Source organism: Pipistrellus hanaki (assembly GCF_964339955.1).
Source record: "Pipistrellus hanaki genome assembly, chromosome: 12".
In the NCBI taxonomy this organism is placed as follows: Eukaryota; Metazoa; Chordata; class Mammalia; order Chiroptera; family Vespertilionidae; genus Pipistrellus; species Pipistrellus hanaki.
The window spans coordinates 49,298,521-49,427,811 of NC_140514.1; the positions used below are offsets into that span (position 1 = coordinate 49,298,521).

A 129,291-nucleotide genomic window follows, 5' to 3' on the forward strand; every position below is an offset into this window, starting at 1 on the left:
AGCTGAGCTGCTCTCCCCCTGTGGGAGTGCGCTGACCTCCAGAGGGCAGCCCCTGTGTTGAGTGCCTGCCCCCTAGTAGTCAGTGTGTGTCATAGCAACCAGTTGTTCTGCTGTTTGGTTGATTTGCATATTACTGTTTTATTATATAGGATTTTAAAATTTTTGGTAAAATATACATAACATGAAATTTACCATTCTAATCTTTAAAAAAATATATATATTTTAATTGACTTCAGAGAGAAAGGAAGAGGGAGAGAGAAAGCTGGAAATATGAATGATGAGAGAGAATCACATAATTCTCTGCATGCCCCATACTGGGATCAAGCCACAACCCAAGCATGTGCCCTGTTTGGGAATCGAATTGTTACTTCCTGGTTCATAGGTTGATGCTCAACCACTGAGCCATGCCAGCTGGGCTTTAACATTTAATCAGTGGGATTGAATACATTAACAATGCTGTGCAACCATCTCCATTATCCATTTCCATAACCTTTTCATCGTCCCAAACATAAAACCTGTACCTGTTGAACTCACCATTTCCCCCTTATTTATAGTATTTACAAATTTTATCCTTGTATAGTTTTTCTTAGTGGTTGTTCTAGGTATTACATATGTATACTTGTCACAATCAACTCATGTCACCATTTTACCAATTCAAGTTAAGTATAGAAATCTTACCTTCATTTACATCTTTGTTCTCTCTGTTTATAATATAATATAAAAGGGGTTCACCGAAACCAGTTTGGTTCAGTGGATAGAGCGTCGGTCTGCAGACTGAAGAGTCCCAGGTTCGATTCCGGTCAAGGACGTGTCCCTTGGTTACGGGCACATCCCCAGTGGAGGGTGTGCAGGAGGCAGCTGATGGATGTTTCTAACTCTCTATCCCTCTCCCTTCCTCTCTGCAAAAATCAATAAAATATATTTTAAAAAAATAAAATTAAAAAAGTTAAAGGGGCTCTATGGAAAGTAACCTCACAGGGTGATTTGATCATAAATTCCTAACTGGACAGGTCATGGTGGATAGTCATGCCCAGGTATACTAGTGCAACTTCTTTAGTAAAAGGCTTATCTTTGCATTAAGCACACTTTTGAAATACTTCTTTTCAGAGCCCTCTTACTAAAACCTGACCACCTTCAAGAGAAAACATAGTCTTAAACTTTCTGAAATCAGATCCCTGCCTTGATTTCTCCCACTTTCCTGTAATATTCCTTATACTCCCTTCTTAATTTCAAATGCACAAAAGAAGCTGACAACTGTCATATTCTTGGTAACATTTATCTCAGTCTGTTGCGATCTTGTTCCAAGTGTATCCTCTGTTAGATTCAAATAAAGTTTTATAAAAATTCTCTACAGGTATGGACATTCTTTTTTTTTTTTTAATATATTATTGATTTTTTTACAGAGAGGAAGGGAGAGAGATAGAGAGCTAGAAACGTCGATGAGAGAGAAACATCGACCAGCTGCCTCCTGCACACCCCCCACCGGAGATGTGCCCGCAACCAATGCACATGCCCTTGACCGAAATTGAACCTGGGACCCCTCAGTCCACAGACCGACGCTCCACCATTGAGCCAAACCAGTTTCAGCTAGATATGAACATTCTTAATGTCAACATACTCTACATAAAACATTGTTATAGTTCTTGCTTTCACTGTTAATTTAGAAAATTCAAGAGGAGGAAACTGTATTACATACACTAATACTTTTTTGTTATTATGGTATTTCTTCTTGATGTTACAAGTTTCCTTCTTTTATTTTTTTTCTTTCTGTTTGCAAACATTGTCTCTGGTAGGTCTGCTTGTGAGAAATTCTCTTAGTTTTCCTTCATCTGGGGATACCTTGACATCATTTTCATTATTGAAGAATATTTTCCCTTTTCATATGGGAGCCACCAGCATGAGAGAAGTGTGGCCACAGATATCAGTGTGCTCTGAACAGAGGGAATCATCTGGCAAAAAAATGTCACTTTCGCCGGGACCGGTTTGGCTCAATGGATAGAGCGTCGGCTTGGGGACTGAAGGGTCCCGGGTTCGATTCCGGTCAAGGGCATGTACCTTGGTTGCGGGCATATCCCCGGTAGGAGGTGTGCAAGAGGCAGCTGATCGATGACTCTCTCATTGATGTTTCTAACTCTCTATCTCTCTCCCTTCCTCTCTGTACAAAAATCAATAAAATATATTTTTTAAAAAAATGTCACTTTCACACCAACTTGTACAAAAACAATAGACAGCCCTGTGCTGGAAGTGAATTGGCAGGCCATCAAACCCGTGTTGAGTCTTGGGATACTGGCAGAGCTGTGGCTCCAATTCCTAGAGTTTGAAGTGGGAGAAATCATCATTCTGGCCAGGATGCTTTCGGACATATGTGTGTGGGGGCTACACATTTGCACGACCAGAACCTGGCACCATTGGCAATGCATAAGTGAACACAACACAGCAGCCATATGCCATCTGCTCTGGCCTGGATGCCTCGGTCTTACCAATGCTGGTCATGTCTAAAGGCCATCATATTGAGGAAGTACCTTGGTAGTTGCTATGAGAAGACCAAATGGCTGTTTTGTTTCTTAAGAAACTTAAGGCTTGGAATGGTACAAGCTCTATGCCTCTCAGTGAACGAGAGCTGGCAAAGCAAAATGAGAAGCCGTCTTGTGCAGAGACCTTGCATTACTTACAACACGAACAATGATATTATCAAAACCTGAGACACATCCCTCAGGGAGCATTTGAGATTTTGGTCCCTTGCGTAGTTCATCAATTTGGCTAAAATGAACTTTTTAATTTTTAAATTAAAAAATGTGTTTTCAAATAAACATGAAAATTATCAACAGGTTTTTATGTTTCTTATATTGATGAGGTTTTTATAGAAAATAGGAAGCCGAGAAAGGAGAAGATAATGCTGAGATTTAGGGATGGAATTGCTCTGTTTAATGTAAGCAAACAGAACGTTTTTGAACCTTGCTCTCTGGGGCATGTGAGCCATTTCTGTGTTTGGACTGAAAGGGCTTTTCCGCCAGTTAGTTGATCTGTTTGGCACCTGGTGGAAAGCTGCCTTCCTCAAGAATAACTACAGCCTTCCCATGCACAAGATAGATGCTCAGTATAGACCTGAGCAGAATCTTAAAAACCCTAGAGAGCCAAAGAGCCCTCCGAGTACCATGCAAGGAGATTTACCAAAGAGTCCTGAAGAAGAATCCACTGAAAAACCAGAGAGTTATGTTGAAGTTGAACCCGTATGCAAAGTCCATGAGCCAAACATAGTTTTTCATAGGCCAAGAACCACAAGCTCCAGATGGATAAAGCAGCGGTTCTAGACGCCAAATCAGAAGAGAAGAGGGTTCCAGGCAAGGCCTGTGGTGGGAAGAAAGAAAAGAAGGCTGTTGGTGTTACGGAGCAAAAGAAACCTTTGGTGGGGAAAAATGGCTACAGCTACCAAGCAGTGAACCCGCAGGAAAGAAACGCCCCACAGAAGAAAAGAAGCCTGTAACAAAGTCAAATCTGGTCAAATCACTTTGGATAGTCCTATCTGGTTTGGCTCAGTGGATAGAACGTTGGACTGGGGACTGAAGGGTCCCAGGTTCGATTCCGGACAAGTGCACATGCCGTGGTTTCGAGCTCGATCCCCGGTAGGGGGTGTGCAGAAGGCAGCCAATCAATTATTCTATCTCATCATTGATGTTTCTATCTTTCTCTTCCTCTCCCTTCTTCTCTGAAATCAATAAAAATATCATTTGGACAACTAATTTTGAATAAAAACCTAATCAAAGACAGTGAAAAAATTATGTTCACTGGACATAGGATACTTGGTTGACAATTCTTTCCTTTTAGTACTTGAAAAATGTTGTGCCACCTCCTTCTGACCCTCGTGGTTCAGATGAAAAATCTGCTATAATTCATATTGGTGTTCTGCTTTAAGGTATCATTTCTCTCTGGCTGCTTCCAAAGTATCTTCTTTATCTTTAGTTTTCAGAAGTCTAATTGTCATATGTCTTGGAGTGGATTTCTTTGAGTTTATTTTATTTGAGATTTGCTTAACTTCTTGAATTTGTAGGATTATTATTATTATTATTATTATTTACCAAGTTAGGGAAGTTTTCTGTTGTTTTTCTTTTTACTCTATTATTGAGCTCATACTTATGTATTTTCAGTTCTTTAATTTCCATTTAGTTCTTTTTGATAATTTCCATTTCTTTGCTGAATTATTCACCTTCATTTTGTTTCAAGAGAATTTGTAAATGATTGCTGAAGGCTTTTTTTTTTTTTTCAAATGGTAATTGCTTTAACATAATTATCAGATAATTCCAACATTTGCTTCATCTCATTGTTGGCAGCCATCGAGTGTCTTTCCTCATTCATGTGATTTTCCTGGTTCTTGAATGAGTGACTTTTTTTTATTATTATTATATCCTGGACATTTTGGATAGTATATTATAAGGCTCTGGATACTATTTAATCTTTATTTTCTTGTAGCAGACGGTCCCCTGTTGAGATTTAACACATGGGCTGTTGAGTGTGTAGATTTCCTCTGGTCCATTCCAAAACCACTTTAGCAAAAGGGGAGCATGGCATCACACTGCCCTGTTGCAAATTGGGGAGGAGGACGTTCAGCTCTCCCCTTGTTGCACTGACACCCGCCCCGGGGAAGTGCAGCAGCATCAGCTCCCATTGTCTGGTTGCCTGAGTGGGAGTGTGAACTCAGCTCCATGGTCAGTCTGCTGATCACACCTGCTGGGGGAATGGGAGCACCACCTGCTTTTGCCAGGCAGAAGATGGAGGGTCAGTTCCCCATCCCTCCAGCTCTCCCCAGACCACTCTGCAGAAGAACTGGAATGCTGCCTCTCCCATCGTGGATTAGACGGATTGAGTGGAAAAATCACTTCCTGTGCAGTTCTGCTGAAATCATGCTAGGGAGAGGGTGTAGGTTTTTTCTTTTTTTTCTTTCTGTGTTTGGCTGGAGTAAGACAGATATTGCTAATAAGTTTTTCTATTATAAGGTCAGCCTTTCCCCCCATGGGTTAGCAAGGGAAAACAGGCTTTTCGTGGGGGTTTTATTTTCTTGGGTTTGAGGCTTTTCCATTCTGAGATATGACAGAAAATAAAGAAACCCAGGATCTTACCACTGTGTCATTTTTCAAGTGCCAAGATCCCTATGTCGCCCATCCTCTTTCTAGCTTTGAAAATAGCCCCATGCTTAATGAGACACATGATGAGACAAGGGACTATTACTGGGAAGTTGAAAGAAATACAAACAATAGAAGCAGACCCACAAATGACTCAGAGGTTATATTTAGCAGATAAAAAACATTCCCATGCTATGTCCAGGGTTTTTAGGAATGAGCTGGAGAAATGGAATTACTTCATGTCAGTGGAACTGGAAGTCTCCTCAGAAAGCCATTTTTTAAACACTTGCTTAATTTACTACCCAGAGTCTCCCCCAGGTTGTCAAAAGTTATGAATTTTGTATTTTAGCAATTTACAACCTAGACTCTGCCCTGAACAGATGCATAGTAAATTATGTAAACAGACAAATCAAATGCATACCTAATAAAAAGAAATAACATGCTAAATTTATATAGGGACTCATGATTTACAGAGCACTTTCTTTTTTTATAATATATTTCATTGATTTTTCTTTTACAGAGAGGAAGGGAGAGGGATAGTGAGTTAGAAACATCGATGAGGATGAGAGAGCATCGATCAGCTGCCTCTTGCACACCCCCCACTGGGAATGTGCCCGCACCCAAGGTACATGCCCTTAATTAGAATCGAGCCTGGGACCCTTCAGTCCTCAGGCCAATGCTCTATAAGCTGAACCAAACCTATCAGGGCCAGAGCACTTTCTACATACATTTTCTCTATACATTTACTAACTAAATGTATGCACTTACTATTATACAATATATATTTCTCTCAATAATGTTGCAAGGTAGGTGGAGTAGATATTGTTTTTGTTGTTTTTTGTTTGTTTGTTTTAAGGGAGCTGTTTGGTTAAGGTTCTTGCCTAAGGTTAAAAAGCTGGTAAGTACAATAGAAGTGTTATGATTTTGTGAATTTTAGCCCTGGGCTTCTATTATCAAACCACACTGCCTAGGGTAAATGATCATTTGTTCTATTAGCAATCCCATGCTTGACAAATAATCAGGGAGCATGATTTTGTCTTTTTGAGGTACAGTATCTTATGGGTTGTGACACCAGATAGATTCAAATTCAAGTTCCAGTTCCACCATGTCTAAGTTGTGTAACCTTGGGAAAATTACTTAACCCTTCTGTGCCTCAATTTCCTCATCTGTAAAATGAGGATAACAATATTTACTTTAAAAGATTCTTTCATAATGGACATTATAAACTGATGAACAAAAATAGATCCAGAGACAGAGAAACATTGATCAGACCATCAAACCTCAGAGTGAAGGCAGGGGAGGGTGGGAGTAAGGAGGAGAGATCAACCAAAGGACTTGTATGCATGCATATAAGCCCAACCAATGGACACAGACAACAGAGGGGTGAGGGCATGAGTGGGAGGAATGGGGGGGGGGAGGTAATAGGGGAATAAGGACACATATGTAACACCTTAATCAATAAAGAAATGGGGGGAAAAGATTCTTTCAGAAAAATCACACATTTAAAGCAAAGTGCCTGGCTTAATAAATGGTAGCTGTGATAATTATTATTAAATATAAACAAAGCAAAAAAAAAAAAATCCTCACTGCATTTCCATCATGAGGAAGTAATGATTCAGACTCAAAGCTTTCAGAAGCAGGGGGTGTGCATCTGTCCATTCCTGTTTGGTCGGGCAGCACCTCACATGTTACTCAATAAACACTGGCATCTCTGTAATTTTCACTGGAAGGGACTCAAGCCTCTCATTTTATAGATAAGGAAACTGAGGCTGGGCGAGGCTGAACAAATTACTCCAGGGTTACAGTGCTAGTGCCCTTCCTGCTATACCTAGTAAAGCTCACAAGGATTAAGCAGAAAATAAAGTATACAGAGACATCCAGACTGCAGAAAGAAATAGATTCAGGCCAATAAAACTGGAGGAGCAGGTCCAAAGGTATAAATACCCCCTGCAGGCTGGACACCATCGCTGAGGGCAATGGTTTACTGTAGGCAGCCAATTGGGAGCGCCTGGCCTTCGGGTGTGGTGAGGCTGTGCTGGTGAGAGAAGCTGTCTCTACAGACGTCAGTGATGCTGTAGGAAGGGGGCAATAGGTTGTGTGGCAATATGTTTTACTGTCAACACTGCCTATCCACTTCCTCTTAGTAGGTCTTACTGGGGGCAAGTGTCATTCAGCTGGTCATCAAACAGTCATGTAAGTGGCCATTTGCCCCAAACCACACAGGAGCTATAAAAGAAGTGGAAAACATTCACTTTAATATTTTTTGGTAGTAGTTGTGTTTTCACCCATTTCTTAAACTGATCTTAGCAATTTCGAGAAATGTCTCATGTGGAGATTTTATTTTATTGGCTTGAAAATAAAGTTTAAGAAATAAGAAGGAATGATATTTTTTATGATTCAATATTTCATAATAACACATTTTTTTCAATTGATCCTTGCTTTAATATTGGCTGTCAGCTAGAATAGTTAGTAAATTAGCAAGGTCTTTGCCACATGGTCTTCCCCCACCCCCCCTTTTTTTTTTTTTTTAATTCTCACCCAAGGATATTTTCCCGTTGATTTTAAAGAGAGTTGAAGTGAGAGGGAAAGACAGAAATATCGATGTGAGAGAAACACATTGATAGGTTGCCTCCTGCACACACCCTGGCCAGGCCTCAGGTTGGGGAGGAGGCTGCAACTTAGATACATGCCCTTCACCAGAATCAAACCTGGGACCCTTCTATTGAGCCAAACCAGCTAGGGCTCCCCATGGTCTTTTTTTTTTTTTTTTTATAATTATAATTAAAATATAGTCTTTCTTCCCTTTATCTGAAAGGGTATTTAGCATAAAAGTACTTTCCTAAAGCAATATTTTATAAATTCTCAAATCTAAAAAGATGAAATTTTGACATTTTCTATCTTGCCTCTGTTTAGTTTCAAGATTCTAAAAATAAATCAAAATGAGCCCTGATTGGTGTGCTAAGTGGTTAGAACACCAGGCTGCCCACAGAAGGTTCTTAGGTTTGATTTCCGGTCAAGGGTGTATACTTGGTTGCAGGCCTGATCCCTGGCCCTAGTTGGGGTGCGTGCAGGAGACAACCAATTGATGTGTCTCTCTCACATCTATGTTTCTTTCTCAGTCTCTCTTTTTCACCCTCCTCCTCCCTTCCACTCTCTCTAAAAATCAACAGAAAAAAACTCACTCCTTGGGTAAGGATGAAAAGATAAGTAACTAAGTAATCCTATATAATAAAAGCCTAATGTGCTAAGTGTCTGACCATTTGTTCAACCATTCAACCAGTCACTATGACACATACTGACCAGTAGCGGGCAGACACTCCAACTAGTAGGTTAGCTTGCTGCTGGGGTCTGGATGATTGGGACTGGGCAAGATGGGCCGACATGCCCTGGAGCCCTCCTGTGGCTTCTCCCCAGCCCCAATCATGCACCAGTGGTGTCCCTCAGCCTGGCCTGTGCCCTCTAGCAATCTGGGACCCCTTAGGGGATGTTAGAGAGCTGGTTGCAGCCTGATCCACGGAGGCCAGGCTGAGGGGCCCCTGTTGCATGAATTGGTGCCCCGGGCCTTCAGTAAACAAGTAAACAAACAAATAAGAATACATAAGATATATTGAATAAAGGTGTGCTAAGATATAATTATGTGAAGTGGCTATTAAACATTTCAAAAAGATGTCAAAAGCAGTTCTAGGAATTTTTTGTTGTTAATTTTGTTTGGACATCAAAAACAGTTTATAAAATAATTATATATAATGAGAACTATCTTTAATAAAAATGCATATATGTGTATACACAGGAAAAACTCTGGAAATTCACCCTAAATGTTAAAACTGAGTTTCTTTCTGGGTTTTGGGATTTCATGAGATTATGATTTGTTTTTTTAAAAATACTTTTCGTTTTCTAAGTTTTTCTACAGTGAATATGTATTTTGGTCTCCCTTTTTAAAATGTTTACTTAAATGTTACAGAGGACTGAATCTGAAGTGGAGGGAAGACCAGAGCAAGGTCCAGAATGATTGCAAATGAACGGTTCTCCAGACTGAACAGAGTGTGGGCAGGAGTCCATTTGATACCGGAGAGGTGTTTGTCTGTGTTGTGTGCGCAAATGCTTTTTCGTTGTGTACTGAAAGATGATCATAACAATATAATGTATAGCTGTTCTGAAAACTAAAATTTCCCCCTCTTGTTTCAAGAGACATTCTCTGAAAAACAAAGGTTTGGCTTGAAGCAATTATGCAAAAAAGGCCAGTAGAAATGAAGGAAGGAACACAAAGATCTCTGCCCATACGGGCACTATTTTTTCTCCCCTCCGTTATAACTGAGGCCCCCTCTCTTACTTGTCTGTACTCTTCCCTTTAACACTTTTTCTATGCTAATTAAATCGTGGGGGTAAAAAAGAAAAGTCAGCCTTGACCTAGGAGCTAACAATCAAATTGAGCTAAGGCAAATATTTAAAAGGTTAACAAAAATAGAGGGGCAGTGTTCATCTGGGCCAGTGATTGGCAAACCTCGGCTTGCGAGCCACATGCGGCTCTTTGGCCCCTTCAGTGCGGCTCTTCCACAAAATACCACGGCCTGGGCGAGTCTATTTTGAAGAAGTGGCGTTAGAAGTTTAAGTTTAAAAAATTTGGCTCTCAAAAGAAATTTCAATCATTGTACTGTTGATATTTGGCTCTATTGACTAATAAGTTTGCCAACCACTGACCTAGGCATTAAATTACTTAACATAGAGAAGTCCTAGAAGCAGTTCAAGGAGTGGCTGCTAACCTTACTGTGTGGTCATGGCGTAGGTCCGCACCGTGTAATAGGGAAATGCTGCTTCTGCGCTGACTGGCACAGTGGCTACTAGCCACCTATGGTCCCTGAGTACTTGAAATATGGTTAGTATGATGGAGGTATTGAACTTCTGATTTAATTTAAATAGCTGTATATAATTAGTAATTACCATACTGAAGAGCGCAGGCTAAGCTCAAGGGGAGGTATAAAAGTTAAGGTAGGGCTTTTCCTGTTACTTTAAGAAAGAGGAGGATTTGAATAGCTAATAAAGAAAAGCATCCCAGGAGAAGAAAAAGCATAAGTGAGTTATGCTCAATTCACACTGAAAGTATGAAAGTGTTTGGACATGGGTGTGTGAAAGTGCCCGGTGTTTGGATGAAGAATTGTGATGGGTTGTTACACTTGTACAGATCATACATCTGAGAGCTAGGATGAAAGTCATCGGTTATTTCTTTTTCTTAAAAAAAAAACACCCCAGGTATAATTGACATATAACATTAGTTTCATATGTACAACATAACAATGGTATTTAAATATTTATTTATTTATTTATTAAATATATATTTTATTGATTTCAGAGAGGAAGAAAGAGGGAGAGAGAGAGAAACATCAATGATGAGAGAGACTCATTGATTGGCTGCTTCCTGCAGGCCCCTGACTGGGGATGGAGCCCACAACCCAGGCATGTGTCCTTAGCCAGAATCAAACCTGGGACCCTTCAGTCTGCAGGCTGATGCTCTATCCACTGAGCCAAACTGGCCAGGGCTATATAATTATTTCTGTCCAGTGGATAATAGTTCTCACCATGTGCCAGGCATTATTGAGTGGATTACATTTATTATTTCATGTAATTATTATTTTTAATTGATTTTAGAGAGGGAAGATGGCATAGAAAGAAAAGGAAGGGGGGGGGGGGAGGTGAGAAGCATCACTCAGTTGCCTCCTGTACATGCCCCAACCACTTTCAACCTAGGTATGTGCTCTGACTGTAAATCAAACACATGACCTTCCAGTGGTGGGACAAGACTGCAACAAACTGAGACACACTGGCCAGGATTCTAATTATTATAACAACCTTTTCAGGGAACTGAAGATGCTCTGTGAGGGTAAGAGATCAAAGGCAGATAAGTGAAGCAATTATAATCATGGAGACATGTCAAAGGTACTAATAAAGGTGAGGAGGTAGAAATTAAAGAGCCCCACTTAAGACATTAGGAAGTTACACTCAACAGAACTTGATGATTGACCTCAGAGGAAGGGTGAATGAAAAAGGGAGTGAGACAATCTTTATCTCTAGGGATACTCATGAGGACAGAATGCTGGGGAACACCAATGATTCGGGGGTGAATGAAAGCAACTGAGTTAGCAAAGAGATTTTAAAAAGAATGTAGATGGTTGACAATGGAAATAGTTTAGTGGAGTTGAGCAATCTGATAGAGAAAATGTTTTCAAGAATCCTACAGGTGCCCTGACCGGTTTGGCTCAGTGGATAGAGTGTCAGCCTTCAGACTCAAGGGTCCCGGGTTCGATTCCGGTCAAGGGCATGTACCTTGGTTGTGGGCACATCCCCCGGAGGGGTGTGCAGGAGGCAGCCGATTGATGTTTCTCTCATTGATGTTTGACTTTCTGTCCCTTTCCCTTCTTCTCTGTAAAAAATCAATTATATATATATATATATATATTTTTTTTTTAAAGAAAGAACCCTACAGGTAAGTTAAATGTGAGGATGAAGAAGTGGCAGAGAAACATGGAAAAGTTAAGGCAATTCTGACAAAAACTGAGGCATCAAGTAGAGGAAAGTTGGTTTTGGGGGGGAAATACAAATTCTGCATTTGGCATGTTAATTGGAGGTAACCAGTCCTCTGGATGATGATGTCTTGCTGGTTGGAGGGAATGTGAAGTTGGAGTTTATGAAGCAGATCAGGGCTGGAGACTGTAATTTTCCCCCCCAGGACAGTAGGTAAAGGGAAAAGAGAAGGTTGAGGCTATAAACTGGGGATAAAACCATCCATCTAAGAAGGCTAAATGGGGACTTACGATCATTAACAACCACTACCACCACAATCTATCCTGTGACTATCATGTGCTTATTATGGGCACCGTATATAATAAAAGCCTAATATGCTAAGTGTCTGGTTGACCAGTTGGCCTTTCAACCAATCAAAGCGTAAATGCTAACGATATGCTGAGGCCGCTCAACTGCTCGCTATGACCACCAGGGGCAGATGCTCTGACTGGTAGTTTAGTTTGCACCGATTGGGATTGAGTGAGATAGCCAGACATGCCCTGAAACCCTCCCACAGTCCCTCCCTGGGCTGGCCAACCTCCCACATCCCTCCCCAGCCCCATCATGCACTTCTGGGGTCCCTCAGGCTGGCCTGCACCCTCTTGCAATCCAGGACCCCTCGAGGGATTTTGGAGAACCTGTTTCAACTTGATCCTGCAGGCCAGGCAAGGGACCCCAATGGTACATGAATTTCTGCATCCAGTCTCAGTTTATATATATTATTTCACTTAATTTTCCTAAGAATCTAATGAAGTATTATTAATTCCATTATAAAAATGGAAATTGTAGCTCAAAAAGGTTTTGTTGTAATTAAATAAAAAAGATTGCCTATTATGCTGCCAAACTCTGTTCTGGGCACAGAATAGGAACAGTTAGGTGCCTGCTTTCATGGAGCTTTTATGGATGAGGTGCAGACAGAAAAAATAAAGCAAGTGAATAAATGAATCAGATAATTTTGGATTTAATAAGTGGTGAGAAAATTAGTGATATAATTTACGTAAAATAATAAAAGCGTAATATGCTAATTAGACCGGATGCAGCTGAGGGATGGAGGCAGCTGTTGGGGCTGCAAAAGTCTACTCTTGGGCGAATTTCATGCATCGGGCCACGAGTATTATAATAAATAGGCTACAGCAATGGAGGAAGGTGAGCGAGAGTGTAGAAGCTATATTAGTGTGCTCAGGGGAGGACCCTCTGAGGCGGGACAAGTGAGCTGAGAACTTTAGGAGGGGAAAGGTGGAAGTTTTCCAGGCCAAGGAAAAGGATAAGAGCGCAGAGGCCCGGGGCAGTACTAGTTGGGATACTGAATCCACGTTAAGGTTGGTGCAACTGCACGAAGCTTAGTGAGGAAGGGGGGGTTGGAGAGGACACCAAATCAGGGGAAGGAGTTACTCAATGGGGAGAAGTCGATCCGATTCAATGGACTAAGGCACCTAAGAGGCAGAGGCCAGGCTGTCCGGCTTTTCCACGAGTTTCCATTCCGCGAAGCTGCGGGTACATGACCAGGGGGTGAGGCAACCCATCAGGAAAGGTTCCAGAACCTGGGCCAAAGGGCAGAGGCCCATGGGGGCTGGGGGGTGCAGAATGGGACCTCATGGTGTCGCAGGCGTAAAGGCAGCACCGCCCTCGCGCCTAGTCGTTCCTGGCAGGGGTCCCGCACGTAGCTCCTGCCACGGCGCCCCCATCTCCCCGCCTTTAATTCTAGCAGGCGCCCCCTGCCCGGCCTGGCTTGGCTTTTCCGATCGCGGCGGTGAGTTCGTCTTCTAAAGCTTCGGAAATGACAGTCCCCCACCCGAGTGACAGGGAGATGGACTGACGGATGGCTAGGAAGAGCGCCCATGGAAAACAGACCGTTTCATTTCTGTCTTGTTTTATCTCACTGCTTTGCAGAAACCCCTCGCTTTCCGGTTTGTTCTCCCAAGTGACCCCCCTCCAACAGCAAGACTCTTGGTTTGGCCTCTGGGCCCGGATTGGCTGGAGGTTTACGCCTCGGCTCGCGATTGGAGGACGTTGGTTCCTTCCGTAGTCCTCGCTTCCCATAGGCTCGTTCTCCGGTTTCTGGGCGGGGTGGCTGGGAACGGTTTCCACCCTCTTGTTTACGAAGCGCGCCGCTGTGGCGCTGTCAGCGCGCCGGGGCTGTCCCCAAAGTTCCCTAATGTAGCTCCTCCGACCAATTGGGTCCTGGCTCCGCCCTCGCCGTCTCCCGCACACACTTCCCGCGTGGTACGGCCCTCACCTGTGGAGCGGCGCGAGCGCACGCCCGCCGCCTCCCTCCGCCCTCGCTCGCCGGGCGGCTCCCCCTCGCGGGAGCTCTTGGTACGGCCCGCGCCGCCTCCTTCCCTCGCCGGGGTGGCTTCTTCCCTCCACCACCCCCTTCTCGGGTCGGCGGCTGCTCTTGGTGCCGCCCTGGAGAACCGGGTCATCGGCCGGTTCCCGTGAAAACAAAAACAATCGGCGGGTAGCCGAACGCGGCGCGCGGGGAAGGACTTGAGGCGCGGGGCCGGGTGGGGCCGCCAGCCGGCGCGATTGCGACGCGCCAGAGGCCGCGCGCCATGGGGCAGCCGGGCACGGGCTCCGCGGGGCTCCCCCGGCGCCGGGGCTAGCCGTAGCGCGCCCGTCGCCTCAGCCTCCCGCGCCGCCCGCCCGCCCGCCCGCCTGGGGGACCAGGAAGAGGACGCGGCCTCGGCCGGGCCCGGGCCGAACGGCTGCGGACGCCCGGGCGCCGGGGAGCCGAGTGCCGCCGCCGCCGCCGCGGAGATGGATCAGTGCGTGACGGTGGAGCGCGAGCTGGAGAAGGTGCTGCACAAGTTCTCGGGCTACGGGCAGCTGTGCGAGCGCGGCCTGGAGGAGCTCATCGACTACACGGGCGGCCTCAAGCACGAGATCCTGCAGAGCCACGGTAGGGCGGCCCGGGTGGGCGCGCGGGGCCCGGCCCACCGCCCGCGACCCCGTCCCCCTTTACCCCCACAGGCCCGGGCGGGTGGAAGGGGCGCCCCCGGAGTTCGTTCCCCGCCTCCCCGAGGTGCGAGGCCCTCAGCCCCCTGTGACTTTTCCTCCAACCCGCCCGACCTCGTTGTTAATTGAGAGCGAGCGCGAACCGGTGCAGAAGGAAGCCTGTCCCGGAGCCTCGTGCCTCAGCCATGTCAGCCGCGCGTGGGGTGGGCCGCCGCACCTGCAAACTGCTGCCTCCCGCCCCGGGGGGACCCACGGGGGTTGGTCACTTTTTCTTCCCCTGCTCCACATCCTTGGCTGGGGACTCAGTTTCTTCTTCTTCTTCTTTCTTTCTTTGTTAAATGAGAAAGTCGAGTGGTATTATTAGCTGTGGGTTACACAGTGGCTCCTGCAAACTTCACGATTGGACTGACGGGGAAGCAGCTCCTCGCGCTGACAGGATCCGATAGAATGAGCTGCATTACACCGGGCGGCCCTCCTAGGGTGGCCAGGGCTGAGCCCGGGGAGGAGCAGGCAGATAATTCTCCCTGAAGCAAACTGTGGGAGAAGTGTTTCGTTATTTGCCTTAATCGAGTTTTTTACTTTTCTTTTTTTTTTTAGCAAACGCATTTTCTATAGAAGGTGTTTTATCTGGGTTATTTCAGTATTGTCCTAAGCCCTGGAGGGCTGACAGTTTGTCAAAGTTAACTTGTGGTAGCTGGTTGAGAAGGTTTTTTTCTTTTCTTTTTTTCTTTTTTCTTTTTCTTTTGTTTTTTTTTTTTAAAGTAATATTAAAGATCTGTTTACGCTTCCACTAAAATAGTCAAAGTGATGATTCCTTCTGATCAAGATGTCTCGGACCTTATTTAATAGGCTTATTCAGGATGCTGGGATAAATCGTAGGCCGGACAGAAGTTTATGTAAAGGAAGGTGTGGTGCGAAATGCAGGTACTTGTGGCCGTTGAGATGAGGGCAGTGGTGCTCCTGGAGCTCTCTCCTTCATTATAATACACCTTCCTTTCCCGGGTGGCTTTCAGGTGAGAGTAAGTGCTAGTCCCTGGGTAGGGAGTCTTAGCAACATCTCATTCTGGACTCCACCTCACTTTTGAGCCCCTGGGAAGAAGCAACCTGCCACCATAGTGGGGTAGGAGTTGAAATGTTCCTATGGAACAAGGAGCAGACCTAGATGGCTGCCTGTGAAGGGGATGGAGGTGGATTAGGCTGGGAATCCTGGGGAGGGTCTGCAGAGTTCTGTTTTGGTCATGAGAAATAAAGCGAAAGCAAAGAAGGGCTAAAGAAGATCGGGTCCAGGGCTTAATGTTTACTGGTGGCTGAGGATGTATATAGATGGTGTTGGTCTGGAAAAGAACTATCATTTTTTTTTTTTTTTTTAGCTTATTTGCCACAAGTTCATGGATTGTACTGAGCCCTAATTCTTTAATCATTTTATTAAACTTTAGGTTATCTTAACTTCCCCAGCTCTGAGGGAAGAGGAGAGCACTCTTGCCCTTTAGTTGTACCAGCCTTTTAATGCGGGTTCTCCTGTAAGTAAAGTTTGGTCTAATTTAAGATTCCGTAGGTGCTGTTTGATCTTTCTTACTGTGCTTTTTATCTAATTTGGATAATGCACTGATGCTTCTCAAACTTCACTTACACATATGCACTCTTATTTTTCAGATGGATTCATGATTTAACTTAAGTAGATTTGTCCTCATTCTAGGCAGTGAAGTCATAGGTTTGGTGTGTTTGGTATAATAAACTACATATTAAAAATAAATTAATAATTATTAAAATATCTTATATTCAGGTAAAAGCACCATTCACATCACTTTGGACAACCATTGATTGACAGATAAATAGTATGGATAAATTTTGGTGATTTGATTTATGAATGCTTTTTAGCACTTTTTTTTCTATTGGCAAATATATATTTTCATTTGTTGTGTAAGGGACAACAGAAAAGAATTATATAGCCTGTATCGCCAATATTCTAAATTCACTTTTGGTTAAAGAAGAATAGACAAGCAGTTTTATGACATGTTTAAAGTGTATTTGGGAAAATACAACCTTTGTAAGAGTAAAGTCTGTACAGTATTTAAAAAATGTTTTTATTGATTTCAGAGAGGAAGCGGAAGAGGGAGAGAGAGAGAGAAATATCAGTGATGAGAGAGAATCGTCAATTGGCTGCCCTCTGCACACCCCACACTGGGGATCGAGCCCACAACCTTGGTATGTGCCCTGACTGGGAATCGAACCGAGACCTCCTGGTTCATAGGTTGAGGCTCAACCACTGAGCTGTGCCTGCTGGGCTCTACAGTATTTTATATTATTAGTTTTAGGCTGTTATTAAAAGAAGTTCTAACGTGGTTTCTGAAAGTGATTCTCAAGGATTTTCTATTTTATCTATTTGGAGTAAATAGTACATTCAAATGATATGATCTCTAATGACACAAAAGGATACCCAGTAAAACCTCCCTGCTTCTTATTCATTGACCACTTCATTGGCTATCTCACAAAGATGCTTATTTCCAGAAAAAAATCTAAGAGAGTTCAGGTAAATAATAATTTGTCATTATTTTTACTTTGAGGCACTGGACATGTAATGCTATTTACTATGAATTAGGCTTAGTATTATCTCAATTTGCACGTTGGTAGAGACAGTTTTATTTGTGGGAACTTTCTAAAATTTCTTTTTGTTTGATGTGTGATCTGACTCCTGGTAGTAAAACTCTTTTAAACCACGATCTTCGATCTTTATTTATTTTTTTGATGAATCAAAGAGAATTTAGTTACTATTTGCAGAAGTATTGTTTCTTTTTTCTTTTTCTTTGTTTCAAGTAATTTGAGGGTGGCAAATGAGTAGGCAAGTAGGCAATTAAGGGCGAAAGAAAAAACAAGTTATGGTGGTCACATTTTATTTCTGTGATTGGTATAAAGGATACTGTTAAGAATAATGGCCAAGTTTTGAATTGAGTAAATAAACTTTGATATCTAGTTTAATATCTAATCTGGAAAGTAGCAAAAAAGTAGGCCAGCAGAGTTTGGGTGGATAACAGTAGCCATTGTTCAAATACTCTAAGAGGAGAATAGACTAGTAACCAAACTACTTGAGCTATTTTAGATGGTCAGAATAGGTCATTGTTGGTGTTTCTAGTGGGTTTAGAAGCAGATTTAACTTTGTCAGCCATTCCTTTCCAGGTTCATTTAGGAGGTAATTCTTTGTTATTAGGCACCTTACTCATTCACACTAGTATGTTACCCATGATTCATTTGGTTGCAGAGGGCAGAATCGTTTAAATTAAAATGGAATTTGTTGACTCATAAGTAGGCAGAAGTTAAGCCAGGCTGGCTTCAGGGGCACAAAGGATGTCGTAAAGACAGGACTTCTGTTCTCTGCCTCTCAGCTGTGCTGTCCGTGGTGGTTTTTTTCTCAAAGGAGCTTTCTCCATGTGGAGGTCAAGATGTGCAGTATAGCTCATGTCATCCTTACTGCTGGGGTCCCCAAAGACAGGAATGTGTCTTTTGTCTGCATTTCCAACAAAATCACCAGGAAATATCCTTCTGGTCTTGTTTGGGTCATATAAGCCTCTCCCTGAATCAGCAACTGGGGGCAGGGCACGGAGTCCGCTGGCCTTCTTGGTCTGTGCTTACTTACCATGTGTGCCAGTAGATGTATGAGTATGTGATCCATTGTGGATCCACTAGAGGACAGAGTTCTAGAAAGAACAACTTGCACCCAAGACAAAAGGGATGAAAGGGATAGGTGTCTTTTATAGATATATACAGGGATGGGCAAAAGTAGGTTTATAGTTACTTGTATGGAAAATAATATAATAACAATAAACTTGCAAGTACTCACACCTGTAAACCTACATTCTTCTATTATCATTGTTACATCATATAAGTTACATCAATGGCAGTTACATCAAACATCTTTGAGATCTAATCTTGAGTAGCCCAACCTTTATTTCTCAGTTTTTACCTTGCTTCCTCACGATAATGTGTGTATAATTCAAATACTGGGTTGTTAGTATGACAATCTGTAGACTAGAGAAAACAACTTGATTCATGTTACCTCTGGGAACTTATTTGCCATCACTGCAATATTTGACATGATAAAATTATTTTCCTAAGGTTATCTTATCTTTTAAGTAGTTTATAATTTCAGATGATAACAGGGGAAAACTTGCCAGCACTGCTGTGATAGTATCGCACTACAGCTAATCGACAAATTTCCATTGTTGTCATGTTTTATTCTGTTATTAAGGTGGTGAAAATGGTGTTATAGCAAACTATTCACTTGGGCATTAAAGCTGACTTGTTTTTATTTGGTATTCTGCCTATTCATCTGTAAAATATTTGAAAATCACCCCAAAAAGGCAGTTTAGGGGAGAGTTGTGGAGGGCCCTCGCTGTGAGGTGTGTATTTGGAACCCTGTGGTATTCCTTTAACTCCCAGAAGTTGGTAGATACCAGGAGATGATCTCTAACTGGGCATTTCTTAGAAAGCTCCAATAATTTGTGGAGAGTGGTGGAAACTCTGGCCTTCCCTTAGATTAGGTGCTAGCTTGATGCCTCAAGAATAGGGACCAGAGCCTCCCGCAGGACTTGAAGCTTTTAGAAATATGCTTTCACCTTATTTGGGCTTGGTGATTGCTTAGCTGAACTCGCAATGATTCTTTGGGAACATTGTTTGGAGCCTTTCTTCACTTAAAATTAAGGCCGGAATAGTAATTTCTTTTTATCCCAGAGCACTGTGTATTACTTTGGTAAGTTTGCAATATTTGTCGAATTCATATAGATTTACTGTCTTACTGAGGTATAAAGACATTTGGGTGGAGATAAGGAGAGACTTATTATTATTTTTTCTATGTGGGAGATACTTATTTTTAAGGAAAAAAGGCCTCAGTCCTCCAGGAGGCCAATTAAGGAGATAGATGAGCCTGCACTTGGTGGAGTAAAACACATTTTTGCCCTTGAGCTCAGCAGATATGAGTTTGAATCCTTGCTCTGCCATTTACTGGTTCTGTAATCTTTTGTTATTGTTAATCCTCACCCGAGGATATTTTGTCTATTGCTTTTCAGAGTAAGTGAAAGGGAGGGAGGGAGAGAGAGAAACATTGATATGAAAGAGACACATGGACTGGTTGCCTTCTGAACATACCCCAATGGGGCAGAGAATGAACCCGCAACCCAGGTACATGCCCTTGACTGGGAATCAAACCAGAGACCCTTTGGTGATTTTTTTGGGCGGGGGAGGGAGGGGTGTGGCGGCGGGCACTCTAACCATTGAGCAACACTCGCCAAGGCTGATTGTACAATTTTGCCTAGCCTGTTTCCTTTTCAGTAAACTAATAATTTATATCACAGAGTTATGGGAATAAAATAGTTAATAGTTGTGAACTGGCTTTGAAATCTGTAAGACAAAGTATATTTGTTATTTTGAAGATCTGTGCCTTTAATCAGTGTTAAGCACTGTTTTGAGATGCTTTGACTCTTTAAATGTATTTATTACTGGTGTATATTAAATACCATTCTGTGACCAGGGATCTGTCTGCTTATAAGGATACTCAAAGCGTGTAAGAAACAGAATCTTCAAGAAACTTTAGTGGCATAACGAGATCAGACTTTTACATTTGAGAGGGTCAAAAACCAAGGCCATGGCTCAATATATAGCAGTGCTTCTGGTTGGTACAAATATTAGCAGTTCAGAGAAATGGGAAGAGAAGAAACCCTTGGAAAGAACTGCTTGGGGAGGAGGGGTATTTAAGAGAACTTGAGAGCATCTGGTCAAATAGTAGTTAATCACCAATTATATTTGGAACTAAGCTGTCTTTTGAGAGTTACAGAGGACAAGCAATCATTCTCCAGCTCTAGTTAGTGATGAGACTGGCATGTTTTTAACAAACACAAATATGCAGGACCATATAAAGACAGTTCCCAACTTATAGTGGTTTGACTTATGATTTTCTCACTTTACGATGGTGTAAAATGATATGCATTCAATAAAAACCATACTTTAAGTTTTAAATTTTGATCTTCTCTAGGCTGGTGATACATGGTACGATACATGATACTGGACAACGGCAGCAAGCCCCAACTTCCCTCAGCCAGGCCAGCACTAGGGTAAACACTGATGTGAGTCTTCGGAGCATGTTTAAGGTAGACTAGGCTAAAGCTATGATGCTTAGTAGGGTAGATGTATTAAATGCATTTTCAACTTACAATATTTTCAACTTAATAACCCCAACGTAAATCAAGGAGCTTCTGTATATAGGCTAAGTGCTGATTGAGTGGTATAGACAAGTGGGGGTAAGATTTGAACAAGACTCTTCTAATGTGTGGGAAGTTTCAGTCGAGGGACTGAATGTGGGTAGTAGGAAGGTAAGAGGGGGTGCCAGGTAAAGTAGTCCTTACAAAGGTGCAGAGGAGTGAGAGGACAAGAGGCATTCTGGAAACAGTGGAGGACCAGGGTGAGGAGAAATGAGGTAAAAGAATGACGATTAGGTTGGAATAGGTTTTATATAGTCATGGATACCAGGGAGAGTAGTAGACTAGGGGAAAGAATTGAATGACTTGGGTTGGGAGGGGCTTTTTGAACAGGGAAAGGCATTATCAGAGAGCAATTGTCAGCGGCATTGAAGTTGGTTGCAGTGGGGAGTGAGGTTTGGCAAGACTAGTTAAGATTAAGATCTGATAAAATAGGGACCTGTCTATGAGTGGTAAAGATATGAAGGGAACTCATGCATAGAATTCTTGAAGAAAGAAATTTCCAGGACTTGGTACATGGAATGGAGGGAGTCTGGCAGAGTGTGATAGAGGGACTGGAAAAATCAAAGGTTAGTCTGAGGTATGTTTTTTTTTAATATGATTTTTTACTCATTTTAGAGAGAAAGGGAGAGAGTGGTAGAAACATCAGTGATAGAGAGAATCATTGATCTGCTACCTCCTGCAGGCCCCATACTGGGAATTGAGTCGAAATCTGTGCATGTGTCCTGCCTTGGAATCAACTGTGACCTCCTGATTCATGGGTTGAAGCTCAACCACTAAGCAACACTGGCTAGGCTAATCTATGGTTTTGAGCCTGAGTGGCAGGTGAAACCAGGAAGAAAAAAGGAATTTTAGGAGAGGGGAAGGTAGAAAGTTGAGTTTGGTTTTTAAATATGAAAGCCCCATTTAAATGCTAAAGTAAACCTTATGGGGTTCAGCCATTTCTTTCAAAGACAAAAAGATGCCTAGAAATAATTCTCTACATTTTGAAATTGAAGGGAGTGAGTATGCGCTTTAATAGCATTTAAAAATTTGCACGTACATCCTCTTTTTCATCTTTCCCCAGTTCTTGTCTCCTAGTCTTTCCCCCCCCTCCCCCCCATATATATATTATTGATTTCAGAAGGAAGGGAAAGGGAGAGATTGAGCCTGTAACACAGGCATGTGCCCTTAACTGGAATTGAACCCGGGACCCTTACCAGCTAGGGCCTAGTCTCCTTTTTGAAGCCCCATTTTCTTTCTTTTCTTTTTTATAGTACTCTCATCTTTATTTTATTTTTTTAAATTTCTTTATTGATTAAGGTATTACATATGTGTCCTTATTCCCTCATCTCCCCCCCCCCCCCCTTCCCCCCTGATGTCTGTGTCCATCGGTTAGGCTTATATGCATGCATACAAGTCCTTTGGTTGATCTCTCCTCCTTCCCCCCCACCCTCTCCTGCCTTCTTTCTCAGGTTTGACAGACTGATTGATGCTTTTCTGTCTCTGGATCTGTTTTTGTTCATCAGTTTATGTTGTTCGTTACCTTTTCTTTCTTATTCCAGTCATTCTGGTCTAGCTCTCTGCTTCAGGAGCACTATTAGTCTGTACCATGTAATTTAGCTCTTAAATATACTCCCTCCCCACGCCCCTCCATGCTTGGTTTTGCAGCACACTAGTCTGTGATTTGGTGCAGTGGATCACAAAACCTATTAAAATCTACTTTCTGTTCTGTTAGGAGTTGACCGACAGATTCCCTAGCTATTAATATACTGAGAAAAGTTTGTTTTGTTTTCAGTGTGTACTGCCTGTAGAAGAACAAGGAGCATGTTCTATTTATGCCTTTTCCTTCCCCCTCTAAGTCTCTTTTGAGCAGCTACTGTGTCCTAGGTGCTGAGATAGCTCATGAGAAGCATAAAACTTTAATAGGCCACAGTTTAGTTTGCTACTCACAGTATGAAATGGTCTTGTTTTTGTATTTTATTACTTTGCAGGCATATCCATGCTCACCTTATCAACAGTTTTTTTAGAATCTTAGACTCTTATCTTGGTCTCCTTATACTTCCATCCTAAATTTCTTAATCTGTCTAGAACTCAGTCTGTACCCTGAACACTGTTGACACATGCATTCAGTGCTCAGTGAATGTTCATTCCATCTAAATGTCATGGCTCTCCATTTTGACTTTAGTGAGTTTTTTTTTTTTCTTTGTTGACTTTGGTTTCATTTTGTTTGTTTTAAGGCATAAATTTTTTTTTTATAAGAATGTGGTAAGGTAGAAAATTTTTCCCCTTGTTGCCTTTTTAGTGATGCCTAATCCTTTGTCTTTTTCTATTTTATTTTATTTTTTTAAAGGAACTAACGTAGAATGGTCTTGGGTGTATTTTTTCCTCTGTAAGATCTAAGTTTTCTTTTAGGTACAGTTAGGATTATGTTTACTAAATGGGGTTCTCTGTATTTATCTACATCAAGAGTGTATACCATTTTGCTTTTCATTTAATTCTATATGTAAGCTCTCTGATCCAATTTATGAAAGTGGAATTAACTTTTTTTTTAAAGGGGGGTTAACTTAATAACTCAAAAGAGCTGAAATGTAATATATGTAATATTTATAAACTTGTATATTAAAATTGTTTCCTGCTTCCAGGATATTCTTACCAATGATAAATCAGGTATTAGTGATTTCTGGGGTAGCCTTGCTATCTATTTATACCAAAATATTCTAGTCCTAGGTAGTAAGGTTCACTTTGGAGACCTGGATAATTATCATTACAGCAATACGTCTCTGTGCCGTGCCTCCCATTTTTTATAGAGGGTTCTCATCTCATGTGTTTGACTTTTAGGTAGCATGTACTTCTTGGTGTAATTGAACTTGTAAATTGCCTTTTATAGACCAAATTAAAATGTATGATTATCTGCCAATGTGCAGACATATCAAGCTACAGCATTGTAGTGCTGCCTGTCAACCAGCTGTTCCGTTTTAGCAACACTGTCTTTACCAGTGTGTGTACAATTATTTGAGGTCCCCCACCCATATCATAAAAACAAGTATCAAACAAAATTGAAAATGCACATAGTAAGCATGGGAAACATAGTTTTCAGTTGTAATGATATATTTTTCCTGGTTGTATTAGATGGCCTAAAATGATGAGTAAATCTTGTTACATGGTTTGACATATGATTATCTTACTATGTGATCAGTAATGTAGGAAAATAATTGAACTCTCAGATATATATACATATATGTCTGTGTGTGTATGTATGTGTGTGCATGTCTATATAAATACACATAAAAAATACTAAACTGTATTGAATATTATTTACAAAACTACTGTATAACTAGGAATTTTAGGATTTTTCACTTTGTGAGACCCAGACACCCCTTATGCTCTGCCTTCCTACATTATGGCTTGGAATACCCTTTTATAGGAATACATTATGTATTAAGGTTGAGGTGAATTTCATTTCTTTAAACCTTAGGATAATTTTATCTTATAATCAAGGAAATGGCTCAAAACACAAGCCTGTAAATTCTCATTCCAAGTTTAAAGCTGTTTTTTTTTTTTTTTTTTTTTTTTTTTTTTTTTTTTTTTTTTTTTTTGTGGAGATCATTATTTGGAAGAGAGAAGAAACTTAACTTAGTATAACTGCGATGGCTCTGTTTTGTGAATGTGTTTTATTTGAAAATTGGTGTATATTGAAAATGCATATTACCGAGTGAAAGAACCCAACCTGAAAAGGCTATCTACTGTGTGATACCACTACTTGACATTCTGAGAAAGGCTGAACTATGGAAGCCAAAGATCAGCAGCTGCCAGGAATAGGGTGGGCGGGAGAGATAAATAGGCAGGGCACAGGATTTTTCGGGCTGTGAAAATGCTCTGTATGATATTATGATGAAGGGTATACCAATGTCTGCACATTTGTCAAAACCCATAGAATGTGCAACACCAAGAGTGAGCCCTAAGGTAAACTGTAGATGTTGGGTGAGCACGATGTGTCAGTGTAAGTTGTCCTTTGCAAAAAATAACAAAGTGTTGATAATTGGGGAGGCTATGCATGTGTGGGGGCAGAGTGAATGGGAAATCTCTGTACCTCCCTCTCAATTTGGTTGTAAACCTAAAACTGCTGTATATGAAATATTGTGCTGACTGGAAGTGATGAGCACTGTCTCAGAACTATTTCTTTCATTATTGTGTAGGGGCCAGAGTCCAGGGAGGTTTATTACATTGGAAAAAACAGGACTTGATCCTGGGTAAAAAGTGACCACCACAGCAGCCAACCTGGATTCTAGTGTTTCCCTTCAGATCTAGTTCAGTTACGGTAAAGACGCTGTCACAGTAATCTCCCCCCTCCCTCCCCCCTCCCAGCTTTACTTCTAGGAACTGAATCCAGTTAGATTTCTTTCACAGAAAGGCTCTCCTAGAAGCAGGTTTTGTTTTCAGGCAGAGAAGTCAGCAGACCATTAGAACGCTCTTTTTAGGACTGAAGTTTGGTTTCACTCAGTTTGGTTACTACAGTGATTTTCAAACCAGTTTTTACCTTTGGCTGCTTTCCCACTGAAAACGCATTAGTGGACTCTTTCTCTCTGAACAAGGCTTTCCCAGGGTTCTCTGTCAGATTATTATACTTTTCTTGTGCTTCCAGATACTTTGTAGAAATTATTTTTTCTTGGGGGGCATATCAAGAACTCAGTGTTAATTAAATTATATTACTACTATCATTTATAAAATTATAGGGACAAAAACTATAGGGACTTGTAGATGGTAAAGGAAGAAGAGATAATAGTGACATCAAAACTCATACATAAGTTGTTAAGATTTGAAAATATCGATGGATGTCAAGGTTGGGTTATGGAATTAGAGTTAATAAATTCCAAATAACCCCTCTCTTGTAGTTTGGTCTTTGCTTTTATGTTCTTTAATTTGTTTTTTACTTTGTTGTCTATTGACTGTAGAAACAAACATGTCTGCATGGATAGGAGTTATGTCTTGCTTTTTAAAGTTGTTTTTTTTTTAAATTGAGCTATAGTTCACATATCATAAATTTCACCCTTTTAAAGTATACAGTTAACTAGCTTTTAATATATTCAGAGTTGCACAGCCATAACCAGAACATTTTCATTAATAGCCACTCTCCATTCCCCCTCTTAGCCCCTTGGCAACCACAAATCCACTTCTGTCTGTAGATTTGCCTATTCTGGACAAGTCATACATAGAATCACATAATATGTGGTCTTTTGCATATGGCTTACTTCACTTAATGTCATGTTTTCAGGGTTCATCCATATTGTAGCATGTATCAGTACTTTGTTTCTTTTACAGTTGAATAATATTCCATTGTATGGATAGGCCACATTTTGTTTACTCATTAATCATTTGGATGGTTTCCACTTTTGGCGGTTTGGAATAATGCTTCATGTAGAACTTCGTGTATAGACATATGTGTTCAGTTATCTTGGGTATTATACGTAGGGGTGGAATTCCTGGGTTGTATGGTAACTATGTTTAACTTTCTGAGGAACTGTGAAAGTGTTTCTGTAGCAGCTGCATCATTTTATAATCTGGCAATGTATGAGGTTTCTTAAATTCTCTACTTCCTTGCCAATGCTTCTTGTTGTCATCCATCTTTTTCAGTGTAACTATCCCAGTGGGTCTGAAGTATTTTCTCATGTTTTTTTTTAATTTTATTTTTTTAAGGAGCTCATTTAAAAAAAATACATTTTTATTGATTTCAGAGAGGGAGAGAGATAGAAACATCAATGATGAGAATCACTGATTGACTGCCTCCTGCACACCCCCAACTGGGGATTGAGCCCACAATCCGGTCATGTGCAATCGAACCTGGGACCCTTCAGTCCGCAGTCTGATGCTCTATCCACTGAGTCAAACCAGCCAGGGCTTTCTCATAGTTTTTTTTTTTTTTTAAATATATATTTTTATTGATTTCAGAGAGAGAGGGAGAGAGAGATAGAAACATCAATAATAGAAGAGAATCATTGATAATCTGCTTTCTGCATGTCCCCCAATGGGGATGGAGCATGTATCCTGACCAGGTATCAAACCATGATCTCCTGGTTCATAGGATGATGCTCAGTCACTGAGCCACTCTTCCAAGGCTCTCATTATAGTTTTGATTTGCATTTTACTACTGACTAATGATGTGGAGCATCTTTCCTTGTGATTATTGGTTATTTGTGCAACTTTGGAAAAAATGTCTATTCAAATTCTTTGCTCATTTTTTAAAATTGTCTTGTTATTTTTGAGTTGTAAGAGTTATTTATATACTCTGGATGTTAAGCTCTTGTCATCTTGATATATGATTTGCAAATATTTTCTCCCATTCTGTGGGTTATCTTTTCACTTGGTAGTGTTTGAAACTCAGAAGTTTTTAGTTTTATTGAAGTCCAATTTAATTATTTTTTGCTTGAATTACCACATCTCCTTTTAACATAAATTACATTGTTAGAAGTAGGAAGCACCTAATACATCCTTTGTGCAATTGTACTTAGAGATAAGGGCAATTTCTATTTTGGCTACCCCATATTGGATTGGGCAATATATACATATATATATCCTAAAATGCAAATAGATCAAACGGCAGAACAATGGCAGCAAGAGGCAGAGCGCAAAAATGGCAGGTGTCAGCCACAGCGGAATGATTGAGCAAGAGAGCAGGGGTGCCAGACCAAGGCAGGGCATGGGTCACTGTCATCCGGGTGAGCCTTTGGTGCTTAATGAAAATTCTTTACTTCCGGGTGCCATAGTCCTGCCCAGCGTTTGTACCTGCTGCCAATGCTGGAGCCACTGCTTGTACCCGTGGCTAGTGCCATCAGTGGATGTGAGAAGGGGCTACTGGCCTCAATCGCCCCTCAGAGCTTCACTTTCCCCTGCTCCTGAGGGGCAATTGGAGCAGCAGTCGCCATTGACACCCACTGACAGCGACAGCCCCACTTGCACCTGTTGCTGGCACCAGCCCTGATTGCGTTAGCAGATGTGAGTGAGGCTGGTGCCATCAGTGCATGGGAGCGGTGGTGGTAGTGGTGGGAAAGGGGATGCCAGCAGACAGGGGCTGTGGTGGGAGGGTCCAGGTGGGCTGAGACCTGTCCCTGGGCCCACTGTAGCCTCTCAACCCACAGTTTCTTTCAAGGTGTGTGAATTCGTGCACTGGGCCCCTAGTAGGCACTATATTCTTTTTACTTCTTCACTGGTTGTCATTGAGTTCGATTTTCTATACTCCGACTTCACAGTCCCTGCAGCCTTCTAGGATTTCTTTTCTTGAAATTCTAGAGAAACTGTGCTTGTCATGTTAACTGATAGCATCCACATTGTAAATCCAGTGGTCAGTTCTCAGTCACCATTTACCTGACAGAGCAGTGCATTTAACACAGTTACTTACTCCCTCTTCCGTGATATGTTTTCTTTACTTGGCTTTCCCAACACCATGCTTTTTTTCTTTTCATTTTTTTATTAAGGTATTATATGTGTACATATCTTACCATTGCCAACACCATGCTTTCTTGATTTTCCTCTTATGTCACAGTGTTTCAATGGTCTTTGTTGTTGTTCTTTAAAAAAAAAAAATCTTTATTGATTTCAGAGAGGAATGGAGAGGGAGAAAGAGAAACATCAGTGATGAGAGAAAATCATTGATCAGCTGCCTCTGTACAACCCTTCCCTCCCTCCCCCACCCGCTGGGGATTGAGCCTGCAACCTGGGCATGTGCCCTGAACAGGAATCAGACCATGAGCTCCTGGTTCATGGGTTGACGCTCACCCACTGAGCCGCACCAGCCGGGCTTGTTCTTTCTCAATTCCATTTCATCCTCCTCTCATAAACTTTGAGTTGCTCCTTTTACTACTTCTTTCTGTACTGACTCTCTAGGTAATTGCATTTAGTCACATGCCAGCAACTCACAAATTTGAATATCCAGCCCCCTACCAGGGATAAAGCCCACAACCTGGGCATGTGCCCTGACCAAGAATTGAACTGGCAACTTTTTAGTGCACCAGATGATGCCCAAAAAACTGAGCCACACCAGCGAGTGCTATAAAAGTTTAAGTAATTTTTTTCCAATTACAGTTGACATGCAATGTTATATTATTTTCAGGAGTACAACATAGTGATTAGACATTAATATAACCTACAAAGTGATCACCCAGATAAATCTAGTACCCATCTGACACCATACATAGTTATTACAAGACTAGAGGCCCGGTGCATGAAATTCGTGCACTGGTTGGGGTGGGTGGGGGGTGACCCTCAGCCCAACCTGCACCCTCTTCAATCTGGGACCCCTTAAGGGATGTCAGACTGCCCGTTTAGGCTCGATCCCAGTCGGACATCCCTCTCACAGTATGGGACTGCTGGCTCCCAGCTGCTCCCCTGTCAGCCTAGTTGCCCCCAACTGCCCTCCCTTGCCGGCCTGTTTGCCCCCAATGCCCTCCCCTGCTGGCCTGCTCACCCCTAACTGCCCTCCCCTGCATGCCTTTTCCCACCCCAACTACCCTCTCCTGCTGGCCTGGTTGCCCCTAACTGTCCTCCCCTGCAGGCCTGGTCCCTTCCAACAGTCCTTTCCTGCAGACCTGGTTGCCCACAACTGCTCTCCCTTGCTGGCCTGGGGCCCTAACTGCCTTTTCCTGCTGGCCTAGTCGCCCCTAATTGCCCTCCCCTGCAGGCCAATTCCCCCCCACCACCCCCCCAACTTCCCTCCTTCCCCTGCAGGCCTGGTTCCCCTCCCCCAACTTCCCTCCCTCTCCTGCAGGCCTGGTCCCTCCCCCCAACTGCCTCCCTTCCCCTGCAGGCCCGGTCTCCCCCATCTGGCCTTCCCTGCTGGGCTGGTCGCCCCCAGCTGCTCTCCCCTGCAGGCCTGGTTGCCCACAACTGCACTCCCCTTTTGGCCATCTTGTGGCAGCCATCTTGTGACCACATGGGGTGGCCATCTTATGTGAGGGCTTGACGGTCAATTTGCATATTACCTCTTTATTACCTAGGATTACTAACTATATTCCCTGTGCTATATTTTACATCTCCATGACTATTTTGTAACTACCAATTTGTACTCCTAAATCCCCATAATCTTTTGTCATACTATATAATTGACTTATTTTGTGTATTGTTTATTTTGTTCACCAGGAGGTAAGTTTAGGGTGGGAATTTTTGGTGGTTTTGTTTTACTGCCATATCACATAATGAGTGTTCAACAAAAAATAATTGAATGAATGCACATACTTGGGCTACTGTACTTTTGAGCTTGTTCTTGTTTAAATTTTTGGGCCCCATCCTCCCAGACTTCTTGAATTAGAAACTTTAGAAATGAGGTCCAACTACTTTGTTTTAACTAGGTCTCCAGGTGATTCTGATGCAAAGAAATTAAAGTTTAAGAACCACTGCTTTGTAATATTGAGTAGGATTTCAGAAGCCAGGCCTTTGCATGCAGGTGGTGGTATGTAGATAATTGAGGTAATTGACAAAAAAAAACCTAGTTTGTCTTCCCTCCTAAGGCTCCTTTCTTCTTCCCTTTTCCTGAGGAGGTAGCACAGGCAAAGAGGATAGAAACCACAGTAAATTTCAGTTCACTTATTGTGAGTCTGACGTCCCCTTGATGGCATCTGTAGTGTTCATTGACCACTAGGAGGACAAACAGGACTCAACAGGTAGTTACACTCATGGCCACGATTTATTCCAGCAGAAGGTATAAAGCAAAATCTGCTCAGGGAAGGATGCATGGGGCACAGTCCCAGGAGCAATCTTCTAAGGGTCCTTTTCCAGTGGGATCACACAGGTCACATTTAATTCTCCAGCATCACATTGTAAGTGTGAAGTGTTTCCTACTAGGGAAGCTCATTAGAGGCACGTACTGAGTAAGGGTGTTTTGTTGGGAACTGGTCATCTGGGCTTCCTCTGCCTACCATCTGCCAAAATTCCGAACTCTGGAGGAAAGTAGTTTAGAGCAAATCACATTATACCATCAGTTTAGGCTCAGTGAACCATCCTTTTCCGTTAGAGTGGTGGGAACCTTCCTGAAGGTCAAGTCCCCAGATGCCAGCTGAGGGTCCGCCTTGCAAGCACGCCTTTCTAAGGAGAGCAGACTCGGCCCCGTCACGCTCACTTATTTGTGCACATCATATTCAAAGGAGTTTACTTTTTCTTTATATAGAGTATAAAACATTTAGACTAAATAATCTCTCTTTAGGAAATTTAATAACAATCAAAATGTTTTGAGAATGAGTCCAACAGTTTAAGCAGATTGAATAAATGAGCTTATTTATTGAGACATTTTCTGAAAAATGCTTTGGAAATATTATTCCCAGTTTATGCTGATTTCAGTAACTACAAAAGTGGTTTATTTCATGGCAAATTTTTTTAAAATGTATTCTATAAAATAGAAAATATTAAGGTAACGTTCTTAGTTTTCACTTGAAAAATATTATCACGGATGTGGCCCTCTGCTTCAAAGCAGATATTGAGTTTTCTTCACTTCCATTTTCAGTCCAAAGGGCCTGTTTGAAACGTGCCATCCTTGGGTTTGTTCTCATAACCAACCTTTCCCCCCTCTTTTTCTTTTTTTTATAGGCCAAGATGCTGAGTTATCAGGGACACTTTCACTTGTATTGACACAGTGCTGTAAAAGGATAAAGGATACTGTTCAGAAATTGGCCTCAGACCACAAAGACATCCACAGCAGTGTATCTCGGGTTGGAAAAGCCATTGATAAGGTATGGTGTTGAAGGGAGTATTTGGTATTGTTAAGCATCATCCTTCATCTCCTGTCACTGCTTTGATAACATTAACTTTCTCAAATTATTCTTTGGTGTTCCTTTCATTCCTACTTTTAATAACTTTGCAGATTGTTTTTTTTTTTTATACTATGTTATTCTTAATTCCCTGTTGCTATTATTTAAAAATAAAAACAAACCAAAAAACACTTCTATTTACTGCCTTATTATTTATCCATTTGCTTATATGAATACAGCAAATAACTTTTAGGAAATGTTTAACCTATTATGGAGGAGTTTGTTTACAGAAGTAACTTTTCCTACTTCCTCAGTGATTTCCTGGCTACGACTCCATCTGTGTTATGGGATGATTAAGAAAACACCCTGTGGCCTGGCTCAGGGGTTGATCGCCAACCCATGAACCAAGAGGTCACCCGTTTGGTTCCAAGTTGGGGCACATGCCCAGGTTGTGGGCTCCATATTAGTGGGGGGTGTGCAGGAGGCAGCCAGTTGATGTTTCTCTCTCATTGATGTTTCTAACCCTCTACCCCTTCCTCTCTCAATAAAAAAAAAAAAAAAAAAAAAAAAAAAATTTAAAAAGGGAAAACAACCCTTGTATTCATCTCCTCTGTACCATCCTAACTCTTGTTGTCTTTCTGTATACATGCTAATTGCTTTCCTTCAGGTTGCTTTTATGTGTGAATGAGTTGTTTTCTAGCCAGCAAGGCCCATCACTTGGGTTGGGTGATTTTTCTTACAGAATCTCTTGAATCTTTGAGTTAGTGGCTTATTTCTAAGCAATTATCATTTCTAGCTCTGGGCCAGTGCTGATGTTCATAGGGCCTAAGAGAAGCGACCTTCTGACCACTTCAGCCACTGGGAAGTTTGTGATTGGTTATGGACATTTTTGTTCACACATTGCAAAATTCTGGGACAGTAGGAAGAACTTTTGGGGAAAACTCTTTGTAGCAAAGTCATTTTGTAATCAGTCCTGTGAGTTGCTTAGTCTGTACACAGAGCAATATCTGCAATGTAGATAGAAACTCATGGAACCCAGAGAATGGCTCTAACTCGTGGATAAACCTGTTAGAAATGTTCCTATGGAACAGTGGTATTGAAGGCTAAACTTGAGGCCACCTAAGCCAGAACAGTATGCTTCTAAGGAGATATCTCTGACTGGGAGGTGCAGTATGCCAGGACCAGGAGCGGCAGAGCTCTGGGAACTCGGTAGCTGTGACTTACAGAAGTGTTAGTGACATTTCATAGTGCTGAGGGTTTTAACTCAGCAAAAGAAGTCAGAGAAGTGGTGGTGGTGGCAGCAGCCCCATCTCTGGATAAGTGATGGCTGTTGCCTGTTCTCTGACACAGCTTTGAGGCTGTAATGCCTGTTTGGTAACTCCGAGGGAGTGGACACAGCTTGGGAGCAGGCTTTGGCACCAGACCTTCTGGGGCGATGGCGCCTTGGAAGTCTTCAGTTGTTACCTGAAGTGATTATTGCTGTGTATTATATTAGCCCCAGGACTAATGGTGGTGAGCATCCTAGAGAAAACCCTCAGGGTGAAGTAAGCTGCTGGTGGTAATTGGGAAGCCTCTGATTTCAGTGGCTGCCAGTGGCCAAGGCATTCTAATGACTGATGGTTCAACCCCCGGGAGGTGGTCCAGATTTACTTGACCACATGTTGCCTGCAGTTATGATGGAGGGTGGGACAGAAGGACCAGAAGATGCCATGAGAGTGAGAAGAGCTGAAGTTCTCAAGCAGCCAGACAGAAAGAGCATCTGTGAAGACATCACAGATTGTGGGAATAGGCGGGACAGCCTCAGCTACCACCTCCAGTGTGTGGACTGCTGGCTCCCAGGATCGGGAGCATTTGGGCAGAGTCACCAGCCTAGTCACCATTCTGTCACTGGTTTCTCCATTTCCTAGTGTGTGTCTGGTCATAATCTGGATCCTCTTTTACTCTTGTCCTCCCTACTGGCAATTTGCTGAGCATGCCTGCCACCTGATCTAGCAAATATTTAGCACATATTCATAAGGGTGGTCAGATATTTTGGCTAATCTTTGAGACAAAACATTTAAATGTATTTGGTGCTAGAAATGGCAGTACCCTTTGAAATTGGGTACTAATGGAACACATAATGCATAATCTAAATTCTAGCTTTTTGTGTGAAGATGGGTTTGAGGTGAATGTTCCTAATTATATACTTTAATTTACTCATTTCTCTTTTGAGGACATTTCCCCCCCCATGTAGTTGGAAGTTGCAAGGACCTTTTCAAGTAATTTTTCATTTTGGTAGTTTTATGTTCTTATGAAAGTAGTTTAATTTCTAGGTGACCTAGATTCTTCTGATCCATTAGTATATGAAATTATATTACTAAGTTGGTACTGATCAGTATTTAGTAAATTATAGTCTTAGAGCACGCATGGACACACACACACACACACACACACACACACACAGACAACCCTGGGTCTCTTAGCCCAGGTCTCTAACATCTTTTAGTGCATTCTTTCTCAAAAAAAAAATAATTTTTTTTATTTATTTATTTATTTTTTATTTTTATTTTTTGGCATCTACTTGGCCTCAGCTGTGGAGGAAGCTGTTACCCCCCAGAACAGCCTAGACATTGTGCACGAGCTTCTCACATAGACGAGGAATTCTGTGTAGGCTGTTGTCATCTAAAACACCACTGACTTGTAAAGTCTTTTTTTTCCTTCTTTAGTTTTGACCCAGTCAGTTGTACAAGCGTTCAGGGCCCCCTGTTGTAAAGGCTTGGTAGATTATGTGGACGGTGGTGAAAACAGGATGGAGCTGAAGCCGTTGTGACACAGCCTTTACAAACCACAACAAACAGACTGAGCAATAAGCTGGAATGCTGCTCAGCAGCCTGCGAGCCCCATGGACACTTGTTCCCCCTCCCAAGAGGAGGACAAGCAAAGAAACTATGACTCCTTTGTGAGCTGGCTGGTTCTGAGTGAGGAGCATCAGTACATTTGCTCAATGATGTTCTTTCTCTTAGTGTTTAATGTTTCTTGTGTTTTAAAATTCTCTAGTTATCACTTCTCTGAAAATGTAAGCAGAAAAGAAGTTTGTGGTATTAACCAAAGTGTTTCATGGATTTTTATTATAAACAAAAGGTTGAAGATTTCTGCTTTAATGTGTTGACTATTTTCAGATGTGCACAATATTACAATCACTGTTTAAAACACATACTATCAGTTACTGGGTTCTGTGGCAAATTTGTTTTTAATCCTCACCCGAGGATAGTTTTCCATTAATTTTTAGAGGGAGTGGAGAGGAGGGTGCATGGGGAGGGAAGAGAGAGAGAGACAGACAGACACATCAATTGGTTATTCCAGCATGTGTCCAACCCAGGCCAGGGAATCAAGCCTGCAACCCAGGTACATGACCTTGATCAGGAATCGAACCCATGACCCTGTGGTCTATGGGCTGATTCTCTAACCACAGAGCATACTAGCCAGGGACCCTGGCAGTTTTTTTTTTTTTTGGTAAAAACAAATCATCTGTTAGTCTATTTTTAATTTCTCCCCCATTTTAAGAAGATGTAGAACTCTCTCCTGTTTAGGGCATTTTATTTTTATTGTTTTAATTCTCAATTGAGGATTTAAAAAAAATATATTTTATTGAGTTTTACAGAGAGGAATGGGAGAGGGATAGTGTTAGAAACATCGATGAGAAAGAAACATTGATCAGCTGCCTCCTGCACATCCCCTACTGGGGATGTGCCCACAACCAAGGTACATGCCCTTGACCGGAATCGAACCTGGACCTTTCAATTCGCAGGCCAATGCTCTAGCCATTGAGCCAAACCAGTTTCGGCGTCAACTGAAGATATTGATCTTTTTTTAGAGAGTGGAAGGAAGAGAGGGAGAGAAGGGGGAAGAGAGAAACATTGATGTGAGAGAGAGACATCAATTGCTTGTTTCCTGCACCTCTTGACTTTGGCATGTGCCCCGACCCAGGTCAGGGATTGAACCTGCCATCAAGGTTAGGAAATTAGGAATTTCAGGGTTCGTAATGTTTTCAGAGGGAAAATAATGGTTAAAAATGTTCTTAAAACCACATTGCCCTAACTGATCTTCTGCCACTAGATGGAGCATCTACATTGGTAAGGCAAATGCTTTTTTTTTTTTTTTTTTTTTTTAGAGAGGAAGGGAGAGGGATAGATAGAAACATCAATGATGAGAGAGAATCATTGATTGGCTGCCTCCTGCACACCCTCCCCCTCACTGGGGATCGAGTCTGCAACCCAGGCATGTGTCCCTGGCCGGAATCGAACCCGGGACCCTTCCAACCGCAAGCAGACGTTCTGTCCCCTGAGCCAAACTGACTAGGGCCAAATGCTGACCTTTAAAAAGCAAAGGGAGTAATTCTATAAAAAGTGAAATATAGAATATTTTAAGGTAGTTCTTGTAAGTAGTTTATATATAGCCTTTTATGTAGGTATGTTTGGGGTATGGGAGGAGAAAAAAAGATACCAGTGGGAGATACTGTCTTGAATTTAGCCTTAGATAGTAGTTTAGGTTGACTATGTGGGTGGGGTCAGATGTGTACTAACTAAAGTTCTGTTATTAATGTAATGGATAAATCCTTATGTAGTAGAGAGATGTTACTATTAATGAAGGGAAAAAGGAAATAAAAATGATAGAAAATTCACTCTGCTGATTTCTGAAATCTAGACAGACACTTTGATACATATTTTGGGTGGAATTTTTAGAATTATTGAGGAGGTATAATTAACAAAGTTATAGACAACAGTGATGAAAAAGCCAAGAACTTAACATGTTTCCTAAAAATAAAACATCAAACTAAATCTGCTCCCCTCAGAATTAGGAGCTAGTAATCCAAGCAAATGTAGTAGACAATGTGTCTAAATTTTTACAAGGCCACACTTGTTGCTTGAACACATTTATTTGTTGTAGAATGGGCGTCTCAAGGTCTTTCCCTGGTGTCTTTCTTAGAGCTCTTAGGGAAAGAAGGTCTGGGATGTGTGAGCTTAGGAGTGGTCAGTAGCCCTTGCAACGACCTGAGAGACCCCAGTTACCAGAGCCTTTCTTTAAACCCAGCTTGTTTGGGCAAAAGAGATTTCCTTTTGTAGCAACCAGGAGTCCTGACTCCTACAAGCTGCCTGGGGCTCTCTGGGCCTCCCCTCTTGTATTGGGCTTCAGTGTCTGAGAAACAATATTGGTCTTCTTCTTTCAGTCTGACGAGCATTCTCAGAAGAGAAGATGAGTTTTGCTTTCTCTGCTGCCTTTCACATTACATCATTAGCTCTAAGCTATGGACCTGTATTGTTCTTATTACTACTGCTCTGAGCAGAATAAAACGATATTATTTAGTTGATAATGGTAATTATTTGTTGAATTATATAGTTCAGTCCTCAGAGGAAAGCCTGGACCTTTGCAATCAGCTCTTATGTTAGGATGGAGGATCCCAGAATCCTGCTAGACCTGGAGGTGGTACAGACCCATTTTTGCCTGAGGCCATAAAATGAAATGGCTGGTGTGGTTTAGCATCCAAGTCAGGTTGGGTTGAGAAGGGGAAAGGACCTTCCACCTAAGCTGTGTCAACTAATCCAGTCCGTAATTGTATTCAAGTGATTTTAATAAATTAATGAATTTGTTATTCCTTTGTTAATATGCTTTGTATTTTTGTTTTTAATTATACTTTTTAAAATGAAGATTCTTTTAAATCTAGATTAGAAAATTTGGTGACAAGACCTGCCTCTCAGACTCAGCTACTGTATATTGGAGGCTTACAGTGGCATAGGTCCTGGTAGAGTTTCATGTTTCTTATTTAGTTTAGTCTTTACCAAGGCTTTGTAAGGTAGAGATTATGGTCTGCAGATAAATATGTGAAAACTAAGACTGATTCAGTAGCCTGCCTGAGATCACAGAACTAAAAAGCAAATGGAAGAACTGGGATGAAAACCCAGATTTTAAGACTGTAAGTTTTTCTCAATTTGAATTCCTTGAGGAAATTAATTCCAGGTGAGCTGAATTTCTCTCATATGCATCTAAATGGTAAGAGGTATGTGCCATATTTGGGAGAATTAGTAAGATAGTCATGCAGATTTCTGTAGTTTGCTCAGATAGAAGCAGTTCACCAGAACGGAAAGGTATCCTATCTAATAAAGAAGGAATATTCAAACTGATAGTCATTCCATCACAAAGATGAAAGCGCCCAGTCCCCTCAGCCCCGCTGGAGTCACCCAGTCCTTTTAGCCCTCTCTGTGGTGAGGGGCAAGCAGGCCCCTGCAGAGAGCAGACACTAGGGCCTGCGGTGGCATCGAGCAGGCAGATCCGCAGAGAGCAGAGAACTGTGGGGAGCAGGCCTAAGCTGTCAGTAGGACATTCCCAGAGGGCTCACAGATTGGAGAGGGTGCATGTTAGGCTGAGGGACCTCCCCACCCCAGTGCACGAATTTCATGTACCAGGCCTCTAGTCTTATATAATAAAAACATAATATGCAAATCAACTGAACAGTATAACTACTGGTCACATGCACTGACCACCAGGGGGAAGACACTCAACACAGGAGCTGCCCCCTGGTGGTCAGTGTGCTCCCACAGGGGAGCGCTGCTCAGCCAGAAGCCAGGCTCACTGCTGGCGGTGCAGTGGCAGTGACTGGAGCCTTCCAGCCTCTGTGGCCGTGCTAAGGATATTCAGCTGTTGCTAGTCAGACATCCATCCCCCTAGAGCTCCTGGATTCCGAGAGGATGCAGGCTGGGCTAAAGGACCTCCCACCCCCATGTGCATGAATTTCGTGCACCAGGCCCCTAGTGTAAAATAATATGCAGAATAATTGTGAGAAGACAGGGTGCAAGTGTGACATATGGTTATATTATGGAGGGTTTTAAAGATCTTAAAGCCAGCAGAGTAGTTTGTTATATCTGACCATGCCCTATTACTCCTCTTTGTTTACAAAGTAAAAGCTTAACAATTTGGCTTTCTCTCTCCTCCCCATCCCCTTTTCTTGATCTGGAAAAACCTGCTTTTAACTTTGAAAACCAAAGTAGAGCTATAAATATAATACAGTGGAGAGAATGGAATGTCTGAAAAGGTAGCATCTACATCTAAAATGTATCTATAAATGCTGATTATGATATACTACTAAGTATATTTTTTAGTCCATAGTTTGCAAAGCACTGATGTTTGGTCTATGCCTGTTAGTAAATACGGATTATTTTATCATAAGGCATGTGCCTCATCATCAGCTTTATTGGGCTTGCTAACTTTTCCCCTAAAGGATTGAATCAATTTGCAATTTCTCCCTTATGTTCCTGTTTCTCATGCACACTTTGTCGGCTTTTAAAAAATTTTAAATTAATCACATGGATATTAAATGGTATCTAGTTGTATTTGTGTTTCCTTCACCTTTTTTTTTTTTCTTTTTCAAAAAGATATACTTTTATTGATTTGAGAGAGAGAAAGAAGGGTGAGGGTTAAAGAGATAGAAACATTGATGAAAGAGAAACACATCAATCATGCCTCCTGCATGCCCCATACTGGGGATCAAGCCCCTAACCCAGTTGTGTGCCCTGATCGGGAATTGAACTGGTAACCTCTTGGTTCATGGGTTGATACTCAACCAATGAATCAAGCTGCTGAACTCCATCATCTTTGAGTTGAGCATCTTTTTCTATATTTGATTGTTAGGATTTACTCCTTTGGTGAGTTTCTTGCTTATTTTCTTCCCATTTTTTTTCATATTAGGTTGTTGGTCTTTATTTTTTATTGGTAGGAATTTATAATAAAAAAACAACTTTTGGAGACATCTTTTGTGGGTTATATGTGAAGTCAAACTGAGTGGAACTAGAATACAGATCTTTTCATTTTGTTAATTATTCTGTGCGATATTACCTCTCTCTCCTAAACCAGAATAACTGGATGCCTAGAAGGGAAATTGATTCCCGGTAGATGCAACAGTAGCCCAACAAGTTTTCTTCAAAAGTAGATGGGGCAGTTTAAAAAATTACAGTATTAAAGAATTGGCACTTATGATTAAAGCAAATACTGGCCTGGCCGGTTGATCTATGAACCTAGGTCCTAGGAGATCGAGGTTCAATTCCTGGTCAGGACACATGCCCGGGTTGCAGGTTCGATCACCAGTGTGTAGGGTGTGCAGGAGGCCAATCAATGATTCTCTCTCATCATTGATGTTTCTTTTTTTTTTCTTTTTTTCTTTTTTTTAAAATATATTTTATTGATTTTTTACAGAGAGGAGGAGAGAGGGATAGAGAGCTAGAAACGTCGATGAGAGAGAAACATCGACCAGCTGCCTCTTGCACACCCCCTACTGGGGATGTGCTCGCAACCAATGTACATGCCCTTGACCGGAATCGAACCTGGGACCTTTCAGTCCGCAGACCGACGCTCTACCACTGAGCCAAACCGGTTTCGGCTCATCATTGATGTTTCTATCTCTTTCCCTTTCTCTCTGAAATTAATAAAAAGATATGTTTTTTAAAAAACAAACAAAACCCCCCAAAGTACTGGATTTTGTCACGTATTGTTATCATTGTGCTCAATGATTATAATTTCATACAGTGTATTTTAGAAATGGATTAGTTTGGGACTGTGAACAAAAAAGCCAGTCATTAAAGTCTAACCAGTTTGTAAACATGCTTATGTTATAGCTAAAGCAATAGGATGGTTTTAGACAGTCTCATAAATTTACCCCTCCTCTGCTTCAGCTTCCAGATTTTAAAACTTTTAATTCAATGTGAATGACTTGCCCTTGCTGGATGGCTAGTTGGTTGGAGCATTGTCTTGTGCACCAAAAGGTTGCTGGTTCAATTCCTGGTTGGGATACATACCTAGGTTGCAGGTCGGGATGTGTGCAGGAGGCAACTGATGGGTATTACTCTCCTATGGATCTTTCTCTCTCTCTCTCTCTCTCTCTCTCTCTCTCTTCTCTCTCTCTCTCTCTCTCTCTCTCTGCCTACCCTCTCTCCTTCTCACCCCTTCCTTTGTTCCTCTCTAAAAAAAATCAATAAAAATACATTCTAGGTGAGGATTAAAAAAGAAGTGAGTGATGCTCGAAGTACATGGGATGACTTAGGAACTAGTGTGTCTTGGATTTCTCTCTCCATAACATAACATCTCCAGGCAGACACACCCTTGAATGTGTGTTTTGCTTTTGATTCTTCTTTGAATCTTGACTTCAGATTTAAGAACATCTTTTCAAATTTTCTTTTTTTTGAAAGAAAAAACTGTAGTGAAACGGAAGTGCTAATAATCGATATTTCTCTTCATTAGCCACTTCTTAGCTGGTTTACAGTGCTGCTTAGTTTCTGGGCAGCCTTGCAAGCCAGTTTGGTTGCCTAGCAACAGAACCTGGAACTGATCCTAGCTCTGATGCAATAGTAAGAACGTGCAGTTATAACAAAAGGAATTTGACACTGTATTGCATTTTTTCAACCTTTTTTAATTTTAACTTTAAATTTTACTACAGGTGAACAAAAAATAATCTATAAATTTTTTTTTTTTTTTACTTATCTACAGTGGTTTTAACTAGAATATCAGAATGATAGAAGGAAGTTCAGTAATTTTCATAAAATGCATCATTACTTATATACATTTTAGTTGTATTTCCCAAGACTAGGAGTTAAGTTATATTATTTTAATATAGTGGGGATATCCTGTATGATTTTTCTAACCTGTATAGTAGTGACAATGGTACATAAAGTTACCATTGGAAATAAAGGTACATGAAAAGCATGATAAATTGGTTGGGAGTTCATGGGATTGGAGAATAATCATTAAATGAACAAGTATAAATCTCAACGTTGTATTTGTATTGAATGAGGTTGCTATTGTGTTTCCCCGAAAATAAGACCTAGTGCATGGAAAAATAAGACATCCCCTGAAAATAAGATCTAGCGTATCTTTGGGAGCAAAAATTAATATAAGACACTGTCTTATTTTCGGGGAAACAGGGTAGATCGGTGAGGACTCTTGTAATTAGTCTCAATGATTCTTGCTCATAGGGTGCACTTAGACCTTTAGGGAGTTATTGGGAGATTCCTGAGTTCATAATACATTCTGTCATCTTCAGATCCCCATTCCTTTAGTCACTTGAATAAAGGACTTCTGACCTAGAGAGCTGTGAGGTAATAAAATTGTGTTTTCCAGCAACACCTGGCTGGTGTGGCTCAGTGGATTGAGCACCATTATTCTTGGTCCGGGCACATGCCCAGGTTGTGGGCTCAGTCCTCAGTAGGGAGTGTGCAAGAGGCAGCTGATCGATGTGCCTCATTGATGTTTCTCTCTCTCTCCCCATCTCCCTTCCTCTCTATCTAAAAATTAATTTAAAAAATAAAGTGTGGTTTTAAGTTGCAATAGAAAACTAATATACCTGCAGAGTGCATTGAGCTAGAGGTGAAAGAAAATGGAGGGAGTGGGAAAAGCATGCGATTCCCCCTATTCTCTGAATGGCAGGGACGCCCATTCCTGTTCCTGGTGGCAGAACTAAGGGCTTTCATTCCAGGTGCCCATTTCTGGGTTTTGGCTGCATTGCATCCAGGCTGAGAGATACTGGGGAGAGAAAAGTAGTAAACTCATCACCACTGTGACCTTCTTCCTCAATCTACTTACTCCTCCTCACTCTTTAGTGTCCCCAAATAGCTGCTCCATTTATTGTGTCCTGATTTTATAACTGCATTCAGCGGTAGAGACAAGGTGGAGTTTACTTGATCTTACTCAGAACTGGGTTAATTTGTTTATTATGAAAAGAATTTTGTTCTTTGTTGTGTGGAGCATGGTAGTTTTCATTGGCAATCTACTAATACTTTTGTGCGCATGTTTTTAGATTTTTTTCCCTCTTACATATTTGAAGGTACAGTATTCTTTATTTTATTTTTGTTAATTCTCACCTGAAATTATTTTTCCCATTGATTTTTTGAGAGAGTGGAAAGGAGGGAGGAGGGGGAAAAAGAGAGATGTGAGAGACACACCCATCATTTGCCTCCAGCGCATGCACCAACCAAGGCTGGGGATCAAACCTGCAACCTGAGATTGACCTGCAACCCTTCAGTTCATGGGCCAATGCACTAACCACTAGGCACACTGGCCAGGGCAGGTGCTCTTTTTTTTTTTTTTTTTTTTTTTTTTTTAAACAATGGGGTCGCCCAGCTACTGTGGTTCAGTGGCTGAGCATCAACCTATGAGCCAAAAAATCATGGTTTAATTCCTGGTCAGAGCACATGCCCAAGTAGTGTGCTCAGTCCTTAGTAGGGGGTGTACAGGAGGCAGCGATTCTCTCATTGTTGTTGTTTCTGTCTCTCCCTTTCCCTTCCTCTGAAATAAATTTAAAAAAAAATTTTTTAATGGGGTCATAATTTTATATAAGTTTTTAATTTTTTTCTCTAAGGTATTAGGAACATTTTTCCATGTTAGTAGATACATAGTAATGAGCCTCACCTTTTTAAAATTGTGAATGGTAAAACTAGAATAGTAGCAACTACCATTTTATTTAACCAGTAAGGGAGTGTTTTAACTTGCTAGGGCTGCCATACAGACTAGGTGGCATAAACATGTTTAGCAGGGTTGCTTTTCTGAGGCCTCTCTCCTTGGCTTATAGATAGCCATCTTCTTGCTGCATCCTCACATGGTTCTTAGTCAGCTTGTTGTTCCCATTACACAGTACCACAGACTGGGAGGTTTAAACAACAAAAATTTCTCCTCACAATCTGGAGACTGGAAAGTCCAAGATCAAGGTCCTAGCTAAGTCATGTCCTATTGAGGATGGACAACTCCTTTCTGACATGCTGATGACTGCCTTCTCCCTGTGTCACATGATGGGGAGGGGTGGGGAGGAGGAGGCAGGGAGGGAAAGAGGAAGGGAGAGAGAGAGGGAGAAGAGAGAACATAAACACTGTTCTCTGGTGTTTCTTCCTTATCTTCTTTTTTTATTTTTATTTTTAATTTTTTATTTTTAATATATTTTATTTTTAATATATTTTATTGATTTTTTACAGAGAGGAAGAGAGAGAGGGATAGAGAGTTAGAAACATCGATGAGATGAGAGAGAATCATCGATCAGCTGCCTCTTGCACACCCCACACTGGGGATGTGCCAGCAACCTTGACCGGAATCGAACCCGGGACCTTTCAGTCCGCAGACCTTTCTGACGCTCTATCCACTGAGCCAAACCGGTTTTGGCTCTTCTTTATCTTCTAAGAGTAGGTCCCTACCCTTATGACTTCATTTAACCTTTATCACCTCCTCTTACAAATAGTCATGCAGTTAGGCCTTCAGTGCGGGAATTTGGGGGGCAGGGGCACAGACATTCAGTCCATTGCACATGGTCTTCCCTCTATACCTGCCTGTGTCCTAATTTCCTCTCTTTATTAGGATACCAATCTTAATGGATTAGGACCAACCCTAAAACCTCATTTTAACTTATGATCTATACTGGAATTTAGGGTTTCATTAACATAGGAATTTTGAGAGGATGCAATTCAGCCCAAAGGGAGAGGTAGTGTTAATTTTTTCTGCTTAAGGTAAGGAAGCTGAGGCTCAAAGACCTTAAATTTGGTCAAGATCACACAGCTAGTAGGAGATTGAACCAGGATTCAAACCCAAGTAGATTGACCCCAGAGCCTGCTCTCTTAACCACCTGGCCATGCTCCCAGCTCCATCCCCCACCTTGGCACTGCAGTTGTTGGGATGTATCATGAATTATTTAACTGATTCTATGTTGAACATATGGATTTTGCTTTTTTTTTTTTTCCCATTAGACAATGTTGTGTTGAAAATGCTTTTACAGGCACAGCTCTGAAAATAATTGCTGTTGTATAATGTAAAAAAATCAATTTATTCACATAGATCATTAAATTTATATATTTTTGCAGGATGCTCTTTAAAATATCACCTGTTTACTCTTCCAACAATAATCAGTGAGAGTGAGAAGTTTTAAAAGAAGCAATGGGAAAACTTCCTGTCATAGGCTGCAGATGAATTTGAATTGGGTACTTATTAGGGGTATCTCAGAGTGAAATGAAGGCCATTCTTTTAGATGGGTTGAAAATCATACACAGTAATGCATCCTAATTAATTAATGAATAATTTGTTTATTAATCTTTCCCCCCAGAATTTTGACTCTGACATTAGCAGCGTGGGAATCGATGGCTGCTGGCAGGCAGACAGCCAGCGGCTTCTCAATGAGGTGATGGTGGAGCACTTCTTTCGACAAGGAATGCTGGATGTAGCCGAGGAGCTCTGCCAGGTAACAGTGTGCCAACTGCGAGAAGATGGAAAGGAACCGCCTTCGAGCTTCAGAGTCTTCTATCTATACTTAGATTTTTAATATTTTAATTATCAGGGCTGACCTCATTTTACTAGGAAATCTTTTTTTAATTGGTGAAAATGATAACTGTAGAACTTCTTAATTAAGTATTTCCTTATTCCTGCCCCAAAACGTTGGTCCAGGTTCTCAGTGAAGCGGTCAGAAGTGATACTACTTTCTTCATTTCCTCTTTTGATAGGGATGGTGAGTATAGAAAAGGGCAGAGATTTATGGTTGCTCTTCTCTTCTGGCCCAACTGGTAGAATTTTGCTTATCAAATGAATTCCAAACTAAAATTTATTTCAGATGAGTATTTGTTTGTTCTTTCTATTAGACATAAGTGTAAGGATTTCAGAACAGTTTACCAAATACCACCTAATCATAATGGTAGCAACTGCTACTATGAGTCTTTACCACAAGTCAAGCCCTGCCTTTAATCTCCCAGCAATCCTGGGAGATGGAAATTATTTCTCCCGGAATCTGAGGTCTTGAACAGTAAATTTCCCAAGGCCTTACAGGTTCTAAGTTAAAGGAACTGGGAAGGATTCAGGACCAGATTTATGTGTATTCAAATTCTACCCTTGGCTGCCTTATGTTATTTTTTGCTTAAGGACTATAAGAATTAAATAATTTAAAGCTTGTCTGTAAACAAAACCGTGAAGCTTTTTTTTTTGCATGGCAATCCAAATTTATTGAACTACTGATGCTAAGTTATACAAAATTGCACCACTTTAATTAAAGCTTTTAGTTTACATTTGGCAACCTCTAAGTAATTGTAACATTAGGTTGGTTGGTCAATAAGCCTTTTCTGTTTTAACAGATAAACCATAACTTGAGTCTTTCTCTGTATCTTACGCGAATTGTGTATGTGTCCATATAAAGTTTCTAAATTATGTTTTTTTAGTATTAAGTTCATTTATTAATAACAAAGACCCAAAATACTAATGGTTTAAATAAAAATGAAGTTTCTTTTTCTTCTTTCACAGAAGGAGGTAGTAAGCCATGCACAGCATATACAGTATACCTGTGCCCATAAGACTCTTAGGAACTCTAGGCTCTTAGTAGGGCGCCCCCTGTCCTCATGGCCCAGGACAACAGTGAAAACTCTATAATGCCTTTTGGATTCCAGAAGGGGCAAAGAATTCATGCTTATGTTTCATTGGCCAGCACTTACATCTTGTAGTCAAAACCAGCTTTATTCCATATGGTTATATGCCCAGCTTAAACTTACTACTTTGGAAAAGGAGAAAGAATGATACTAGGGCTCAACCATCAGTCTCTGCCATAGAAATACGTGTTAAAAAGAAATATCTTTAAGGTTTGTCCCATTTAAATTTAGAATATGCTTTTACTATATATCTCTTTATCCTGATTAGTGCTAATAATAGTTCTTTTTTTGTTCCAACAGGAATCTGGTCTTTCTGTAGACCCCAGTCAGAAAGAACCATTTGTGGAGTTAAATCGAATATTAGAAGCATTAAAAGTCAGAGTTCTGAGACCTGCTCTAGAGTAAGTAACTGAGTTTGTTTTATTTTGAATACTTGGAGAGAACTCTGTAAGAAAATGTAATTGGAAAACATTAAAGATTTTGAGATATATATATCTCACCTGGGATAGACTTCAGAGAAATCAAGGAGAATTATTTTATTTCTTTTACCTAAGTGAATTGGGGGATGTGTAATACGAGAAACAGTTAGAGCTTACTTCACTTATCAGTTGATCTGAACTACCATGAGAGAAGGGTTTCTTGTATCCAGGCTATGCCACCACTTTAGACTGGCTTCATAACTGAGGTACTATTGTTCAGGCAGGCAGAGCTTGGTATTTGAACTTCTTTAATGTGCTAAGTTCTGTGCTAGTATTCTGAAAAACAATGTAATTGGAACTATGTGGTATGTATGATGGAGTTCTAATTACCACTGTAAAATTTAATTATTTACTGTGCACTTGTCATTGCTGTGAATTATCTGAATTACTGAGTAAGCTGTGATAAATATCATCCTAGAGCAGAACCAGCAAATATTTTAGTAAAAGTCCAGATAGTTAATATTTTAGACTTTGCAAGCTACATAAGGCTCTATTGCACATATTCTTTTTGATTTTATTTTATAAACTTTTAGAAATGTAAAAAGCTGTCTTGGTCATCTGCCATACAAAGCGAGCAGCAAGCCATATTTGTCCCTTGCCCCTAGTTTGTGGACCCCTGTTCTAGAATTTTTTAAATGTGAGGATTATTGGGTTATTTATTAGGAAGGAAGGAGGGAGGGAGAGAGGAAGCAAGCAAGCAAGCACAGGGAGGGAGAAGAGATACAGATAGGAGAGAGAGAAGGAGGAGAGAGAAAAACTCATTAAAGGAAGAGACTGGATGATAGAAACAGTGATATTATTGTGAGATCATAGCCATAGGATCCTGGTATTTTAAAGTTGGCAGTATTTGAGATCACTGTTATCAGAAAAATAATTGGAAGATCCTTATTGATTTCATAAAATGCACATTTTTTTTCTTTTACTGACCTACTTAATTCTTATACCATAATTTTCTGTTTCTGATCATTTGTCAGTTCTCTGAATTTTTTTGTAGAGTTCTAAAACCAGCCCAGATGGATGGGTAGAAATAGATAGGTTTCTGTATAAATTTATAAATTCTACATTCCTCTATAAATTAGAATTATGAGGTAGGTATGCACTATATTTTACAAGATACATATCACCTAGATGGTACCATTGTGAATGATGGTTATAGTACCTTTATAATTTTTTTTTTTAAAGCAGATTTTAGATTGTGATACACCTGGAAGATTAAATTCCATGAAATACCTCTAACACATCTTTTTTTTTTTTTTTTTTTAAGAAAAAATGTTTTTTTTTTTGTTTTTTTTTTATATAGTTTTAGAGAGAGGGGAAGGGAGAGAGATTGAAACATCAATGAGAGAGGACCTCATCCATAGCTACCTCTGCATGCCCCTACTGGGGATTGAGCCCGAAATGCTGGCATGTGCCCTGATCAGGAACTGAACCAGTCAGTGACCTCCTGGTTCCTGGGTTGATGCTCAACCACTGGGACACACTGGCCAGGCCCTCTAATACCTCTTAAACAAAATATAGCAACCACTCTTCTATTTTCATATTCCATATAGATTAAACATCTGTGAAGGAGAGGGAGGAAACCTAATAAAATAAAATGGGTTTCCCAGTTGTTTTATAGTGATTTGGAAATAACATTTGAGTTATTCAAGTAGTATTCATACATCCATTAATTTCTTAGGTTTTTCATCAAATTTTTATTGAGTGCTTACTATGTAACATAGTAACATAGTAATCAGGGACTGCTGATTGTTTGGACTTCCTCAGCACTCAAAGTACTCAAGGCTTTTTCCTTTTGGAATGAAGAATATTTTTAAGACCCTTTTGACTTTCTTCTTTTTCTGTAATCTCTTAAGTTTCTTACTGATAACTACATGATTCATATCAATTATTTCTGTAAATGTTTTCTGTTACTTGTTGCCTCAAGCAGTGCCTTTCAGGCAAAGGGACGATGTGTTTTATCCAATTGGTAGGAACAGTGGAAATTACTACACAGTAAAGGTTTTCTCATTCACTTTTCTGGGAATGTTGGCATGTTACATATCAGCATAAGGGAATGTACTAATAATTATAGTATTGAGTACTTATTATGTGCCTAGCATTGTTCTAAGCATTTTACATGTATCAATATGTATTTTAACATACTTTATTTTAACATGAATATTTTTGACATGCAGTTTACATGTATTAACTTATAATCCTCATAATAATCCTATGAAGTAAGTATTCATTTTACAGAGGAGGAGTTGAGGCCTAGAACATAGTCTGAAAAAAAAAAGATATGGAGTTAAAGGTTGTTATATAATAAATGCTTCTCATGATATTTCCTTAATACTCTCCTGTAAGAGATTTACTTTAGCATATTAGAGGCTCCGTCAGCAATCCTAAAGAAACATTTGTAAAACACAATGTTTCCCATGCGTGTTTGACCAAAGAATCCTTGCTCACCCAACCCCCCTCCATAACACCTATTAAACCCACAAAATTGGAGTTCTGTGGGACATAAGTTTGGAAAATGGTAGTTAATAGAAATCTTTTAAAACAACTCAAACTTCTTCAAGTCTTACCTATTACTGGTGAATGTAAGTAAGCAGATACATTTATGGGCAAGCATCATTTATGGGCAAGATACAGAAAGTTCATTCTGCTTGTAGCAAAAGCTGAAAAATGTAGGACATCAGTGTTGGGATCTCTGGTTCAGATACAAGGGGAAATACCTTTCGGTTGTGTGGCATCTTCTGTTTGTACATTCTGGGAGGAAGCATGTGGAGCCACCCCTGAGGGGGAAGAGGAAGGTGAGAGGCTACAGTTCACCTCCGGGCAACCTAGGTAGTTGAGACAGTTCAACCCTTTACCCCTCTTCCCCCTAAAAAAATTTAATATGGATAGAGGCCATGGAAGGACTAGATGAGAAGGAACTCTGGAGAGTGTTAGCTAGTAATTGCAAATAATACGAGTCAATGAAAAAAAGGCAGAAAAGAATGTGATATGGGGAGAGAAGTGGCAGAAGAACAGCTTATTGCACTTACAGATCTATTCAGGACCCTGCCTACTTTTTGTTCTTGTCCTATTTCTGAGTTGGTACAGATTACTGTATCTTTTTTTTAAAGTTCTCTTGGCACCTAGCATAGTACTTATTTTCACAGAAGGCATTCAAATAAGTGATGGAATAGTTTGAAAGAGAACTTGGAACAAACAGGACCTCCTCCTTCATATGGTAGAGAAAAGCAAAGCCAAAAATAACTACACGTGCTCGTCGACTTTCACTGGGGTTACATCCCAGTAAACCCATCATAAATTGAAAAGATTGTAAGTTGAGAATGCATTAAATATACCTAATCTAACAAATATCATTGCTTAGCCTAACGTACCTTCGATGTGCTCAGAACACTTATAGTATATTAGCCTACAGTTGGGTGAAATCTTGTTGCCACTGCCCAGCATCACGAGAGAGTATCACATTTTATTAATCTGGAAAAGATCAAAATTCAAAAATCTAAGGACACTTTCTACTGAGTGCATATTGCTTTTGTACCATCGTCATGTTAAAGAAAATCAGTAGTCAGTCCATTATAAGTCACAGACCATCTGTGGTGTCAATAAGAAGATAACAGTAATTTAATACAATGAGACGGAGAAATGATAGAAGAACAGAAACTGCCCTTGTAGCTTGTGTCAGCATTTTGAGAGAAAGTGCTTGACTTTAGGGGAAGCCAGTTGGCTGTCTTTCTAAAGGTTTCAGAGTAATATTACATAGGTGGACTTGCCACAGTCTAGGATCTGACTTTCAACCTTGCAGATTTGGAAATCTGTTTTTTCCAATATCCATAGCATGCCCAGGGGCCTCCTATTCCTTTAGAATTTGCAGTTCTTTTTGCAATGCCTTCGTAGAATGACACGAGGGAACAGAAAATAACTGAATGGTTATGAGAGAGGAGGGGGAAGGAGAGGAGGAGGAGGAATGGTGAGGAGTTCCAGGATTTTCACAGAAGAAGGGAGGAAAAGTATTTTATTAGTTACACCACAGAAAGGTTTTATATTAGGCCATGAACCATATGAGGAAGGCTGTTGAAATAGGAGATGACTCCCTCTCCAAACCTAAGGATTAGGTGGGGCTAGGCATAAAAAATGCAAAGGATGTGCAGTGAGCTTGCCATTGGAGTTTCTTGGTGTTGTGTGTGAACAGTAGTTCTAAGGACAAGGAAGTGCTTCTCTTTAGTGTCTTGAACTGCTGTTAATGAGATATAGTTTATAAGCAGAGAAAGGTTTTAGGAAATGAAGACGAAGACGTGAGCCAGAGTGCCTGATCACAGAGCCTGGACTATCCTTGGGAACGAGAGTGACAATGATGAAGCAGTTTCTGGTGTCCTGTTTTCTGTTTTCGTTTTGTTTCCCCTACGTGGGCAGTCTTGCTGACTCGGGCTTTTTAAATAGTCACACAGGAGAACCGCAGAAGACTCTGCATAGATACACCATTGGAGAAAAGGAATGAAGATTTGAATAAGTGGGGTTCCTCATCCCCCTCTGCCCCCGAATTTGAATTTTTGTTTTTGTTGTTTTGGTGGGGTTTTTAATTCTGAAAAGACAGAAGAAATGAGTAGATGGATTTGTGTTTAACTCGCTGTGCCCATACACTAAGTCTGGTGGAGAAAGAGCCGCTCTGTAAGAGAAGCTGGTTGAAATGGAAAGAGATGCCCAATGGAAAGGACCAGAAGAGAACACAATGGAATTCAAAGCCAAGAGGGGAACATATTTGGGATGATAATACCATTTCCTATTGCCTGTTTTATGTTTGTTGCTGGCAAGGTTTACATGAAGCCCCAAGACAGTAGGTAGTCCTCAGGAGGAAGAATGGACATGGTCATCTCTTATCTGAATACATTCTCACCAAGGGACTGAGTGGGCAAGCACGACTGGAGAGAAATTGAGAGTCTTCATAAGAAGGAGAGCCCTGGCCAGTGTGGCTTGGTTTGTTGGGCGTCCTCCTACGCCCCGGAAGGTTGCTGTGCCCTGAAAGGCTGCTATTCGATTCCCTGTCAGGGCACACACCCAGATTGCAGACTTGATCCCCAGTAGGGGGCACGCAGGAGGCAGCCGATCAGTCGATGTTTCTCTCTCATCAATGTTTCTGTCTCTTCCTCTGCTGTTCTCTCCCCCCGCCCCAATCACTAAAAACATATTTTTTAAAAATATATTTTATTGATTTTTTATAGAGAGGAAGAGAGAGGGATAGAGAGTTAGAAACATCAGTGAGAGAGAATTGTCGATTGGCTGCCTCTTGCACGCCCCCTACTGGGGATGTGCCCACAACCAAGGTACATGTCCTTGACCGGAATCGAACCCGGGACCCTTCAGTCTGCAGGCCGACGCTCTACCACTGAGCCAAACTGGTTTCGGCAAAACGTATTTTTTAAAAGAGGAGTTCAACTAGGCCAGGAGGGGAAAACTAACAGGAAAGATTCTGGAGTTTGTGCTTGTAAAATGCAGATCTATTGTTAACTTAGGTTTATAAAATCTCTTGGTTTTGTGGTAGGACACTAGCAATAATAAGGCAGTGTTGTATTATGTATTTCATTAAAAACCACCAGTCTGTATAGAACTGTGCTGTTCAACATGGTGGCCCCTGCCACATTTCACTACCGGGCACACATACTAAACTGCAGTTCTGAGAAACTTATGTAAAGTTGGAAGTGTGTGTATTGTGTTTTTAAGTTGATTCTGAGGCGTAATTCTATAGGCTGTATGGTTTCTTAGATACCATGTTAAGAAGGACAAAGATTCATGCCAGTTCTAAGACGAGTAAAACGTTGAACTCAACCATACCTGAGAAATTATCATTTGAAAATGTCTCAAAAATAACATGTTAGCTATTCATTTCAGTCTCTACTGCAAAGTTTATATGGTTCTTAACTTTTGGCTGAACTTTGATTTTTGTCATTTTTGCCACTCTGAATTTTTTTTTTTTTAAATATATTTTATTGATTTTGTACAGAGAGGAAGGGAGAGAGATAGAGAGTTAGAATCATCGATGAGAGAGAGTCATCGATCAGCTGCCTCTTGCACACCCCCTACTGGGGATATGCCCGCAACCAAGGTACATGCCCTTGACCGGAATCGAACCCGGGACCCTTCAGTCCCCAAGCCGACGCTCTATCCATTGAGCCAAACCGGTTTCGGCTACCACTCTGAATTTTTAAGCACTTGATTCAGTCACCAATATTGTTCAGCTAAGTCCACACCTATGGAGTAAATAAATGTCAGCCATTTCCCTGAACTTCAGCTTTTACCCCCAAGCATATAGCTCTAAAGAAGACTAGAAAAAGAAGATATTCATAGGCCTTGAAAAATGCTATGATGGTTGTGGTGGAGTGGGCTGTGGGAATTGGCAAGAGGCATTTTTATTTTAATATCACCAGAAATAGACAGCAGTGCAGATTGGCAAAATTGTGAGAGAAGTGAGATAAACAGACTAATTCTATTGGTTCGTTTCCTGGGGGAGAACGTTAACTATGAAGGTAGAATCTTGTTTTAATTATTTTTGGAATAACATGGAAATTTTAAAAATGGAGTTAACAATGTGCCAAGTCTTTTCAGATGCCTGACGAGTAGGATGATGAGTGCTCAGTGTTTCTGTGGGATAATTGTGTAGATGTGGGCTGATAAGTGAGTGTTACTGTTTTGGGGTCTTTTTGTGGAAGAGGCCCACAAGGTCCGCAGGATGCAGGGCAATGAACAGAGATGATGTGACCTTGCGATGTGACTAGATGTCCTCTTTTGTCTACAGTATTTCTTGAAACAATCAGGTTCCAAAGCAGACAGTGCTCCCCTTCCTACATTGGAGATTTGAAAGTAGAACATCTTTTTTTAAAATCACAGGAAAGTTGTAATTTAACCGAATGTTTATTAGCTTGCTGGGTATAGTGGTGGTTGATTTTTAAAAATTAAAAATCAAAAGTTTCTACTAGAAATGACATTATCCAGAATACAGCATCCCATAGTCCAGGGGTCCTCAAACTTTTTAAAGTGGGGGCCAGATCACGGTCCCTCAGAGAGCTGGAGGGCCGGACTATATGAACTACTAATTCCTACTGTAACACCTCGGCTGCGCTCACTGCCCAAAAAACCTGGCGGGCCGGATCAGACTCCTCTGCGGGCCGCATGTGGCCCGCGGGCCGTAGCTTGAAGACCCCTGCCATAGTCTAAGTAGGGGTGTCGAACTCAATCAGAGAAGGGGCCAAAATCTAAAATCCAGCCTAAATCGCGGGCCGAATGGTTTACTGAACAGTCATAAACTGACAATGTCATAAACTGACAGCGGAGTGCAGTGATGACAGCGAGGTGCGGGCCACATTGCAAGGCCTGGCGGGCTGGATTTGGCCCGAGGGCCTTGTGTTTGACACATGTGGTCTAATGCCTCTAAAGAGGCTTTCTCTTTCTGGTCTTATGTCTTCTAGTGCTTTGTAGACCCTGGGCTAAGTTTTTAGTGCTGATTATAGTCTTGTGCTTTTGTAGTTTCATGTGCTTTGTCGGTTTTAGAGTTGGTTGCTATCAAGTTAATTAAGACCACGACCGTCCTCTACCCCTATTCCTGCTCCTGGAATCAAATGCCTAAGTATTCAGTGTGAATTACTAGCTAAGAAAACGTACAACATTTTTGAAGGAGATTAATGGGTTCATGATATTGTCATAAAATTCTACCCAGTTACTTCTATAAAAATCAAAGTGGCACTAGGTGTTACATGGCAATGCCAAAGTAACTTTTGAATATAATTTTAAATACAATTTTCTTACTTTGAAGAACGGTAACGTTTCATTCATTCAGTAAACACATACTAAGAAGCTTTTTTATTGAATGCCTATTTGTGTCAGTATCTGTGCACAGTACTTTAGTCCCCTCCTTAATGCCCACAACCCTTTGAAATGCCCCATTTTATAATAAGGAAACAGGTTTTTAGAGAATTATAATAAGTAACACATTGCCTAAATTCACACAGCAGAGCCAGATTTAAGTCCACACATAGTTGACTCTACCAACCTGTGCTCCTTGTCTGAATACCCCATTCAAAGAAGGGGGTAGGGGTGTGTGCCAAAATGAGCAAGACACAGCCCCAGCTTAAGAGATCAGAAGCTATTCTACCAAATAGATTGTGGAATGAGCCATGTGAGGTTCAGATAAAGAACGTCTAAGTCAGAGTGGAGAGATTACAGTAAATCCTCAATTTTTTGGACTTTGATTTAACAAGCTTCAGATTTAATGGACAAAATTATGCCATATGTGAAAATTAACACACTGTTAATTCTAAAATGCTTTTAACTAAGATTTGCTTATAATTAAATTAACAGGTTTTTTTTGTTATTAGTTAACTGTTTTTAAGAAATTTTAGTGAATAGGCCATATGTTGGAAAAAACATTGTAGTAATTTCACTGACATAAATAAATATTGCATATCTATAATTATCGTTTACATTTTTAAATCCAAGTCACCATTCGTAAACAATGTTTGGTGAATGATTAGCACTTGATCACACGCATCTCGCTTGCTAATTGGTTCTGTTGAATTCTGGTGTGACCGAAGCAGTTTTAATGGCTAGCCAATGTTCCCACGTGCACCAAGCCACACCCGTTTGTTTCCTCAAGGTGCCTGGTGAATGCACGTATTTACTAGACCTATTCAGTAGAAGTTTAAAATTACAGTAATACATATAGATACTTTTCTGTGAAATTAAACCTTTCATACATACTTAATTTTAATTACTCAAGTCTATGTAAGTAAAAATAGGCAACCTCACTAATTTGTCAATTTTTTAACATATGCATTCAGAAAACCTACTTTATTGTATAACAGACTTTGAGCTTTGACAGTCACCCCCCTCACCAGAATTAGTGTATTATATTGGGGTTTTACTGTATTAGGAAAATTGTAGACAATATGGTAATTGAGCCTGGACCTTGAATTTTTCATCTCTATTCTCAACTCTTCAATTTGTGTTTGTATTTGTGTAAAAATTAACTAGCACTTAAGTTGGGAGAAAGGCTTCCAGTTAGAGGAAACAAGTCTTCTATCTGAATTAGCTTTAATTCACCTGGACACATCACTATTGATGGTAATGTGAATTGCTAAATCAGATTATCTGAATAAGTTTGCATGTTTTTCTTGGCACCTCTCTATCTTAATTCTATTCTTAGTGGGCCTATTTTCCTTCCTTTTTAAATTTTTTTTTTTTTTTATTTCACAGAAGGGAGAGGAAGAGAGAGATAGAAACATGAATGATGAGACAGAATCATTGATTGGCTGCTTCCTGCACATCCCCCACTGGGGATTGAGTCCCCGAGCCAGGCATGTGCCCTGACTGGGAATTGCTCGAAGTGAAATTGAATATGATTAGAAAGATTTGAAAATGAGAACAGCTATGCCAAGACCTAGGCCTTACATAAAATTATGATACAAAATACATGAAAAAGTTCCATGAACATAAAAATCAAGGTAAAGTTGCTTCAACATCTTATAATTTAAATTGCACGGAGAGAAACCAAGATGGCGGCATAGGGTAGATAGCTGAATGCAGCCTACCACAATAAATTTGGATTTAGAACTGGAAAACTGGGGAAACATCGTTCTGAAGCGCCGGACGGCTGGCTGAGAGGAGGCTCTACCATCTGGGAAGGAGAAAGAAGGCGTGCTGAACCTCAGGAACTGTGATTCGGCACCAAAAAAAAAAAAAAGAACTGTGAAGGTGCAGAGGTGCAGAGAACTGTGCGCGAAAAGGCGGCTGCCCGACTCCTCTGCCGGCTTGCTTGCGGAGTGCGTAGAGGGCGGGCCGAGTTTGCTACCTGCTTACTCCCTGCGTGTGGAGAGGGCGGACAGCTAATGCACGGCTGGCTTTCTTGTTCGGGAGGAAAACAGAACCACCCTATTTCTCTGATAGACGGCCCCAGACAGGGAGAGGCCAGACTGTCAGGCAGTGGGCAGAGATCTTGGAGGTGTGTGAAGCCAGTGGCCATTACTGCGGGACTCAAACCAAACCCTTGTAGGGAGGGGCTGACCAAAGCTTGTCTGCACCACCCCGAGACTTTGCCCCATCCAAGCAGAGCACAGAAGCCCTTTCAGTGGCTAGCTTTCTCGTTCCCCACGAATAGGACTTTCCTAGGGAGGGACAGACTTGTCTGCGCCTATACCAAAGAGGTGCACGCGCCTGCAACCAATCTTACGGGATTCACTAAGGCTTGTCTGTGCCATCCTGAGACTCCGCCCCATCCAAGTGGAATACAGAAACCCTCCTAGCTGAGACACTTCTGATCCTCATAGCCAATTGGCTTGGAGATCAACACTTCCCAATGATAACAATAACAAGCAAGGCTTAACAACAAGACTGCACACACTGCCCACAAAGGCTACATCAGGACTGTCCACCTCAGGTAACTGGAGGCTGACCCACTGAACCATATAGGACACCTTAGCACACAAAGCCACCCTACCAACTCAGGGCACGGTTATAAGGTTTTTCAAGAATTTCCTAGAAAAGGCTGATAAAATAAACGAGACCTATGAGGATATGAAAAGGGATCAACTAGAAATAAAGAATATATTGTTTGAAATAAAAAAAATATTATACAGAGTCCTAAAAACAGAATGGAAGATCATAAGAATCAAGTCAAAGATTTGGGACACAAAGAGCCAGAGGACACTCCTCCACAGAGCTGGTAGTTCCAGCTCAAGATTGGTTATACCAACTGTTTGTACTATAGAGGCCCGAGTCACTGTAGCTTGAATCATTCGAAAAAAATTTTCTCATTAGCGCTATGTTTGTACAAATTGTTTGGCACAGTGTAATATACTATGTGATGTTTCTGTGGCTCTATCTGCCTGATGAGACTGAAAGCACCTTGAGAGTATACTAATGCTTGTTTTTAATTCCAAAGTGAGTAGCATAAAATCTTGCTCCTAACAAAAGTTTAAAGATAGATGGTTCTCTTTCCGAATCTTGTGATTCATTTATAAACATGTCAATTTAACAGGAAAAGAGTAGTGGATCTAGGCAATGGGATGGTGAGTCTCATGGCTGACACCTGCTCACAGTATGACCTTGCGCGATTACAAATCTGTTATGTCACTTATCAGAGTTGATCTTGCCTTGGTGTAAAACTATACTAAGTATGTAATTGTTACCTAACATTTTTTTCTTTTTTTCAGTAGTTGAAAAGCCTCTTTGTTGTAATTGTTATATTTTACTTTTTTTTTTTTTTTAACAAGTCTCTGGGCCTAGGGATTGATGTTACCAGCAGCTTCCACAAGATGGCAGATCAAACACTTTCCCCCCCATGTTATTAGGTTTCAAACAATTTTTAACACAGTTTTCCTAGGCTTTTAATTATTCTTAAAATCTTTTTATGCTTTTTTCTTTAGGTGGGCGGTATCAAATCGAGAAATGCTTATAGCCCAAAACAGCTCCTTGGAATTTAAGCTACATAGACTGTATTTTATTAGCTTGTTAATGGGTGGAACTACAAATCAGCGAGAGGCATTGCAGTATGCTAAAAATTTTCAGCCATTTGCCCTAAATCATCAAAAAGGTGAGTCTGGAGTCATGTGTTATTAATGTTTGCAATAGGCCTAAAGTCGCCACTGGAATTGAAGCTTACCTTAACTAGATCAATACAAACTTGCTAATAAATGAAAACAATTATAGGTGATAATCACAGAAAAAGCTGTAACGGTATTTAGAACAAAAGTAAGATATTGAAGACTCATAAATGAAAAGTCAGAGACCTTGCAATTTTGGTGATTTCATATTAAACCAAAAGGAGATATGAGAAGGAGTTGAAGTATGCACTTGCTTCCCCGGCCCCTGTGCTATTGTTAGTGCCACAACAAAGTGTTCGGGGTGCACCAGGTGGCAGCAGTTAACTCCCAAGTGTCAGTGTTGGAGAACGGGGTAGTTCTGGGTAGTCAAATATGCGTGATGACTCCTTTTATTATAGCATAAGCAGAGGCCTGGTGCACAAAATTCATGCATGGGGTAGGGTTCTCCAGCCCGACCTGTGCCCTCTCACAGTGCCCAAGCCCTGTGATCTATCTCCCCAAAGAGGTAGGCTGGGGGTCCTGCCTCTGTGCCTCAAGCTCCCTGCCCACCCACGCGCATCCGCTGCGCACGCAGCCTCCTGCTGATGGATTGTTACAGCGTGAGGGCATGATGACCACATGGCTTTCCTTAGTATAGATAATCATCCTCAAGATAATGGTGATTATACTGTGCTAATTATAGTAGTAAAAGAACTGCAAGTTCAACATTTAGTGCTTCCTTTTCCCCCCCGCTTTTCGCTATGTTGTTTCTTTAAGGTGAAGGGAGAAACCCAGCTTAAAGACAAGGATTTTAGAAGGCATCATGCATGAAGTATTTTAGGCTGTCAGTTGGGGCGGGGGGTGGGGAGGGGGTGGTTCTTGCCTTTCTCAGCCTGTTACCTGCAAGCCAGCTCCATTTCAGATGTAATCATTCACCTCTGAATAGCTGCTGCTTGTTTAGACATTCAGGTTTTGATGGGAAGCCTCGTGTACCTGCGACAAGGGATTGAGAACTCGCCGTATGTTCACCTGCTTGACGCGAACCAGTGGGCGGACATCTGTGACATCTTCACGCGGGATGCCTGTGCCCTCCTGGGGCTCTCCGTGGAGTCCCCGCTCAGTGTCAGGTATGGAATGGGCCTGTGACTGAAATGGGCATCACGTTGGCTGGCTGTTCTTAATTAGTCGCCTAGTTTTGATGTTTAAAGCCGAGAGATTGTCTGTCTTTCTGAAAAAGAGTACAGTTGGTATTTAAGAGATGGTCACAATTGACAGGGACAGTTTTAGGGCAGCAGTGGTCTCTGGGTTGACAGTTTTACTGATGGTGCAGGAATGTGGTGAGTTAAACTGCTGGAGCCTTAGCCCAGGTCAGAGCAGTGGCCTCAAAACCCACGTATTCCTCACTCCACACACTTGCAGTTGAGACATGCAGTTTTATATAAGAATGTTCTCGATAAAACATTAAAAATTATTAGTTTTATTAAATCTTGACTTTGAGTACACATCTTTTTAATGTTCTGGGTGACAGAATAAGACGTTCATATAAAACACTTCAGCTTCATGCCAAATGTGATGACTATCCCCAGAAAAAGCACCTGTATGTGGTTTGAGTTTTACATGGAACACAGTTTTTATTTGAAAGACAAACTACAAAATGAACAAAGGGAGCCTGAAACATCAAAGAGAGCAACTGACAGTATCTTTTGCCATAATGATAAAATTCAAGATTTTTAGCTAAAATACCCATTTTTGAAAATTTTTATTATACTGAGCATGACAGCTTTCTGGTACTTAAGGTTGTTTCTGATGAGATTGGTGGTGATATTAATGATTTTGATTTTTTTATATTAGATAATTAGATGAGTTAATACTTTGAAGATCTTAATTCAGTATGATCTTACAAAGCCATTCATTGAGTAAAAATTAATTCTAAGTACCAGACACACCATTGGATTTGAATGTAGCTCAATATAAAAAATTCAGTGATAAGGATTCAGATTCCACAGTACAGTTTACCTTTAAGAAACTACTGCTTGTTGAGTTTTGGTGTGGCATTAAAGAAGAATATCCACAATTATCTGAAAAGCCAATTAGATTACTACATGTCTATTGAGGCTGGATTATTTACTTCAACCAGAAGAACTCTTTGCTACAGAGTAAGTGCAGAGGAAGATTTAAGAATTCAGTTGCTTTCTATTAAACCAGTCAATAGAGATTTATAAAAATGTAGAGCAATGCCACACTTCTCACAGATTAACTTTTAGCTTGGAAATATGGGTTTGGGGTAAGGATGTTATTTTTAGCAGAATAAGTTTATTATTTTTAAATTAATATTTAAAATTTTTATTTTAATTTCTGATATTCTAAATGATGATAGATATAATCCACAAAAACAAATGTTCTTCCATATCTTTTATATTTAAGCATGTAGGGGACCTGAAACCAAAAAGTTTAAGAGCCTGTTTTTTAAAAATAAAATTTTTAGCTCTTCTTTTCATTTAATTCCTCAAGTGATTTAAAAAATATTTTATTGATTTCAGATATGAAGAGAGAGGGAGAAAGAAATAGGAACATCAGTGATGAGAGAGAATCATTGATCAGCTGTCTCCTACATGACCCATACTGGGGATTGAGCCCTAAACCTGGGCATGTGCCCTGACTTGGAATTGAACCCATGACCTCCTGGTTCATTGGTTGGTCCTCAACCAATGAGCCATACTGGCCAGGCTCCTCAAGTGTTTTTAATCCCGTTATATGGCAGGCAATGTGTGGGACACAAAAATAAATAAGGTACGATCTGCGCTCCATAGGGTGTACCATCTGAGTGTAGGAGACACTCATGCAGTTAACTCTAATGCGGGCTGTGCTGCAGGCCAGGTTGTCTGGGGAACAGACTGCAGTGGGTGGAGATTGACATGAAGAAGGTTATTGGCATTGGCCCTGTAGGGGGCTGAAAGCAGCACAGGATTAGGAAAGACTAGGAAGAGGAAAAGTTGAGACGTATGTGATGCAGGCTAACCAAAGGCCTCAGCCCATCCTTGAGGAGCTCGGGGCTCGGGAGGCCTGTGGGGTTGGCCCAAATTGGGACAGCAGGGCTGGGCGTTGGTATCCATGCAGAGCATTCATCAGGTATGACCCTAGTCTGGTGGCTTTCTTCAGCTCAGGACAGTCCTGAAGAGGGACAGATGAGAACTGACTGCCAACACTTGTGCCCTAAACGGGTGACCTGGGTCTAGAAGGAACAATGTAAGGAAATGTCCTAAAATGTCATTAATGTTAGGAGTGTCATTAATGACTGATAGGTAGGGCCCATTAAATCGGGTGGTTCTGTAAAATTTAAAACCTATTTATATGTGTATGTGCACACACACACACCGATTTAGCAGAGCAGAGGGCTCTGTGCCCTGCCCAGTGCCAGGCCCTCTGCACACAGAGTCTGGAGGAATTGACATTTCTGGGACCAAGCTGTCTGGCACTGGCCTGGCATTGACATTTCCTCTTCTGTCTCCCAGTTTCTCAGCAGGTTGCGTGGCGCTGCCAGCTTTAATTAACATTAAAGCTGTGATTGAGCAGAGGCAGTGCACTGGAGTTTGGAACCAGAAAGATGAATTGCCCGTGAGTTCCATTTTCTCTTGATTATTAACCTTTCCTGCCATTAGAAGAATGTGAATGTTAAGGGTTTAGAATGCCAGTCTTGCCTTTTAACTGGGGAACATTATTGTAGCCATTTGACAGGGATGCTTTTATGCATATGGTGACATGATTAAACAATAGACATGGGAGCACGTATGTTTTGGAGGCACTGGAGGAGTTTTCTTAAAATGTTACTTTGGCAGTGAAAGCTAACGAAGGCCTGGCCGGTGTGGCTGGGTGGTTGGGCATTGTCCCAGGCACCTAAAGGTCGCTACGTACTTCAGTTCCCTGTCAGGGCACATACCCGGGTTTTGAGCTCGATCTCTGGTGGGGGGTCTTGCAGGAGGCAGTGGATTGATGTTATGCTCTCATATCAGTGTTTTCTCTCTTCTCCCTTCCCCTCTCTAAAAATCAGTAAACGATTCTTTAAAAAAGAAAGCTAACGAAGGAGACTTGGAAGCCGGGAGGGTGGGATATACTGTGCATGCCGTGCAGTCTGCACATGGCAAACCACTGGTGCCACAGTTTTTTTAAAAATCTAAGAGCAGTGAGTCCTTTTGACTGGGTTTAGTGGTTATATTTTTCTAATACCATTTGAAGTAAGCACATAGCTATTAAATTAACGGTCGGCCTGTGACAGCAGCAGTCCTCAGTGGCCCTCCAGTGCCGTGTGGCCTGCTGCCTGGAGCAGGCCGTGGTTTTAAGCCTCCGTTTTAGTCCCTCGCCAGCTTTCCACCTTCCCCAAGTAGTTTCTCCATCTCTAAAACGGGGACTGTCCTTCTCTCTTGGGACTATTAAAGGCTAGAGCCAACTTAGACATACTTAGAATAACACGGTACACATAGTAGGTACTCAGGTTTTGCCTACAGGGGGTGACAAAGGTCACTGTAGTGGTATTTCCATCAGGCCTCTGACAGACACTACAACTTTGGGATTGCTCCTGCATGGTTCTGTCACAGACCCTGAAGGGCCAACGTGCTTTGGCTTTGGTCTGTTTTCTGCCACACCTGTGCGCAGGTTTATCTGCAGTTGCCCTGTTCTTGCAGCTGGTTACTGTTGGTTGGTTGACCAGCTTCTCCTCGGAGATCTGGTTTGACTTGAAGCACAGGTGCATCCCCGGCCCTGCATGTGGCCAGGGCACCAGCAGCGCTGCCCCTGTTTGACTGCTGCATGTTTGAGCAAGAGAAGAGAACTGAGCTTTCGCTTGCTTTGCTGAGGCAAGTGCCGCAGGACTCTGGCAGTTTCCCGGTTACCTGTACGCACCTCTGATGCTCGTGCGCTAGGAAAGAGCCTGCGAGGTCTGAGTTCCCTCACGCCTGGGCAGCAGGGTAATGCCGCGCTGGGAAGTGATGATCTGGCCATTTTTCCTCCGGATTCTTCTGCTACGCTTTGCCAACTTTCTTGAAAGAGTCTGGGTAATAGACTTCTATACTGATAGCCATTGTCGATTTAGAAGGAAAGAAAACAGGATTACCATTTGTAGAGCCCCTGCCATGTACCAACCACAGTTAGGTAATTTCATAGCTTTTGTTTGTTTTGTTCACTGCAAAGAGCAACAGTTGGGCTGTGATTGTGAAAAGTCCTGCTGACCTTTAGCTTCAAGCCTTAGTTGCAGGTGGTTTCTCTGGGCTGTTCTACACAAAACACGGGAAACTTGGATCTGAAGCTCACACGGAAGCAAACCATGTTTAGCTTGCTTTTAAAGAACGAATACACTGAATTTTATCACCTAGCTAAGTGTGCTGCAAAACAGGCTTTCTGATGGGTTTTACTGTTAGGTGTACCTAATGAATTTTCAAGAGTGTTTAACTTCTAGAATTGATTTGCCTTTAACTCTTAACTCTCAGACATCAGATTATTTTAAAAGTAGTGTTAGCCCTAACCGGTTTGGCTCAATGGATGGAGCATCAGCCTGTGGACTGAAAGGTCCCAGTTTCGATTCCAATCAAGGGCATATACCTTGGTCCCAGTAGGAGGTATGCAGGAGGCAGCTGATCGATGTTTCTCTGTCATCGATGTTTCTCTCTATCCCTCTCTTACTCTCTGTAAAAAAATCACTAAGATATATTTTTTAAAAAGTAGTGCTATATATAATTTAGTAGTAAAAAGGGAAGCATTTTCTCAGTCCATTGAGATTTTGCTTCCCTACCATTGTCATCATTTTGGCTCAAATAAACTCATAAAAATTCCATGAAAAAGGTAATTTTGAAGGTTACTGTAGAATCATGAATACTGCTGGAATCCCTAAGAGTGTCCCTCGAGTTGAGGAGTGTTGTGAAAGGCGCAATCAGAGGAGTAGGTGTTCTCGGTGCCCCTGGCTGCACAGTGCACACTCATGTGAAGATGTCCTGAGCCGTGACGAGCCTTTCACTTTTCCTGAACAGATTGAAGTGGACCTCGGTAAGAAGTGCTGGTATCACTCCATATTCGCCTGTCCCATTCTTCGTCAGCAAACAACAGATAGCAACCCACCCATGAAATTGGTCTGCGGTCATATCATATCAAGAGATGCCCTGAATAAAATGTTTAATGGTAGCAAGTAAGTGTCTGACTTTTTAAACGTTATGAAAATGTTTCTTTTGTACCTTAGTGGGAAGCGGAGTGATGAGGATGAGTAAGTGTTGCTAGAATTTAAAAGTAAATAAATTTTGTAAGTACTCATTTGGCACAGTGGGTAGAGTCTATTTTTTTTTCTTTCTTTTTTTTTTTTTTTTGTCAGTCTTTTTGATTTGTTGATGAGTTTGGTGACCAGATTTATAAGCATGGTCTTGAAGGCCTTTTGGGTAGGCGATACAAGGTCAGCTCCTCTTCCCCCTTTTACGCAGATGGCAGCATGGAGCATAGTTTGTACTGTTCTGTCAGTGTTGGGTCCTGGAGATCTTACAGATGCTTCAGAAAGAGTCCTCATTCTCTCTTTTAAACTGCAGATTAATCTACCCTCTGGAAATAATGATCGTGAAACCAGTTCCTTATCGATGGGCTTTAACTTTTGTTATAGTAAAGTGAATTACCTTCTCTGTGTTCTGTAGATAAATTCATAGAATTGAAATTGCTGATTCAAAGGGTATATGATTATACTTTGTATAGATTATGAGCCCAACTTCTTATTAAAAACATTTCAAAAGCTTATTTCTAGCGTGGGCAGCTGGAAAATTGTTCACTGGAGTTTATTTCAGACCCATTGTGGTAAAGTCTTTCTTTAAGAGGAGGCCCTGGCATGCAAAACAGGCACTTGTGCCCTTCCCAGACCATGCAGCCATGCTGGCTGTGTGCCCACTGCAGGGCATGTCAGCTGCTCTGTAGGCTCAGCAGCTGGCATTAGGTTTGCTGCACTTGAGTGGGCTGTATGGCCAATACATTTGAAACTCATTTGGAGACAGGGGCAGCCTAAAACTTAGAGAAGAAAAAATGGATTTACTTCTGAAAATTCCCAGAACAGTTGTCTTTTCTTTGTTTACAAAACAGTTTTTACTGATTTCCACTGAAGAAGAGCCTTTCAGTTAAGGGTGTGGCTTAGGTGGAATTTATTTGTGACCTTCCACAGATTGGCTGTTATATTAAGGGAAAGCATAGCTCACCCTCAAAACACAGACACGTTTGTGGGTTTGTGTGTCAGTCTGTGTGTATGTAATTGTTAGAAAGACTGTATAATGTGTTAAAGTGAATGCTCAGTGCTGATCCTGTTCCCTCATTCAGTGTTTTTTTTTTCTTCCCCTCTTCTCTTTAGATTAAAGTGTCCGTATTGTCCAATGGAACAAAGCCCAGGAGATGCCAAACAGATATTTTTCTGAAGAAATAATTTTAATTTGCAGTTTGTAAGTGAAACTGAATTGTGGGTGCATTTCAGAAGAGAATGTTCCATTTAATGCAGCTAACCAAGGACTCCCGTGTTTATATAAGCTACTGCTCCAAAAACTTTGCCAACGTTTTAGTGCACACACTGAGGGAGTGCTCCAGACGGATATTATCATAGGGCTTTATTATATTCTTGGTCTTTATTTCTGATCAAGTGACTACACCAGCAGTTGTCATTCAATGCAGGTTTTTGTACTTAATTATATGGTGATTTTTTTACTTTTTAAGAGCAGAACCAGAAATTGACCTCCCTGCCATGTGATTAGTATTTTTCCTGCTTTTACTTTTGTCATTTTCTTGATAATTGTAAGCTTTGGGAATGTTTGTGAAGAAGTTTTATTTCCTGTTAATGTGTACATAATTAAATGACAATGCTTCAGAAAAAGTTTGAAAAACTGAATTGTGGCTATGAAACTAATTCGTGCTTTTTTTTTTTTTTTTTTTTTTTTTTTTTTGCTTAAGGAAGAAAGCTGTGATAGATTTCAAGTTTGCTTTTTGATCTTTTTCTCTGCTCCTGTTCTCACTGAAAAGTCAGCAGACCTGCATTTGAGTTCTGCTGGTGGCCTGGCTGCCTGTTTTTAAAATCCCAACATGAATTTAACAGATTGGTGTGAGAAGTCTTCCGCTAGAATGAAGTGGAAGGAGCACTATTGTTTCTATGCTTTTATTGCCAAGAGGTGCTTGTTTTAAGTGTGTTCAATAAAATGAAATTCTGAAGTTAGAAGTGTTAAGTTGATATTTGCTCTCTTGGTCTTAGTAGCCCTGTGCTCTGAGATTTGCCTTCAGGACTTGGCCGTCCATTGCATTTGTATACCATGCAGACACAGTATTGTGTATGTGTGTGCAGATGTGCACCAGCATCGAACATTGTGCATCTGGAAGGGGAGAAGCATGTTCCAGTCCTCAAATGCAGCCACCAGAGTCATTACTTTAAATCCTTAGAGTTAGAATCTAGTGAATTTTCTGTAGTGCAGAATATGCTCATTGCTGTTTTTGTATTTGAATAGCATACTGTTCAAGGCCTCTCCTGCGGTGTGTATCATCTCATTGACTGTGAACCTGTATATTATTCTGATGGATACACAATGACCTTTTCTCTTGTGAAGTATCTTCATTTAATGCACTACCCAGAAATAGCCATGTGTAAGAGTCTCGGTATGGTGAACTACCTGGAAAAGACTTCTGAGGACATAATTCTGACAAACCTGTTATTTTACTTCATTATAAGAAGAATGTTATATGGATATCACCAAATATTTTGCAACTTTATTTCATCTGACATGGAACTGAACATCAGTATAGGAAAACTTTCATGAGAAAACGAAAAAAGAAGAAAACAAGCAAAGAGAACGACGACACGTCACTTTTCAAACTACAGATTGACTTGGATTGGGGGTAAGGGGGGCAGATTTGGTGCTACGTTGATTGGAGGGCAGCAGCACTTGCAGTAACACACCAGCCTGGCTGGTTTGTCTTGCAGTGCGTACCTTGGACAGTGGGTTTTGTTTATAAAGTCGGGGTACCACAGAAAGCCCTTGCCTGACTGACGTGTGGCCAGGCGGGCGGAGGGCTCCTGTGTGCTTTGTAGAGGAGCCAGGAATCGCGCTTAGTCTGCTCAGGTTCTTGCTTTGTTCAACCCGAATCTTAGCCCCACAGCAACTTGCGCCGTGTTTCTGCTTTCCTGTTACAGCCTCTCTAGCGTCCCCTTCTCTCCGCTAACACAGTGAAGGAGGAGAGCGGGGAGAAGCTCCTTGGACTCCAAAAGAAGGTAGAAAATTCAAGGCAATCCTCTGGTTGAGGATGTAAAACTGGTTTATTTTTTCTTTTAACTTAAAACCCAGGGTGTCTTTTTTTGTTTGTTTAGCTTTTCTAGGCCAGACTTAGCTTTATTCTCACCTACCATCTCAAGACACCTACGTGGCATTTAGGCTTCACGCGAGGTTTGAACAGTACAGACACCTTGCTCCGGAGGCTGGTGGTGAATATTTTTGGCAGCCAGAGACTCAGTTGTCTCAGGCCACTTTCAGGGACAAAAGCCAGAGCTCTGCTTTGTCCCTCGCCCAGTGCTGGGAATCCTGTTGACAGTTTCTGTGCAAGGTCCTTGTAAGGGTTAGGGCCAAAAATGTGAAACTCTTGACCTGATTATTTAACGTGAAAATTATGTGTTGTGATCCTTAACTAAATGCATGGACTTAACATGTACTGGTGACTAAATGTGAAGGAGAGGTGGCCCTGAAGAGGCCAGATCTTAACCAAAGATACTGAAACACAGTATGCTGTCCTTCCTACGCCAGGATCACCTTCACCAGAGCGGCAGCACCATGTCACCTGGGCTGCGGAGGCCAGCGCGGCTGGAGGGCGCCCCTCGCCACGCTCTGCCTTCCACTTGCAAAAGGTCACAATAGCACCAAGGTTTCTTACATCAGACTCTTTAAAATGATGTACATTGCAAACCATTTCAGAGTGGTGGCTTAAACTCCTGTAGGAGCCATTTCCATTCATCAGTCATGGACTGTGCTTATCCAGTAAAACCTTACTAGGTCCTTAGAGTCTGCTTTAGCCAGAGCATCAGTGCTTCCTGGTACGCCTGAAGCGCAGTGGCTGAAGTTGTCTTTCAATCTCCTTTCTCGGTGGTGTGATCACCACAGATGCCATTTCTGTTGTTTTAATGGTGATAATGTGAGACTTCTAATACATAAATGAACGGGTATGGGTGCCTCTTGATTTTAAAATTTTGAAGAGCCACCTCACATTCATAGGATGTGTGAGTATTTTATGAGTGTATGAACATTTAATTGAAAATAAGAAAATTATGAAGCCAGTCTTTTGTTTTGATTTTTCTGAAGCAGCTGTGTATGCAGAGACACTAGGCCCCACACCAGGTTTGTGGGCAACGAGGATCCTTTTTTTGTGTCCGGGAGTCCCACAGGTCATGCCGCTGGCGTTCAGATGCTTTGTGCTGTGAGTCATTTCCGCCTCAGTGATTGCAGCTTCGGGATGGTAGAGACTCCGGAAACCAAGAACTCTTGGTCACCTGAACAAGGCAAGCTGCTGGTAGGCGTTAGCCCTCTGGCTTTTCAACTCAACCTCTGACTGAGTGGACGGCCAGCCAAGCTGGTCACTGTTCTTAGTCAGAAGACTCAGGTTATTTTCAGGGAAGACGTGGAGGCATGATTTGGTTAAATTCATCAGTAGGATGTGTAAGGTAAAGACACAAACCAAATATCTCTCATTACTTAACTACATTCTTTGGTAACACTAGAATGCTATGGCCGGCCGTGAGGAAGTGTAAGTTAGCAAGGACACTCACCTCGGTACTTCATGAGCCTGGCCAGCTGTGGGGGGTTTATGTGGTACAATAGTGTTTGCCACAAGCAGGTACAAACTTCATGGACTGTGCATTGAACTATAATTGAGTAGATACCAAAAATAGAATGACAAATGTATTTTAATAGCAGATGAGGCAACTAGTTGTAGGGCGAGTTTTCCACTGTGGATTTTACTTCTACACAATAGGGAGAGAAAACAACGTTTTGTTTTCAGGACATTTCCCTCTGCAGTTCCCACCGTAGTGAATAGCTTCACTTACTTCCAAAGAGGCAAAAGCAGCTGGAACCGACTTAATAGCACATGCTTTGTTCCACGTTATGGGTGAGGACCTACTCTATTTCAGCAGCCACGGAACATTCTCCAACGAGGCAGACGTGGGGTTCGCTAGGACTTAGTGCCTGATCTTTTCTTTTGGGAAGGGTGGGCGTGAATGTGCGGGGGATGGGAGGGAAGCAGGAAAAACAAAGGGGCGTGTGAGTGAGTGTGCATGTCTCTGAAATTCACCACGGCCCCCGCCTGTGTCTAGCGAGGAACAGGTATTTAATGTATTTTGCTCACGACTGCAGTGTGCATGTTTCCCCCTCCACCCTCCATGTTCTCTAACTTACACTAAAAGGACTCATCAAATCATCTTGTCCAGATGGCTCAGGATTGTATTTCTTTTGCTTACCCTGTGCTCTTGGGTTCTATAGTATTTCTATAATTATGTAACAAGAATAGTGTTGCACTGTAATCTATTATATAGAGCTATATGTATGGAAAATTTTGATCAGTTTTTTAAGCAATGTATCCTGTTTGCAAAGGCACAAAAAAGTTGCATATTATAGACAATAGGCAATAAAGCTAATAATAAACCTTATTTAACACAAACCATATTCATATTCTCGGTTCATTTGATTTTGGAAAAAGCCATCCATTAGCATATCCAGTAGTTCAGGGATTTCATTTTAACTTAAAAAGTTCTAATTTGTTTATAAGTTTCAAACAGTTTTGGGAACTATAAGAAATACGTTGTTAATGTGTGTATTTTTATATCAATCACATGACTTCTGTGTGTATTTTTTAAAATTAAAGAAATAGACATTTAAAAAATCTTATGGAACCAGTTTGTATACATATGAAAGAGGTATGAGGGAGGGGAGTGTGCAGGTGCCATGGTGAGAAGAGAGCATTGCTGAATGCCTTTGCTGAGGGGCTGCATATAAAGAATTTAAGATATCTTGTCACCATCTCATCCTGTTTTTTATCACTAGCCGTGTGAGGAGAGGATCTCTAAGTATGTGGTTACCTTAGTGATTCCACAAACACGCACACTGGAGGGTCAGGGCCCCACCCGCCCTCTGACCAGAGTGATAAGGCCTAACTCTCTGTCCAGGCTGTGGAGGAGGGGGCTAACCCTCGGCGTGGCCGGCGAGGGACAGAGGCTGAGCTGTCCCTCCTACTCAGTGACAAGCTAAGGGTAAGAAACGGAATACCCTGTGGTGCTTTGGTATTTGGAGACAGTGGCTCAAGTAGTCTAGACAAGGCCTGGCAGGACGGACCAAAGGTCCCACCGCCTGTCCCTGCAGCACGTGGGCTCCCTGGGGCTCCAGGCTGCTCCTAGCAGCAGGGGGATCACCTGGGAGCTCAGCCCATTTGCAGATGCAGATGCTGAATCAGACCCCATGTTTGTGAGCGAACTGGTTTGCCCTCAAGGAGCCTCCTGGTGGTTCCTGTTTTATGAAGTATCCTCCCTCTTAAATGTGGAAGAAGGGTCACACGTACTGCCCACGAGGAGTACATGTTTTCCCTTCTCTAGATGACCAAGTCCCGGGCCATCAAGAAAAGTTAAATTTAGTGTACTCTGAGAAAAGTTTCAGAGCACAGTTATTTTTAAAACCGGTGCATTTCTTTGAGCATCTAGGTAATTGAAGTGTTATATTTGCAGCATGACAAAATGTATTCCCCCCCACCTCTAAAATGGAGGATGAGCACCAGAGGTGTAAAGTAATAGAATTTTGTAATGGCAAAATAAAGACTGAAAATGCACCTAAGATAAATCTGTGGTGCACTCTGATATTTTCCAACTCTCCTATGTAATGCTCATCAAGACTGAATTGATTTTCATGACTCACTAATGGGTCAAGATCCAGTTTTAAAAACCTTGCATTAGGGGACAATGATGAAATGATCCATTCACAAAGCTACTTTGAATCTCTGTCAACATATGTGTGAAAGTATTTTTTTTTTTAAGGCTCCTGTGAGTCTACTATGCTAGTAAATATAATATATCCAAACATCAGAAGTATTGTTTATGCAAGAGCTGCTTTATGTCAAGAATTCTAGTGCTTCCTCCTAGCTTAGAAAAGTGTGAAGTGCTTCATGCTAAATACTGGTTTAGGGCCAGTGGTCGGCAAACTCATTAGTCAACAGCCAAATATCAACGGTACAACGATGGAAATTTCTTTTGAGAGCCAAAGTTTTAAAATTTCTTCAAAATAGACTCTTCCCATTTTGTGGAAGAGACACACTCAAGGGGCCAAAGAGCCACGTGTGACTCGTGAGCCACAGTTTGCCTACCACGGGGTTAGGCAATAGAATCCCTTAGTTAAATAACTTGAATGTGTGTATGTTGAGTGCAGAACATATGGCACCTTCAGTGATGTGACCAGATTGTTTTTTAAGGGCCTTCTGATCATAACTTCCAGGCAGGAAGAAGGGAGTGGAAATAGAATAACCTTCCAATAGAGTTAGCCCCTTTGAAGAGTCTTTCCTGGAGGCTCCACCCAGGGATTTAATTGCCACATTTGGCTGCAAAGAAGTCTGGGAAATGTAGTCTTTGGGCACATTGCCACCGTAATAAAATGAATGTTCTGTTAGTAAGAAGAAGGGAAGAATGATTCTTAGCAAAGCGACTTTCAGTCTTTGCCACATTTAAATATGCATCTCATCCATGAAACATGACATTTCATTCATAGAAGTCCATGCAGCTTTCCACCTGCCCTCAGATAAACAAATGATGTTAGCTCACTGACATGTCTCCAGCTGCATTTCTTAGACCCAAGTGGTATTCGTGTTAGAAGGAGGTGCCTTGGCCTAACTTCTGACAGGACCCCTACTCTACTCTTGCTCCAGAATATACTTCTTTCTATTTGATTTCACTTCTGGTACTGACCTTGGTTCTCTATCTGGATTGCATAGGTTAAAAGTATCTTTGTTTTTGAGGTGCTTATATATTTTTAGAGAATTTTAAAATGTTTTGCCTAATTTTAAAAATTAAAAACAGACTATAAAATGCTCAATATAGCAGAGCTACAGTGAAAATAGTATAGAATTTGGTCTATGGGACTGAGGATGAAAAAGGGACCACATACTAAACCTGACAAGCTCAGGAGAGGCCTGCATGGTAAGCCTTATAAATCCAGAGACTGAAAGTAACCTCAGGGGTGGTCTGAACACGAAATTCCTAACTAAAAGCAGATCATGGGGGGAGGTCACACCCTGGGCCTGTAGTTTTCTTGACAAAAGTCAGTCTTTACCTTTGAAGTTCTCTATTGTCTTTGTGCCTCTAAGATGGCATAACTTTGAAAGGTTCAAGTAATCTTTCCCAGATCTCTCAGGCACAACCACCAGCACCAGAGCACGCAAACGCATTGCTATCTTGTTGCCCACATGCCATCTCTCTGTGCTGCAAATGCTAACTGTCCTTAGTGTGAAAGAAGTGTGTTTCTCTCTGTTTTACTCTTTGTCCAGTCTCAGAGATTTCCCCACTTTGCTTTCTTCCACCTCCTTAATCTACCATCAATGACTCTCATGTAATTCTCTGTACATCTCCTCCTTTGATTCTAATGTATAAAATAAGCTGTACAACTGCCATTTTGGGGGAGCATTTTCTCAATCCATTGTCTTCAGTTTGGCTCAAATTAACTCTTCAAGGACTTCTTGAGCTGGATTTTTTTAAATCGACCTTTACTTGCATAGTCAGCAGGATTCCAGCGAAGCTCACCCAGGATCACCCTGAGGACCCAGACCCCATGCTGGGTAACCAGCCAGGGCCCAGCTCTGGCTTCAGGATTTACTCTGCTTGTGGAAGAGTCCGACTTCATTTGAGCTGTTCTTAGAAAACCCTCCAGGTGGCACTAAAGCTTAGGAGTTGAAATAGGCAGCTGCTTTTAATTTCTGCTTTTTAATTCTAACTGCTTACTGGGAGTCTTGAATAAGTCCTTTTGCTGGATAAACTAAGAGTCCAAACGTGTAAAACTCTGAAGATAAGGGGCATTTACTCCCTCCAGCTTGAATTTTGGGTTTTCGTAGGTGATTAAAAATGTAAGGCTATCCTGCAAGAAAGGGTACCTGTAGGCAATTCCAACACAACTATAAGGAAATGATGGGCTTGTCCAGGGATATATACAGGCTGGCTACCTGGCACTCAGAGTCCTCACAGTTGTATTAGGCAGCTGGGAGAGAAACTGAGACACTTAAGATAATTGGAAGTGATTTGGGAGGTGACAGCCTCTGGAGCTCAGCCTGTAAGTAGCACACTTTAACCCACCCCCCAATTTCTCTAGAAATTTGTTCAGACTCCCCAGATCTCCAAAGAAAACAAATTAACTTAGGAAATAGTGCCTGTAAAGTCAATAAACGTCAAGATCCCCAGTACCTTGTTACTAATGGCACAGGCTATACATTATAATTCCTACGGGACCTCAATCTGCAAGTATCTACAGAGATGGGAAATTTTAACTAAAAATGCTATCAGCTTGAGATGGCTAAAGTAGGGAAGTTTTGACACCTCCAGACTGATTTTTCTGTATGCTCCATTGGAAACTGACTGTTCTAAAATTAAACTGAACGAATGGGAGGCTTATCATGATTGTAAGTTAGCAGCTCCTAACCAAGCCTGGGGTGGAGAGTGTGACACACACTCCACCAGTTAAGGAGCAGGCCAGACCTCCCAAAGGCCATGTAGACAAGGGAAAGAGGAGTGCGTTTTTACTGTAGAAAACCAGGCCACCCTAAGGACTGTGGGAAACCGACATGGGATTTAGGAAAAAACAGAAGCAAGCATAAGACTGCTCTGAGGACTGGGATAGGGCATTTCCCTGTCTCCTTACTGATACTTTAGGAGAAATTGAAATTATCCTAGAAGGGGAAGTTACTGAGGCTACTTGATCTTTTCTTAACCTTCCCCAGTTCAGTTCCCTCTCCCTCAGAGCAAAACTGTACAAATGGTAGGGATATCTAGTCAACCAATGTCTTTTAAAGTCAGAACCTGTTTCCTTCTCCTGGGCAACATATTTTTACTAGTCAAATCTGCCCCAATCACCTGATAGGGAGATATTTTTTAAAATATAGTTGTTATTGTTGATAGTATTACAGATGTCTCCCATTTTACCCCCTGCGCCCCTCTCCTCCCACTCCCTACTTCCACCCCCAGCTCTTCACTACCTTATTGCTGGGTTCCATGGACTATGCATATCCTATATAATAAAAGGCTAATGTGCAAATCGACCAAACAGCGGAACTACAGGTCATTATGACAGGCACTGACCACCAGGAGGCAGACACTCAATGCAGGAGCTGCCCCCTGCTGGTCAGTGCACTTCCTCAGGGAGGCGGAGTGCTGCTTAGCGAGAAGCTGAGCTTCTCCTGCCCTGAGACAGTAAGGACTCTTCTGGGGATGTCTGACTGCCGCCTTAGGCCTGCTGCCCACAGAGGAGGGGTCCCAGACTTTGAGGGGGAGTGAGCTGGGCTGAACCCCCCCCCCCCTCAACTAGTACATGAATATTGTGCACCAGGCCTCTAGTAAGGTTATGTAAGTACTTTGGTTTATCTCTTCTTGTCACCCCAACCCCACATCAAGGTATGTCAGTCTGTTCCATGCCTCCATGCTTTGAGTTTTATTTTGTTGATCAATTCATTTTATTCATTAGATTCTATTATACAAATAAGTGAGATCATGTGATATTTGTCTTTAGGAAAGATTTTCTTGAAACCCATGATTTCGAGATATCCTTTTCCCAGATGCTAAAATATATTTAGAACTAAATGAATGAGATACTAAACCAACTTTGGGCCTCTTCCAGTACAGATATTGACAAGACTAAGCCAGCCACTCCTATTAAAATAACTGGATGATATTTTGCCTCCACCTAATATTCGCTGATATCCTTTAACATAGGGGTGTCGAACTCAATCAGAGAAGGGGTCAAAATCTAAAATCCAGCCTAAATCGCTGGCCGAATGGTTTACTGAACAGTCATAAACTGACAATGTCATAAACTGACAGCGGAGTGCAGTGATGACAGCCCGGTGCGGGCCACATTGCAAGGCCTGGCGGGCTGGATTTGGCCCGCTGGCCTTGTGTTTGACATATGTGCTTTAACATATGATACACTAGCTGGAATTAAGCCCATTACACAAGATTACTTTAAAGCTGTCTTGTAATTCCATGTATGAGCCCCTATAATTCTCCTTCCAGTAAAGAAACCCACTGGAAATGGATGGCAGTTTATACAGGATCTCATAGCTACATATAAAATAGTTATTTCCAGACATCCCTTGCTTCCAAATCCACATATCTTATTATGAGCCATTCCTGTGGACTGCCAACATTTTTCAGTAATAAATTTATGACATGGCTTTTCAGTATTCCTTTAGAAAAAGACAGTTAATATTGTCTTTACCTGAGCAGATGGCTAATTTACTTGGACTGTAGTGCCTCAGAGATACAGAGTCCCAACTGTTTCTCTCAGATACTAAAAGCTGACTTAATGCTGTTAGTTTCCCTGAGATTCCACTGCAATCCAGTACGTGGATGGTTCACTGGTGGGCTCTAGGACATTACCAGACTCCTGAAAGGACACAACAGCTAGCTATAAAAGAACATCAGGCCTCAAAGGCAGGCTTCAATTGTGTTTGCCCCAAGTAAGATACCTTGGCCATCTCATATCAAAAGATGGGCTACTGATTAAATCTGAAAGAGCCAGAGGGATTCTATTCTTTCCTTCTCCCAAAACAAAAAAGCTTGGAGGATTCCTGGGTCTGACTGGATACTGTCACCATGGGGTTCCAAGCTTTTTATTAACAACCCAACCTCTATATGTCTTATTAAAATCAGATCAGCCTGATCCAATTCAATGGAAACCCTGGAGGGAAACAAGTTGTGAAAACTCTAAAGAAAGAATTATTGAAAGCTGCCACTTTGGGACACTCTAATTATAAACTTCCTTTTTGTTTATACACGAAAATAAAGGAAATGTTTTAGGAGTTCTAACTCAGAAACATCGAGATCATCATAGACCTATAGGATGTTATAATCAGCAATTGGACTCAGTAGCATAATGACCATCTCTGCTATAGCCCTGCTGTGCAAACAAACAGATGGGCTACTGATTAACTCCTTCATATGACGGGGTCTCTCTTTTATGCATCCAGCACGGAAAGGGAGATGAATTGGTTCTTCAAATAGAGGTGGCTGGGAATTGAGAAATGAAAGAAAGAAAGAGAGACAAGACACAAAATGGAAGGAAAAGGCTGAGAACCAGGTGGGACCACTGCCCTCTACTGCTGGAGAGACAATGACCCAGACCCCATGCAGCATGTTTATTTTATACCCCCAAAGAGCAGGAAGTTTCATCAGAAGGTCAAGATAAAGGAATTTATTTGCATTCTTGAGTAGGCCCGAGCATTCTGGGTGCTTGACTGGATTTACATATCAAAGCACACTACCCGACACCTGGGCAAAGATAAGAGTCAGTGCTGAGCACACATAAGAGTCAGTGCTGAGCACACATCTGCCTTTTTGGTAAGATCTGTAACCAAGATGTGGCTTTGCCTGTCGCCTTGGGTTCAGCTGACAATAATTAAAGAATGCCCATGTGCCTTCCCAGGCACTGCCTACACCTTTACTTATGTTCCGAATTCTGCTGACTCTCGAGTGGTTACCATGTATCTCTTTTTGAGAATAAAAATGGAAAGGATCAGGCCCAGGTGGCTGCATTTAGTGTACATGGTACAACACTGGTTGTGAAAAATTCAGTACAAGTTCATGTGTCCAGTATCATTTGTTACCATGTTCCAGGAGCTGTTCTAAGCACTTAGGAACATACATGTAAGGCTTATATATTCTTTACACCAACCCTTAGAGGTAGGGACTATTATTACCCCCATTTTGCACTGAGGTATCAAGACTAACATTAGGTCTCTGGCCTGAAGACACAGTTAATACAGAGTCTGAAAGCTGGTTTCACTGAAACCGAATCTAAGGCAATCAGGGCCTCCTTTAGTTCCCTTTGGTGGGGTTAGTGTCATCTAAACGCCTCCGCAGGGAAGGATCAGCACATGGGTGGGGCAGGAGGGAAGGGGCAGCTTTTTGCTGGTAGAAAAGGGAGGCCCACTTCTGACCCCAGTGGTTGAAGAGTTGCCGGGAATTCCCACGTACAGGGTGGGCTCTCTGAAGCACAGTTTAACAGCCAGAGAAAGAAATGACACATTTATCTGTTTTATTCCTTCCCATCCATAGAACATGTTTTTGTTGAGTGAATGAATGTCTGTTAAATGAACCTACCACGTGGAGGCTGGATTTCAGCTAACCGATACCAAGCTGACGGCACCATAGAGAAGTCACCTCTCCACTTCCTGTTTCTCAGGGTCCAAAACGAATGTTGTGGGCATCTCCCACGTAGAAGCATTTGTAGAAATGATGCTGGGGCTAGAGAAAGGCAAGTGGAAGGTCACTGTTGGGCCCGAGGCTTCTGGCTCTGCCCTGTGGGGTGCTCCTTCTGCACGCCACCAGCAAGCCCCCACGCCGAAGCTCACAGCCCACCGTGAGCATGCGTCAGCCTCAGGGCCTGCAGGTCCCTTTCCTAGGTTCTCCCTGGTCCTCAAGGCCAGTCTAACGGATACTTTTTGCTTTGTTGATGTTTTAAATCTCCAAATTATTGTTTACCATTTTATTTGTGGTAAGCAAAATGCTTTTTAGGGGGTGGATATGAAAAAATCGTTAAGTACTTAACTCTCTCTGTAGCCTCCGCAGTGCCTGTCTGCTCACGCCTGAGCTGCAGGTGGAGGAGGGAAATGCTGCTTGAGATGGAAGTGCCCTTTCCTGTCTTCGCCTGGCCCAGGTTTGCGTCCACAGCCCTCCTCGTCCGTCCGTTCCCCCGTGGGAGGGGAGTGCCTGCTGCAGGGTGTTCTCCTCACCCGGTCCAGGGACCCGGAGAGCTGCCCCGAGCCCAGACTTTGCTTCCACTCGAGGCCTCAGAGCCTGCTCCGAGCTGAGCCGCAGTGCCTGGTTCTGGCCTGCTGGGTTGTCAGGGAGGAGGGGGTAAGACCATAGGAAATGCTAACCTTGCACAGCCGAAAGCTTTTCTGGAAGGAAGGGTGTTTTGAGCCACACACTAGCCAGACAAAGGACCAGGCCCTGGGACACGCAGTCAGAACCGCCAGCTGCAGGCCTGGATGGAGAAGACATGCCGCTGCCCTAGAGCGGAGGGGTTTTTATATATTATGTTTTGGGGTAGAAATATGGAAGTTGTTTTGAAAGGCATGACATTGGCTATGGATGAGGGAAAAGGTGAAGTGGGCAAGTTCTAGGATGGTGCCCCGTCCCTAAGGAAGAGACATTTACTGTGGGCTGGTGTGGGCACTGCCTCTGGGGTCTGCTCCTGTGGGCGCTGCCTCGTGGGCTCGGGTGGATACACGGTCCTGTCTGAGGCAGAGCTCCCACAGTCACTGGGGACCCGGGGCTTCGCTGGCCCACAGCCATCAGCCGGAGAATTGCTCTCGCCTTTCTCTCCGTCTCTGGCCCGCTGTAACTTAATTTAGGACATCGTAGATGTTTTTCTGGGCAGAAGTTTTTCAGCTTTCGCTTCTGCTTTCGGACACTGGAGGAACGTTTTCTCCTTGCTTTCTGTTCTGTAAACGTTTTTGGGTTTTACAAACTAAGGTTGGGGGAGGCAGTTCTGGGGAGCCAGGAAGGCTCTGTCTTTGACCTGGTACTGGCTGGGTGGTGTCTCAGGCTGTGCCCTGAGGATTGGCACGTTTTTCTGAGTGTGTATTTTACCCCAACGACAACAATGAGTGTCTTGTGATTATTATGAGAGGTGTAGCAGCTCATCTGTTACCGAGAAAGAATAAAAGAAAAGAAGGCGATGGAAGAAGAAGTTAATTTTTTTAAATCCTCACCCGAGTATATGCTTTTATTGATTTTAGAGAAAGAGGGAGAGAGAGAGAGAGAGAGAGTGAGAGAGAGAGAGAGAGAGAGAGAGAGAGAGAGAGAGATCTATTGCCTCCTGTTTGCACCCCACCCAGGGGTGAACCCACAATCTTGGCTCAGATGCTCTAACCAACTGAGCCACAGGCCAAGCCCAATTTGTCTAAATTGATGTGAAAGTGGGGCATCCAAGGTGAAAGTGGGGACTGACTCAATAATTTTACTTTTGGCATTTATCTTAAAGAAACAAAGATGTGTACAAAATTTTAGCAGTGTCATAGTAGTGAAAAATTGGAAGCAATTAAATGGTGAGCAGTAGTTAAATAAATGATGGCACAACCAAAAAAGGATTATTATTTTGCCACTAAAGAGTATGCCATGAATGTTTTTTTTTTTTTATTAAAGCATGGTGCAATCCCATTTTTTAATAAAAAGCAAAATATATTTTACACATATGCATAGAAAATAGTCAGAAGTATACCCTAATATTAACAATGGATTATACCGGGGGCACAGAATGATGGATGATTCTTATTTCCTTGTCTAAGTTTTTTCTTCCAGCGAGCACACATTTCTGTGCAACACCGTGAGAGAGGAAATGGGTGAGTAGGCAACAGTTTAGGCAATTAGCTTCCTCACTCCTCACCAGGGCAGAGTCTGCTCTGCCACATCCTCACCAGACCAGCTCTCTGGCGATTCTGCCTTTACAGACCGAGAAGTCAGCGGGGACCCCCGCGCGTGTTCAGATACGGCACCTGCAGTTCAGAGATCCAGGGATCTCCATCCGACCTTCCTGACGCTCAAACCGTAGGTAAAGGGGTGGCCTCTCCCTCTGCAATGAAGAGCCGGGAGAACCATTTTCCCTCTCCTTAGGGATTTCACAGAGATTTTTTTTTTTCTATTTTAATCTTTCACAGAGATTTTATTTAGAGATTGAGTGAATTCATTTTCCAAGACTCGGTTCCCCTCTCCCGGTTCATTGGAAGAATCCCCACTGGCTTGGACTGTATAAGCCTGCATACTTTCCAGCCACATCACAGAACTCGGTGAAAGGCAGACGTTCTCTTATTTCATGATCTTCTCAGGGTCCTGCGTGCAGTGGTGGGTCTCTCAATGAGTTGCTCCCGTGTGGTTTGAGGCACAGAACCGCACGCTGAGCCTGAGGTCTCCAGAAGGATGAAGGGTGTGGAGGAGGGGCCCAGCCCAGCCGTGATTCTGATCAAGCCTCTCTTCCCCCTACCCCCTTCCCGCCCTGGCCTTCAGCCTCCTCTGCAAAATGACCAAGGAGGAGGTCTCGACCCAGTGATGGGGAGGCCCTCACAGCTCTAACCGCGGTGCTGAGAGCACCGCCGGCCCTTTCCCCCAATACGTGAGCCCGGTGGCATTGCAACCCTATGGTAGGTATTGTTTTGTGTCAATTAAAGACAAAGTAACCCTCCACCCCTCCACCCAATGAAAGTAGTAAGAACAAGAATGAATACACAAAGAAGGTGAAAACCCGAAGGAAAGGGCCTTTGCTCCCTGGTAAGGAGAGTTCTCAGTCTGAAGTCTGTAGTGGCTGTTGCACAGGCCCCTCGCCATCTCAGACGTATCTCTCGGAAGGGCTGGGCTTGCCTCCGGGCCTGACCACGGGCCTGGAAGAGAGACGACCATCACTGCAGCGAGTGCGGTGCAGCAGCACCCATGTCCACCCCCCTCCCCGCCTCCCAGGCTTGTGAGGGTCTGAGGACCGGTCCCTGGGACCCCGCACAGGCCTGGCGGAGTGAGCCCAGCACCCTGCCACGTGCCTGACATGTGCCACCTTATTTGTTTAACCCTCAGCAAACTGAGGGGCAGACACCGGTAATGAGGGCTGGAGAACGTGCCGGTGGTGGAGGCAGGATCTGGATACAGGACCTCTGTCAAGGTCCCCGTGGAGGTGAGAGAAGAAAAGGAAGCTGATAATCAAATCCTCAGCTGACCTGATTCTCAGTCCCCAGGAGGGTCACAGGGGAGCACGTGAGCAAACCACCACCACCCACCGAGTAGACCTACTGTATTTACAAGTCCTCCTGACCCCCAACAGCCTTCAGAGGGACCCCTCTCGGGTCCCTTCCTGCGCCATCACGTGCAGAGCTCCCTGTGTCACCCGCCGCTGTCCCAGCCATTGCACAGCGGACGTGTTTGCCTCAACTCAACCCCTCTAACATGCTGTCTCCTGGGCTGTGTCTCTAACCTTCAGCGCTGGCAATCCCAATAAAGTTTTCAAATGCATTAAAAAAAAAAAAAAGTTCCTTTGATAACCACACTAGGAATGTGTGCGGATTCAGTACTGGGCCAGCACCCCCCCCCCCCCCCCCCCCCCAGTGGGCTGATTTGCCTTGAGCATCCCGTGTGCACACGCCAAGCTCCAAAACCTCTGCCGAGGCCGAGCTGCCCGCGGTCTCGCCGCGTGGGGTCGCTCAGGTGTGTGGCCCCAGCGGCGTGTCACCTGCTTCGCTTTGAGTCGGGGCCGAGCTTTCCTCTCAGCTGCTCATTTCAGCATGGGCATTTTCAGAAAGAGAAAGGGAGGCTTCTCCTCCAAAAGCTCCCAACGGAACCCCAAGCATTGAACTTGCTAAAGTTCCTTCTCTGTTTTTACAGCCTTTATCCTCTTGGTCTGTCACCTGCAATTCGTGCATTGAACATTCACTACATTTCCGTTCTTAAAAACAAGGACCTCTTACAGGTCCTTGAACTTGCATCCCTTCAGGGAAATATCAAGGAGAGTGACTGCACGCCCTCCCCGGGTATAAAGTCTGGAAGCTTCCAGCTACTGAAAGGAACGTGAATGTGGTTGGTTTCCTCAGCCCCTGCTCTGTGGCCCCAGGCACAGGAAGGAGCCGAGCTTTGGACAGAGGCGCGGCTCTGCTACTTGCTGGCCCCATGGCCTTGAACAAGTCACCGCGTGTGCTAAGCCCCAGCTTCCCCACCCATAAAACAGTGGCCACGGGGACTGCTTTACAAGTTGTTATGAAATTTAAGTACAGGGTGTCCCCCAAAATGCATACACACTCCGAATAAGGACTAATTCCCACGGGTTAAATCTGAGGGGAAACACGGGAATTGATAATTATCGAAGTGCGTGCTCATTTCTGGGAGGTCACCCAATGCACTTCCATGGCGAGTCCTGGGGACACTGGAGGCTTTTCTGAGTGTGGGTGTCTGCGCCCGGGGTAGGTCTCCTGGCCTCGGAGCAGCGATCTGTGAGATGGGACCCCGGTGCCCGCCTAGCACGGTGTGTGTGTGTGTGTGTGTGTGTGCCGTGAGGACCGGAGAGATCCCGAGTGTAACCCACATTGCAGTGCGGGGCCGGGGTAGATGCTCCTGAGGTGTTAGCTCGGGGCTGCCTCGGCCTCAGCGGGAAGGAGAGAGGAGACGCAGGCCTTGTTCTCTTCCGGATCGGTTCAGAATGACCAGGGCTGAACCTGGGTGGGCAGCCACTTGAGCTGCCTCTGACGCCCCCTTTCTGTCACTCCCCTTCTCGGCAGCCAGTCCAGGCCCTGCCTGGGCACAGGGAAATTAGGAACCAAAGCTATCATTTACTTGGTTTGGGTGCTAAAAGGTGGACTTTCACCGAAACCGGTTTGGCTCAGTGGATAGAGCGTCAGCTGTGGACTCAAGGGTCCCGGGTTCGATTCAGGTCAGGGGCATGTGCCTTGGTTTCGGGCACATCCCCAGTGGGCAGCCGATCCATGTTTCTCTCTCATCGGTGTTTCTAACTCTCTATCCTTCTCTCGTCCTCTCTGTAAAAACTCAATTTAAAAAAAAAGTTAAAAAAAAGGTGGACTCTCAAGAAACTAGCTAGAGCAAGTAGGGAAAAAAAAAAATAATCCTTTCTTATGAAAATACCAAACCGCAGCTGTAATCATCCAGATAAAAAAGAGCTCAGGTTTTTTGAGGAGCTGGAGTAAATTGGGAGACCCTTCCGATTGTTAATTTTTGGCGCTAGGCCTAAGTAAGATGCAGATTTCTGAAGTCACAGCGCTCCCTGTCAGCCCCGCCTGGGCCTCGTCTCCTCCATTTGCCAGCCTGTGGCCTCGCCGCTCAGGCACCAGGCCGGGCCCCTGTCCCCAGGACTCCGCGGCTCAGGCCTCTCAGCCGGCTCCCCACCATCTGCTGCCCGGAGCCAGGACCTGGGCCGGGCTGCCCAGCGCTCAGCGGGCCCAGCAGCTCTGAGACTCACCTGGGACATTTGCAAACGCGCCTCCGGTTCCCTGGGAAGGAAAGAGAGATGGAGTGACTGCGGCCCGCAGCCCCACGGATGGCTTCTTCTTCCCCTCCCTGTTCCTTCAGGTCCTAACTCCGGGAGCCCAGGGGAGGGCCTCTTTTCCGTCCTTCTTCGCATCAATTAAAAAAAAAAAATCCCCTCCACCCCTCCCCGCAAAAACAACAACATCGCAAACACAGACGTGGTTGCCTGCGTGGGAACCAAAGCCGGGTAGGGGGCCCATGGGGAGAGGGTCAAGGATGAACCTCAACCCGTGGTGGGTCCCGGCCTCAAGGGCACCGGTCCCAGGGCCCAGAGGCTATCTCCCCGGGGGCCTCAGATAACCCCGGCCCCGCACTCACTACCGGCTGTGGCTGCGCGGAGGGACTGGCAGGGACCTGTCCTCCATTCAAACCTCCCTGGGCGATGGGAGGCGGGAGGGAAGCGCTTCCCCGCGTCTTGTCTCCGGGGAGAAACAGGCTGTGCCTGGCCCTGCGGGGCAGCTCAGAGTCCCAGGAGTCTCCCCCCACCCCCAGCCAGGGCTGCCCCCCTCCCAGCCAGGTTACCCCCCAGCCAGGGTTACCCCCCAGCCAGGGCTGCCCCCCAACCAGGTTACCCCCCAGCCAGGTTACCCCCCAGCCAGGGTTACCCCCCAACCAGGTTACCCCCCAGCCAGGGCCGCCCCCACAACCCGCCAGGGCGGCCTGGAGCGGCGGCAGCGGTCGGCCCCCGCGGCCCGCACTCACGGTGGCTGCAGACGGCGGTGGCGATCAGGGCCAGGAGCAGGGCCGCGCAGGCCCCGGCCAGCGGCGCCCAGATGTAGATGACGCAGGCGAAGGTCAGGTCCCCGGGCTCCTCTGCCGCACGGAGACGGGAACGCTCAGCAGCGGCCCGGGCCCCCCTTACCTCCCCGCCGCCCGGGGTGGTCTCCGCTCCCCCTCCCGGAGCGGGGCGGCCCCGGCGGGCTCTCCGCGGTCCGGACCTCTCCCCCCCCGCCCCCCGCCGGGTCCCGCAGTCTCACCTGCGGGGCGGGCCGCCGGCCGGCAGGTCTCGGGGCGCGGGGAGCGGGGCCGCGAAGCGTTGGTGGCGGGCGGCGGGGTTGGCGGCGGCGGCGGCGCGGTGGTGGGCTTGGCTGCGGGCACAGAGCGGGGTTAGGGGCCGGGCCGGGACCTGGACGGGACCCCCTCCCCCGCGCCCCTGCCCCGGGGCCGCCTCCCGGGGCCGCCTCCTCCCGGGGACCCCAGAAGGACCGGCTGCCGCCGCGGGGTTCCCGGCCCCGGAAGGCGCCCGGCGCTCCGGCTGGGACAGCAGCCCCCTCCCTGCACCCGCCTCTCCGGGCTCAGCGCCGGGCGCGCTGCCGTGGGCTCGGGGATCCCCACGCTCCCCGGGCCGGTAAACGGAGGCGCGGGGGGTTTAAGCACCGCGTCCAGGGCCACCCGAGCACCGGGACCCGAGCCCTGATCGGCTGGACCGAGAAAGCTATCTTCAGTTCCTACTCGGCCGCACGCCGGCCTCAGTTTCCCCGTCTGTGACATGGGAACGGGATCTAAGGAGCCCCCAGGGGCGCCAGGAGGCTCGGAAGCGGGGCGTTCGTGTGAAAAACGGGTTCAGAGGGCAGTGCCCACCCCACGCCTGCGCGGAGGGACTGGCAGGGACCTGTCCTCCGTTAAAACCTTCCTGGGCTATGGGAGGCGGGAGGGAGGCGCTCTCCCGCGTCCTCTCTCCAGGGAGAAACGGGCTGTGCCTGGCCCTGCGGGGCAGCTCAGAGTCCCAGAAACCTCCATCCCAGCCAGGTCTGCCCTCCCCCAGCCAGGACTGCCCCCCCTCAGCCAGGGTTACCCCCCAGCCAGCGCTGCCCCCCCCAACCAGGACTGCCCCCCCCAGCCAGGTCTGCCCTCCCCCAGCCAGGACTGCCCCCGCGGGCAGTGCCGGGCGCGGACCTGGCAGGAAGACGGGCACGAAGGGGCTGAAGTACAGCACGGAGTTGCTCATGCAGGAGCAGAAGTAGTAGCCCTCGTCCTGCTCGCGGAAGCTGTTCAGGGTGAGGACGTAGCGGTCGCTCCGGATCTTTTGGCCAGAGAACCGGCCAGCGTCCAGGTCCGGGGAGAGCTTGACGCGGTTGGTGTTGGAGATGAACAGGAGGAAGGCGGGGCTGCTGGCGGGGCCGCGGGCAGGGCCGGCCTTCTGCACCAGCCAGGAGCAGCCCGCGTTCAGCGTGGGCAGCAGCACCTCGCAGCTCAGCTCCACCCGCCGGCCCGGGGCGCCCACCACCTGCTGCGGCGCCATCCGGAACACGCTGGACCCGAGGGCCGGGGCGGCGTCTGCGGGCGCAGGCGGAGAGGCTGAGCCCGAGCCCGGCGCCCCCTCGTCTCCCTGCCCCCCTGTACACCCCCCCCCCCCCCCGCCACTCCCGAGGGTCTCGAACTCACGGAGCATCAGGCCCAGGGGCAGGAGCAGCCGGGCCATTGGCGAGGCCATGGCGCTCCCGCGGCTCCGCTCCGGGCTCGGGGCTCTGGTGGCTTCGATGGGCTCCGCTGGCCCCGGTGCGAGGAGAGGCGCTGGAGACCACGCGGTGGGACGCCGCGGGGAGACGCTGCTGCCTTCGGACGGCCCCCCAGCCCGACGGCCTCCTCGGAGGATGTGATGTCACCCGTCGCCCCGTTTTCTGCGGTTGTCACCTTCCAGCCAGCGAGGGGGCTGGGGCCTGGAGCAGGAGCCGCGGGGCAGCCTGGGGTGGGGTGGGGTGCTCGGGGGCTGCTGATGCTGAAGGAAAGAGCTTGGAAACGGCCCTCGGAAAGGGCACTCTTGTGGGGGTGGGAGAATGGTGCGAGGTCAGAGGCTTCAAAAACAGGGCGTGGGCGCGAGCAGCAACCAGAGAGTCCACGCGGCTTGCCCTCACTCAGTGTTTGTAGCGCCGTTACCTGGGGGCTGTGTCTGCGAAAAGGGCACCGAGGGCTGGGCAGGAAGCGGGGTTCACGGCTTGCCCACTTCTCGGGCACTGGGTCAGCGGAGTCTGGTGTTCACCCAGGAGGGACCGTGAGGCAGTCGGATCCTGGGGGAGACCACACCCTGACTCTCTCCTGGCCAGTCCTCCAGTTGTGCACATTGGTCTCCTGACTCTGACAGCAGGATCTGAGAGTGTCACTCCTGCCGCCGCCCAGGACCTGCAGGACTGGATGAGAGCTGAACCCTGGCTGGGCCCAGAGGCTTTGAGAGCTGACTTCCCCCAGGCTCTGCCCAGCGCCCCCCCCCCCCCCCCCCCCCCCCCCGCAAGCATTCTCTCTCCCAGGCCTTGAGATCCTCTGAACTCCTCTTGCCTTTGCTTGGGAGACTTTCTGCTTCAGCCCTGGGGCCAGCTCCCGGGCTGTGAGGCTTGGACCTCATTTCTCTGTATCCGTGGTTCTGGGTGCTGGGAGGAAGACGGGGGTAGCTGGGTGAATGCCTGGGTGAATGCAGGCAGTTTTCCCTCTCTGCCTGGCACACGGGGCCCCTTCCCCGTTGCCTATTGCTGCCCTGAAACCTTCCAGATCCCGGGGTGCCCTCCTCCCCGTTCTTTGGGGCTTCCAGACCTGCCCACTTTGAATCCTGTATCGGGGGCCCTTCAGACTGTTCAATCCTGGAGCCACGCCACCGGGCATTATCTGTCCTATTGTCCGCCCACCTGTGAGTCCTGTCTGGTGAGGACCCTGTCCCAGGCACCCCTGGATGTCACATCTCAGCTTGGGCTCAGCTGTATTTACCAACTGTACTCCCTTTGTGGAATCCTAACAAGTGTCCAATGGGCTTTTTAAAAAAAATGACATTGATTTCCATGTTCTCCTTCCCCCTCTCGAAGCATCAAGATGCTTACTAAAACATGGAGCATTTGACATTTTCTATTTGACACTGTTTTTTTTTTTAAAAATATATATTTTATTGATTTTTTTACAGAGAGGAAGGGAGAGAGATAGAGAGTTAGAAATATCAATGAGAGAGAAACATCGATCAGCTGCCCCCTGCACACCCCGCACTGGGGATGTGCCCGCAATCAAGGTCCATGCCCTTGACCGGAATAGAACCTGGGACCCTTCAGTCCGCAGGCCGACGCTCTATCCACTGAGCAAAACCAGTTTCGGCTATTTGAAACTGTTTTTAAAGTGTCTTTTAACTTGTAAGAATCACATATTCTTGAAAAACTTCAGCCAATACAGAAAGGAATCGAGGGAAAGTGCTGTCTCAGCTTCTCCCATCGCCATCCGCTCTCCAGAGAAAACCACTGTCACCTCTGAGTGTGTCCCTCAGTATCATCTGTTCATGAGACAGATGTTTTAGTTACATGCAATTGTACTATAAATACAAGTATAAATAAATGAGTATATGTATGTTTGCAACTTACCTTTTTTATCGAACAGTAGAAGGGAAGGTTTTCATGTAAGCTTATGTAGAGTTACCCCATTCTTCTGAATGGGTGCGTTTTCACTTAAGCAGTTTCTCCATTTTTGTAACGACTAGCAAGGCTGTAGTAGATATAATGTATCTGAATCCTTGAGGACTTGCACGGTACATGTACCACTTCCACATTAAAGATAAGAAAGGCTTAGGAGGGAAACCCTTTGTAATTATGGTTATGAATAGGGTCCGTGTATGTGTGTGTATGTGTGTGTGTGTGTGTGTGTGTGTGTCCCTGGGTGTGTAGACACAGGGCTGGGCCTTCCCTCACATGAGTGAAAGTAACAGCCAAGTCCAGACAGGCCAGTGACCCTCCGATCCTCATTTTATTTTATTTTTATTTATTTTTTTAATATATTTTTTTATTAAGTTATTATTTTTGTACATATACCAATTCCCCCTCCCCCCCTCCGATCCTCATTTTAGATAGCAGCTTGCCATTTTTATTTGTTTGTCTACTTTTTTGTTAATCCTCAGCAGAGGATATCTTTTTTCCATTGATTTTTAGAGAGTGTGGAAAAGAGGGGGAGAGGCACAGAGAAACATTGATGTGAGAGAGACACATCGATTGGTTGTCTTCCATACACAACCATGCCGGGCCAGGGATTAAGCCTGCAACCCAGGTAGGTGCCCTTGACTGGAATCAAACCCACTAACCCAGGACTGATGCTCTAACCACTGAGTAACCGGGTAGGACACAGCTTGCCATTTTGCCTCTTCTCTGTTCCCATTGCAAGGGTGTCAGAGGGCCCTGCTCGCCGAAGGATGCGATCAGGGGGGCGCTGAAGAGGGGGAAAGCTAGAAAGTATTCCTCACCCCGAGGAGGAAGCATGGAGGGGAGCCAGGGTCAACCTGCGGATATTTGGACCTTGGAAACTATGTCCCTGAGTACGATGAAGGTCGGATTTTGGGGTGCAATGCATGGAAATAGAGTAGACCCCCCCTCCCCTCAGTCTCCAGGAAGTGAGACTTGGAGGCCTTCCAGCCTGCGGCTAAGAGCAGTCTGAGCCCTGGGAGAGGCAGCCCCCTTTGCACAGAGCACGACGAAGGGTGGGGGATGCCAAGGCATCGCGTCAAACCCACCGAGGAGGCTGTGTGACCCCAAAGTATTTTTCACAGAACGTGGTGGATTTTTCAACGTAACCACAACAACATCCGCTGTGTATCAGGCAGAAGAGCAGATGCAATTGCAAAAGTTTTGGGGATGCTCGCTTGCTCTGGGGCCGGGTGTGCAGAGGGCTGGATTGGCCTGCCTCTCCCCTCCAGGTGAGCTCCCCCCTCCCCCCTGCAGGGCTCACCCGGGATGGCGGGTGAAAACATGAGAACAGCTGCATTCACCAAGCAAGCCCCTTATTTTTTAAAAGTTTCCAGAGAGAGAGAGACAGAGAGACAGAGAGAGAAATCAGTTTCTATGCTGAATTGAAACAGGCCTTTTTTCTCTCTCAAGGTATTTGTTCATAAAACATGGAAATAAAATAACTTTAATTTACACAACTTAGAGACATATTCAGAATGCATAACTGGGTGGGGCAGTGGTAGGAAATTAATCAGGGCTCAGTGTCACAGTTCCTAAGGTGCTGACGGCTGAATTGCCAGCTGTCTCCCCTTGCCTACGGAGTTGCTTGTTTGGGCCTAAAAGGCTTTAAAAGGCCTTGCTTTATCTGGGCCATAAATATGTACCTGTCAACTCTCTCTCACTTTTGCCACTCCAACTTCCCTCCACCCTGGGAACCTCCAAGCTCATGTAGGTTGCTGCCATCTCTTGCCTGGGCTCCTGCAATGGTTTCCTAACTGGCCACCCTACTTTTACTCTGGTCCCTTCCATTGCTTCTGGTCCTTTCCAGTGAAAACCTTGTCCCACCAAACCCCTGCTTCAATCTGCAAGGACTTCACAGGGCCCCGAGGGGAACACTGGGTAGTCCCCGAAGTTGCCAGAGGCCCTGCATGCTCAGCTCTCCAGCCCTAAGACCACCCTTTCCTGCTTGCCTTCTTCACATGTAGTCTTGATGTTTTTGAAAGGGTCCTTTTCCCTTTCCATTTCAGTGACAATGAGCATGCTATTCTCTAAGCCAGGAACGCCACCAGCTCTGCTCAGTAAGACCCAGCTCAAGCCTCTGCTCGCTATGGGGCTCAGCTCCTTGCCCCTCCCCGTCCTGTGCCGTATAGACCCGCCTGGACCTTGGCATCCCTGAACTGCACCTACTCTGCATGGCAACGGCTTGTTTGTTCACCCATCTTGATGACCAGACCCTTGGTTCCTTGAGGAAGAGACCTTGGCTTCCTCATATCTATACAGCGGTGCCCAACAGAGGGCATGGCACCCTCTTGGTCTTGGAGAAACGCTTGTTTGGTAAATGCTAAATGAAAGCAAAAGCAGGCGCAGCAAGCCAGAGGAGGTAGAGATAGTTGATTTCAGTTGGGTCATAAAAAGCTTTACAAAGTGTCTGATTTGGAGATAAGGTTAGAATTAGGAGAGAGGTTGGTTAGAATGACTTGGTAAAGATGGTGCCGGTACTATGCTTTAATACATAATCATGGCATGGTTGAAAGAAAAAGAAGAAGGAGGAAGAGGAGAAGGTAGATACATTAATAAAAGGATATGTAACTCAAATTCAGATGTGAATTCACTCCAGAAGAGATGCAAATTATGTAACAGTCTGAACAGAGTTTAAAATAAAGAGAGTAGCTTGTAGAACTTAAACAGGAACAATTGAATGATGATAAATACCGAGCATACTGGAAATGAAAACTTTAGCTATAAACATACGCTCCACATTGGACGTAGCTAAAGGGATAATTAGCAAAATGGAAGCTAGCGTTGAGGAAGCCCCAGAGAATGTGAAGCAATGAGGCAGATGCAGAAGCAGTGAAGACAGAAGCAGCTTGAGAAGCTGTTGAAATGTGGGTCAGCACTGTGAAAGGTTTGGTAGGGTTTCAGGAAAGGAAGAGTAAAGGGCATGTAGAGGAGGAATATTGGGAGAGATCATGGGTGAAGATTATCCACATTTAAAGACACAAGTGGTCTCAGAGTGCCAACTAGCATGAGTGAAAATATATCCATTTCTAGAACATTCCAAAGTGAAGAACCACAAGACAACAAAAGCAAAGAGAAGAACCCATCCTAGGGTGTCAGAGAAAGCTGGGGTAATATTATGCTATGGGTTCATTAATTAATTGGATCCACCCAACTCCCTTTTTAATCTGCTCTGTTAACTTTATTTTTTTTTATTTTTTATTTTTTTAAAATATATTTTATTGATTTTTCACAGAGAGGAAGGGAGAGAGATAAAGAGCCAGAAATGTCGATGAGAGAGAAACATCGACCAGCTGCCTCTTGCACACCCCCCACTGGGGATGTGCCCGCAACCCAGGTACATGCCCTTGGCCGGAATCGAACCTGGGACCTTTCAGTCCGCAGACCGATGCTCTACCACTGAGCCAAACCAGTTTCGGCTGCTCTGTTAACTTTAATCAGGCTTTCAACCTGCCGCCAAGGATGCAGCTTTGACAGGAAGCCATGAACGTACAGGAGCAAGCATGTCCCTTTTCTGCACTAGCAACACCGACAAACACGAGAGAGTTGGGTGTTTTCCTTCTCGCGCCTTTCTTTACTGAGGAGCAATGAGAAATATTTGAAAGACTTATCCGTACCTCAAATCCATTTGCCATAAATCTCTTGAAATTATTGCATTTAATTTTGTTTTGTTTATGGCAAATAAAAAGTCACCTTAGTTCCTCAATTATTAGACTGTTGAATGTAGATTAAATTTTTAAAAATTGATTTCAGAGAGGAAGGGAGAGGGAGAGAGAGTTAGAAACATCAATGATGAGAAAGAATCATTGATCGGCTGCCTCCTGCACACCCCCTACAGGGGATCGAGCCAGCAAGCTGGGTATATGCTCTTGACCAGAATTGAACCCGTGACCCTTCAGTCTGCAGGCTGACTCCCTATGCACTGAGCCAAACCTGCCAGAGCAAGGGTAAGTTGTCTTGCATTGTTTCTCTACATTAGGGAAGAGTATGTTCATTTGTTTCATGGATTATATTCTTCACATTTTCAATGACTCACATTTCGAGAAGACCATGTTTTTTCTTTAAATTCTTTCACAAAATAATGGATCACACCTTAAATAGCTTATCTGTGATCTAACAGCCTTGAACGAATTTCTCCAGGATCCTTGAGAATGGTCCCCAGTGAGTCCCTCTTCTTGTCCCCGGTGCCTGTGGCATCCACTGCCCAAAGCGGTCTCCGTCCCTCCACCACTCATCCGGACCCAGACCTGCCCAACTCTGTAAGAGCTGAACTTCTCCTATTACTTTTTAACTGAAATCCCTTAGTTTGAGGTAATTGTAGGTTGACATTGCAGTTATAAGCATGTACAGAGAGATCCTGAAGTTTCGCCCAATGGTAACATCTTGCCCTTAGTACAAATATCACCAAAGGTCACTTTTTAGGTTTAATAATTAATTTTTGAGATTCTTAACTTATGCTATTTTTAAACAATTGTGCACTACTAATAGTGGCAATGATGGTATAATCTAAATAACTTCTTAAAACTTAGAAATTTATGGTTACAGGAAATTACTATTTCAACATATACATTTTGGCAGGGACAAATGGTCAATAAAAGACCTTCAAGCATAAGGAACTACTACAGTCCAGCTGGGGGTGGTTCAGTGGATGAGCATCGAGCTTTGAACCAAGAGGTCACAGTTCAATTCCCTGTCAGGGCACATGCCTGGGTTTCATGGGGCTCATCTCCAGTAGGGGGTGTGCAGGAGGCAGCCAATAGATTTTTCTCTCTCATTGATGTTTCTGTCTCTATCTTTCTAAAATAAATAAAAACATTAAAAAAAGGAACCTATTACATTAGAATAAAATTCTATGGAGGAAATGGGATAGAACTCATAAGTTTAAGGAGAAAAAAGAATGATGCATAACGGATTTATATGGTTTTCTTCAAACCTGTAGCTATTGAGATTCTTTGGTAGCGAAGCTGCCGAGAGGCAGGGACCTGCAGCCGAGATCCCGGACCGGATCCCGGACGTGGGCTCCGTGGGCCGCTGGCGGGTGAGTTCCTCCGTCGCCCACACATTGGCACGTCGGCCCCCTTGGCAGCTGCGCGGAGGCCTGTGAGCGCTCCTCCAGGACAAGGATCAGCCCGTGGTGCTCACTGATGATCAGGTGCCATGGACGGAGCAGAAGGAGAAGGACAAGCTGGCCCTGAGCCAGGCCGACTGGGTCCCAGCTGAAACCCAGTGAGGCCTAGGTCAGACCCAGCCCCCAGCCCCGGTCAGCACCTGGCAGGCTTTTCCCCTGAGTGTGCAGTTGGTGTGAATGAGCCTCACGTGCAGAGTGACTGAAATAAATCATATGCAGAGTGTTCTCGCTGGGTTTCCACAAAATTTGGGGGCCGTTCTCCCTCTCACATTGCTCCTTGGAAGCTGGAGCGAACCCAGAGCCTTCTTGGTCTGGGAGTCGGAGAGCAGAAGCACAGGACCACGTAAGGGTGTCCCTGCCAGAGGTGGTGATGAGCGCTATCCATAAACAAACCTTTCCCTGGGACTCACAGTCCCCTCACCGAGGCACCCTGTCTGTGAGGTGATTCCCAAGCTCTCCTACAGCCAGTCAGGTTTTCTTTTTAAAATTTGAGCTGCAATTTATACTCTCATTTTCATGAGTAACATCTTTTTTTGTTTTTATTTTAAACTAGAGGTCTGTTGCATGATATTCCTGCAAGAATAGGCCCGTGGCTTCACTCCCAGCCACCGCAAGCCAGCAAGTCCCCGCTCCCCACACCAGCTGTCGGGAACCGGCAGGTCCTTGTCCTCGCTTCTGTCTGGAGCACCCCTCCAGTAGCTCCCTCCGCTGCCCACCTTCCCCTCATAGCAGGCTTCTTCTGGCCTGCATACGCAAATTAACCTCCATCTTGTTGGGCTAATTTGCATATTCACTCTGATTGGCCGTGGGCATAGCGAAGGTACGGTCAATTAGCATGTTCTCTCTTATTAGTGTAGATTATTTTGAAACAATTATAGCCTCAGAGTAAACTGGGGAAATAATACAGGTCATCCTTTGTAGCTTTTGCCCAGCTTCCCGACAGGGTAACAGTTTACACGAGCAGAACCAAACCAGAGATGGACCTTGGTATAGCGGTTTGGATTTTACAGGGAAACTTTTTGCTAAACAACCTGCTTTTACTGTTTGTGTGTTGATAATGATGTTGGAAGGAGAATACATTTTCTGATCTAGAAATTATTATGGAATCACAGGTTCTGGTTATAGTATACTTCAGTAATTTTTAAAACCCACAGAAGTCTGTAAGAAGAAATATGTTCATGTACGTACATAGCTGGTACTTGGCGAGGTTATCGTAATCATACTTTTTTTAAAAACTAAACTTACAGGAATAGACTAACTTTCTAACCTAGGTGGCCTGCACCTAATTAATAAAACAAAGAGATGAAGCCACCACCAACCAACCCCTTCTGTAGCTACTGAATTACTATTTACCCACACTGTGTAACACTCTTCGTTTTGTCAGTCTTTTCAATTCTGCCAGTCCGACAGGCGTTAGTGGCATCTCACTGATGTGCCACTTGCATCCCCCCAGTTAAGGCTGAGCGTGAGCATGTTGGCACGTGTCGGCCATTCGGCTCGCCTCTCTGCACAGTGTCTGGGCGCCCTCTTTGCCCTCGGCTTCATGTTGGGCACCAGCAATGGAACTTCCACACACCAGGCACTGTCCCTGCTTCCAGATCGCACATCACTTAAAATACAAATTTTATTGGTGCTTAGAGAACATGATTTCTTTCCAACATGACCAATTTTTTCCCCCTCACCTGGCAAGAAATGTTTTAATTCTTGTTTCATTTTTATGATGACAAATAATCTTCAAGTTTATTGCCTTTTTTAAAGATACAAAGCTAAATCACAAACAGGTACAATTAAGACATTTTCTCTCACATTGACATGCTCCATGGGATCCTCCTCCAATTTGGTGATCAGGGACCGGGAAGTGTGGGGTCTGGGGAAGACTGTCTTAGGTAGCTTGTTCTGACCTGGGGTGGGCGGGGTGGGGGCTGGGCAGCATCAAGGCTGAGGACAGGCTCACAATCTATATCCATTCACGTTCACCTGGGACCATGGAGGTACAGAGACCCCAGATCAGGTTAATAGAGAGTGAGAGTCCGTCCCACTACCCACTCCTCCTACTTTCATAGCTGAGATGAAAACTTTGCTGTTAGCCTAGATCCTTGGGGTGCGGCCTGCACTCAGAGCTTGCAGACTCCCCTCAGCTCACAGCTGCACAGAAGGCATTCTGCAGGAAGGGCACCAGGTGGTCTGACAAGCAGAGAGCCTGACAGCAGGTCGGGAGCTTCCAACGGAGTAGAGTCATGTTGGGAGGGGGCAGGGGTTGGGATGATCTGATTATAATTTGTTGTTGCTAATCCTCACCTGAGAATATTATTTTCTATGGATTTTTTTTTTTTGAGAGAGTGGAAGGGAGGGAGAAAGACACACAGAGAGAAACGTTGATGTGAGAGAGACACATAGGTTGGCTGTCTCTTGCACGGGCCCCAACTGAGACTGGGGATCAGCCTGCAACCGGAGACCCTTCAGTGGGGTAGGGATGAAGATCTAACCACTGAGAAACACCGTCCAGGGCCAGAAGATTATTTTTGATTAGGATAGAGTACCATCTCAAATCTCTTCTACAAAAAAGAAAAACCAAACCGAAAGAAGAAGAAAAATATGAGGCCACTTCACTCACTTTAAGATTGATATACATATAAGTTTTTTTTTTAAATTAAAATTTTTATCATTAAAAATATAAATTCAGTGCTCACATAAAGAATCACCCTGGTTTTGGAAGGTCCTGCCCTAGCGGGGCTAGCTGAGTGATGCTTTTCCTTGCTCACATCTACTGTGCAAGGGGAAGTCCGGGTTTGGCCCATATTCACCAGCCACCAGCTCTATCAGTTTTCCAGAAAGCCGAGGGGAAAGGCTAACTCACTATGAAACCTTTAAAAAAATGTTCGCACACTTTCATGTGATCCGCTCATCTCAACACCCAAAGATCCTCTGCGCTTTCTGTGCATGAGCCATCCTGAGTCCTGTTATATTTACAGTTAAGGCTCTGGCAAAAGTATCGGGAGACAAAATAAAATAAACCGGTCAAAAGGCTCGTTTCTTTCATCTTCTTAGTGTGTGTGTGTGTGTGTGTGTGTGTGTGTGTGAGAGAGAGAGAGAGAGAGATTGATTCAGTTTGTCTTTAAACAGTTTACTCCAAATAGAAAAGTCAGTGGATAATTTTTTCCCCACAAAATATTTCATTCTGTGGTGGGTGCTGGCTGAAGTAATTTCAAGTCAAGCAGAAAGCTTTTAAGGTTTTTACACTCACATTTTATAAACTGTGGCCTTGCAGGTGAGAAACCCTCTCTCCCCTCCCTTTCTTCCCACCCGCTCACTCCCCCCTCCCCCCCCAACTTTCTGAGGGGATCTGAGCAATTCTCTGAGGGGACCTGAGCAATTCTCTGAGGGGACCTGAGCAATGCTCTGAGGGGACCTGAGCAATGCTCTGAGGGGACCTGAGCAATGCTCTGAGGGGATCTGAGCAATGCTCTGAGGGGATCTGAGCAATGCTCTGAGGGGATCTGAGCAATGCTCTCTGGCGCCTGTGGGGGGCGCACAGGAGCCGGAGGCGGCAGCAGTGGAAACACTGAAGAGGGGAGAGCAACTGTTTCCACCGCCAACCGCCAGGCCAGGGCGGCGAGGGGCTCCCACTCTCCCCGCACAGTGACCCACTTAGAGGGTTCCACTCCGGGAGGAGGGGAGGTGTGGCTCTGGAGAAAAGAAGGCAGGAAAGGAGGAGCTTGGGAGGGAAAGGAGGGAAGGTGGAGGAGAAGCCAAGCCCTTGACCCTCCCTCCCCCCCAGTTAGCCCTCCAGCCCCCCCCCCCCCCCCCCTTTGGACGGCGTGGGATGAGGGGGTTGGAGAATGTCTCAGAATGATACCCACTTTTTTTCCAGTTAGCAAAGGAGAGGATTGAGTTGCTTCCTCCATACCCCAGACACCCAGGTACACTGCCCTTCTGGAATGTTCCTACATGTGTCCAGAGGCAGGGCCACGGACTAGGACCTCCTCTATCCCCACAGCTTCCTCCTCGGACGGCACTCCCACCCCGCTCCCCGCGGATGTGAGGCGGAGAGGAGCACGCGGAGCTGGGGGCCCGGTGGGGTTTGCAGTTGGTGTCCTACTTCACGGCCAGCCGACTCCATTCTGCAGGTGCCAGTGCGGAAGGACAGCCCTGCTGCAGGGGCAGACAAGGGCAGACGTGATACCACCCACACAGGGTGCCAGGATGTGGTGGGTGCAGCCAGGACAGGCACAAACGGAGCCCAGCCCCAGCTGACACCCTCAGGGCGGTGGGGGTGGGCGGGATTGGTGAGGATGAGCCCCTGAGCCTGAAATCCACCTACAGGAGGCCTGGAGGAGGCAGGGTGGGCCTGGAGGAGGCAGGGTGATCCTGGAGGAGGCAGGGTGGGCCTGGAGGAGGCAAGGTGGGGAGCCAGGCTGCTGCCGGGCCTTGTTGCAAAGGCGCCGGGGCCAGAAGCCACGCAGTGTGTTTGCGGGAACAGCCCCGATGAGGCTGTTGATGCAGGACGTGCGGTGGGGGCCGTTCCCGGCAGCCCCCGTAAGGGGCACACCCTCCCTCCCCTGCTCAGTCGCTCCTTCTGCACCCCCTGCGGGCCAGCCTTGCACAGGTCTCCCAGACCCCCCTGGGGGACCCAAGGCTTGCGTCCCTCCCACCGGTTCTCACTGGAGATTGTTTTTCTGTGCCGGGCAAGCCCCCGACCAGCGGCCAGCGGCAGCCAGAGCGTTTCCTCTCTTCCCCGCAGGTCACAGAGCAGCCCCAAAGCAGAAACTGGGGTCCCAGCGTCGGGTGGGCAGGGCCATGGGGTTCGGGGAAAGAGGAAGAAGCGCCTGAGGGCCTCTGGCAGGGGAGGGAGGGGAAGGAGAGATCTAGAACAGGGACTTGGAAGTGAATTTAGAGAAGCTCGGTCTGACCCATTCATGGTACAGAGGAAGGAAAGCGGAGGCCCAGGCAGGAGGAGCATTTTGCAAGTATCTCAGGAGGCCCTGACCCGTGGGACTAGCGAGGAGGTGCCGACCACAGCCCGTGCCCGCCACACCCGGTGCCCGCCACACCCCGTGCCCGCAGAGTGAAAGGAAGGCGCGGCCCGGCCCAGCAGGTGGCGCTGTTGCTCCAGTTTGGGCCGCTGGGTCCGGGGTGGGGAATGGGATGCAGTGGGCGCCGGATCCGGGCCACACTGAGGGCCTGCAGGTCCTTTACCCTCCTCTTCTCTCCCCCCCCCCCCCTCCCGCCTCGGACCCTGCCGGCGGGGCTCGGGCCCGAGTCCTCAGGATTCCCGCTCCGGTCCCATTACGCCCCGGGGAGTCCTGCTTTGCTTTGGACGCCGAGCTGACTGTTGGTGGGATGGGGCTGTGGTAGAGCGGGGCTTACTACATTTTCTCGGGATCCAGTGACTTTAATAAAAAACAAAACAAACAAACAAACAAACAAACGTCTGGGATTTCTGGCCCAGGAGAGGGCGGAGGGCATTTCGGTAGACTCCCTCCGTCTCCACCAATCCGTCCTAAGGCGCCCGGGCAGCGTAACAGGAGGACCGCCTGCCTCTCCTGGCGGACGGCTCCCCGGCTTCGGACCCTCCCCCTGGCCAGGCCGGGAGTTCTCCCAACGCCCCAGCTCTCTTCCCAGGAAAACCTCAGGGACCCACCGATGGTCCGGGGCTACCGGACTCCATCCAGATGGGTGCCCGGCGCCTGGAGCCCCCGCGGGCCGGCGCGGGCGCGGTCTGCGGAGCTGGGCCCTCCCGCTCCGTCATTCGGACCTGCAGCCCCGGGAGGGGACCCTGGGCCGGGGGCTGGGGAGCAGGGGGAGCATCGGGCAGGAAGCGGACGGGGTCGGGGTGCTCCGGGGTGTCCTGGGGGCAGGTGGAGTGTCCGGCCCTGATCTCCTGCGAAGAGCAAGGTCCCAGGCGGGTCCAGCCTCGAGCGCTTGGGGCCCCGGGCCTGCTGAGGGGCCAGGGCCTACAGGAGTCCGGCCCCTCTGAGGTCCCCTTGGTCTCACAGGGCTGTCACCCGCTCTTGTGCGGACCCTGGTGGTGCTTGGGATGAAAGCTCCTTGGTCAAAACGTGTCCTGCCTTCAGCCACTAGCAAGCCATGGAGCCCAGCCGTGTCCTCCTGGTGACAGGAAGCATGGGTGTGGGTGGTTCATACAAACCCTGAGCTCCTAGACACAGCGATGGAGGCGAGCCTGGGACCTGCATCGAATTTGTGATTTTAGCAAATCCCTCAATCCCGCTTTGCCTCAGGTTGTGTACAATCAATATCAGCATTTAATCTAAAAACGTTCGCCTTCTTTTTAGGTTGAAAATATTTTGGAAATTAGAAAATAGTAAAGAAAAAAAATAATTGCAATATGGAACTGTAATTGCTTTAAAAAAATCTCACCAGAGGATATGTTTGTTTGTTTATTGTCTACTTAGAGAAACAAACATCCGTTAGGGGCGGACTGGGATGGAACCCACAGCCTAGGGATGTGTGCCGACCCTGACGGAAATGGGACCTACAGCCTTTTTGGTGAGGAGAGGACTCCCCCGCCAACTGAGCCACCCAGCCGGGGCCATAATCACTCTTAATCAACACTGGGTGCATTTACTTTGTATTATTTTTTGTTTCAATCCTAAACTTACATATTTTCCATCGTTGTTATATTTCCTATTCATGTTTGCAGCCTGCCTTTTAAAATCCTTAGATTGTATACATTTCTCTTACATGTAACATGTTCTTCAGGAGTCTCACCTGATATCTGCATAACATTCTGTTCATATTTTGCCCATTTAAGTCCCAATTAGTTAGACAGTTAGGTCACATTTATTTTTTCATTATGACACAGTGATTTCTAAATAGAATGTAATTTTAATTTTTTATTTCTTACTAGAGGTCCAGTGCAAGAAATTTGTGCACAGGAGGGCAGGCAATCAGGGCTGATCTGTGGGGCTACTGGCAGGGGCATGCCCCCTCCCCACCCCCCCTTCCCCCCACCCCCCCACCCCCCACGGATTGGCTTGGGGGCAGCTCCTGTCTTGAGCATCTGACCCCTGGTGGTCAGTGCGTGTCATAGCAATCAGTTGTTCCACTGATTAATTTGCATATTAGGCTTTTATTAGAGGCTCTACCCTAAGAGTTCTTAAAAGGTGTTCAGTTTTTCAGGTGAATAGATTATCCCCATTTGCTTTTAATTGTATTGCCCTGTGACCTGAGAATATGGACTGTATTTATGTGTGTGTGGTTTTTTTTTGTAATGTGTTGAGCTTTTGAATAATGTTGAATTTGTATATAACTTTAAGCATAGTTTTGAATGCATAATTGAGTATAAAATTCTATATATTAGATTAAGCTTGGTAAAATATATTATCCAAACCTACTATATTCTTTATTTTTATCTACTTGACCTGTTAATTTCTGAAAGGATTGTAATTTTTCAGAATATGTTTGTAGATTTATCATTTTCTTTATTATTTCATTAAATGTTATATTTTTAACAGTTTGTATTTTACATTATTTATTTATTAAAATGTTTAAACTTTCTTGAGATGTAATTGACATGTAACATTGAATAAATTTAAGAAGTATACAACTCGATTATTTAATATACGTATATATTGCAAAATGATTACCGCAATAAGGATAGGTAATGTATTCACCACCTCACATAGTTACATTTCTGTGTGTGTATGAGAGTTGAGAACATTTAAGATCTTCTCTCTTAGCAACTTTCAAACATACAATACAGTATTGCTGGCTATAGTCCCTCCTGCTGACATTACATCTTATAACGGAAGTGTGTACCTTTGACCATTTATTTCCATATTTTAAAGTGATATTGTAAAGTGTAAAAACCACATGGCTATTAAGGTGATAAAAATAAACATATTGGAATATATATATTTTTTATGCATGTTGAATTATTATTTTGAACTGGATTTTCAGAAGGAAATAGCTTTGAAAGTCAAATTGGCCTCCTAAGAGTGACCACTGTTTGTTGCCACCTGAGACTGCTTGCTTCATGGAACCCTGGCCATCAGCAGTATAAAACAAAAAACAGAAACAAGACAGTGTTGTTTTGAGTTTTAGGAAATGGGATACTTCAAAAATTTTTCTTTGATGTTTATTGAAGTTGACTCTCCTCCCCTCTCCCCAACTCCGGAGGTCTGAAAATCAGTTGAATTTTCTTTTTTAGGTATGGATTGTCTGTCCTTGTACTTCTGTGCTTCTGTTTTCTAACTTTTAACGTGAGGAGGTTAATCTCCCCCAGTTCTTACATTCTAGGAGTTATGCTTATTCTACCATAAAACACATTATTAAAAAAGAAAAAAATTAGCCTATCCAACTAGGCAGTTCAAACACACCCTGACTGCATTTCTCTCTGCTGCCCCTGGACCTGAGCAGACCTCTCGGTGTGACCCCAAAGAAAGAAGGGGCTGGTGGGGCCTGAAGCTTATAAAATGGGGGCTTTCAGAGTGAGGAGAATTTAGGGTGATTGGGGTGAAGGATGGGGGAAAGTGATGGCCAAGGAGATCACATGATTTTTTTGTTGGATAAAGAGAGTGTGGTGGGAAGAAGGAGGGGAAGCGGTGTGGGATGCTGAAGTCTTTTTTGCTATTTTCAGGGCTGAGAGAGAGGAGAAAGGCTCCACCTTTTCACACAAGAGTGGCCCCAATCTTTTCCGTGTTCATGAGCTCAGTGAAGATGCTCTTCTTTCATTTCTGATATTAGTACTGTGTGCGGTCTCTCCTTTCTTGGTTACTCTGGCCAGAAATGTATCAATTGTATTGCTATGTTCTAAGAACCAGCGTTCAGTTTCATTGATTTCCTCTGTTGTTTCCCTGTTTTCGATTTCATTGATTTCTGTTCTAATTTTTATTTCTCTTTCTTTTCCTGCTTGCTTTGGGCTCAAGCTGCTCTTCTTTCTCTTGTTTCCAAAGATGGAAGCTGAGATGATTGATTTTATATCATCCTTCCTTTTCAACATATGCGTTTAATATTGTAAATTGTCCTCTAAGCACTGCTTTTGTTGCATCTTACTAAAGTTGGTAAGTTGTGTGTTCATTTTTATTTAGTTCAAAACATTTAAAAATTCTCAACAAAAAATTCAAAACATTTAAAAATTCATTTTGACCCATGTGTTATTTAGAAGTATGCTGTTTAATCTCCAAATATGATGTTTTCCCCACTATTTTTCTGTTATTGATTTCTAGCTTAATTCCACTTGGTGTAAGAACACTTTGTGTGATTTATATTCTTTTAAAGTTGTTAAAAATGTGTGTTATGGCCCAGAATGTAATCTGTTTTGGTAAATGTTCCATGTGAGCTTGGGTAGAATGTGTGTATTGCCTTTGTAGAATGGCATATTCTAAATGTCAATTAGATCCTCTGTTAAGGATTGTTCAGGCTTGGCCGGTGTGGCTCAGTGGTTGAGCGTTAACCTATGAACTAGAAGGTCATCGTTTGATTCTGGGTCATGACACATGACTGGATTGCAGGCTGCTCCAGTGTGGGGCATGCAGGAGGTAGCCAATCAATGATTTTATCTCATCATTGATGTTTCTTTCTCCCTCTCCCTTCTTCCCTGAAATCATTAAAAATATAAATATTTTAAAAATCAATGGAAAAAAATCCTTGGGTGAGGATTAACAAACAAACAAACAAACAACAACAACAACAAAAAAAGGAAAAAAAGAAATAGAATACTAGAAAAAAAGTGATTATTGATGTAGTTGGATTAATTTCTATTGGCTTTGTATCTGTTGCACTTGTAATTGGGTTATTTGTTTCTTTTTCCTTCCTGCTCCATCCATATAAATAATTGTTTATCAATGTTTTTCCAGTACTTGCCTGAGCAACATCATGTGTAGCTCTATGCTCTGAAATATGCATCTGAACACAATGGGGCAGGTACACAAATGTGCACGCAACACTGCCTATCAGTGAATTTTGGAAGAAAATCCAGTGCTTATCAATGGGGCAGTGGGAATTTGAGTTATGGTTCATTGACCTAAAGGAATACTATGCACTAGTGAAAAGTAAACCAACACATTCACATGTCCTGGAATAAGACAAACTCTAAGACGTGGTGTTAAGTGGAAAACAAGGTGCAGAGTAATACAGACATTATACTCCTCTTACATAAAAAGTACATATCTGTGTGTAAATGCACAGAGAGAGCTCTGGTCTACAAACAGATGTGGTTTGTAGAGCCTCCGAGGATTGGGGGTGTGGTGGCAGGAAAGGCTGGAGGGCCCAGTGGGAGAGGGAGGGGATCTGGTCCGAGTGGGGGAGCTCACCATGAGGGACTGTGCTTCTTGCCCTGATTCTCAGGGGCCCAGGGGCCAAGCAGCTGAGGTGAGAGCTCAGCATGGCTGTGCTTTCCAGGCAGGCGGCAAGGGCAGGCCTTACTGAAGTGCCTCCCCTGAGGCCCTGCGAAGACCAGAGGCTTCGGTACCTGCACTGAGTCCGTGGGTCACAGGATAGATGATCTTCTCGGTTACACAGGTGACTAGTCAGACGTGGTGTTGATTTACATGTAGAAGGAGCCAGGATCACAGCATGGACTAGGCCCAGGGTGATGATGAGTCCAGCTCATTTACTTCGGGGCCTTGCAGGCAGCAAACTCTTGTTTCTTTTGAATTATCTACAGACAGAGGAAACTGCACACACAGAATCACTTCCTGTAATGATGCCTCCAGATTAAGCAAGTTCATCTCATGGGGGGAAGTGGCTGAGGGCTCTAGCCCTCCCTCTTGGATATCACTCTGGATTTTGTTGCTGTGGTTAATCAAGGTGCATTTCGGTTGACCTAAAAGAATACCTACAAGTTCGGTTCCTGGCATTTGGAATCAAGGGTGTGAGGGTCTGTAGTTGCAAGATACATCCTCACGCTTCGAAAATTTCTCCCGGCGGCGGTGGGAGGAGGGCTGATATTGTCACCTCCGTTGGAGGATAGGCCCCGTCTGTCCCAAATGCTCATGAGTTTGTTCCCATGGAAACTTGACAGGGGGCTCAAACTACAAGCTGCCCGTTTCCCCAGGTAACACACAGGTTGAGTGCACTCTAGATGTCAGCCACGTATTCTTGACAAGCTGACTATCAAATGTATATGAAAGTAAAAGATCTAGAATAGCTAAGGTAATTTTGCTGAAAGGTAAGGGGGCAAATTCCATGGTTTATAAATTGCAGTGATTTAAACAGCGATAGACAATGAAAGAGAGGGGAGGGCTCAGGAGATTCACATGAAAATGTTGGCGGTGGCTGTCCCCACGCTGGGGGAAGAGTTTAGTCTTCGGGGCTGTAAACCTGGCTTTCCAGGTGGGGAAAATGTAAGACGTGACCTCTATCTCAGCCTTTCATGAGAGTATTCCGGGGAGAATAGAGACTGAATGTGAAAAGCAAAGTTTTAAAACTTTGTGAAAAAAATGTTTTTATGACACAAGGGCAGAATTTCTTGATCAAACAGAAAATATAAAAGTCTGATAATATGTTACTATATTAACATTTTTAGATATGTTTTTATTGATTTAGAGAGAAAGGGAGAGAGAGAAACATCAGTGTGAGAGAGAAACTTCGATCGGTTGTCTAGCACACAAACCCCAACTGGGAACTGAACCTGCAACTTGGGTATGCGCCCTGATCGGGAATCGAACCAATGACCTTCAGTGCATGGGACGACGCTCAACCAAATGAGCCACACCAGCCAGGGCAAACATTAAGAAAAAAGAAAAAAAAAGTGGGGCAAAAACCAGTAAGTACAAAATTAAAGAACAAATCTCAAATTGGGAAAAGATATTTGCAATGCATAGAAACAACAAAAGATCATTACCTATAATATATAAGACTATTACAAATTAATAAGATAAAAACAAATAACAATTAAAAATGAGCAAAGTACACGAACAAGCCAATATCCATATAATAGGACACTAAAAGTTATTTAAATAGCGAAAATGAAAATGAAAACAACAGCTATCACTTCATACCCAGATTAGCAAAAAATGAACAAGACTAATAATATATAGCAGAATGGGGAAATGGTCAAAGAAGTTTTCTGTGCTGTTGATGGGAATATTGGAGACAGTTTGGCAATATCTAGTGAAAATGAAGATGCTAAAAAAAAAAGAGGAAATGAATATGCTCAATTTCTGCAAACCCACCGCTTTCACTTGTAGGTTTGTCCCTCAGAGGAAGTTTGAAGTATAAAAATGTTCACGGAGATGCAGAGAACAGAAACTGCAAATTTGTAATAACAAAAATTGGAAAAAATCTTTAGTAGTTAATAGTAGATGGATGGATCAAAATAAAAAAGTAAAAACTTAAAAATGAAATGTAGAACATTACCTAAAAAACAACAATAACAACAACAACAACAACAACAAAAACACACACACAAGAAAAAAGACAAAATAATAGGAACTAGAAAAAAAGTTATTTAAAAAAAATTAGAGCCGAGACCGGTTTGGCTCAATGGATAGAGCGTCGGCTTGGGGACTGAAGGGACCCGGGTTCGATTCCGGTCAAGGGCATGTACCTTGGTTGCGGGCATATCCCCAGTAGGGGGTGTGCAAGAGGCAGCTGATCAATACTTTCTCTCATCGATGTTTCTAACTCTCTATTTCTCTCCCTTCCTCTCTGTACAAAATCAATAAAATATATTAAAGAAAAAAAATTAGAGATTCATGCCCTAGTCGGTTTAGCTTAGTGGATAGAGAGCATCAGCCCACCTACTGAAGGGTCCCAGGTTCCACTCTGGGCAGGGGCACGTACCTCGGTTGCAGGCTGCATCCTGACCCTGCAGGAGGCAACCAATGGATGTTCCTCTCTCTGTGTCTCTCCCTCTCCCTTCCACTCTCTCTAAAAATCAATGAAAGAAATATCTTCAACAACAACAATTAGAGATTTAGTCCATGAAATCCAAAACTTCAATAAGAGGAGGAATAGGAAGATAGAACAGATAAAATGGTGGGGAGGAAAACATAAAAAAACTAATAGAAGAAAACATGTAAAAAAAAAATGACATCTTTCTTTCAATTGAAAAGCTCAGTTGAGAAATGATCTATACCAAGGCACATTGTTGAGAAATTTTAGAACATCAAGGGTGAAAAGTAGTTTCTGATAGTTTCAGAGAATGAAAAGAAGGCCATATACAAACATTTGCAATCAGAATGCCATCACACTTCTCAGTAGCAACGTGGGAGAAAGTGAGGTGAAAGGAAAAATTTCAGTCTAAAATTCTATACCTAATCAATTCATCAATCACATGTGAAAGTAATAAAAGTTCAAGGTATCAGAAAAATTTATGTCAGAAAACTACTAGAAGATTTGCCTCACCAAACAGGAGAGTAGATTAGAAAAAGAAATAAGGAGTATTCAACACAAGAGGGGGTAGGAAAAGTGTTGATGTTTTAAAAAAAATGTACAGTACAGTACACTGAATACAAAGCAATAACAATAAAAACATTGCACGAACACAACTAAAAATTGGAGATGATTATATTAAGAGAACGAGAAGAGGAAAAGGTTGTATAAGTGTGCAAAAAAGTCCTCACTTCTCATAACAGAAAATCAGTAAGTAATGTCTAATATTTATTGTATAAATCAAGAAATAGCAACATACATGAATGATATAGAAAAACAGATGGATTTCAGGAAATAAAACTAATGGTTGGAAAGCGTTGGCTTTGGTTACCAGGTTTTCCTTCAGGGATAGAAGAGAGTGTGCAGAGGCAGGGACTCTTTTTGTAATTGCCTGCCTTTTAGCATTATTTGAAATGTAAAGCCAGTTACATGAAAGTTTTTAAAGAGGGGGAGTGTGAGTGCACAGCTGGAACAAGCCTGCTTTTGTCTAAGATACCTGGTTAAGAATCCTTCTTTGATAAGCAAAGGCTCAGAGCAAATTCAGAGATCATTCAGTTGAATCTTCCCATTTTACAGATGGAGAAATTGAGGTTCCAGGAGGGGAAGAGGGACATAGTTAATGAGAGAGCTGGCACTAGAGTCCAGTCAGTGACTTTTTTTGTTCATTCCCCACATCTAAAAAAAAAGAGGAGTAAACAGGAACATGAAGAATTAGAACTAGAGCTTGGTGTCAGACAGATTGAGTTATAATCTGGACTTCATCACTGTGACCTTGGACCAGCCACTTAGCCATCTTGAGAAGTGGAGAATAATAACACCTTTGTGCATGCGCTGGGTTAGGAAAAGGGTAATAAATGGATGAATCTCAAAAAAAATTACCCATAAATGTGCCTAACACAAACTTAGTGTTTTGGGTATAACAAGCATAGGCTTATTACATTAAAAAATGTGCCTTATATTAAAGATTCGCGCAGCCCTGGCCGGTGTGGCTCAGGTGGCTGAGTGCCATCCTGTGCGCTGAAAGGCTGACGGTTCCATTTCAGGTCAGGACACATGCCTGGGCTGTGGGTTTGGTTCCTGGTTGGAGTGTGTACTGGAGGCAACTGATTGATATTTCTCTCACATTGATGTTTCTCTCTCCTTCTTTCTTCCTTTCTCTCTCTCAAATCAATAAAAACATATTTAAAAAATTAGCATAGCCCTAGCTGGTTTGGTTCAGTGGCTAGAGTGCCAGCCTGCAGACTGAAGAATCCTGGGTTTGATTCCGGTCAAGGGCACGTACCCAAGTTGCAGGCTCGCTCCCCAGTGGGGGGCATGCAGGAGGCAGCCCACCAATGATTCTCTCTCATCACTGATGTTTCTATCCCTTTCTCCCTTTCCCTTCCTCTCTGAAATCAATAAAAAATATTTTAAAGAATAGCATATACTCTTTATCAACATATATTCCCTTAGAATATGTTTATTAACATATATATTTTCTTAGAGAAGAATCAATATAGATAGAGCAGGGGTGGGAACCTTTTTTTTCTGCCAAGGGACATTTGGATATTTATAACATCATTCTCAGGCCATAAAAATTATCAACTTAAAAGTTAGCCTGCTGCATTTGGTCAAACACTTAATTAACTCACCCCTAATGCCTTGGCAGGGCCAGACCACATGATTTCTTACCTTATATAGCCTGTGGGTGGGACATTCCCCATTCCTGGTCTAGTCTTGCTTTGTTGAGCAGTGGTTCTCAACCTTCCTAATGCCGCGACCCTTTAATACAGTTCCTCATGTTGTGGTGACCCCCAACCATAAAATTATTTTTGTTACTATTTCATAACTATAATTTTGCTACTGTTATGGATCATAATATAAATATCTGCATTTTCCAATGGTCTTAGGTGACCCTGCTAGCGGTTTTCAATCTGTGGGTGGCAACCCACAGGTTGGCAGCTGCTGCTATAGAGCCCCATCCTGATCCGGGACACCATCCAGGGCAAACCAGCCAGCCCCCACCCATGCACTAGGCCTCTATCCTATCTAATAAGAGTAATATGCAGATTGATCATCACTTCAACATACAAGATGGCTACTCCCATGTGGTCAAAGATCCTGCCCTCATGTGAACACAAGAAGGCTGCCACAAGATGGCCAGCAGGGGAAGGCAGTTGGGAGGGACCAGGCCTGCAATCGAGGGAAGTTAGGGGCAACCAGGCCTGCAGGGAAGGGCAGTAGAGAGATATCAGGCCTGCAGGGGAGGGCAGTTGGGGGTGACAAGGCCTATAGAGGAGGGCAGTTAGGGGCAATAAGGCTGGTAGGGGAGCAGTTAGGCATCAATTAGGCTGGCATGGGAGTGGTTAGGGGGTGATCAGGCTGGCAATCAGGAAGGCAGGCAGGCAAGCAGTTAGGAGCCAGCAGTCCTAGATTGTGATAAGAATGTCAGACTGCCTGTTTAGGCCCGATCCTACCTGGATCAGGCCTAACAGGCAGCTGGACATCCCTCGAGGGGTCCCAGATTGGAGAGGGTGCAGGCTGGGCTGAGGGACATGCCCCTCTGTGCACAAATTTGGTGCACTGGGCCTATAGTCAGTTATAAAAAAGTAAAATGACATGCAAAATAATGCCATATATTATTTATTACTCTATCATTATTTATAAGTACATGGTTATTTTATAAAAGTATTACAGATATAAAAGCATAAAAACCTGAATAGGAAGAATATACAAACTTCAGGATAGAGATTTCCTTGGTGGTGAGTGGTAGTGCAGGATGGAATGAAGGTGAAGTAAGTACTAGCGTTTTATTTTCTATGAAGTTAAAAAACTGAAGACAATTTGACAAAATGTTAAAACTTGTAAATCATACAGGATTATCTGGTTATCTACACTAATAAAAGAGAAACATGCAAATTGACCATACCTCTGCTACACCCACAGCCAAGCCCATCTGGCAATCAGGAGCAAGTATGCAAATTAACCCAACCAAGATGGTTGTGACCATGGAGCAAGCAGGAGGCTTGGGTTTCCCCGGCAATGGAGGAAGCCAAGCTTCTCACCTGCTCTGGCTGGCCCTGGCCTCTGCTCAAGGCTACAAAGTTTCAATTATAGAAGATAAACAAATCCCACATACCAGGGCCTCCACTTGGGTCACCAGGGGGTGTGGTTGGCCTGCAAACCACCATAGGCCCTTCATTCAGGCCAACCCACACCACAAGGGCACCCCCACCCTGATTTGGAACACCCATAATGGCAAACCAGCCAGGCCCCACCTGTGCACCAGGTCTCTAGTCTATCTAATAAAAGAATAATATGCAGATTGACCATCACTCCAACACACAAGATGGCTGCCCCCATGTGGTCAAAGATGGCCACCAGAAGATGGCCAGCAGGGGAGGGCAGTTGGGAGGGGCCAGTCCTGTAAGGGAGGGCAGTTGGGGGTGATCAAGCCTGCAGGGGAGGGCAGTTAGGGGTGACCAGGCCAACAGAGGAGGGAAGTTGGGGGCAACCAGGCATTCAGAGAAGAATTATAGGGGCGGATCCAGGTCTGCAGGGGAGAGCAGTTGGGGAGGACCATGTCTGCAGGGGAGAGCAGTTGGAAGGGGACTAGGCCTGCAGGGGAGGACAGTTAGGGGTGACCAGGCCTGCAGAGGAGGGTAGTTAGGGATAATCAGGCTGGCAGGGGAAGTGGTTAGGGGGTGATCAGGCTGGCAGGCAGAAACAGTTAGGGACAATCAGGAAGGCAGGCAGGCAAGCAGCTGGGAGCCAGCAGTCCTGGATTGTGAGAGTGGTCCCAGATTGGAGAAGGTGCAGGCTGGGCTGAGGGACGCCCGCCCCCCCCCCCCCCCCGTGCACAAATTTCGTGCACCAGGTCTCTAGTCTATTATATAACTTTCAGTACTTTCTTTATATTTGACATATTTCATAATTTAAAAGCAAAGATTTAAAACTCTGTTCTATTTAGAAGGTTCATAGAATAATTACATGTAATGAGCACCCGCTGTATTCCAGGAACTGTGAAGCACTAGTTGCACTCAGATTTTCAACTCTGTGTGGGATTGGTGCCCCTATATTCCCTGTATTGCTCAAGGGTCAACAGTAGTAGAATTTCCCAGGTTAATGAAACATTCTTTTACTGATCTTGAGTGAGAGTGAAATTTAGGTTGTTAATGCAAAAGTCAGGCAAATCATACATCTGATAAGAGGTTAATATCCAAGAGTTATAAAGAACTCATACAACTCAATAGCAAAAAAATGAACAAACGAACAAACAAAATAAACCACCAAAAAAAATTCTAATAATAAGCTGGGCAGAAGAACTGAATAGACATTTTCCAAAAGGAGACATACAAATAACCAACAGGTCCATGAAAAGGTGCTCAACATCACTAATCTCCAGGGAAATGCAAATCAAAACCACAAGATAGCACCTCAGAAATGTTAGAATGGTTGTCATAAAAAACCCACAAGATACATGCTGGGAGGATGTGGAGAGAAGGGAATCTTGGTTGTGAGAATGTAAATTGGTGCAACTACTGTGCAAAGGAGTATGATGGTTCCTCAACAAATTAAAAGTAGAATGATTATGTGATTTATCAATTTCACTTCCGGGTGTATACTCAAAGGAAACAAAATCACTATCTCAAAGAGATACCTGCAGCCCCATATTAATTGCAGCATTATTGAAACTAGCAAAGGTATGGAAACTTATCTAAGTGTTCATTGATGGATGAATGGGTAAAGAATTGGTACCTATGTACAATGGAACACTATTCAGCCACATCAATAAGGAAGTCCTGCCATTTGCAACAACATAGATGAACTTTGAGGGCATTATGCTAAGTGAAATAAGTCAAACAGAGAAAGACAAATACTGTGTGATCTCTCTTACTTGTGGAATCTGAAAAAAGGAGAACTCATAGAAACAGGTCTTCTACACAGAAAAATATGGTATGTGAGGTGATGGATATTAACCAGATTTATAGTAATCATTTTGCAATACATACATATATCAAATTACTATGTTGTGCATCTTAAACTAATACAATGCTGATGTCAATTATATCTCAATGAAACGGGGACATTGCGAGGGTCACTTGGCCATGGCCTCAGAGCTGCCCAGGTCTGCCAGATGCAGCCTTTGCCCTAACTACTGAGTCTGTCCACTTGGTCCCCCAAGCCCCTCTAGCCTCACCTCTACTCCTCTGTAGTTGGGTTCATTTGGCCTGAAAGAACCAATGTTACTTATTTGTGTTTCCCCCCTCAAATAATCCAACAACTCAGACGTTTTCTCTAAACTCACAGACTTGTTCCCTCAGAGTCATGGAGCAACAGCTGGGTTATTTCTGGCTCCTGTGTGGGGAGTGGGTAAGGTGTTGGAGTCAGGCCATCCGGGATTGAGCCCTAGCTCTTCACTTTATTAAATTCTGTGTGTTTCAATCTTGCCACAGAGCCACTCTGAGACTTTTTCCTCACCTGTTAAGGGGTCACTAATATCTGTCTTATCAGGCTGGGAAGAAACAAACAAAGCCCTGGAAGGTGTGGCTCAGTGGGTTGAGCATTGTCCCATGTACCAAGAGGTCACATTGTTCAGTTCCCAATCAGGGCACACATCCAGGTTGTGGGCTCAATCCCAGGTAGGGGCTATGCAGAGGCAACCGATGGATGTTTCTCTCATTGACCTTTCTCTACTTCTCCCTTCGTTTTTCTCTAAAATCAATTTTATATATATATATATATATATATATATATATATATATATATATATGAAAAAGAAATGCACAGCTCCCTGGATGGTGCTGGTGCCTGAGAAGCCCTGGGCAAATAGGAGCTGTATTGTGCGCTTGCTTTATGGTCACGTGTGGTGGTCATGCGAGGTGGTCATGCGTGGTGGGTCATACATGGTGTTCATGCGTGGTGGTCAGGTGAGGTGGTGAGGAGATGTGTCGGCGTTGTCAGCACGGCAGGGCTCCTTCACTCCCTGGCCCAGGCTGCGATGCAGGGCCAGTTGGGCCCACGGCAGCAGGGCCTAAAAGTAGGTGGGGATTGTTCTGAAGTCAGTGTGGACCCCCGAGTGGAACATCTTGGCCCCCAGGGCAAACCCCACCGAACCCTTGGAGAGTCAGAGTTTCGCTTTTAGCAAGCCCCCACCGCGGTGAGGGAAAGCCCAGGGCAGGCAGTCTCTCCCAGGGAGGATCCTCTGGCCGCTGTGCCCCCTCCCGCCTCCCACGTCCCGTACCTTCCCTTCCCGCTGCTTCTCCCTCCGCCAGCCCGGCTGCCTCCTTTGTCTCTGCCTTTTCCGACCCACTGCTCTCTTGTTTGGAGGGTGGGTGCACTTTCTTTTTTTAATATACATGTATTATTTTATTGTTTTATTGGAGAGGGAGAGAGAGAGAGAGAGAGAGAGAGAGAGAGAGAGAGAGAGAGAGAGAGAGAGAGAAACTTCGATGTGAGGGAGAAACATCACTTGGGTGCCTCCAGCATGTTCCCTGCTGGGGATTGAACCCGCCACCTTTAGGTCTGGGACAACAGTCCCAACAACTGAGCCACCCCGGCCAGGGCTGGGCACACTTTTAGGCACTGGATCGCTCACTTGCCCAAAGCCTGGGTGAGGAGCCGCGGCCCCACAGCCTCAGTGCAGCTTCTCTGCTGTCTCCCTGAGCAACTCCCAGCAAGTCTACCTCAGAGGAGGCTCCCAACAGGCCCGCCCTGCGAGCCCCGGGCATGTGGTGCCGATGGAACAGGCACCCGTGTAGGGTTTGAGTTCCTGCCATGTTTGTAGCATGAGCTGTGTGCTCTCCCCCTGTAAACACAGCAGGCGGGACTATGCCCGGTAGGGAAAGATGTACCCCTTGGGGAACAGAGTGTGGTACAATGCTGTGTTTTTCCAGGAAACGATCCAGGGAATAAATAATTGACAAGCAGGACTTCATTAAAACCGAGAATGTCTGATATGCTAAGTCAACGTCAGGAGTGTGATAAGACAAGCCACAGACTGGGAGAAAGCTTTTACAGAACACACACCTGATAAAGAGCTGTTATCCAAAACACACAGAGAACTCTGAAGACTCAGCAAGGAGAAAACAAACAACCTGATTTAAAAACGGACACCTCACCAAAGGAGATATACAGGTGGCAAATAAACATAACAAAAGATGTTTCACTCATATGACATCAGGGAACTGAAAATTAAAACAAGACACCACTACACACCTATGACTGTGGCCAAAATCCACAGCACTGACAATACAGATGCTGGTGAGGTTGCGGAGCAGCAGGAACACTTACTTAATCATTGCCAGTGGGGATGCTGGGTGCTTATAAAACTAAACATACTTTTATCATACAATCCAGCAATCACACTCTTTGTTATTTAGCTGAAGGAGTTGAAAACGTAGGACCATTCAGATGTTTATAGCTGCTTTATTCATAATTGCCATATTGGACGCAACCAAGCTGTCCTTCAGTAGGTGAATGGACAAACAAACTGGGGTATATCCAGCGAATGAAACATTATTTAGTGCTGAAAAGTAATGAGTTACTCAGCATAATCACAACTAAGTAAAAATGTTTTAAAAACAGAAGAAAACTCATCACAGTCCCTTTCCCTCGCTCTTTTTTCCGGTTTCTGAATTCCCTCAGTGCCGTTTGCTGCAGTTGTATTACTTTGGAAAATGGAGACTTAGAAATAGCTCCTTCCCGTCCTCGGGAGAGGGGCTCCTTTTTTTTTTTTTTTTTTTTTTTTTTTTTTGTGTGTGTGTGTGTGTGTGTATTTTACAATTGTGATAGAATATGCATTAATATAACATTTACCATTTTTAAGTGCAGTTCAGGGGCGTTAAGCACATTCACGTTGCTGCTGCAACCATCCCCGCCATCCAGGACTTTTTCCTCCTCCCAAACCGGACCCCTGTCTCCGTTAAACACTCACCCCCTCGTTTCCCTGCCCCGGCCCTTGGCACCACCTGCTCTCTGCTCTAGGAGTGTGAATATGCTGGCTGCCTCACATAAATGGGATCATGCATTTGTTCTTTCCCCAAACAATTTCTAAAGCTCTCTGAGGATAAGGACTAAGTCTGTGATGTGTTTTCACTTGAAACGTACCGTTTAGTTGCTCATTTATGGGGTATTCCTTGTGCTGAGCAGAGGGCTAAGCGAGGCTCAGGAAGCACACATGGTTTCAAAGGCTGACGGTTGCTGGGACAATGATTAAAGGAAAAACTCAGAGGAGAAAGAAGGGCAGAATGTGACCAGTGTGGTGACAGACATGGCGGCGATGGGGCCTTCTAAAAAAGCTAAGAGTTCACGGGATGAACTGGGGAGTGGCCCCCGAGGACGGTGAGGAGGAACCCTGGGGGTGTCCAGGCCGAGGGAACGGGGCCCAGAGCCTGGAGGGAGAGCCCACATGCGGTTCCTGCACCTGTGAGTGTGGGGGGTCTGCGTTCAGGGCTCCTGTGGGGGATGGCAAGCCGGGGATGTGGGGAAGGAGGCCGGGGCTTGGCTGAGGACGCAGCCAAGATGAGGAACAAATGCCAGGACCTTGTGCTGGGCAGTGGGCCCACATGAGCTCCTGGGCCAGGTACCCACAGCCTGGCTTCTCAGACACCGAGGCTGAGGCAGTCTCCCACGAGAGATTCGGCCACACCTGAATCACCCCGCTGTTCTGTGTGTTTGTGCACGGCTGGCCTCTGTGCAGTGGCTGGTGGTCAGCAGGGAGGGGAGGGCTATTTTCAATGTTTAGGAATGGACACTGAGGCTTAGGGAGGAGAAGCCAGCGCCCAAGGTGGAGGAGCAAGTGAGTAAAGGGAATATGTGATTGGATGGAGGAGCCAATGAAAGAAAGAAAAGGTCTGATCCATCTCCCTGGCCATAGCCTCCCAGGGTTCTGGGTGAGGGGCCTCTTTGTCAGTCCACTGGCCCAGAGGAGAGAGAGAGGGAGGCTGAGGGTGGAGGAGCAGGGGCAGGTGGGGGAGCAGGGCCCACCACGGAAGACGGAGAAAGATCTAGTCTCTCTGAGCACACTCAGTGTTCCTTCTTGTTCTTCTCTCCTAAAGCCCCGTGTGGACCGTGGGTACCGCGAATGCAGTGTCACGTACTATTATTCTTTTAGTTATTTGCACAAACATTTTCTGAGTCTCTTACTAACTCTTTATGATCACGATGGTTGAACTTTGAATAACTGTCTACCAAGTAAATGGACCACATTTATTATAATTCCCTCTTATTGTCCATCAATGAGGTTGCTTTTTATATTTCTAACATACGTACTAGTATACCATGCTATTAAATAATGCCAATAACACTGGAAGTGATATTTCCTGAGGCTCAGTCTCCAGCTTGGGTTTCAAAGGCCTGGGCAGTTTCTTTGGGCCCTGTGGGTTTTTAATTTAAATTTATTTCATTATTATTTTTTTTATTGATTTTAGAGACAGAGGAAGGGAGCAGGAAAGAGAGAGGCACATGGATCAGTAACCTCCTGTAGGTGCCCTGACCTGGAATCAAATCTGAAACCCCATAACTAATTTGGCCCCCGGCCAGGGCTGGGCCCTGTGGGTTTTGACCCTCCACTGCTGAAGCTGCCTTTCTAAAGTGAACTCTCTCTGGGAAACCATGAAAATACCAGAGACATCCACAGGCAGCAAAATCTCAGACACATGCCGAAAGAACTTCCTCACTGATACTGCCCCTAGGGCAATGGAAGCTAAAGAGAAAATAAACAAATGGGACTACATCAAAATAAAAAGCTTTTTTTTTTTTTTTTTTTTTTTTTTTTTTTACAGCAAAAGAAACCATCAACAAAGCAACAAGAAAGCCCACTGTATGGGAGAACATATTTGCAAATGTTATCACTGATAAAGGTTTAATCTCCAACATCTACAGACAGCTTACACAACTTAATAAAAGGAAGATAAATGATCCAACAAAAAAATGGGCAACGGACCTAAATAGGATCTTTACAAAAGAAGAAAGAAGGAAGGCCAAGAGACACATGAAAACATGCTCAAAGTCACTAATTATCCGAGAGATGCAAATCAAAACGACAATGCAGTACCATCTCACACCTGTCAGAATGGCCAACATCAACAAATCAACAAATGACAAGTGTTGGCAAGGATTCAGAGAAAAAGGAACCCTCGTGCACTGCTGGTGGGAATGCAGACTGGTGCAACCACTGTGGAGAACAGTATGGAGTTTCCTCAAAAAACTAAAAATGGAACTCCCATTTGACCCAGTAATCCCACTTCTAGGAATATATCCCAAGAAACTAGAAACACCAATCAGAAAGGATATATGCATCCCTATGTTCATAGCAGCACAATTTATAATAAATAGCTAAGATTTGGAAACAGCCTAGGTGCCGGTCAGCAGATGACTGGACCAGAAAACTATGGTACATCTACACAATGGAATACTACACTGCCGTAAGAAAGAAGGAATTCTTGCCATTTGCAACAGCATGGATGGAACTGGAGAACATTATATTAAATGAAATAAAACAGTCAAAGAAAGAAAATACCATATAATCTCACTCATTTGTGGATAATAAAGAACATTATAAACTGATGAACAAAAAGATAGATACAGAGGCAGTAAAGCATCAAGCAGACTGTCAAATTACAGCGGGAAGGTTAGGGAGAGGTGGGGGAGATAAGAGATCAACCGAAGGACTTGTGTGCATGCATATAAACATAACCAATGGACACAAAACACTGGGGGGTGAGGGCATGTATGGGAGTGGGGTGGGGGGCAATGGTAAGATATGTACACATATAATACCTTTAAAAAAAAAAGGAAAAAAAATAAAGTGAACTCGTTCCTCCTGTCCAAGCAGGTGGGTGGGGGGGAGGGGTGCTGCTGCAGGAGGAGGGGCTGCCCCACATAACATCCCCACATGAAAGGGGCAGGTGGTGTGCAGGTGGGCCCCACGGTGGTGGCAGCTCTGCCTGACACCCTTGCCCCTGGGGGGCAGTAACCTGCCTCGAGTGTCCCCCCAGCCCCTCCTGGGGCCATGCCCTTAGTTAAAGGAAACACTCTTCCCGGAGGGAGAGGCCGGCCGCGGGGATTCCTGGGCCTTTTAACCTGCCCCTGTTTGAAGCGCAGCCCCGAGTCGGTAACCGTCACAGCAAACCCCAAGCACGCCCGGGCAGAGGCTTGCGGCTGGTGCTGGTCGCTGTGATCTGGAATCAGAGAGCGCTTGGCAGGCGGCACCCGGGTGGGAAAAGCCCTGCTCTCGGGGGATGTCTGGGTTCGGGGAGAGACCCCAGCCCTGGGAGCCTGGGTGCCAGCCCCTTCAGCCTCCCGCTGGCTGATGGACGCCCCTGAGCCAGACCCTCAGGGAGGAAGCCCACGGAAGACGTGCGCAGAGCCACACGGGAGCAGAGAGGAGCTGTGACAGCTGTCACCTTCACCAGAGGCGCGGGAGCTTCCCAGAGAGGCCACCCCCTTCCCACGCTGCTCACCTCCTGCCCATCCACCCTGCCTTTTTAAAAATCTATTTTATTGATTTTTTACAGAGAGAAAGGGAGAGGGATAGAGAGCTAGAAACATCGATGATGAGAGAAACACCAACCAGCTGCCTCCTTCACAACCCCCACTGGGATGTGCCCACAACCAATGTACACGCCCTTGACCGGAATTGAACCCGGGACCTTTCAGTCCGCAGGCTGACTCTCTATCCACTGAGCCAAACCGGTTTTGGCATCCATCCACCCTGCCTTTTATTGCCAGCACCTGGCTGTACCGGGCTGCATGACTCAGCACGTGTCGGGTCCTCCCCCGCCCCCCCCTCCCCCCCCCCCCCCCCCCCGAGACGCCCCGGGGACGGCAGCCACGGACCGTCCTCAGGGAGGTGACCCGGGCCCAGGGTCATGCACGGAGCAAGTACCTGAACACGTGGACGTCCCCGGCGGGAGCTCTCGGAGGAGAAATATCCAAGACGACCCCCCAGGCTTTGATAAAGCTACAGACAAGCAGGCTGAGGCACTGCTGTTTGTAGGCGGTTTTTAAAAAGCCTCATTATCTTCTTATCAATAATGTGGCCTTGAAAACCCGGGAGGAAATGCGGGTCTTGTGGGGAAGCGCCTGCCGGCTGCACGAGGGCCTGTGCTGTCTTCTCAGCTCTGCCCTCGTCGCCAGAGGGTTCCACCTGGGCCGCTGGCTTGAGGCGGCGGTCACACCTGCCCCGGTTAGCCCCAGACCCCCTGCCTCCCCCGGTGGCGTGGGAGGTGATGGAGTTACCAAGCCAGTGTGCTCCTCCCCATACACAAAGTAAAACAAAGAGCAGCTCTAAAGGGTGACTTTCTCACAAACAATGGAATATTCTGAGAACCCGTGACATGGGCTTGTAGGTGAGGGGGAAACAGGAACCACCGATCGATTCATACCGATACCCCTGAAAGCCGGGTGGTTCTGGGCCATGGAGCCGACGGGGCTGGAAGGGGCTCACTGTCCGAGCCTGGCACTGGAAAGAACCCCAGCTCACCTTCCCTGAATGGGCCCCGCACTGTGCCCCTGCTGGGTGTGAAGAGGGGCAGTTAGAAACACCCATTTCTTTGAAAAGGGAGAGCAGGTTCCAGATTGTTCCTGAGGAGTAGAGTGTCACTGGCTCCTGGAGCAGGCCGGAAAGGGTGGAGTGGCAGCCGGCACGTTGAACACTGGCCACGGGAATGGGCACACAGGTGAGCTTTGTGGCGTCGAAAAGGTCATCCTGGTGCATCAGTGACTCAAAGCTGAAGCCCAGGGCAAGCCACGCAGCAGACCTGCTTCTGGGGGTTCTTGAGGCGGGCAGGGACTTCCTCTGAGAAAAACTCTTTCTGGGGGAACTAGGCCCGTGTGAAGAGGGCCGACCAGAGGATGTGAGCTGCGTGTCACAGGAGGTGGATGAGCACTTGGCAGATTATTGTCAAGTATTATTTTGGAAGCTGAATTAGAGAGACTTTAAGCTCCTTTCCCAACATAGAGGTCCATAACTCTAAACTCTAGAGTAGGGGTGTCGAACTCAATCAGAGAAGGGGCCAAAATCTAAAATCCAGCCTAAATCGCGGGCCGAATGGTTTACTTAACAGTCATAAACTGACAATGTCATAAACTGACAGCGGAGTGCAGTGATGACAGCGCGGTGCGGGCCACATTGCAAGGCCTGGCGGGCTGGATTTGGCCCGCGGGCCTTGTGTTTGACACTGTGCTCTAGAGTCTAAAGGATCAGAGATTACTAGTCACAGGGATTTTTGAATTTTAGTTGCAGTTTGCTTCTGTTTTAGCCACAACTAGAGGAGGAAGAGAGCCCCCGGGGATGGCTTATAGGCAGGGATCTTGCACTCTGGAACGTCATGTAGTGACAAGATTAGGTAAACTTGTGCTGATCCTAAGATAAACTGCTCTCGCACCCATGGCTCTGAGGAGGGAACAGGACTCTCCTGGGTGTCACTGGGTGGTGGTATTGGAGTAAAGTCCTACGTTTCCCATTTGCTTTCTAGCCTGGTGACTCGATGGAGCTTAGGTTTAGCGTCCGCGTGTAAAATGGCAAGACTGCATACATGCGGAAGGGGTTAGCTGAGAACGCAGGCAAGACCGTGCGGGACCACGCACATCACAAGTGCTACATGAAGAAGGATGGCGGCTGGAACATCAGGGCAAACGTCAGCAAACAGTGCGTGAGAATTGGGCCATCTGGTCACTTTAAACTTTCAGTGACCTTGGATGCAGTCAACCCTTCTTTGAAAACAAATAGAAATGCGTGTTTCTGTCTGCGTGTGTGTGGTCGGACTGAGGACAACCTTTTAAAATAGATGTATAGCCCTGACCAGTTTGGCTCAGTGGATAGAGTGTTGGCCTGTGGACTGAAGGGTCCTGTGTTCGATTCCTGTCAAGGGCATGTACCTTGGTTTCGGGCACATCCCCAGCGGGGGGTGTGCTGGAGGTAGCTGATCAGTGTTTCTCTCTCATCAATGTTTCTAATTCTATATCCCTCTCCCTTCCTCTCTATAAAAAAAAAAATCAATAATATATATATAAAAATAAAATAGATGTATAGATAGTCTCACTTATATTTAGGAATTTAAAATTTAAAAAAATTTTAAACTTTTATTGTTACTTTTATTGTTACTTGATGGTTATTTTTTTCCTCTCTAAGGAGATTTTCAGCTGCAGGAGACGCCATAATTAAGATCACTTCTGAAGGTCAGACGCTTTTTGAATGATCCTGGGCGTAGAGAAGGGAAACCCTCAGGGTGTGGTGAGCCCATGATATTTAGAGCCAACATGTAAGAGTAAAGTTCTGTGAATATGTTTTAAATAGCTACAGCCATCAGAACATTATTTTTTAAATCAAAATTATGCTTATTTTTAGAGAAAATCTAGGATATAGCAAAACAAAGAGAAGAGGAAAAGAAAACATTTGTATAGTCCTACCCCCAAAAGTAAACTGGAGCCCTGGCCAGAGCCCTGGCTCAGTGGTTAGATCATCGGCTGGAGCACCACAGCGTGGCAGGTTTGATTCCCAGTCAAGGGCATGTACCTGGGTAGCAAATTCAATCCCTGGCCCCTGGTCAGACTAGTGTGGGAGGCAACCAATTAATGTGTCTCTCTCACATCCATGTTTTTCTCTCTCTCTCCCTCCCTCCCTTCCATTCTCTCTAAAAATCAATGGAAAATATATCCCTGGGAGAGGATTAACAAAAAATAAAAAGATACAGTTGGCAACCTCTGTTCCATTAGCTTTCAGATCCCCTCTCTCTTAAAAATGGGGCCATATTCTAGTAGCTCTAATAATATTTTATGTTTTTAAACAGTAAACTTTTTTTTTTGTCATTTTACATTTTCCTCATATGCAGGGGTGGGCAAAAGTAAACAAAACTAAATTGCAAGTACACAAAGCATAATTTATTTTGATTTTTTTGTAATAATCATAACTTGCATGTCTTTTTCTATAGGAACAACTTATAAGCCACCCCTGTATGTATTTTCAAAATTGAGATTGCTTTATCATTTTGCCTGGCTATTAATGTGATACACAGGGAGAAAAAAATGCACATGCATAAATATGAAGGTAAAAATTACCTGTGACCTGCCACTTCCCCCAAACCCCTTACACTCAGAGTTAACATTTTGACATATGTGCTTTCTGGCTATATTTTCTTTTTTTTTCTTTTCTTTTTTTTAAATATATTTTATTGATTTTGTACAGAGAGGAAGGGAGAGAGATAGAAAGTTAGAAACATCGATGAAAGAGAGTCATCGATCAGCTGCCTCTTGCACACCCCCTACTGGGGATATGCCCGCAACCAAGGTACATGCCCTTGACCGGAATCGAACCCGGGGCCCTTCAGTCCCCAAGCCGACGCTCTATCCATTGAGCCAAACCGGTTTCGGCTCTGGCTATATTTTCTAATGCATGTTTCTTATAAATGGATAATTCCCTCTCCTCCAAGATTAGTTCATGTAACATCTAACGTTTTACAACCTGATTTTTACATTTAAAATATATCCACATGTGCTTTAAATGTAAAAATCAGGTTATAAAACATTAGATGTTAACCCCTTATGCTCTAACCACTAAGCCAGGTTACTGGCCAGGGCTAAATTTGTTTAATATTTTTCCAGTTGTGAAGCATTCTTGTGTGGCATTACTTTAACAGTTCCCTTCACTGTGAATGGCGGGTTATTATTGATTTCACTGGTGGCGTTTAGCATGTTCTCTGTTCGCTTGCAATATTGTGACCTGTGTCTTTGCTATTAATAATCCTTATGCATAACCATAATAACCTTTCCATGGTCAGTTTGTAGAAGTGGATTGCTGAGCCAAAGAAAATATACACAACCTTAAGGTTCTTGATGCATATTACCAAATTGCCCCTACAATGGCGGTACCAGTCTGTACCCTGCAATGGCACATGAATGGGCTAATTTACAAGCACTCTCATCTACCTGAAGGACTACGTTCTGGTGTATCTGGTAAAATGTATTTTAAAATGTGTTGCTTTTTTTGTTTGTTGTTTAAACAATTCACCCCCCTCCTAAAAAGTATACATACTGTAACAGCTGATAGCTCAATTTTGAAAGTGAAATGTATTTTAATAAACATTGCCTTTATAATTATTCAAAGTGTGTGTATATATTAAACACAAATTTGTATTTAATTTTTAAAAGTGTTTTTTCAATTACAGTTTACAGTCAGTATTATTTTGTATTAATTTCAGGTGTACAGCATAGCAGTTTAGGCAATCATATACTTTAAAAACTATTCCCCTGATATTTTCATTGCTCACCTGGCACCATACATAGCTATTATAATATTCATATTTAATTTTTATTAGTGCTTATTGTTCTTTAAATTACTGGTTTCTTTCAGCATATTTTAAAAACATTTATTTTTTTAAACCACCTGGACTTTCTTTTGGTGTAAGATGTAAAGAGCTAAAACTAATTTCCCCCCCCAAAGAATTAATTGACTGTCTCAGCACCTTTTGTTTATATGTCCCATTCTTTCACCGTGCATGTGGATGCCACTTTTATCGTGTGATCCACATATGCCACGGGGTCTATTCTGTGTCACTTTGTTTTAATCGCTGGAGTCAGTGACGGGGGTGTCTCTGGGAGCTGACAATCCCATGGGGAGGGAGGCTCTTGCCTCTGAGAAAGCAAACCGTTCTGATTCTAAAAGGGTGGGCAGTCACCTTCCCTCATCGCTGCGAGGCCCTCCCCGCGAGGACTGCGTGTGGGAAGACGGGACATCCCGGAGGGGAAGCAGGAGTCCGGGTGCAGAGCGCGGCCGAGCAGCGACGAGGCCTGTGGAGAAGCGCGAGGGGACCCGGCCCGGGGCCCGGTGAAACTGAAGGTGAGCTTCGGCCACGCTGACACGGAGAGAAGCCAGCCAAGCTCTTTGTCCCTGACAAGAAATAGAAACCTAGGAGTTTGGGGAGGTGGTAAAGGAGGGCTTGTTCTCAAACTTTTACAAGAAAAAACCCACAAAACCCAAAAGATCCATCGAGTCCCGTCTCAGTAATTCAGGAACTTTAGTCATATCTGTGCTGGAAATGCCACATTTTAAATGGAACAGCTAATGCTGTGCTTAATGACTGTAGTAACAAATCCTACTTCTATGAAACAGAAGTAGAAATGAATGAAATCATGCCCTCTCGTCTCCCCGAACTTCTGAACAACCCGGTGCTCACACCACGGGCCCCAGCGGGCGCCGCGCGGCGAGTCTGGGTGGTGACTGGAAATTGGAGGCAAATGCAGAGGAGAAAATGAAATCCTTGCATGTTCAAAAACTAAAAATAGAGAGTAAGAGGAGATGTGTGAAATCAGGTGAGGGGCACCATAACCCCAAGTTCTTACGTAGGCCCCCATGGGCCGGCGTGAGGGGACAGGACTGCTGAACACTAGCAGGTGCTGTGCCGTTTATACCAGCTGTTCTTCCCCGCCCTCCATGCAGGGTCTGCTTGCCCTTATGTCATGCTCCCTCTGTGTGGGAGCTTGGGGAGTGCCCCATATCCTATGTGGCATTAGGCAGTGCAAGAATAAATAAATGAATTCATTTAAAATTTTATTTTTAATCACAGTCTATGTTTAATATTATTTGTATTAATTTCAGTACAGCATACTTTACAGCATTCACCCCGATATTTCCGGTACCCCTCTGGCACCATACATCATTGTTACAATATTACTGCCTATATCCCCTGGTTATGTTGATTCCTAGGTGCTTCCCGATGCATTGTGAAACTGAGTTTTAACAGCTCACTTAATTTAATCAGAAGGAGGAGCACGATTGTTTTCATCTCTCAGGACTTAAGTGAAACTAGTTCCTTTTCCAGGGGAACTTTTGCTTTTTAACATTCCTGCCCAATGTTGGCCGACAGGTGAGTGTCTACGGTGATGTTTGCCTGCTCACCATCATATGTGCTCAGCTGCAGGCAGGCAGGAATAGGGCTTCCTGCAGCGGATTATTTGCTTTACAAAAATAGGACATATTTTGCCCGACTGGTGTGGCTCAATGGTTGAGTGCTGACCTATGAACCAGGAGGTCACGGTTTGAATCCCAGTCGAGGCCCAGGCTCAGGCCCAGGTTTCAAGCTCGATCCTCTCTTAAACATGCAAACACACTCAAAGGTCTCAATTCAGTTTGGACACTAAAGGCAGGGCAGGGAAGCGGGTGGGGAGACAGGAGTCCCGACCTTCCTTTTGCGTGGCCGGTCCTATCCAGCTAGCAGGCGTAGCCGAGCAGCCCACTTTCAGCCCACAGGATGCTGAAGGGGCGCCGGGAGGGGTGTGCTGGGAAAGGTGGGCCTCCTCCGCCTTCCCGCCAACACCTCACATCTCCCCCCTCTGAGCTTTGCCCCCACCCAACCACAGAGACCTCCGCAAATCTCCTGTGGGAGGCTGCAAACTCTTCTCTCAGCAGAACACAACTTTTCTCTTCTTTCTTTACAATATATTTTATTGATTTTTTTACAGAGAGGAAGGGAGAGGAATAGAGAGCTAGAAACATCGATGAGAGAGGAACATCTACCAGCTGCCTCCTGCACACCTCCTCCTGGGAATGTGCCCGCAACCAACGTACATGCCCTTGACCGGAATCGAACCTGGGACCTTTCAGTCCGCAGGCTGACGCTCTATCCACTGAGCCAAACCGGTTTCGGCAGAACACAACTTTTCTGAGGAGGCAATTCATGCCTTCTGCCTGTGCTAATATCCTCTGGGTATTTGCCTATTTTCTTGTTTCTCGGGGTCTATGACTGGCCCTGGGGTGAGGCAGGTGAGGTGCCGAGGGCACTCCCAAGGTGGCCAAACGGCTGGGCTGGTGTCTGTGCCCCCCAAGATGATGTGAGCCCGTGGGGTTGAGGACCGCGTCTGCACGTGTACACGTGTTCGTCCCAAGAACTCGAGAGGTGCTCACTTAGTATCTGATTTGTTGAGCTTTTTTTCTCCCAGGTGTTCTCTGACTGTACTAGTACGTGGCAGAGTCAACATTCAGAAGTATGAGGAACCCGAGTCCTCTCGGCCTGGGGGAGCCGGGAAAGACTGGGTGGGGATGCCAGCCGGCGAGGTGCAGAGAGGACCACCGAGGGAGGACAGTGGTCCCAGCGCACTGACTCAGGAGCAGAGCCTGCCCTGGGCGTTGGAGGAGGAACCTTCCGCTTCCTTCGTTTATTCACTGAGATCCAGGCTCAGGCCTGGGAGTGCTGCCCATTTGTATGGTGGAAGACGGCTCCCCCAGGCCGTGGTGCCCCCGGGAGAAGGCTAGCTGGAAGCCTCTTTGCTACGTGAGACGAGCAATGCGTGAGCCCTGGGGGCTGGCTCTGTCCTGGCCACAGAACAGGCTGGTCACACGGAAGGTGCCTCCAATGACTGTGTTTGAGCGGCAGCAGGAAGCCGAAGGGATAGTCCAGGAAGCTGCTGAGGAAAGAGCCAGACGTACCTAAGGAGCAGGAGCACTAACTGCGGAGAAGGGGACAGGGGGAGTTCTTGCTCATAAACGAGGGACAGAATGGGAGATGGTCAGCAACGAGAAGTACATGAAAGAGCCCTGGCCGGCGTAGCCAGTTGACAGAGCATCGTCCCATGCTCCTAAAGGTCATTGGTTCGATTCCTGGTCAGGGCACATGCCCAGGTTGCAGGTTTGATCCCGGTCAGGGTGTATGTGGGAGGCAGCCAACTGATATTTGTCTCTCACATTGATGTTTCTCTCTCTCTCATCAATAAAAACATATTTTAAATAAACAAACAAATAAATAAAAATATATGAAAGAGATGTAGACGGTGTCCATTCAAATCAGAAGCCTAAGCTAAATTGTAAAATGGCGGTAATTTAATGGGGAAAAGCTGAGGCCTGGATAGTCAGTGACGCTGGGTGGGAGGACAGAAGTCCCTCTCGGCACTCCTGTGGTCACTGCCCTGCGTGTTTCTGAGAATCCCCAACTGCTGCGGCTCCTTCTGTCTGAGTCACGCACCGAGGTGTGCAGCAGGAGGACTCTAGGAAGCAGTGAGTCACGGTCACCGAAAATGACGCATCTGAGGAGGTTTCCCGAGAGGCAGGGAGGAGATCCCTCTCACCCTCCACCCGGAGAGGCCTCCGAAACGGGCGCTTTCTCTCTTTCCCTTTGACTGGGCGGCAGGTTCGGATCAGCTCTGCAGCCCACACAGGGCCGGGGATCACTTTCTGAAAACAAGTTGCCCACTTCCTACCGAGGAGACGAGCCGCGGGTGGGTGTGGGGAGAGCGGGGATGAAAGGAAGGGGTGGTGGAGGAGCCCCTGCCTCCTTTGAACGTGGCCTGCGAGGCGCCACAGCTGCAGGCTGCTGCCCGATTCTTCACCTGCGGCGAGAGGAAGGGGGGGTGGGGGGCGCCAGACCTTCCTGTCTGTGGTCACCCAGAGAGGGCGATGTTCCTGGGGATCCCATACAGAGGAGAGGACGGAGGCTCACAGGGTTACGAGCTTGCCCAGGCCATGCAGCTGATTGAGTTAGGCCCTGCCTCTGGCCACCTCGGCATGCACCACAGTGATTTCCATGGTACAGATTTTTAAAAAAATCACAATTTATGAATAAATCTCTCATTGATAGATACTTGAGCTGATTGCAATTTTTTTTTTTTTTTAAAGATTACAATGACCAAAGCCTCTTTTAAAAGAGGCTGTTTTGTACTCGCTTCAGCAGCACATATACCAAAATTGGAACCACACAGAGATCAGCCTGGTCCCTGCACAAGGATGACATGCAAATTTGTGAAGCGCCCCAAATTTTAAAATAAAAAAAATAAAAAAATAAAAAATTAATAAAATAAAATAAAATAAAATAAAAATAGGCTGTTGCTTCCCCCCCCCCCCCCCCCAAACTTTTGTTTCCCCGCCAATGCAAAAGCAATACATAATGGTTATTAAACATTCACACAACACTGCCCTGGCTGGCTTTGCAGCAGCGGTTAGAGTGTCAGCCCTTGGATCGAAGGGACTCGGGTTTGATGCCCAGTCAAGGGCATGTGCCTGAGTTACAGGTTCCCCAGCCCTGGGAGGGGCGCATGTGGGAGGCAACCAATCCATGCGTCTCTCTCCTGTCGATGTTTCTCTTCTCTCTCCCCCTCCTCCCTCCCTTCTACTCTCTCTGGAAATCAATTGAAAAAATATCCTCGGGTGAGGATTAAAAAAAGAAAATACAGCACTGAAATGAACAACTCAGAAATGGAAATTCCCCAGAGTAACTGCCATTCACAAATAAGAATATATCTTTTTAGACCTTCGTCTACACATATGCAAACAAATATGTCCACAGATCTTGAGAAAAAATTAACTTTGCAGAACAACATTATGATTCAATTTCCTATTCTATATTGAATGTATTATATATTGCGTTGTATAAGATTGTAGTTTTCTTTTTTAAAAAGTACATGCAGAAATAATTTGGAAAAGCAAGAAGCTTTTAAATACAATTTTACACATTTCTGTAATGCTCTGCCCTTGAATTTTAAAATATCTCTTTATTAAAGCATAATCTACATCTATACTCCTATCTGTATTTGAAAGTCACCATATCCTGAGTGTCCTGCTCAGTGACTCTTCCCAAACCGAACACACTCTCTGACCAGCTCCCGGGCGGAGAAGCAGCACTGGCCCACGCCCAGACCCGTGCTCCCTGGAAATGGGCCCTGCACCAAGGGCAGCCACAGCCTAGTTCGAATGTACATTTTTTTTTTTTTACTTGTTTTTCTCTGGGCTTGAATTTTAAGCATGTATCAGGTTTAAAAGAGAATAATCAACACCGAAGCAGTTAGAATACATGCAGATACAGTTCCTTATGCAGATACTGGCTTGTTCCTTAGCAGCTTCGTGGACTACCTTATAAGTAAGTCTGGATCACAATGAACCTACTGGCTCCTTCAGATGGACATTTGAATTTTTTCTAATTGTTGGCTAATAAGCCAACTACAGGAGACAATTGGATGTGCATTTTTTTGTGCATATGTAACTTAGAGATGTGTGTTCTTTAAAGATAAACGCGTACAAGTGGAATTGATAGTAAAAAAAAAAAAAAAAAAAAAGCTCGATTGACGAACATTAGTTTAAAACTACTCTGCCATCATGGCTCTCCAGAAAGAAGTAACAGCTCAGTTTCTTCTTCAAAACAAAAGCCAGGTGCTGGGTGCAGACCTCCTCACCGCAGCCCCTGCTGCTGGCAGGCCAAGCCGAGCGGAGCCTGCGGCAGGTGCCTGCGGCCCACCAAGCAGATCAAGGAGCACCCCACCCCACCCCACCCCACCCTTGCCCCCACAACCTTGACACCCCTCTCCGCAAGCTTGCAAAGAACTAAACACAATCCCAAAGACAGCAGCGGGGAGCCTGTGAGAGAGCAGAGCCTGCAGTGAGCCCAGGGCCCTGGAGGCCTCGTCTTCCTTCCGCTGTGGACTGGGTGTGAGCCCTCGGGGAGGCAGTCGCCCTGTCCGGGCCTTAGTCCCTTATGGTTCACATCGGACATCGCTGAGCAAGGAGCCCACCTTAACAGTGAACCCTGGAGCAGTGTGGTCCAGGGGATCCTGACCCGACCCTTCCTCCCTGCAGCCTGCCCTTGAAGTTGATGGGCAGAAAGCATCTACTTCTCTTGAGCACCTCTCCGCCCTTCTAACTCCCACCTAACACCTAATTCTGCTGGGCTCTCCAACTCCACAGGCATCAAGCATCTCAGATGCTGGGCAATGGTCCCAACATCCCTGTGTCACATTGTGTGGCTGCCAGAGGCCCCTGCACAGAACCTGGTCTGTCACGGCCCTTCTTTAACTAGGGCTGAGCTGGAAAGCAGGTGGGACTCTCTGCTCGTTGGGAGCTGGCGGTTTGGGGTGCAGGAGGTCACTCTGTAAGTACAGGTTAAGTTGCATTCTTTTTTGGCTCAGGAGCTCTGATGCTGCTAAAGCCCAGGATGGGGAGTGAGGCAGGATCCGTGGCCCTTTCCAAAGGGCAGGAGAGCATCATCAGGACCCCCTCTCCAGTTCAGCATGTTCTCCTTGTACTTTTCTTCTCGGACCATTGAAGCTGAGAGACAGTAACACAATGGATGGACGTATGACAGAGACCGTGATGCTTCTCACCTTACCTTAGGTTCAAGGTCACTGGCCTTGAGGCCAGGGTC

General features: G+C 44.5%; 2 protein-coding genes across 5 annotated transcripts; one reads left to right on the forward strand and one right to left on the reverse strand.

The window, feature by feature from the left end:
• The first annotated feature begins 13,958 nt into the window (after positions 1-13,958).
• Positions 13,959-69,716, forward strand: RMND5A (required for meiotic nuclear division 5 homolog A). 3 transcript variants are annotated; one of them, XM_084900263.1, is made up of 10 exons: positions 13,959-14,571; positions 31,424-31,566; positions 44,684-44,818; positions 46,287-46,387; positions 57,868-58,034; positions 58,985-59,150; positions 61,536-61,638; positions 64,041-64,195; positions 65,384-65,471; positions 65,974-69,716. In XM_084900263.1, exons 1-9 carry the CDS (start codon positions 14,430-14,432, stop codon positions 65,445-65,447), a joined length of 1,176 nt encoding a protein of 391 aa, XP_084756389.1. In that variant the 5' UTR covers positions 13,959-14,429; the 3' UTR covers positions 65,448-65,471; positions 65,974-69,716. The 3 variants fall into 3 exon arrangements, with proteins under 3 accessions (XP_084756389.1, XP_084756390.1, XP_084756391.1); XM_084900264.1 differs by having other exon boundaries at positions 65,978-69,716; XM_084900265.1 differs by having other exon boundaries at positions 66,519-69,716.
• Positions 69,717-79,434: 9,718 nt separating this feature from the next.
• On the reverse strand, positions 79,435-85,888 carry CD8A (CD8 subunit alpha). 2 transcript variants are annotated; one of them, XM_084900845.1, is made up of 6 exons: positions 85,691-85,888; positions 85,202-85,582; positions 84,283-84,393; positions 84,008-84,118; positions 83,238-83,268; positions 79,435-80,667 (listed from the first exon to the last, which is right to left on the reverse strand). In XM_084900845.1, the coding sequence occupies exons 1-6, from the start codon at positions 85,737-85,739 to the stop codon at positions 80,616-80,618; spliced, it is 735 nt and encodes a 244-aa protein (XP_084756971.1). In that variant the 5' UTR covers positions 85,740-85,888; the 3' UTR covers positions 79,435-80,615. The 2 variants fall into 2 exon arrangements, with proteins under 2 accessions (XP_084756971.1, XP_084756970.1); XM_084900844.1 differs by lacking the exon at positions 84,008-84,118 and having other exon boundaries at positions 79,939-80,667; positions 85,691-85,883.
• Between the last annotated feature and the right edge of the window lie 43,403 nt (positions 85,889-129,291).

Excerpts from the sequence above, each read along its gene's own strand:
- RMND5A (XM_084900263.1), top strand. The coding sequence starts at position 14,430 with ATGGATCAGTGCGTGACGGTGGAGCGCGAGCTGGAGAAGGTGCTGCAC. Across the intron at positions 14,572-31,423 it reads CGAGATCCTGCAGAGCCACG|GCCAAGATGCTGAGTTATCA; the intron begins GTAGGGCGGCCC and ends TTTTTTTTATAG. Across the intron at positions 44,819-46,286 it reads TAGCCGAGGAGCTCTGCCAG|GAATCTGGTCTTTCTGTAGA; the intron begins GTAACAGTGTGC and ends TTGTTCCAACAG.
- CD8A (XM_084900845.1), bottom strand. The coding sequence starts at position 85,739 with ATGGCCTCGCCAATGGCCCGGCTGCTCCTGCCCCTGGGCCTGATGCTC. Across the intron at positions 84,394-85,201 it reads CGTGCCCGTCTTCCTGCCAG|CCAAGCCCACCACCGCGCCG; the intron begins GTCCGCGCCCGG and ends CTGTGCCCGCAG. Across the intron at positions 80,668-83,237 it reads CGCGTTTGCAAATGTCCCAG|GCCCGTGGTCAGGCCCGGAG; the intron begins GTGAGTCTCAGA and ends TCTCTCTTCCAG.